Genomic DNA, 144,179 nt, shown 5'->3' with positions numbered 1-144,179 from the left:
TTCATTCAATTTTCCAGAAGTTCAAGTGTTTCTAAGATGCATTGAGAGAACATTTAATGTTAGCAGCAGGGTTCCAAAACAGAAAATGAGTGTATTACATAGAATCATTAAAGACAACCACAACTTCAACAACATAACCAGTACTTTTTAGAATTAAAAAAAATCTTCTAAATATAGCCAGAGGAGTTAAGCACTAATTGATTGTGCTATCATTAGACACAGTGTGTACTTTCATGCTATTTTCCTCTTCAAAAATAATATCCCTAATAATCAACATCGTTTTAAGTCTTGTGGGTCTCTCAATGCATTAGGGCAGAAACTGCAAATGGTAAATTTGTCAATAACATGAATGTTCAAAATCTCACTTGGCAAACCATTATAATGCCTAAACAAAGGGTGCATCAAAAGGTTGTTTGCACCCCAGGGACATTTTTATAGTCCCTCAGAACCCTCCTGGAGACACAACTCATGTTTTTGGAGAAGGTTTGCAATTTTTCATATGCTGCTTATAATTTTTGCCCTCAGGTTAATTTAGGCCTAGGACAGCGTTTTCAAAAAACAAAAACAAAATGTGAACAGAAAGTCATGTCTGTTCAATTCCTGCATTTTAAAAGGCTAAATGGACCAGGGATCTCCAAAATATGTCAAAATGTCCTCACGTCTCCTAAAAGGTATTTGGGGGAATCTGGACAAAAGAAAATGGTGAGTTAGATCATGGTAAAGGATATATAGCACAACAGCATGGGGTGACAAAATTATGGATACAGATGCCAAGGCAATTCAAAGAATTATGTGTATAAAAGTCAATCTCATGGATAAATTGAGGTCAGGTTTTGTGACCAAAATTGTGGATTTTGATATTACTTGTGGATGATTTGAGAGTAATTTCATTGGGGGTGCAAACCAGCAAAGCTGCCCAAGGGGGGCAGCAACCCCCTCCTCCATTTGCCGCTGCCACCGTTTCCACACCCAGGGATTCAAAACGTCTAGAAGAAATGCCAAGGCAGAATAGAAGGGATCAGCACTTCTTTTAGGTTCTCTCATATGAATTAATCTCTTGTATTTCATCACTCTACTCAGAATTGATCCATTTCTGATGAATGTTAAAATATATTATTTGCATTTACTAATGGATAAGTAGACTCATTTTTTGAAGACTGTTTAACCAAAATGTCTAGGATTATCTAGTACTTTAGGATCAAGAAGCATACATACTGACTGTGCACTCCTCATTGTACTTACTAAAGGAAGGAAGAAAAGAAGACAGGTGCTGAGATCCTACTTAGGCCTGGGTAACAACGCAAAAATTTGTTTCTAAAATCGATTCATTTTTGGGGGTTTTTGCATTTCATTATTTAAAAGAATTACAAAATTTTCCTTTAAAAAAGTTCGGTATTTACGAAATTTCGTTATTATTAACGAATCGATTCGTTAAGATGCGCAAATCACTTTTTTCTTTTTTTAGAATATTTTTTGAATTTTTTTAAGAATAAAAGAAATATTTATCAGAAATATTTAAAAATGGAAAATTAACAAAATGCTTGCCCTGTTGTGGAGCGAACACAGCCACAGGACAGGGACAAACACACACACAGGCACACAAGTTTTTTCTTTTTTTAGAATATTTTTTGAATTTTTTTAAGAATAAAAGAAATATATTTATCAGAAATATTTAAAAATGGAAAATTAACAAAATGCTTGCCCTGCCCTGTTGTGGGGCGAAAACAGGGCAAAGCCTCCCCGCTGCTCCCAGCAATGAATGAATGAATGCAAGCACAAGCAATGAATGAATGAATGCAAGCACAAGCAATGAATGAATGAATGCAAGCAAGCAATGAATGAATGAATGAATGCAAGCAAGCAGCCAAGAGCCAACCAAGCCTCCCTCCCGCACCTCCCGTCTCCTTCGCAATGAGCAATGCGGCCACGGGGAGCCGCTTTTAAAGGGCAGCCCGCCCAATCACAATGAGCCACGGTGCTTGGGAGCGCCGGATTGGCTCCCGGCGCACCCAGCATCCTCCATCCCTAAAACGTCATTTCCGAAACGGGCGGAAGCTCGTAAAAAAGATGGAGGATGCCGTTTCGATATTTAAAAACACTTCCGGGTTTGAAAATAAGTTTTGTAATCGTTTTGTAATTGTTAAAAATAACGAATATTTAACGAATTACAAAATTAACGAACGAAACCGCCCAGGCCTAATCCTACTTCAACCTGGTAGGACATATCATTCCATGAGGTGCAGTTGTGATTCCTCCCCATCTCTATGGTTGGCTAACAGAAGACACATGGTAAGCAAGCAGCATTCATGTGTATTCCTGCAGCTCAATACACAATCCTGGAGGTTTTCTTTTATGAGTCCAGCTACAGCAGTGGTTCTCAACCTGTGGGTCCCCAGACGTTTTGGCCTTCAACTCCCAGAAATTCTAACAGCTGGTAAACTTCCTGGAATTTCTGGGAGTTGTAGACCAAAACATCTGGGGACCTACAGGTTGAGAACCATTGATCTAGTCCAACCCCTTCCATGCAGAAAAGCATAATCAAAGTACTTCAGCACCTTTGTAGCAAAGTGCATAGTAATTTATGTGAGTGGTCATAGGAGACAATGCAGAGGAATCTGGAGAAGCATCCTTCAAGTATTGAGAACAATTTGACTTGTTTGAAGACTTCTAAATGCTTCCCCATCCACCATACAGCCCTGATTTAGCTCCTTGTGATTTCATTCCCCAATATCCTTTTGTGATAGTTGAAAACATCCAGGCAGCTGCGATGAGGGCTTTGAACAACATCTCAAGTGAATACTTCCTTCACTGCTATGAAGAGTGGCAGTAATGCTAGAATTGCTGTATTCAATCACAAGAAGTCTATTTTGAAAGGGATAAACTATAATTGTATGTATGTTCAATAAAACTATTTTTAAAACTATTTAAAATAATTGTCTTTACTTTTGGGGCAGACCACGTATAGCTACAATGTTGTAACTATGCTCCATCCGCTTTAAGGTAAGCGAGCCATACCAAACAAAGGAGAGCAAAGAGCTGAAGAATGCTATATCTACTTCTCTCCAAACACTGCCAGATCCTATGGCAACCCCTTGTCACACTACATTTCACTGGTGAGAGGGGACAGGATGTGTCATCTTTTGGAACCTAACTTTCCAATGGCAACAGCATTCCTTCCTTTGGTACAGCTGCCAAGTTTTTTCAGATAGAATTTAAGAGTCATTTGTGATTATGACAATGGTCACAATGAATAAGAAACAGTTATGAGGTTGCAAGTCTGGCTTACAACCCCATAACTAGGCAACAGAATGCAAGCTATTGTTTTCCAAAGGGTGGTTTAGCCACATTTTTTCTTGGCTTCTTCTATTTATTTTTTAAAAATGCATATTAAACCAGTTTTGATAATATTTACCATTGGAAAACATGTTTTCACTGTTGTTATTGGCCTTCCAGTTGTTTACAACTTATGAAAATCTTAAAGAAAACATATCACAAGGGGTTCTTGGCAAAATTTGGTCAGAGAAGGTTTATCATTGTCTTCATCCTAGGCTGAAAGAGTGTGACTTGCTCAAGGTCAACCAGTGAGTTTCTATAGGTGAGGTTTCCAGAATCATAGTCCAACACTAAACCAAACAACATTACCTGTGCAAGCTCCCAATTCACACAATCTCCCTCCCCCACTCTCTCTCTCACACACAATTACTAGCAATTCTGCTAAACTATGTATATAATGCCATTTTCTATATAGCATGCAACATGTCTCAGATGAATCATTAGGACTAGAAAGGATGTGCAATTGCATTCCTCCACACTGTGACAAAATTGATTTCATTGCCCCATGAGAGTCCTTCACACAGTAGCCTAGCCTTGAATATATCCAGTAGAGGTGATAACATATCCCCTCTTGCCAGCTTGATCCATTTCCAACAAAATTAACTTATATTTTCCTCTGCTGCATCTTAAAGCCAATTACTTTTTGTTCTGTCCTCAGCAACATGCAAGAATCAATTTCTGACAGCTTTTCATCCTGTCAGGTGTGCCTGAAAGAGTTCCTGGCACTGAAACCACTGCTGAATTTTGAATGGGATCATACTCTAGAACTGGATGTAAATCTAGTATTTTTCCCCAACCTTCTAATTTGTTTTCTGCCCCTATGACAATTGGACTGACAATTAAATATTGAAGTCCTTTAGGCAAACTTTGGAATATATATTTTATATTTATACTCCTTCTCTTTTCCTGCTCCCCCCTTCCCTCTCTGTTTCTGTCTTCTCTCTCATGTCCTGTCCAGTCAGCCTAAACCTATTCTTAGGATTCATCTGTACCAGGTAGTCTAGCCTGGTGTAAATGTACCACAGGACAGTCTTGGATCCTAGGCATTAATAATGAATCTGGGCCATTGGTTGCATGGGTACCCCACTGATGTATCAGCCAAGCTCCCACATAACCAGATACCTCTACTTATGTCAGAACAGGGGGTCATGTAATCAGGAAGAAGGTTTTCCCACTCCCTTCATGCTGTCCAATGCATGACAGATGACTTGGTTTGTGTTGGGCTAAGGTACATATAGGATAATTATCCAATGTCCTCCACCAATTATAGAATAGCCATTCAAAGGGACCATCACAGCACTGTGGATCTCATGGGTCATTGCAAAGAGCAGAAGATAATATCCAAAATATGCAATGTCCAAAAACATAAGCAACCACAAGCTGGGCTTCAGCTTGCATACTCACTAACAGAATATCATCCTGTGTGTGGTAAAAAAATTAGGGTTTTTATGTTGTAGGACTTCCACACAGTTGACAGTTGGCACATCGTCAACTGTATTTGCCTAGACAGTTGATTCCTGTTGATGTTTATTCAGTTCTAAACTCTACAATTTTTTAATTCTACATGGAAGGGTGTCAGGCAGCCTGTATGTCTCTATCTTAAGTACACAACTTATTGTTGGCTTCCTTCTCTTATCTCACTGTGAAGATCACTATCTGTGATTATCTCACAGAATAAGTTATTTTTCTAATAATATAAAACCCCATGAACTTGACACAGTTTAGAGCAATGTTTCTCAGGCACTGCTACCACTGATCTAGCATGCCAAATTGGGGCATCATCAGTTCTGTGGTGGCTGCATGACTCATGGAGTTGATGTGGGTCAATGCGCTCTTGATCAAGTTAACCAAAGTCCCGTGTTGCTCTGAATCTCTCAAGAACCCAGAGCAAACTGATTTCAGGCCTGTGTATGTAGTTGGACCAGTTCCAGCCATCCCATATTCCCCGGGCTCAGGCAACCCAAGGACATGAGATGACACCCACTTTCCCACTCCTGTTCCCATTATCACAGCCGTCAAGCAGGTTGAACATGGCTTGTTTCCATCACTCATCACCTAGAGTAATGCTAACGAGGATGATGGGGCAACCAGAGAAAGGGAGGGAGGAAAGAAGGGAGCAATTCCTTCCTTCCCCACTCCTTCAGTGTTGATATGGCAGCCCAGACAAAGTTACTCAGTCAACGAGCGATAGATTCTAGTATATTTTAATCTGGTTCTGCTGCAGTCCACAGTCCTTGGATTGGAAGTCCAATTCTCTAACCCCAGATATTTCAAAATGAATAGTTGGTAGCCAGTAATGAGAAACATGTCCTTTCTAGCTTCACATGTTTCCAAAGCTGAGTCTTGGAAGGGAAAGCATATGCTGAAGATGGTTGCTTCACCTCTAACACTGCCCTATTCCTGAGATTAAATAAGAAAGAATGGAGCAACCTGTCAGTCAAAAAAGCAGGGATGGTATAGCCCCTGGTTATGATGCAAAATTCTTTTAGGAAAGAAAAGGTATTGTTAAAAAACAATAGTTAAATAGTGTAGCAGCTGAGCCAACCAAATGCAAATGTGGCTTGTTTTAGAAGCTGTTCTTTTAATATGACTTTACAGCACACCACTTTCAAAGTGCCTGTTTCCCATTGTGATCAATTAATTTAACAAGATAGAACATTTAATTACTATATTTCAGTGACTGTATTCTCCAGCAGTAATTGGTAGCTCATTATCGCTTGCCCCACCAACTTACTGTCGCTTTCACTCCCCCTTCCTTCTATTTCCTCATGGACTATTAAGCCATGTAACAGGTACATTGACACAAGGCAATTGTGAAGATGCCTATGCCTTATTAAACTTGCAGAAGTACATCAACATTCAAATTCACTTCAAGGGTGGAAGAATGATATGTATGAGTTTGGAGAAACAATGAAAAAATGTGACTATTTCTTGAAAAGACCAACAGGAAAGAACAGAAACATTTGATATTTTTTTAAAAAATCTCAGTATTATGTTACAATGTGAAGAAATCGAGTTTATTTTTTCAATGTCTACAAGTCATCACAATTAAGTGGAAGGGAACAGCCTGGCACTGCATTAGGATGAAATTCAGGAAAATACCAGTAGTGGACTTCCTTAGGGTTCGCCCAAGGCATTTTGCTGCTTGAGGCAGAATAGCAAATGGTGTCTATCTTTCAGAGTCAAGATATATAGTACCCAAGTCAAGTTAGCATATTTTGGAACAGTGAATAGTACTTCCTACAGTTGCCTTTCCCTCTATCTGGCAATAATAACAAAATAATAAAATCTTTAAATAGGTATGAAATTTCTTCTGTGGCAAAACAATATTAAAAGAAAAAACAACAGGGTCAGCATACCTATATGTATTAAAATCCATATTTTTGACAAATAAATACAGGCAAGTTGGAATTGATTTGTTTCCATGATGCCTCCCCACATTACCTTTTTGCTGTGTGTGATTGGTTAGTCAGTTATCTGTCTGCAGATCCAATATATTTCTAGTTCTTAGTATGGTCATTTACTAAAATGACCAAAGTTAATACAGCAGCAGATTAGATACCAAATTTGTGGATTTATTTTCTGGAGGGAAGTAGGAAAGACTGAAGACCGACAGATCACAGGTTGCAGGTTCAAATCCAGATGAACTCCCTCTGTCGGCTCCAGCTCCCCATGTGGGAACATGAGAGATGCCTCCCACAAGGTTGGTAAAACAACAAAACATCTGGGCGTTCCCTGGGCAACGTCCTTGCAGACGGCCAATTATCTCACACCAGAAGCAACTTGCAGTTTCTCAAGTTGCTCCTGACATGAAAAAAGACATCAAATTTAAATTAAACTCATTCTGAAATTCCTGGGGTTCAAAGGCTGTTACATGCTCTAGTTGTTTGAGCATAAATGGAATACTGAAAACTATACAGTGCAGCCCAGAGACAGCTTTTCTGATACAGGCATTATAAAAGCTTACATTTGGCATATTGGAATCCTGTTTTGGTCTAGTGAGGCACTGACCATTCCTTTTATTCATTTGGTTTGTTCTCTCCAGTCTGTTTAATGGCCAGGAAAGGCAAAGATCTGATATACATGAGGTGGTACTCACTTCTCCAAGGATCCTATCCACATTCTTGTGCTGTAAAAACTGGGAAAAAACTATACACTAAATTTGGGCAAAAGCTACATTCACTGGACCTATATCACCTATATTATTCAAATCAGAACAAATCCAGGTTATTCTGCCTGCAAAGTACAAACAATAGTTTACAGTAGACTGCTGAGTTGCTTGTGAGCCAGATTGTAAAATAATGTTAGTGGAGGTGCTATGACCCATCTTAGGGTGTGTGTGTGGGGGGGGGGGGGGGGGGAAGAGATTTTGTTATGCCACCAAAATTTAGAGAGTGGAAGTGTTGGATGGTTGAAGCTCTTCAGGATTGTTCTAGAGTACCAATACAGATGGAACTAATTGCAGTTGTCTGCCCCTGGTTTATAAAATGCCACCCTTTCAAATTTTATGATAGCAGTCAGATGACTTTATCACAAAAGAAAAGGAGGGAAAATAGGGAGAATCCATTGCCCCACGCACAGCTTTCTCTCGGCAATGCTTCACCCATCACATGTGGAAAGCATATCTGTACTGGCTCCATTGGAACCATCACAACATGGTCAGGCTCCTATGTTGGGAGGGAAGTGCCATATGATTCTTACACTCCACTTGTAGATGGGGCCTTTGCCAGAAGTCCAGAAATGTCATGGGATGGGCTGCATGCCCATCCATTACTGGACTGCTGGTGCAGCATTCTACAATACTTAAAAAGCCCTGTCTCATGAGGTTGTAATAAGGATGGATGGATCAGCTTGTTCTTAATAGGGGTGTGAAATGTGGTTAAACCCCATGCTGTTTTTGGCATCTGGATTTTGGTGACCTCCCTGATCAATTTTTCAGGAGCCATCAAATTATTCCCTTTAATCTCCTTGAGACAGCCCCGGGTTAAAGTGAGGGAGGCATAAGTCATATTTAGGGGTTTCTGGGGTGCTTCAGACATGTAGGCCACATAAGAACATTGCAAGGGGCCTGGAGTGAATGTGCTGTGCTTGGTACTTGGTAAACAGGATGATTGACCTCCAGTACAGCTAACTGCTTGACCACAAAGGTACATATTACCCCATAGTTGCCGGGAACTGGTCGACCACAAGATCACAGTTACCCTATAGGTTTCTGGAAACAACAACTGACCACAGGGTACAAAGGTTGCTACATGTTTACTGGTAACTGACCACAGAATCGACCACAAGGGTGCAAGGGACATGTTATGTTATGTTATGCTATGCTATGTTATGATCCAAAGCAGCCCAGCAAGGACCCGAATGGTAAGATTTGAGAACACGGCGGGTTTCCCTTACAAAAGCATCGGGCTTAGGATACCTTTGCTTCTATCATCCTTTCCTTCAATCTCTTTGAGATAGCCTTAGGTTAAAGCATCGTGTTTAAGACACCCAGGTTCTAGTGTCTTTCTCTTTAATTTCCTTCAGTTAGACCTGGAAGGAATTGAATTCTCTATGTGGGGATTCAAGGGAGGGCTATCCCATCCCTTCAGTAAACCACCCCAATATTTAAACAAATTCCCCAAATGCCCTTTCATAACCCATAAATAAAATTGCCAAAGGAAAAGATTGGAATTGAGATGGATAGAACATGGAGCACTTGAGTGGCTTTCTTCTTCTGATTGGCTCAGGCATGTAGGGCTCACAACATCACAGGGAAACTTGCCTCTCTCTCATGCAACTGAAAGAAACCCAAGGCAGCCATTTTCAGCAGCCATGTGGCCTTTTGCGGTCAATTAAAAATGGTGGTGGTGCCTGTACCGTTATGGTTAGCTGAAAGCGCAGAATCAGATGTACCAGCCAGAGCCTATTTTTCAAAATGGATATGTGCACAGCCCTATTTCCTAATCCATCTTAGCTTAACACATGGTCAGTCATATATTCATTTGGTCCTGTTTATTTATTTTTAATGCAGTTTCAATTGTATATTTCACAAAATTCTCTACAATCTTAATTATTGTTTCATCATGACATCATGATCATCTAGATTTCTCAAAGGCTATGTCAAATACTCTAAAAGCACAGGATTCTGTCTTATTTTGGAAACTAAGCAGAATCTGCCTTTTTTTGGAACATGAAAAATGCTATGAAAATCCAAGTGGTTTTGGAGCATTTCAACAAGCTCTTCCAGCTCTTTCAATGAAGTTTCATTTCACTTAAAATCCCTGTCAAGCACAGAAAATGGCACTGCATATAAGTTTAAATAAATAAATAAATAAATAAATATATTGACTTCCCAAAGTGAGGGGGGGGGGCTGAAAATGGGAAGTCACATAACATCACTTCCTCTCCAGTCAATTGGGCATGTGACTGCAAAAATCCTCTTTAACTCCACATTACCCACTGCTACCTAGATAACAGTGAACAGCAGCCTATGCTGTTTCTAGAAAATATGAAATAGGGGCCCATTTTTGCCTGCTGCTTTCCTTACAGGACTCAACAAACAAATATATTATCCTTGGGAGAAATATATGAAATACTAAGCAGGAGAGGGGAAAGACAATAGACAATGCAGCAGGTTCAATTGCAAAAGTAACATATGAAGTGATGTATGATTCACACAAATACCCCTATTTCTTTATTTCCTGGGACAAACAGCATGGACTAGCTTTGCTCTTATTTCTGCCAGCTTGTATTTTCTAGTACACCGCTGTGAGTCGCCCCCGGGCTGAGAACAGCGGTATATAAGCAAAGTAAACAAATAAATAAATAAGTAAATAGATACCTTACAAAAGTCTTTTTGAATTCTGTTCCTATATTCCAATACTTTAACTACCATGCCTACTTTTGTATCATTTGCAAATCTGATATCTATTCCTTCCACTGATCATCTAAATCAATGATAATGTTGAAGAATGTCATCCTCAGGACAGAACCCTGCAATATTCCACTTGAGACCTACGGCTTCTTCACATGGCCCTTTTGGGCTGTGTCATTTTTCTGGCAGTTGCCAGTGAAAGGGAAGGGGTGCAGGGCAGCTTGTGGCACCCCACAAATCCTCCCTCCTTCCTCCATCATACAGTGGGGATGGGACAGGGTGTGTTGGCACCCTGTCCACATCAGATTGGAGAAAGGCAGGAACATACCCTTTCATATGGGGACAAGAGGATGAAAGTGCAGATAGCTCCACTGGAGTTTCCCAAAATACTTTTTTCTCTCTGTAGTGGTGAAGGAAGCACCTTTCAGCACTCCCCCCCCCCCGCCCCACTTGGGGAGGAATGTGGGCTGGGCCTGTCATGCGTCATGTGATGGTGCACGGTAGGCCCCGTCCTTTCTGCAAATAAAAGCGGCAAAACAGGGTTAAAATGCCCCATGTGAAAAGGTTCCTAGTTTGTCTAGGTCACTTCAAATCCTGTCCCATTTTTATAATGATTCACCTCCATTATCTAAGTCACCAATATAAAATAGACCCATCTGACAGTGTTCCACCTGTTCCCTATTTAATCAACTTCTTCTCAAAATATGATGGGATCTTCTCAAAGGCTTTGCTGAAATGTAAATGCAAGACAACCACAGCATTCCCACCATCTACTAAATTAGTCGGATGATAAAAACAGATGTCCGAATGTATCCCCTGTTACAAACTATCATGAAGTTTAAGATCATCTGGAGAGGCCCTGCTCTCAATCCCACCACCATTGCAGGGACAGGGCCTTTTCAGCAGTGGCCCCCCGCCTGTGGAATTCTCTTGCCAGTGACATTAGATTGGCCACCTCTCTCCTGTCCTTTAGAAAGAAATTTAAAACTTGTTTGTGGGACCAAGCATTTGACCATAGCAGCAAGTGAGAAGAAGACGTAAGCAATTCGAAGTGAAAATGAACCAACCCGGACTTTGATTTTAACTGGCGTGTTTTTTTAACAACTGTTTATTTAATGTTTTGTTTTTAATTGAATTTGTTTGAATGCTTTTTATGATCGTGATGGCACCACGAGGCCACCCTGAGTCCCCCCCCCCCCTTGGCAGTGAGAAGGGCAGGGCACAAATGTATGAAAAAATAAATAAATATAAGATTACTTTTTTAAGGATTTTTTTTCTTGACAAGCCCATGCTGGCTCCTACTGATCACTGCACTGTCATCCAGATATTTGCAGTCAGACTCCTTTTTTAAAGATAGGTACAATGTTTGTCCTTCACCAGTACTTTGAAACTTTATAGGTTCTCTAAGATTTTTAGCTGGTGGTACCTGATTTTCCCGTCAATTTTGATTTGCAATCCTGATGTCTTCCCACATAGACTTGTAGACATTTCTGGTTTGGTTTGGCTTTGTCTGTGTGGTCTGGGAAGACCTCAAGATTACAAACTCTGAAAAGCTGAGACATGAGAGGGAAAGATGGAGGATGAAGCCAAAGCAAAACATAACATATATATTGCTTCTGGATGAAACAGGCCTCATACATAAACAGCAATATACAATATACATCTCACAAAACAAATATATATTATCAGGATAAATAATTATGATATACCAAGTCATAATGGCAATTGGTCAAGTGAATTAAATTATACATATGAAGCAATCAATAGCACCCACTCCTCTATAGCCTGGTTGACATATATGACATATAATAACTTGTACCAGTCAATAAAAATAGATTTGACCATAGCTTTGTTTATCTCTAGTGTTAAAAGCTTTGGCTATTGAGACCATAGATTCTTAGGGAGAATTTGGAGCAACCCGTATCTTTTGTTAACATACTTTAAGATGTATCCAACAGTCTTGGGTCACATTAATCTGAATCAGCTCCACGTGTCATTTAACTCCTATGAAGTTGATTTGGTCCCCTTTTAGGATAGTAGGTCAGTGCAGATGTGCCCAAAGTTAGACTATCAGGAGAATATTGCGTGTAGCAGTATCTCTACAATAGAACTATAGTCCAAGTCATTCCTCAGTGAATTTTCTATAGGCAGCAAACTTGTATTATTCCACCAAGCTTGTGGGTTTTGTAATTGTTTTCACTTTGTAAGGAATACTTTGATTCTTTCTGATTTTCATATTGTGCTTTGGTGGACAGAAAATCTTGCTATAAATATTTTAATAAAGAAATGCAGGGATTAAAATTCTCTCTGATTAATTTGTAAAATCCACATTGCTGCTGCTGCTTCTAGTGTTACTACATGACTAGTATTAAGAATATCTTTCTTTAGGATCACTACTGTGCTAAAAGGACAAGATCTGGGTCAATACTTTGAACAAGGATAATTTTAGTTTTAAAGTGAAATATACTTTCAGAAATAAAACTAAAATTACCCATGTTTAAACAAAGGAGTTCACTTGAAATTCAACCATGCCTTTTTCTTTCATAATACTTTCTTTGGAGGAAAGGGGAAAAATAGAGGTTTTGATTAGGACAAAGGTGTTGTGTGTGCTGGTACAGTTTTATTTCTGGTGCTGGAGAAATCTGATTTTTTTTCCTGTGGCATTTTAAAGACCTCATGTCCTGGCTCTAAATATGAAGAAATGTACAAAGTGTAGTAGATTCTTAAAAAAACAAATGGTATACAGGTACTTATTGAATCTGGCCAATCTCTCCTACCAGGACTGGCCAAATCCAGTACTTACCTCTGTACCCAGCATGGAGACGACTGTATGTACTTTTCTGCCTTATAGCTGCTGAAAAAAGAGGAGTGTCTTCCACACACCAAAAATAACCACTCTAAATTTTTGTACCTGCAAGTTGACTGTGACTTATGGCAACATTCTTGTTGGGTTTTCCTGGCAAGATATCTTTGGAGGAAGTTTGCCATTGCCTTCCTGTTAGATTAAGAGACTGTTACTTGTACAAGTTCATCTAGTCGGTTATCATAGCTGAGCAGGTATTTGAACCCTGGTTTCCCAGATTCATAGTTCGAAATTCACATCACTATATCATAGTGGCTTTCACAATTCAACACTAATATAATTGAATTCAAAGGGATTCACCCCAAACTTTTAATGAGTTCTCAGTGTATTTTTAAATTCTCATCAAATTAATCCAGCGTATCTGATGTAGCATATCTGGATTTCAGTAAGGCATTTGACAAGGTCCCCCATGACTTTCTGGCAAATAAACTAGTCAAATGTGGGCTAGGCAAAACTACGGTTAGGTGAATCTATAACTAGTTATGCGAATGAACCCAAAGAGTGCTCACCAATGCTTCATCTTCATCCTGGAAAAAAGTGATAAGTGGCCCTGTCCTTTAAAACATATTTATTAATGACTTAGATGAAGGGTTAGAAGACATGATCATCAAGTTTACAGATGACACCAAATTGGGAAGGATAGCTAATACACCAGAAGACAGGAGCAGAATTCAAAATAATCTTAGAGAGATGGGCCAAAACTAGCAAACTGAAGTTCAACAGGGACAAATGAAAGATACTCCACTTAAGCAGAAAAAAAATGAAATGCAAGATACAGAATGGGGGGACGGGACCCTAGCTTGAGAGCAGTACATATGTTGGCATTGAATTTTTGCCATTAGTATGTTGTAAACCACTTTGAGTCCCCCCCAGAGGTGAGAAAGGCAGTATATAAATACAGTAAATAAATAAAATAAAATAAATAATGATGACCATGTATAAATATTTGAGGGAAAGTCATAGGGAAGAGGGAGCAAGCTTGTTTTCTGCTGCCCTGGAGACTAGGATGCGGACCAATGGCTTCAAACTACAGGAAAGGAGATTCCATCTGTACATGAGGAAGAACTTCCTAACTGTGAGAGCAGTTCAGCAGTGGAACTCTCTGCCTCAGCATGTGGTGGAGGATCCTTCTTTGAGGGCTTTTAAACGGAGGCTGGATGGCCATCTGTTGGGAATGCTTTGAATGCGATTGTTCTGCTTCTTGGCAGGGGGCTGGATTGGATGGCCCACGAGGTCTCTTCCAACTCTATGATTTTATGATTCTATGAATCTGTCACTTTCAGTTCCTTCCACATTTAAATTTTTAATTCTCAGCTTTTGTGAACTGTGAATATGAGTAAATAAATGGGTGCTGCTAAATTCTTACAAGAAATGACCTGAAACACAATTCTCACTCATTTCTACTTATTTTGATTTATATAATGCTTTAATGCTTGTTCAGGCTTGTCTCCATGTAAGCTGCATGGAGTCCCTTCGGGGAGATAGAGGCAGGGGTACAAAAATAAAATTATTATTATTATTATTATTATTATTATTATTATTATTTATAACAGTGAGGGTATTTGTTGGGTATTCCTGACTCAAATGTTGTTGCTGTTGTTGTTATTCTGCTTTTCCACAAATTTGGAACTCAACCTAGCTTACACATAATAAAATTACAATTAAAATATTTTCAAGAACAGAACTGCATTGTTTGCTTTGCACCAGCGGGTCTGATGAGGTGAGAAGTGATAAACAAATGTCACACATAACCAAACAAGAAAACAAACAACATCTAAAATAGCACAAAAGTATTATGAAACATTTCCACTTACACTCCTGTATCTAAGGATTGGTCCTTCAAAGTTATCCCTAATTAATTATCATGCTCTTGAGACAGTAGCTTCAACCCAGCAAAATTCCACATAAATGTCAAGTACAGAGAGGAGCTTTTAACAACCCCCTTAATTAAAGAGAGCTGATAAAACTACCCAAGATATATTGTTTGCTGAACTATTTATGTGTTGAAAATATGGTTTCTCAAAGTTTCCAGAGATATATTGTCCACTGCACTGGAAAGTTTCAAGGGTCTATGTGTTGTTTTGCTCTTCTACTTAGCACTTTGAATTGTGGATTCCTTGGAGTGAATCAGTGCTTTAGACAACAAAAGAGAGAATGTTAACAGTTCTGAAAGAATCAGTTCTATGGCATCTATAAATTAGCTCAGGCCTAGCAGAAAAGTCTAATTTGGGGGAGGAATGAGCAGAAATGAAAATAAGGAAAAGACTGTAGGGATTGTTTGCCTCCAGCAGGACTGCATTATGGCAAAATTTATAGCAGTAATACTTTATGGTAGTACTGCTTTATGCCAAAACGCATCATTTGTCTACATTAGCACACTAAAAGCAATTAACTTGTTTTAACTAGGTTCATGATCAATTTAGACATTGCATTTAAGACTTGGGAATTCTGTATATTTCCAAGTAAGACAAAGGACATAACAAGTTCTTTCCATTGGTGTATCTACACTGTAGAATTAATACAATTTGACATCACTACTATGGCTCAATGTTATGGAATAATGGGAGTTCTAGTTTTAAGAACTGGCTCACAAAATTATAAATCCCAGGATACCATAGGATTGAACCTTGGGCAGTTAAAGCAATGTCAAACTGCATTAATGCTACACTGTAGATACAGCTTCAGTTGTTCCTAGGGATTTCACAGATTAGTCAATGTTCTGTGAAAACAAACTAAGCAGAACTACAGATATGAGCCTCAAATGAAGTAGTGTATATTTAATCCAGTGAAATGCCTTGCCATTGTGCATGGACAACAATTTTGGGATGCCACATTGTGCCGCTGCTATCAAAAATTGGACTCCCAAAATATTTACCCCAGAGTCTGCAGTTCCACTGGTACAGACATTGAGCCCGTGTTGACTTCTCCTTTAATTCTAAGCTAACCTTCAACCAACTTTTCCCTGCAATGTTGCCTAACCTTTCCCTACACTCTGGATCTCAGGATAGCCAGACATTTAACATTTACAACGCCCTGGAAAAGTCACAGGGAACACATAGGGTTGTCATAACATTATCTGATTTTATCCTGGGAAGTTTCCTCATCTATTGTGCTGGGCTAGATCCCCTTCCATGAGATCTCCATTGTATATGCAAATACCTGAACACTTTTTTGTCTACCTGGCTAGCACCCATTGTACTGGCACATAACAGAGACATCAAAACCCCTTTCAGCCCATTATCTCTTGCTACACCACATTTTTTTTACATTCACACTCTTCTCCTGGTTGGATCAATAAATGAACAGAAGCCTTCAAATATACTACTAACAGCTTGCTAAAGTTCCCTCCGAACTCAGAGACCAATCAGCAACAACTGCAGATAACGCATCTCAGCCAACCAGCCTGTAGTTCCTAGCTTGCCATGATCTGGACCAATTGACACTCAGGGCAACAGCAGTCTTATGTTTCAAACTGCTGTTAAGGTGATATAAATATTTCTGCATGTTTGCATTGAGGGTCATCAGTCTTTGGGAGTGCAGACTCTTTGGCCAAGGATTTTGCCTTCAACCCTTCTGTGTCTTATCTGTTCCTTATGGATGACACGATAAATAAAAGAAAATCTGTTCCTTTGGATAGTACTCCATGCCCTGAACCCTCAGTTTAGTGGAGCAGAAATCACATGGCATCCCAATGGAACATAGTGTCACGAATGACTTTTCAATAACTTTGAAGCATATTTCTTTTTATTGCAATTTCCAGTGTGAGAGGGTATATCAGATTACAGAAAACATTTAGACAAAGAATGACATTGGACATACAGACATACAGATTCTATGCATCTACATTGGATTTACAATTACATGGCTAACAAACAAACAAACAAACAAAGGGGAATTACATTTTCACTCAACATTCACACACATTCATCCACATGCATCCAAAATATTTCTTTTTTTGTGTGTGTTCAATAATTTTTATTGAGTTTTCTTGAGCTTGTGACATCGAAAGAGGGGGAACAATACGTGGATAGAAAAGCTTGAAAGAAGTAGGTATCAGAGGTCTTTGAGGAGGGGTAGGATGTTAGGGTAGAAAGGGGGAGGGGGGTAAGGGATAGGAGTTGTGGGAAAAGGGGACAGGAGTTAGTGGGAGGTGGGGGGACATGGCACTTCCGTTTGGTCCACAGATGGGTAAGTATCATTAGAAGTATTCATTAATTCTGAATCCTTATTTTTAATAATTGTTTGGTTTTCAGCTAATATTGTTATTTCTTTGTTTTTAAATGTTCTTTAAGTATTCCTTGCAATGGCTCCAATTTGTCTGTCTTTCCTTGTTCTGATTCTCCATTAGACTCGATAGTCTGTCCAGATCTATAAACTCAATCACCTTTTTTTTCCATTCTTCCACCGAGGGAATTTCTTGTGTTTTCCACTTTTGAGCTATAAGCATCCTTGCCGCGGATGCAAGATAGAAGAAGATTTTTTCCTCATTTCCTTTTAAGGCCGGGCCTGTCATGTTGAGGAGGTAATATTCCGGCTTTATTTTTAGTTTTGTTTTTGTTATTTTTTGTACATGTTTGTGGATCGTCGACCAGAATTGTTGTATTCTTCTGCATTTCCAAAACAGGTGATAATAGGTCCCTGTCTCCTTCTTGCATTTCCAGCACATGCTGCTGTGATCTTTGTTGATTCTGGATAGTATGGCTGGTGTTAGGTGCCACCTGTAGAACATCTTGTGACAGTTTTCTATAATAGATGTAGCTTTGGTAAGTTTGGTTTTCTTTCTCCAGGTTTGCTCCCATTCGCTGAGCCTTATAATCCTACCGATGTCTCTCGCCCATTTGTTCATATTTTCTTTTATTAGTTCCTTTTCGTTATTCCATTCCAATAGGCTTCTGTATAGTGTTGTTATCACTTTTTCTTCTTTTTTCATTATCTTTTCCCATATGGTCTCTGTCTCAGAGAATCCTTTTTTGCAGTCTTCCTTATAACATTCTTTTGCTTGCAGGTAATGGAATATTTTACAAAATATTTCCATATCCTTTTCTCCCTCCTTGGAGAAGCACCTGTTAGGCCAGACCTTGCTTTCCTGCAGCCTGCCAACATATAGTTCCATAACTTCAATAACGCCATAACTTCAAAATACTGAAATGCCAAAACTTAGGCCAGACCCTGCTTTCCTGCAGCCTGCCAACATATAGTTCCATAACTTCAATAACGCCATAACTTCAAAATGCTGAAATGCCAAAACTTCTTCCCTAAGCACAATGCCAAGGACCAGATCTCTGTTTTCCATACAGCAGAGCCTGACTCTCTGCACAAAACCAGTTCTGCAATTTTCTTTATAGGTGGATAATGTCAACTATTCTCTCCAGAAACTGAGGGCAGTTCTACACTGTAGAATTAATACAGTTTGCTTTAGTTTTCATGTACTGCTCAGCTGTCACCTTCATTATAGTAACCAACCAATCAGTAACAAACAAATAAAACCCAGGAAGAAACCTAGATATAAAAAATCCCGTGATTTCTGAGTACAGGGACATATAGACTTTCAAAGATGAGGACTTTTGGCTCAGGACTGGGATATTCCCGCACCTGAAAATCTCACATTTTTTGCCATTTGTAGCTTCCGCGTTTATAGGGAACAACGTCTGGCTACTGTTTGCTGCAGAAGCTCCTGAGATAAAGGTACTGTCTGGATGGGCTCTGAATATCATTTTGCCCTCCACCTCAGGGAGTTCTTGTTTCCTTGTCCCCTACAATCATATCCTGAAGGATTTGCAAACTTCAGTGCCCTGTATCTGATATCAATTAGTGTACCCAAACTTCTGATAGCATTTCTATTGTTTCCATTGAAGTTCAAAATATATTTTGTGACCAAACCATAGGTCTTGTTGTCATAGAATATTAGCTAGGCTCTGGTGTGGCACAGCTATGATTCAGCATTGAATTGTAAGACTTGCTAAGCCATTACCATGGTGCCAACATGTCAATAATGGACGAGCCTATGATTTAGAGTAGAATAGTTTGGCCAACGGAGGTATTAGAAGGCATCATATACCCATGGGCAAGATTTGTCAATTACTTCTCTAGGGTATCTGGTATCAACATTTAATTATGTACAATGGAGAGAAATAATTGCATAATCTCTTGTATATATCTGTTTGCTTATTTATTACTGGATGAAAGGGTGATGATTTTTTTTTATAGTTAAGGTGATAAAACCAAATAAAAATATGTGATCTGCATCTCTAAGAAGTTTACTGCCTAGACTTCTGCTTGCTTTATTCTCTTGAGATGCATATGATTGCCAGCAAATTGAAGGTTGCAGGGCTCCTTAATTGCTTGTTGTCAGTATCCAGAGGAAGCATTTGAGTTCTTGAATTTTAAGCTGTCGGTCTGTTCCTTTGTTTCCTGAACTGCATGCATAAGAAAGTTAGAAAGTAGCTGAAGTATGCTGTTGTAGGTATATCAAACAAAGTTGAAAGTTGCAGTAATGATATTCTTCACTTCTTTAAGTAGCTATCAATCAAGTCATAAAGATTTTCTCACTATGTAACAAAATAATACCATCACTTATACCATAGTTCAAGATATCTTTTATCTATATAATTACATTTTTTTCTGAAGAGCTTTTATCTTTAGTTTCTGTAATGGCTTCCAATTGAACGACTTATTTGTTATTTAAATGCTCCTTTAAAGAAATGTGGAAAATGACATTTCTGAAGGATTGTTGGACTGGAACTCTGGGAGATCAGGGTTCAGATCTTCACTCAGTCATGGAGACCCATTGACTTACATTGGACAACCCATAATTTCTCAGCCTTAGAGGAAGGTTGTGATAAACTTCCTCTGAATGAATCTTGGGGGAAAAAATAAACAAACCCATCACATTATGAAAGTTGTGTTAGAATTGCATAATTCAGAAACAATTTGAAGATGCAGATACCAGAATATCAATAGAAAATGTACTGGAAGCATGTAGGGGAAAGCACAGGCTGAGGCCCCTTCCATACAGCTGTGTAATATCCACATGGAACTTGATTATATGACTTTGTGGACTCAAATAAAACAGTTCAAACCAGATATTGTGGATTATGTGCCTTGATATTCTGGATTATATGGCGGTGTGGAAGGGTCCTGGGGACAAACATGTTTTTCAAAGGCACAATAGAGTCTTTTGTGCTTCCTTGGAAGACTGCATACTCTATGAACCATCATGTGCTATGTTCATAGATTTTGCACCTGTTTCCCTTTATTTCAAAAGGCTTTTTCAGCTAGTACTAAAAAGGACGACAGGGTGTATTTACTTTGTGTTTTCAGATATACAGTTCCTGTTCAAACCTCACTGCAAGCACCTCTGTCCCAGAGGTGGGAAGCAACTAGTTACACATATTGACTGAGATCCTGAGTCAGAAGATGTAGTTAACAGATGCAGCTACACTATTGCCCAATTTAATGTCAACCAACCCACATTTTCATAGCAGCAACTTCCTGACCTGAGTTATTGCTTAATCAACGAAGAACAAGAGGGAAGCACCCAGCTATTTTTCTATAGCTGGAGTGGATTTCAAACATGTGCAGGGACCTCTGGTGGTTCCCTGGAATTCTGTCATTGCTTTGGGTCCTGCTAAAGCAAAATACTTGGGTGTTCTTTGCTGTTTTTCCTGCTTTCTTTGCTCTCCACTGACCATAAATGACCAGTACCCAGGGGTGCAGCTGCGAAAAGGTGAACTGTGTTGGGACTCTGGCTGTTGCATAGTGAGTAGTGAGTTCCAGCCTCTGCAGCAACCGAACAAGTCAGTTGCAATGGAGTAAGTCTGGCTTATGTCATTGTAATACAATAATAGTAATAATAATAATAACAACAGCAACAATAACAACCAATCTCTCCCTGCGGATCAAGGTGGGATATGACATCACTAAAACAATAGATGAAACAATAGATGAAAAGACATACAACAAAATACATAGAGTTAACATAAAAGTTAAAACCACTGATGAAGTGCAGATCCAAATTCAAAACTTAAAATTGACAGGGTAGGCCTGCTGAAATAGATGAATCTTCAATTGTGTCTTAAATTCCGACAGCTGATCTAGATTTTGGATCTCTTTCGGAAGTTAATTCCACAGTCTTGGGCTGTTGATGAAAAGGTCCCCTGGGTAACAGCAGTCAGATTCTGGCAGGCTGGAGTATATGCCCCACAAAGGACCTAACTGTCCTAGGGGGTAAATTCTTTGTCAGAAGGCGATCCTGTAGGTAACCTGGACCCAATTGATGTTGGGCCAGAGACACTGAGTTAAGTGTCTTTGAGTCTTCTTTTGCTTTGCTTAATAAACTTTATTTTGGAACTAAATCTGAGTCTGGCCCTTTAAGGCGTCTGTGTCCCAACAAACATATAGAATAAGTTAGACAAAGCTGAGTGCTGAAATGGAATCAATGATTGGGGAACACAGGAATTCATTAATATAACTTAACTGTCAGATATATAACAAATGTTATATTACTGTACTTCTCAGATCAGATGTATGCATCTACAAACTCACAAGTAAAATATGTGGGAGGGAAATATGCTATTAATATCGTTGAGATACTGCACACACCCTTGAAAAAAAAACACACAGCTCTGAGACAAACAAATCCCAGAATATGGTTAGCATAGGTGCCTCTGAGATTGCATGTGCACAGAATTACAGCCTTAGATGATGAGTTTTGAGTTTTCTTCACAGGAGCTGAGGCAGGTGACAATCACATCCACCAGGTCAGCCACACATGTGTATCCAACCTGAGAGATGGGGCGGTAAGGATTACCAAGTTGGGCATGGGAACTGTACACTGATGGTGTTTGATAAAGTGACAGGAGTGATGCTAGGCCACAGAGAGCCTTTTATAGATAGTCAAGGTAGAAAGTATTTAAAAAAGAGGGGCAGAAAAAGAGAAACAGGAAAAATTGCCAGAACCTCAAGGCAGCTTGATAGGATGGTCAGTTATATGTCAGTTGTGCCCTCTCATAACCTCGTGCAATAGCAAATTTCAACTAAAGAGACTTGAGGTCACTTTGGGCCAATTGTCTGCTCCTAAAAGTGGACCACAGACCTTATTCCACACAGTCAAGTTGTCAATGACAGCTTTTTGACAACTAACTTGGTTTGACACTGTCAGAATTGCTTCAAATGCCACTGCACCTGACAGCTGGTGCATTGCAATAAATGCTGACCCAGAATTTAATACAACTATACCGCTGTAGTCTTTTTTAGTAAGCAAATGCATTCGGTTTTTTATCCCAATAAACATCCTGACCAATGGAAACTTTTTTATTATTCCAAGCTGTAGTTTTCTTGAAGACATGCTCATTACTTCTAAATGCATGATTCCCACCGGCAAGGTCATTCAAAGACTTGTTCAATCTTTTTTTATTGTTAGCACAATACTAAGAATAATAAAAAAGACCATCATCCAAATATCAGCTTTGGGGAAATCCCACATTTCTCTGATGATGATATTACAATAGTCAAAAATGGCATTCATTAAAATCCTGCCTCTTTCACTGTGTCAAAGAAAGCACCTACAAAACAGAGTTTAAAATCTTTCACTTGTTTTATTTGAATGATGACATATGAGTGATTTCTTATTCTCTCTTTGTGCAGGCAAGACCTGACCTACTGGCATGATGGGGTTTCAGTATTCATGAAGTATAAACTGAGAACCAGATTTGACTAGAATTTTACAGAAGCTCTTATTTACTCAAAATGTGTCTTGGTAGTATTTATACTGTATGCTTGTGTAATCCCACTTTAAGTGTCATGGAGTCATGGCATTTGTGGTGTGGGATGGTGGTGCTCAGAATTTTCAGCAATGCTCTAATTCTGTAGCACTACAGACTTCATCGTAGAACTAAAAATCCCAGGATTCATAGGCTGAAGTGATTTAACTGCTATAATTGTGCACTCTTTGTTGGTTAATCCTTGGAAACTATTATGGAAGGGACACAAAAATGCCTCTATGGGGCAGTAACAGTCTCACTACCAACTGCAGTGAACAATTATGAGGGCCTGGACTTAACTTATTACACAAAACAAATCCTGTTAATATATAGCATTAAATAAATGATAACAGAGATGTTGTGAGAGCTTTAATCATGACATGAAACAAGAAAAAAACATTAGGCTCATTAAGAACAGAAGGTAGAGGAAATATTACTGGGTAATTGCCTATGGCTCTGCAATTAGTCCATGTGCCCTGCAGTGCCCTGCAGTGCCCTTGACAGGAACAGAGAGGAGGAGGATGAAAGTAGCAAAATCACTTATAAATTGCAGGGGCAATTTAAAAGTTATAAATGTACACTCCTTGTCTTGGTAGGATTTCTCCATTAGAAAATGGTGGTCAGTGAGTAAAAATAAATAAACTAATTAACAAATAACAATGTATTTCTAATAGCACTCTATATATCAGCTTCAGTACCAGATAACTACAGAGCCTAATGCAGTGATTCTCAACCTGTGAGTCCCCAAATGTTTTGGCCTTCAACGCCCAGCAATCCTAACAGTAGGTAAACTGGCTGGGATTTCTGGGAGTTGTAGGCCAAAACACCTGGGGACCAACAGGTTGAGAACCACTGGCCTAGTGTGTTACAACTTGGGACCTCATAACATTAAGGCCAGGATTTGCTATGCATCGTGGCAAATCCAGTCTGGCCTGGTGGGGGGCAAGGGAAACCTATTGACCCCCATCACCTAACTTCCCCCTCACTCCATCCCATGGGAGGGAAGCATCCTCAACCTGGCATCCCCTTGTTGTTGCCTATGCAACACAGGAAGCCTCCCATGTTGCCACTACAGTGGCTGATGATGCTCCCTCTTCATTTGCTTCAAGGATAGCCTACTTGGAGTGTAGTACAATAGTCCAATTGGGATGTCACTAATGTATCAACTATAGTTTCCAAGATATCCCTGGCCCAAGAAAGAGCATAGCTGGCAGGCCACTCAAAATGACCTACTACCCATCATATAATGCTTCCTCTTTACTTGCGGCACAGAGACCACTGGCTCCCATCCCATGACGTGAAGAGAGAACGTCATAAGCTGCTGTAGCAGCAACACGGGAGGCTTCTTGTGACACGTGTTGTTTCACTACAGTTACCAGCGTGCTAGTAATTGGCTATGTTGACTAAGGCTGATGGAAGTGGCAATCTAACCAGAAATAAAAAAGGCATTGTTATTCAGCCCTGCTTTGAGAGAGAGAAAAGATAAATAAGTTCATAAAGCTGCCTTACCATACCAATTTCTTTGTGAAAGGAAACATGGTTTTTCATAACAAAACAAACTTCAAATATTGAATAATTGAAAGTGGCACAGACATTTTTATCCTCAGATAGAAAAGACCTAAGAGAGATTTATTTTACATTTCTTTTTCCAATACTGGTTTTATATAACATTTACCTCAACAATATTTACCCTTGTCATCTTTCATTTATGAGGGCTTTTTTTCATGTGCTTCCTGTAAAGTTGATTCAACACCCTTCTCTGGTTTGCTTTCCCCCATACCTGCTATACAACAAATGTGTGGGCAGAAGCTTTTCTGAAGGCAAGATATGCCAATATAAGATATCTATGGCCAATGTCTTTTTATAGAGATATCACAAAATATCCCACTCTGCATTTTTGGTTCTTTGTTTTTTCAGAATGAACATGCTATTGATTATTTCATTTTAGTTGATACTTGTAACATTTTTAAAATACAAGAATTGAATTTTGTGTCTATATTGGGCACCATAAGTGTGTGAGTGTGTGTGTCTCTGTGTTAATGTCTTTTGCTTTCAATCTATAGTGGGATGTCCTCAATAGTACTTAGAATAGATAAATGAACTAGAGCAATTTTCTTTTTTTAAGGACAATAAATCTGGACATGTATTGAGCAATCCATCTGTTTGATAGTTTGCTCCAAGGTATGTACAAATCGCTACCTGCTTGGGATTAATTTCAGTATGACAGAGCAATCACTGAGAAGGTGCCCCTCGAAGAGACCAGTCTTTCAGACATCTACAATAATTTATCAATTATGAAAGTCTATTCTTGGACATTAATAATATCTAAAACTGATTCCCCCACACAACCACTCCGACACAGACAGACAGACAGACACACACACACACACACACAGAGAGAGAGAGAGAGAGAGAGAGAGAGAGACTGCCATCTGGTTTCAGGGCACATATTTTGTTTGACCTGCCTTCCTGGAAAATTTGAGTAACTTATATCCTCTGAGAACAAACAATTGACAAGTCTTTAAGGTGAACTTGTGTAGATATCTATGCATTGTATTCTGATCAATTCTGCTGTTTGGCTGATTTGCTGGGGAGACAATTTTTGCCTAACCCTCACATAGAACTGATCATAATTTCCTAAAAAGTCACTCAGAGCCCATCTTATGCTCTCTAAACAGGAAAAATATTTTTTTTATTTATCTATTTCTTTTTATTTTGCTTTCTCCCAATATAGAGAGACACAATTGATTTTGTCATGTGAGAGTTGTAGTTGCTGGGATTTATAGTTCACCTACAATCAAAGAGCATTCTGAACTCTTTGGGGACCCCTCTGAAACCCCCTTGTGACCCTCCTCCGTGGTTCTGACCCCCAGGTTGAGAAAAGCTGCTCTAGTCATTGCATGATTATATTCATATAGATTAACCATCTTCTCTTTGAGCAGAATGGTATTTTGTTGTCTATATAGGAATCCCAGTATGCATATAGATTTTCCTGAATTCTGTACTTACAGAGCTTTATATGCTGCTCAGTTCCAGTGGATGATGCAGGAGTTTGTTGTGTACTTCATTCACCCATTTTGCCTGCTTATACCATGAGCCATCCCTAGTGTTCACTTGGCTTCAGTCCAACAGATTCGTTTTATTACAAAGCTTAGTTGGTCTGCAGATCATTAAATTTAGACTAATTTTCTCAGTATTATATACTCATTATAATACAAGCACTACACCGACAAAGCCAATAATGAAGAAATACAGTTCCTCTGCTTAACATGAAATAATGCCAAGACTTTTAGCAGATCGTATGTAATTATTTCTGTCAGGAAAGAATAAGTTCAAATGAAGTTGTGTTTTTAATGGAAGAATGTAATTGTTCACCAATGAATTTTAAGCTACCTAAATTCACTGACCCTTCTCAAAATAGCATATGTGAGAAAAGAGAGAAAATAGAGGTAGAAAGGGAAGAAATGGATAGTAAAAGATGAAGCTTTTAGTAAATACTTCACTCTTAAGGTGAAAGGGATTTTGTGAGGCCGGGCACTTGCTATCATCTGAAAATAGCACAGGATGATAAGTTACTAAAACCGAATGAGGGTAAGGCTTCACCTCCTGTTTCAACATTTTCAGGGTAGGGATAAAAAGGGATGAGAATAAAAACTTCAGTGTTTCTGCTCCATATTAGTTCTGCTTGTGTCAAATCTGAAGTTTGCTTCATTATCTTTTCTTAAAATAAAAAAGAACATTCATAGTCAGGCTGTATATACTGTATTTCACAATCAAAAAAGCATTTTTATGTATTAAACGTTTTTTGAAAACATCATATTTTAAAATATATATTGCTTAAAGCTAAAATCGCATCACAAAATTCAGGGTAATGTACAAGCTGAAGTTAATTCTGTTCTGACTGGCATATCATTTCGAGAAGTGGAAACTAAGCTGGTTTACTAAAAGTCAAATGAGATGTTAAGGAGATTTTGTACATCCAACATTTTTTCTCTCTCCTAACAATGGAATTTACATGATTCAGCATCAGATATTCACATCAAGCCTATATTTGCCTACCAATATCCAATCATAAAACAAAGCACACTAAATGCTATGCCCATAAAGGAGGGAAGGCATGTACTATGGCATATATCTTATAGTTCATGAGAGAGCATCTGTCTTCAATATGCAGTACGTGCTTTTGAATGCATGGCAGCTGTAATGATCGGATGAGGGCAAACAAATTGAAATTGAATCCAGACAAGACAGAGGTACTCCTGGTCAGTCAGAATACCGAAGTTCTCCTGGATTCATCCCTGAGTCTGAAACCCCAGGTCTCGGGGGTGGCCAAGGGAGCGTTTGCATAATTAAAACTTGTGCACCAGTTGTGCCCATACCTTGGGAAGTCAGACTTGGCCACTATGGTCCACACTCTTGTTACATCCTGAATAGACTACTGCAACATGCTCTACGTGGGGTTGTCTTTGAAGACTGTTCAGAAGATTCAAGTGGTCCAACAGGTGACACCCAGCTTCCTCCCTGGAGTGGCATACAGGGAGCATACAACCCCTCTGTTACATCAGCTCCACTGGCTGCCCGTCTGCTCCGAGCAAAATTCAAAGAAGTGCTGGCTTTAGTCTATAAAGCCCTAATTAGTTCTGGTCCAGTTTATCTGTTTTTCTTTTTTTTAAAAAAAAAAAACATAAGCTTACCTGTCCAAATATATCTTCCTCTATGGACAATCTCGAAGATTAAGATCTTTTTGGGAGGCCTTGCTCTTGGTCCCACCTCCTTTGCAGGTGTGGTTGGTGGGGACGAGAGACAGGGTCTTCTCAGTGGTGGAACTCCTTCCCCAGTGAGATTAGATAAGCCCCTCCCTCCTGGTCTTCAAAAAGAGAATAAAAATGTGGCTTCAGATAATAATTCTAGTGCAATAAATGAATATGGAATGATGCAATGACAACTGAATGGTTCTGGATTACAGTATTGGACTGTGTGGTTTTAACAATTGGTGTAAAGTTTAGATGTTCTATTTTTTTTGTTTTAATTGTATGTTGTTTTATGGCATTTAATTGTTGCCTGTGTGTAAATGCCACTCTGAGTCCCCTATATTGTGAGAAGGGTGGGGTATAAATATGGTAAAGAAATAAATAAATCCCCAAAATCTTCCCACCAGTGAGAGCCTGAAGTGTCAGAGTCTGGCCCAGTAGTTCTCTGTAAATCAGCCAAGCACACAAACATAGTCCAGAGGTAGTCCAGGGTCACCATATTAATCAATCAGCCAAGCAACGAGGAGGCAAGAAAGTAAACCATAAATTCAATATTCCAAAACCAGGATATCTCACCCAACACAATTTCCAAGAATAGTCCATGATCCACAGTACAATCGATCTTCCAAGAGTTCAACGAGTAATGCTTAATGCAACTAGCTATTCCAAACTTCAGCTATTTATGCAGATCTCTCAAATAATCCCACCTACTGGACCTTTTCTCAGCAAATTGACTAGATTTCCACATTTGAATTCTATCTGTCCTTACCATACCAAATAGATGTGGATGATCAAGATGTTTTTAAACAGTGTATTTTAATGTTGAGACAAATGTTTTTAATATGTATGTATGCATATAATTTATTCATGTCCCAGCATTGAATGTTTACCGTTTGTATGTTGTACTCCACCCTGAGTCCCCTTTGAGGTGAGAAGGGTAGAATATAAATGTATCAAATAAATAAACTGTACCCAATCCAGATTACTTAATCCCTGGTGTTCCAATTCAAGGTTCTGATCCTGCCCTTGCTCTGAGCCCAGAGAAGTGGTAAGCCTATCATTGTCCACTTGGGGTTGCTGCTGTCCCTGTTCTGAAGTGGTGGGCTCTTCATTGTCCGTCCTCCATATCCTCATTGTCAGCACTACCCATGAAATGAATATTATAAAAACAAGTGCATAATAATACTAAAATACATGCACACATACATAGAATACTAAAATACATACATGCAACTTGAGTTCAACATTCACCAAACACAAACATAGCCTGACATCAAAACTCAGAATTTCTGTTTACATAGTCTCTCTTTACATAGCTCGTCTCCTTCTCTAATAGTAATATCATTTTAATAGTTATAATTTATTTGAAGCAGGTCTTTTTTGTTATGCTTCATAAAAATGTGCATCACTTAATGGCTGCAACATCAGTTCATAATATGGATGTGTGAAAGTGAAATCAGAGACTAGATGAACCTCATGAGCTTTCAAATCACCAAGTAGTCTTCTCCAGTCCCATATCTTTCAAAACAAGGCAATGTGTATTCGCAGCTGGATATCACTGAGCAGTGATACATTGAAGAATGAAGTATACACATTCCCACCTTTCTTGGAAGGTAACATATACTGAGAGACATGTCCTTCCTCAGTCATCAAAAGTTGACACCATTCATGTCATTTTGTAAATCACAGTCTGAACATAAAAACATTGTAGTGTTTTCCAATTGCACTGCACAATTGAAATTCTGTACTTTTTAATAAAAAGGGACCAAGTTCTCACTTTGCAGCTCATTAAGAAATTAATTCATTTTTACTTCCTAAGTAGCCAAGTTGATTCAGGCACATGGATGAAACAGATCTTGTCAGTAATAAAAGCCAATTCAGCCATCCTTTCACTAGGCTTCAAGTACAACATTGTATTGAATGACTCAAGATAAATTACCTTATCAGTTTAAAAAAATGATGTTGCACCAAACCAAATAAATAGGACCAACTTGACATGAATATAGTCCCTAAATAAGTTTCTATTTGCATTGCTTTATGTTACAAAAGAAATGCACAGAATTCCCTTGGAAACAAAAACAGGCATGTAGCAGTTTCCAAAGTAAAAGAGACAAGCTATTTCATAACTGCAGGTGGATGCACACTATAAAATTAAGTCACAGAGTCCTACCCATTTAGATGCATGGAATTTGTAGTCTGGTGGCAATATTTGGCAGAGAAGTCTAAAGACCTTGTAAAATTACAATTACCATGATTCCATTACATTGAGCCATTAGATCTTCCCTAAACTGGGACTGAGACAGGAAGTGGTGAAGGGCAGGAAGCAACTTTCTAGTTGGATAGGACTCTGTAGATTTTAACATTAATCACATACCTAGGACGGCAGCACTTCATGACTTTTTTTGTCACTTTATTTGTGAGGGAAAGTTTGCACCACAGAAGGATTCATTTTGATAGTGGTGAGCTGTGAAGTCTCTCTAGGTCCCCTGTCTTATTGGCAATTAAATAGTTTCATTTCAAACACAGCTAAAGAGAGGTGGAAATCGCCACCATTTGTCCAAAATTGGTTTTCAAGTGAGCCACTAAGATAGATTGTCAGAGCAGTGTCAGATGGTATTCTGATTGCATGCTTAAGGAAACCTAGAACAATAGATTTTACAATCCTGTCAAGCAAAGAAAGAGGCAATATATTTAAATGATGTTTGCAGCATCTGCTGATTTTCCTGTTTAGGAATCCCTATTCTCCCATTGAGCAATGTGCAAGATGTCATTGGTGACTTATTTAGGAAGGCTGAACCACTTCTTGAAAACAGCAGTGATTGCTTGATCAACCTTGTTAAGAGCTGTTTATGCACAGACAATTTCCCAAAAGCAAAGTCAGGAGGAGGAAAGTTCTAAGCTCATGATTTTTTGTCACACATCTAAAAGTGACACATCTATCTTCTTAGCATCCATCACAATGGTGCTATATCTTCCCAGATTACAACTATAAGCCCTTTTAGCTAACTGTTGTACCTAGATACATTTGAGGGAAGATTTCTTCCTGCTTCAAACTTATTTGAACCCCCCCCCCCCCCATGATTGTGAGCCTTTTTATTGTTTTGTAAGACAGTTCTTTCTGAAGTGGCTTTGACTTCTTCATTGCAGGTTTGTTCATTTCTGCTAATAGGAGCCCCCGGTGGCACAATGGGTTAGACCCTTGTGTCGGCAGGACTGAAGAGCCTTCCTCAAGGATGGTAAAACATCAAAAAAAATTCGGGCATCCCCTGGGCAATGTCCTTGCAGACAGCCAATTCTCTCACATCAGAAGCAGTTTCTCAAGTCGCTCCTGACACACACAAAAAATCACAATGGTGTGAAGATTGGCCTTTGGCAAGTTTGGCAACCTCAGAATCCTATTGAAGTACCCAGATGTCGAAAAGTATTTCCATCTTTGGAATGAGTCATGGTTTCATCTTGGATAGTAAAAATATGAGTAGAACCCAATCTTTCAAGATTCTGTTGATAGAGAGGAACATGGACTTTTTAACATTAAATTCCAGACCCATCCAATAACCAGTGCAAGCAGTGGCATTTAGCATGTTTAGCATATCCATTTGGGTATCCCACCTACCAAATCACTATCGAAAGTTAAAATGCTCACTTTGATTCTGTATAGATTGAAGCCAAAAGCCATTGATGATATCAATTGTCTTTTGTAAGCCCCTCTGAGTCCCCTTCAGGGTGAGAAGGGCAGGGTAAAAATGCAATAAATAAATAAATAAACAAATAAGGAGGGACATCATAGTAAAGCTGAAAATAAATGGGCGGACTAGACAACTCTGATTCACATGGCAGAGTATGTTTGTCTTCCAGGGGTCTTGGTGGTGGGTCCACAGGTGACTTTAAGGACCTTTTCTGGATCCTCATGGTCTTTCACGGTGAGTGCATTTCCAGATGGAAGGCGGTTCTGATGTGTCCTCCTCTTGTCACATTTTTCCCTTTCACCCTCTATTCATACTTCTTCAAATCCACAACATTGTTGGAAATAGCTGACCTCCTGTTAGAGTGCTCGCGGCCAGGGCTTCTCAGTTCTGTGTTTATGCCACATTTTTAAGGTTCACTATAGGTTAGTAGTCCAGGCCACATTATCCGGATGCCTGCTCATCATCTCCCAAAGCAGTTGCTTTACTCTAAGATCAAGAATGGAAAATAGGAATGCCAATGGACAGCAAAAGAGATTTAAAGATGGGCTTAAAGCTAACAGCAGATTTAAAATTCTGTCGTCTTATCTTTTATAGTCCATATCATGGTGTTGCAATTCTTATATGGCTCATAGAGGGCAGGAAATGCTGATGCAATACCAAATTCTACCAGGCTTCAGAATATAGCAATGAGGCACAGATCCAAAGCATTGCTGTTATTGAGCCAGGCCATGATTATGCCTGCCTGGTGATAAAAACAGTATCAATCATTGTTAGGCAAAGAAAGTTATGTTTGTAGCAGCCAAAATAAATCTCTTTTGTTGAGGGCTGGTAATGTGGCCAATGATGCGGCCAACAACTACAGTTGATTTTTTAAATTGGTTTTATTGTTATTTTTATTATTAATGTGTATTGTTTTTAAAATGTTGTGAGCCGCTTTCGGGTCCTGTTTAGGGGGGAAAGTGGGGTATAAATAAAGAATTATTATTATTATTATTATTATTATTATTATTATTATTATTATCCAAAGAACTGAGAGGCAATTCACCTATGCTAGATATTTTTTAAAGAGTTCATGTTCACTCCCCTTATTAGCAAAGACTAGCAACATCACATGTATTAGCTAATAAAAATGTGCATGCGATACACGTGGTTTGTAAATTCTAACCTCTTATGTCCTTATAAATCCCATGGGTATCTTTTGTATATGTGTGTGTGTGTATTAAAAAAATATAAAACAAAGCCATGCAAGAAGATTATGCTGACACAGAAATGTAAGCCCCCTATAAAATGTAAAGCATTTGGGAGTTTAGAATTCCTTCACTTCAATAACGTACAATCTAGCTGTAAGAACATTCAGCCACAAAAGAGATATTGGTTGGGCATTTGTTCACTAGCTGGGTCACAGTGGATAACATTTTATGTAAGTTTACAGCTGCTGCTTTATAGTCTTTTTGTTGAATAGCCTGTGGTTCACAGGCTAACAAGATAATGCCTTTTAATGTGGAGCTTATCTCAACAATATCACTAGCTAATGGCACTACTGTTTTATGGTATTTTCTTTTTTAAAAAAATAAATAAATAACTGTAACCATTGCTTTTCTATCTTTTTTGCAAATCTCCCACACTGCTGAGACTCTGCTCCTCACAAGCTGTTCTTATGAAGTAGCAAAATAGCCCTAGTGGCACTAGAAACCGGTTTGTTTCATGTGGCAGAGAACAGTGCATGGGGGTATTAAAAATCTCCTTGGTTTTTAAGCCAAATACAGTAGCTACGGGCAGTATTAATTGCTCTTTGAAAGCGAATCCTTTACACTTGTATGAATGGTTTGCTTTTATTGTCTGTGGAGATGGGCCTCTTGCTACACATTCTCACTCTTGAGATTGTAGAAGGTTATTCCCAATGCTTGTAAACTGCTGGCCCTTGGCTGGAATTATGAGAGAGATAATCTGGCTTCAGCTTTGAAGCAAATATTTTACACAGCATGGGGAAAAAAACAGGGGAAGCATTTCAAGGTTTTAGCTCTGGTATGGTGATATACTTACAGCTAACACAAGATGTTGAAAGATTTAGACTGTAATAGATATTTTCCCGGGGAGATTACACAAATACATAAAAAAACAACCCTGTTGTTTATGCGGTTAAGCCTTTGTGGGAGGCACAGATGCAGACACAAAAAGAAAGCTTCACAACTGAAATGTGGCACCTTCATATAGGCACAATTTCACTTGAGTCACTGTGCATCAAGGCTATTTGCAGAGGTCTCTGTATATAGTATGCTAAGCATGTTGTCGTTCTGTTGAAATCCTTTCAAGGTAACTTTGGTTGTGGCTGAAAACTGACAGCTTCTTATAGTATCACCACTTGAACATTAGCCGAGAAGAAAGTACTATTTTTATTCAGTGAGACACACTTCCCAATAAATTGATTTAGAACTGCATCCTTACAGTCCACACTTGTATAATTTAATGCACCTCAACTCATTGATGCTCATAGGGTTAGCTGTAACTTCAGCTACACTGTTGAATTAATGTGGTTTGACACCACATTAACTGCCATGGATCAAAGCTGTGAAATTGTGACATTTGTAGTTTTATGAGCACCAGTACACTTTGGCAGAGAAGGCTAAATATCTTGTAAAATTACAATTACCATTATTCTATATCATAAGAGTCAATGTGGGGTAGCTGAATTAATTCTGTAGTGTAAGTGCTAGGGTGGTGCAAAATTTTGTTTGTGCCTCATTTGTCGTATCTATTTCATAAGATTTGTACATATGACTCAATATTAAGAGATGCGGGTGGCGCCCAGAAAAAAAAACCTTAAAATTCAAAATGCTGTCTTATTCATTTCAAAATAGCTATTTAAATCTTGTAAATGGCTCCAAGTCTCCATTGTGGGTGCCACTTTTCCCTGAAAAAGATAGCTTGGTTTGGTTTCCCCAAAGGGCTCTGAGGAGGATGGTGAGGCCGGAGTCATGGGAAAAGCCCCGCTCATTTCCCAAAGGGGGCACAAGGGGACCCCGAGGTAGTGAGCAGGCAGGAGGGAGGGAAGTCCAGACAAGGAAGAAGCCCCTTCGGCACATGGCCAGCCCAGAAAAAGACAGACAGAGACCATTACTTTGAGTCTTTAATATGGGAAACTATCAAGCAAGGAAATTTCTGGGAAATATAGATTAGGGCAGGGCCTTTTGAATTCTCTGACACAGGGGTCCTTGCCTTCCCAAACGACATTTCCCAGAATTATGCTTAGTGCCTTGTGATGCCTCCTCCTCCCTGAAAGCTTTGGTAGGGAAAAACCTGTGTTCATTCTCTCTAGAGATTTTGAGATAAAAGGGGATTGTTGGGTGTTGAATCAATCCTGTGAGGTTGGCAAAGTTGAGAGTAAATCCTACAAGTTTACCTAGAATGTTTCCTATTATTATTATTATTATTATTATTATTATTATTATTATTATTATTTCAGTGGCTGAATGGGCATCTGTTGGGGGTGCTTGGACTGTGTAATAATTTCTCAATTCAAGATCACAATAGGGACAGTTCCAGATTCCCATCCTTCACCAAATGGATACTAAGGACATCATCACATGAGGTGATTTTAGCATCCTAAGATGCTTTCAGGACACTTCTTCCTTGGAGCCTCGTACCGGCCATCACATGTAATACTTTGGCCAAAGATTTGACCTCCAACAGGGGTGAAAGCATCGCCAGATGCTTTCCCCGCAACATGAGAGGCTTCTAATGTTGTGCTGGCTCCAATGGAGCCAGAATGCTTCTGCCCTGTTTGGGAAATGCTTCCTTTGTATGATGGGGAAAGGGTTGCCTCATTGGTGTGGTATGTGGGATGATGAAGTTGCCCCTTGGACCTGCTGTTTTGCCACGCTTGCTGGTGATGGGGAGGGGGTCCCCAAATGAAAAAGTCATAAATGTGCTCACCGAACTCATACCTCTTCCTGTCAATGAGGGCTTATTTAAGACACTACCCTTAGCCAATTATCCTCCATAAGAACATAGAGAAATAGCAGTGGAGTGAGTTCTATCTGTCCCCAAAGAGAGACAATTTATACTGTGAGAGATGGCAAGCGGGGATCAATGAAGTCAAAAGAGGGATAGAAGAAGTTAAATGAGCCCTATATGCTCATTTTTGCCCCCTCTTTTCTTTGCATCTTGGCACATGATGCCAGGACATGTGTTATACCAGTCTCTTTCCCTTGGAGACCAACAAAGTATCAACCCCCCACCCCCTGCAGCTCTTCAACCACTTTGCTAAGACTGGGGAAAATTGGTGTGCATTTTTGCTTGGGAGTAATTTCCACTAATGTCACTATCATATACCTATAGAAGGTTTTAAAGGCATACAGTTGGATTCTAAACAAAATATCAGGATCCCACTAAAATCTGTGAAGCATATAGGAATACCAAGTTTCTTTTCTTTAAAAAAAAAACCTTTTCAGGCAGCATTTTCTCCCTGTGGGGTGCTAAAGGATTAGCTATCTCAACCAGTGCAGCTGTAGATTTGTCCCAACTTGCTATAAGTACAATTGATCTTTTGCTTTAAAACCTCTGAGGGAACTCTTCAATCCATCATTTCTGGCTCTTATCATTAAAGGAAACTGGTTCTTATATCCCCATCAGCTTCTGCCATGGCATAACCTTTGGCCACAAGAACTAGCATGACTAGAAAAAGAAGTCGGGTCAAATATGTAACTGTTCTATATTAAATCGACACACACTTCTATCTAGTTTCAAAACTTGCTATGGACAATAAAGCCATGATATAGAAACAAGGCTCAGAAACATCAGTTGAAGAAAGTGCAATGGTATGTACTTTCCAAATTTATACATTGACTCTTCTTGGCACAAGGATCATTCTGGGACTGGAAAGTTTTGCTTGAAACTTTTGAAACTTTCAAGGTAACTTTGCTGGAAAAAATAAGCAGTTCAAAAATACTTCTGGCTATTCTGAAATTAATTTTGTTTGCCTATGGGTCACATACAAGTGAATTAAGGGGTTGCCAAGGAGTGAAAATATTTCTATTAATAGATTGTATAAACTATTACTAATGATGTTTAATACTGTTTTAGTATTGTATATTAGTATATTTAAATTGTATTGTAGTGTTTTTGATGTTAGCTGCTTTAAGTCTCCTCCTGGAGAGAAACAGTTGATATAAATATAATAATAATAATAATAATAATAATAATAATAATAATAATAAACAATGGAGATGGTATAGAAATATGGAAAGATAACTGACTAGCACATTTCAACAATTGTTCCTTTCTCTCCTGAGGTTAGAAGAAGAAATGTTTAACATGTAGATTTGGTTTTAATGTTGCCATGAACTACCTAAATATACAAAGTTTGTCAATGGAATATGTTGCCAAAGGAAGACACTATAAAATCACTCTCAAATAATTGTGCATAGACAAAACTTTCATGTCATGCCTTCTATCATGCCTCTTTCAAATTCTAAGAGGAAATATACTATAACTTCCTTTCTGCAATAATATCTATCATCTATATATATAAATCTGTAGGGGGCGTCGTACGGAGCCGCATAACTCCACAACCCCCCAACGAAACTGAACCAAAATTGCCATGCCCCTAGGACAACCCACTCGCTACAAACTAATCTACTCCAAAATAAAAAAAACACAACTGCGACGACAAAAACACCACAAAACAACTGAACATGCGCACTGGCGTAAACTCTCCGCCACGTGCGCACCCGCCGCCCCTCGCCCCCCCCCCCCGGCGGCACACACGCGCGCGCGGCGCAAACTCCCCGCCACGCGCGCACTTGCCGCCCCTCACCCCCCCCCCGCGGCACACACGCGCGCGCGGTGCAAACTCCCCGCCACGCGCGCACTTGCCGCCCCTCACCCCCCCCCCCGCGGCACACACGCGCGCGCGGCGCGAACTCCCCGCCACGCGCGCACTTGCCGCCCCTCACCCCCCCCCCCGCGGAACACACGCGCGCGCGCGGCGCAAACTCCCCGCCACGCGCGCACCCGCCACCCCTCGCCCCCCCCCCCCCCCCGCGGCACACACGCGCGCGCGCGGCGCAAACTCCCCGCCACGCGCGCACTTGCCGCCCCTCACCCCCCCCCTCCCCCGCGGCATTAGCGTTGAAAGGGACAGTCCAGAAGAAATGAGAGAAGAAGGGAAAGAGAAGGAATGAAGGAGGCAAAGGGGGAAGGAAGGAGAAAAGGAAATAAAGTTAAAGGAAACAGAAGGAAGGAGAGAAAGACACAGGGAGGGAGGGAGGGAAGGAAGGAAGGAAACAAAGGGGCCGGGCAAGCAGGACGCCCCAGTGAAGGAGGCCCACAACGTCGCCTTGGCAACTGCGAGGCCCCACCCCCCGCCCGCCCACCCTCCAACCCCCACACTGCCTCGCCAGGGGGATCCAAGAGAGAGAGAGTTCCCTACTACCGCTCCTTCCAGACAGGGGTCTGCCCCGCTGTCATACCGGTTGTGGGTCCACCACCAGAGTCGGCCACAACATCACGGAGGGGAAGGGGGAGGCAGAAACAGAACGAAGGAAGGAATGAGGGAGGAAGAGAAGGAAGGAAGGAAGGAAGGAAGGAAGGAAGGAAGGAGAAGGAAGGAAGGAAGGAAGGAAGGAAGGAAGGAAAGACAGAAGAAATAAAGGAAGGAAGGAAACAAAAAAGGAAGGAAGGAAAGCAGAAAGGGAAGACTGAAATGGAAGGAAGGAAGGAAAGGACAATACATCTATCAGGCCATTGAGAAACCATCACTCATAAAAACACTGAAAAACACCGCAGACAAGACTTACAAACCCAAAAAATCCACTACAATGCATGCACATAACCACATTGTTCCCCTGACATTAAGTCCAGTTGTGTCCAAATTCGGGGAATGGGGGGGTGTTGGTGCTCATCTCCATTTCTAAGCCCAAAACCCGGCCCTATCCATACACACCTCCAAAGTCATGAGCCCAGCATGGAGCAACCTTACCTTCCCGCAAGAGAGGTACCTATTGATCTACTCACATTCTCAGATTTCCAAATTCCTAGGTTACCATAAGCTGGGGCAAACACCAGGAGCTCATGCCGCTCCCTGCATTCAAACCACCAACCTTTCCGTAACCAAGTTCCTCACCTTAACCCACTGCGGGCTTCAGCATAACCACATGTGTATTTATGCATAAACACATACACACACACATATACACATATATACACACACAAAAAACACATACACACAGATTGGGCCACAGCAACGCGTCGCAGAGGACAATTACGCAAAGAGAGCAGGAGAAGGAGTTCTTGAATACCACTACTTTGTCAGAACTACATTTTCCAAAACAACACTACGCCACAGCAACGCGTGGCCGGGTACAGCTAGTCTATCTTATATTTATCTTATGTCCTCTCCATAAATATTACTCTGATGGCTGCAAAGTTTCACAGGTTAAAAACATAGAAAATCTTTAGAAAATCTATAGAAAAATCTTTTCTATAAGGACTAGGTGGGATTGGTTTTAAAGATAGGCCCTTACAATATGCAAACAAAAATATTGTGTAATTTCAAGTTAGGTTCTTATAAAGTGTAAATATTAGGAAAAACATTTTAATGGTGTTGGCCACACTTTTGTCAAAGTCTGAGTATTAATTTCACTACATGATTTATGCTGACAGACATGTTTTAAATAAAATATTCTTGTTGTTTAGAAGAGATATAGGACCTTATCAAATGAAGCGGGGGGGGGGGGAGTGGAGAAAAGTGGAGGGAACTATCTTCATTCATTCCCTACTGTCAAGGCCCCTTGCCTTTCCATCTTTTGTGATTGCAACGGGTCAGTTGCCATCACTTGTTTTTTGTCCATCTTTCCCCGTTTCTGTCCAGCTTATCTCAATTTAATGTATTGTGGAAGGCTTTCATGGCTGGAATCACTGGTTGTTGTAGGTTTTTTCGGGCTATATGTCCATGTTCTAGAGGCATTCTCTCCTGACGTTCTATGGCAAGCATCCTCAGAGTCAGTGAGGTCTGTTGGAACTAGGAAAATGGGTTTATATATATCCGTGGAATAACCAGGGTGGGACAAAGAACTCTCGTCTGTTGGAGCTACATGTGAATGTTTCAATTGACCACCTTGTTTAGCATTTGATGGCCTGGCAGTGCCTGGGGCAATCTGTTGTTGAGAGGTGACTAGATGTCAAAGATTGTTTCCTCTCTGCTGTTTTGCTGTTGTAATTTTAGAGTTTTTTTAATACTGGTAGCCAGATTTTGTTCATTGTCATGGTTTCCTCCTTTCTGTTGAAATTGTCCACATGCTTGTGGATTTCAATGGCTTCTCTGTGTAGTCTGACATGGTGGTTGTTAGCGTGGTCCAGCATTTCTGTGTTCTCAAATAATATGCTGTGTCCAGGTTGGTTCATCAGGTGCTCTGCTATGGCTGACTTCTCTGGTTGAAGAAGTTCTGCAGTGCCTTTCATGTTCCTTGATTCGTGTTTGGGTGCTGCATTTGGTGGTCCCTATGTAGACTTGTCCACAGCTGCATTGTATATGGTAGACTCCTGCAGAAGTGAGAGGATCCATCTTGTTTTTTGCTGAACATAGTAGCATTTCTTGGAAAATAGTTTCTATGTTGTGTTTCCTCATTAGCTTCCCTATGTGGTCAGTGGTTCCCTTGATGTATGGCAAGAACACTTTTCCTCTGGGTGGATCTTCATCTTTATTCTCGTGGCTTGTTCTCAGTCTTGCAGATCTTCTGATGTCTGAGGTGGAGTATCCATTGGCCTGTAAAGCCCAGTTCAGTTCATCTTGGAGGAGGTGGGGTTCGCAGATTCTTTTTGCACGGTCTGCCAAGGCTTTAATGGTGCTTCTTTTTTGACTTGGGTGATGGTTGGAGTTTTTGTGTAGATATCTATCTGTGTATGTAGGTTTTCTGTAAACGGTGTGACCCAATTGTTGATCTGGTTTACGGATGACTAGGACATCTAGAAAAGGCGGTCTTCCTTCATTTTCTTTTTCCATGGTGAATTGTATGTTTGGGTGGATGCTGTTAATATGGTCCAGGAACCTGTTTAGTTCTTCTTCTCCATGGCTCCAAATGGTGAAAGTGTCATCCACATATCTGAACCATATCGTGGGCTTTTTTGTTGCTGTTTCCAGGGCTTGTTTTTCAAAGTGTTCCATGTAGAAATTAGTTATGACCGGACTGAAAGGGCTCCCCATAGCAACTCCATCTTTCTGTTCATAGAATTCATTGTCCCTCTGAAAGTAGCTGGTGGTGAGGCAATGGTGAAACAGAGCTGTGATGTCTTCTGGGAACTTCTGGCTCATTAGTGCAATGGTGTCTGCTTCCGGGACCATGGTAAATAGAGACACCACATCAAAGCTGATCAGTTTGTCATTGGTATTTAGCTTGAGATTGCTGATTATTTCTATGAAGTGGGCTGAGTCCTTGATGTAGTGTGTAGTGAGCCCAATATGGCTTTGTAACTGTGCAGCAAGAAATTTTGCTAAGTCATACTAGGGGGATCCAATGGCACTCATGATGGGTCTGAGTGGGGTGGAGTCCTTATGGATTTTTGGAAGTCCATAAAGCCTAGTTGGAAGGGCTTCCGAATTACATAGCTGTTGTCGTATGTCGAAGTTGATTGAGGAGTTCTTAATCAGAGTGTTAGTTTTTTCTGTTTATTTTGGAAGTTGGGTCTTTTTTAAGTTTTCTGTATATAGTAGGATCCAGGAGTTTTCTGATCTTCTTGTATTGTTCTGTATCCATGATTACTGTGGCATTCCCCTTTTCTTAGCTACAGAGCGGAAACTGAGCACAGTTGTTCCTGAGGCATGCCGGTACATGACGCACGTGCTCGTTGCGGTATGCGCACGAACTACTAGTGTCTACAACAAAATGGACCTTACTAAAAAAATACCCCTCGTATATGCATAAGCAATAGTGCTTTTTATAGCAACCTAGTCAGGAAAGTTTGGAAACAATTTCATGTTTTCCAAAAGGCAATGGAACATATGCACTTGGCAGAGCTCCTTTAGATCTTATGTTGGGTGAAGACAGAATATAAAACAACACACAAACACATCATGTCATTCTCATTATCATAATTTTATTTGGAGCAGGGATTGACAATTGTAATCTGTAGAAAGTTAGAAACTATAAATATTTTATATATATTGATTAGACTCTTGCACTTATTCTATAAATAATTCATAACTGTTTGATCCAGGATTCTAGTTAAAATGTCCTATGATATCACCTTAGGGATAAAAAGGATTGTATTCCATGTGAACTGCTGGGGATGATACTTTATGTGCTACTGCTTACATTAAGTGAATTTGTTTTCACCTATTTACACAAATTTGCACGTGTTCATTCTGCCCATGTATTCTCATGTAAAGTGGGTGTTTTGTGCCTGAGTACACCTCAGGAATGGAAACAGTTAAACAACTGAATGTAAGCATCCATATATGACAATGTAATATGCAAATATCCCTGTTGTGCCTGGAGTGTTCCAATATATTTGTATTTTTTATTTACACCAAATTTAGCATTAAAACCACACATCTTGGGAGGAGGGATGCACTGATTCTTTTAACACAAGCCTAAATCCTTTTGGTTAGTCCCAACTGGAATAGATCCATTAAATCAATTGTTCATTGGTCAGTCAATATAGGCTAATCTCATTGGTTCAATCAGCCTATTCTATTTAAGACTAGCAATAAGATTCAGACCATACTTCCAAGGCGGAAATAACATTTTCTTTTAAAATGCAATGATTTCTGATATCATGGTTCCTTATTACATCAACTAATTGGTGCATTATTTGAAAGGAAGCAAATTCAGAAGGCAGGCTTCCTTTCATGGCATGATTGGAAGCCACAAGAAAACAGCTCATCAAGGCTACCCTCAAAACTATGATTGATTGCATGCATCAAGCCTGACTGCACCTTTTCTGTATTACACCTTTGAAATAAATGATGGCATTTCATAGCAGCCACTTAAGGTTATATAAGAATATGCTTTAAATTAACATTGAAAGAGTGACTCGCATTCACTCTCCCCCCCCCCCCCCCCACCTTTTCAGGAAAAGCATTTTTCATTCCAAGGGAATGTCTATGAGGGACACAGCAATCATTCACAAGTGGTATCAAGATATGAATAACACATCTAGGTATGTATATATAGTTTAGAGATTGAGGGTATTGTCATTTTGAGTAACTGTTTGAGAATATTTGGGAAAGAAACTATGTAGTCTTCAGAGGAAATAAAAGAAGGGTTTTCGCCCACATGAGATCTATGACATGGAAGACTTAATAGAGTTGGTGGGCATTTAATAATAGGAATACTTGGAGGATTTGCAGATCACCAGCACTGCAGTAGAAGCAATTTGACACCACTTTAAACATTATCCTATAGAATCCTGGGATTTATAGTTTGTTGTGGAACCAGAGTTCTCTGACAAATAAAGACACATATTTCACAAAACTACAAACCCCAGGATTCCACAACTTTGAGCCATGGCAGTGATGCTAAGCTGCTATAATTTTGGTGTGGATATATTTGATCTCTGTAAAATCCATTACAAATTAGAGATAGCAATAGGATTTGAAGAATCTTTAGAATTGCAGGACAGTTTATTGAGTATTCTCCAAATCATGTGAATTAGTTGAATCCACCTTGATTTCTGCAAACCATGCATTTCCATTTTCTATAGCTCTCTATTCACACCCAGCAAGCAAAAGACAACCCCCCCCCCCAAAAAAAACAACAACAATAGGTGAGCTAATTTTAAAAAGTGCAAATAGTGCAATTCATTTCAGCTAACTGTGAAATGGGGGTTCAGAGCCTGGCATGCTTCACTACTTCCAATAAGCCAGATTTGAGACAGGAACCAGGTTTGAAAGCAATGAACAGAAGTTTATACAGTCTGGCCAGAAAGGACATCAGTACAGAGTCTGCACTCAAAAAGAACCAAAATACAGAGCATTTTATCCACTTTGACAGCCATTTAAAATACTTATGCATTCCCCTGATTAGTGGAAAAAACTGGCCTGACTTCAATCTGGGCTGTTATTGGCTGTGAAACCTTCCTGATATTACTGGCTGCAGAAGGTTTTCCCTCTGTGGCAGGAAAAAGCAATAGCTGTGGTTGGTATATTCAAAGTCCAAATCCACATTAAGAACCACCACTGCAATGGGTGTGAGGTCAGGAATGTGTTGACCTCAAATCCAAATAGTCCAATGATTGACGTAATGTCCAGTCCAGTCCAGGTAAACACAAAGAGATAGTCTGAAAAACACAAAAATAGTGGTTAAAATTACTTGAAACAAAGGCTGGTGTTACCAGCAATGAATATGCTGTGCTTCCATCAATGAAGCCAAGAAGTTTTCCAGGGCATGTAAGCCAATTTATGAATGGAGAAGAGGTTTGTCAATGGAAGGGTGTTGTGGTTTGCATAAACACAATAGATAGCCCAACAATGAAATTTGAGTTCCAGGCTTGCATACATTAGCCAGTTTAACATATTTCCTGTCCCAAAATATGAGGCTAAGGAAGACAGTTTTATATATTTGCACTTCTAATTACATTTCAAAGATTTTATTTTATATAATTTATACAATTTCAAAACAGGAGATTTTATACACAGGAGGAGATATTAGGCCTGGGTAACAACGCAAAAATTTGTTTCTAAAATCGATTTGTATTTGGGGGGAGGGGGTTGCGTTTCGATATTTAAAATAATTACAAAATTTTCCTTTGAAAAAGTTCAGTATTTACGAAATTTCGTTAATTTCGTTTTTAGAATATTTTTTGAATTTTTTTTGAAATATTTATTTATAAATTTTTTTTGAAATATTTAAAAACGGAAAATTAACAATGCTTGCCCTGTTGTGGAGCGAACACAGCCACAGGACAGGGACAAACTCTCACACACAGGCACACAAGGGTCTTTTCTTTTTTTAGAATATTTTTTGAATTTTTTGAAGAATAAAAGAAAGATATTTTTCAGAAATATTTAAAAATGGAAAATTAACAATGCTTGCCCTGTTGTGGAGCGAACACAGCCACAGGACAGGGACAAACTCACACACACAGGCACACAAGGGTCTTTTCTTTTTTTGGAATATCTTTTGAATTTTTTTAAGAATAAAAGAAAGATATTTTTCAGAAATATTTAAAAATGGAAAATTAACAATGCTTGCCCTGTTGTGGAGCGAACACAGCCACAGGACAGGGACAAACTCACACACACAGGCACACAAGGGTTTTTTCTTTTTTTAGAATATTTTTTGAATGTTTTGAAGAATAAAAGAAAGATATTTTTCAGAAATATTTAAAAATGGAAAATTAACAATGCTTGCCCTGTTGTGGAGCGAACACAGCCACAGGACAGGGACAAACTCACACACACAGGCACACAAGGGTCTTTTCTTTTTTTAGAATATTTTTTGAATTTTTTGAAGCATAAAAGAAAGATATTTTTCAGAAATATTTAAAAATTCTTGCCCTGTTGTGGAGCGAATGGCAAAGCCTCCCCGCTGCTCCCAGCCCAGGGAATGAATGAATGCAAGCAACAAATGAATGCAAGCCAAGCCTCCCTCCCGAACCTCCCGTCTCCTCGCCTTCCCCAGCAATGAGCAATGCGGCCACGCGGAGCCGCTTTTAAAGGGCAGCCCGCCCAATCACAATCAGCCACGGTACTTGGGAGCGCAGGATTTGCTCCCAGCGCACCCAGTATCCTCCACCCCTAAAACGTCATTTCCGAAATGGGTGGAAGCCCGTAAAAAAGATGGAGGATGCCGTTTCGATATTTAAAAACACTTCCGGGTTTGAAAATATGTTTTGTAATTGTTTTGTAATTGCTAAAAATAACAAATATTTAACGAATTACAAAATTAACGAACGAAACCGCCCAGGCCTAGGAGATATAGCTGGATGGACTATTCTGCAGTTGAGGCAGAGCAGCACTTCAAAATTGTCAAACTGGAGAAAAGGAAAAATAAAATAAATTGATATTTAATTCATCTCTATTCATTTGTATTTTATTTAATATGTTCTCCTGCAAGTTAAATTTTAGCAGAACGTATTTTAGATGTATAGAATGAGGTTACATATATTTACAATCCTGTGAGAAAATATTTCAAGTAATTCATTTAATTCCAATTTTCATGCATTTTAAAAATAAATGTGGATTACTCCAGATACAGAACAAAACAGACTAATGAGTTGACCAGAGACAGGCAAACAGACTGATACACTTATCCCTATTTAATACACTGTGTGACTATTCCATATTTAAAGTCCAAAAAGTACTGTGCTCAAAAAGTACTGATGCAATCATATGCCTAAAGTTTTGTCAATGTGCAGAAAGCTTTGACAATGTTCAGACAAATTTGCTGGAGAAAGCCAAGGTGAAAGATCCAGTTCTGGATATCTTTGAAATATTCTATTCTATGTTGTTACAGTGTGCAAACGCTGTTTTATAGCACCATATGAGAAGAGAGGACAGTGTAGACCTCATCACATGGAGGTCCAGATGCCTGTGGCGAGTGAGGGAAATTGTGGGGAAGTGTCCAGCTTGGTCCCCTTATCATTGTGGGTCACTGGCTGCCATCCCACAATGTTGTCCCTGGGTTTCATCCGTGCTGTCCCTTGCTTCTTCAATTAGAAGATGGGTAGTCACCTGACTCCTCAGGGCTCCGTCTCAGTGCATGGATCCCTAAAGATCCCTGTGTCATTTGAAAGGATCTGGCAGACTCTGTTCTATGTAGCAGCATGCAAAAATGGGGGAAACCACCCATCTGATGAGATAGTAAGTTAACTCCACTTTATTCTTGTTCTTTCACTGAGGACAACTGTCTGAAGCAAAGAGCCTCTTCTATTCATGAATATATCTCCAGAAAATCACCTTATGCATCACACAGAGAGATTCCATGAATTGAAGAGCCTCTCTGCTTTGGAAAATTGCTCTCAACAGAATGGAAACAGGGATAAAGGTGGGTGCAACTGGAATTCTCCTCCTTATCCTCCATCCTTGTGAATTGTTAAAATGTAAAATCTGAATACCTGGAAAAGGTTCAAGTTAAATTAAGAAGCTCCAAGCAGAATACATTCCTAGAAAAAAATAAAAGAAAGTGAATGAGGGTATTAATCACAATAGATGACTGGAGCCAGTGGGTTTTGTTCAGCTTGGTGACTCACAAGTGTTCAGGCATGTCCTGTGGCTGCAACTCTTCACAGAAATAGAAGCACATGGGAAGCGATTATTCCTCCAGACTCAAAACAAACAGCTCTTGGGTAGCCCGCATGCCTGGAATTATCCAAATGAATTATCTTCACAATCATTTTAAACAGCAAGCAAATTAGAAGCGATTGCATTTTGTTCAGAGCAATTCACAAACGTAAGAAGTGACATTCATCAAAGCAATCGTTAGCTATTGTTAGTATAATTGCTAACATGATTGCTCAGCTCCACCCTCCAAGTTGTATTTTGCCTCAATGACTGTTTGATCCTGCAGTTTATGCAAACAGCCCAGGCATGCAATTGCATTTGAACTCAATGAATAGGCTTAATATCCATTTCCAAGCAGAAAATAAGCTTTGTGTCTTGAGGACATATAGATAGATATAACATTAGAGAGCAGCCTAGGATTCCTCACTCAATCTCATTTATTTCTGCTTTAATGTTGCATTTTCTGAAAATATAATTTGTTTCGTTTTTTAAAAAAATGAATAAAATATTTTCAATGTCTTTTTTTAAAAATACTGTTCTTTATTTATTTCCATTTCTTCTTTGTTTTGTGGGATGAAAATAGCAGCAACTCCTTTTCTGAGTCGACACCTTTGACACTGTTTAAGATGTATGTAGTTGACAGAAATCTGTTCTTGGCATCTGATTCCACAGGTTATGTGGATTAACTTTGTTTTTTAGCCTGGATCTCATAACTCTCAGCTTGTCATTCCCAGAATTTAATTTATTCCTATTGCCTTTGATGCTTTAAAAATATTTTCTGAACCCCAAGAGAATGCAGTTTCTAAATACCTGCAGGTCTAAGGAAGAATTGATGAGTAAGTCTATTTCCAGCCAATTATCACTTCTCTCAATCCATTCATATTTTCGAAATCCGCTGAAAAAATTACATTTCCATATATGTGTTTGGACATAGTTTCTCTAGGGAAAAGGTGATCTTTTTTGCATCCCAATGATCATCCTATTGTTCTACACTGGCACTTGCAAACTCTTCATCACGAAAGTTAGTGCTGAAGCTCATAACATAGGAATGTGTAAAATAAAGAAGGAGATAGGAAACAGGATTACAACAGAGGAAGAAAGGGGAAACAATCTCATGGTGGTGTGAATGAATTTCAGATAGGTTCTTTTTTAGCCCTATCTGGAAATCTCTGATATTTCTTGGTGATTCCCATCCTCCAAACATTTCGGTTAAGCAGTTCTGTTGTGTTTGTCTTCTGAAAGCAGACTCTCTTAAATATGTTCAATGTAATATGATGGTCCAGGATGAGGTATCCTTTAGGTTGTTTATTTTCATTCCTTTCCCTTTTCTCTTCTTACTTACAAATTTACCTCTGGACATTTTGCTGCTTTTACTTTATATGAAGCAATTTCAAATAACAAAGATAAGAATAAAAACACAATGCTAGTGTCAAATGCACAGGTAACATGTTGTGTTACCACATGTAATAGTCTGGGGGATATTCAAGGTGTTATTTTTACCTGGAAGTAGAACTGCATCCCATGGAAAACTGCATCCCATGGAAAATTATGTGGAGTCAAACAGTTAATCATTCATAGATACAAAATGAACATCTCCATCATGCCAGTTGGCGGATTATTTTAGGTGTTATGACCGAACTCCAGAAAAAAATCTTTAATTTCAAATTTAAATTCACACATTCAAGAACAAGCTGCAATTCAGTTGAAAAGGGAACCTGAATTTCATATAAGACAAAAGCAAAAATAATGAACTTATCTACTTTACTCTTCATAATCTGTTTCCTTAAATATGATTCAAAGCTCTGCTTGAACCCAAAATCCTATGTTTACATCCCAGAGAATAAATCCTGTTGAACTTAATGGAAAACTATTTCTGAGCAGACATGTGCAGGATTGTGCTATATAGCATTCCTCCCTTCCCATTTAAATAATATTCTTATAGTTTCTATAAGGAGGAGGAGCTGAGGAGCCTTCTAATCAAGGTGAAAGAAGAAAGCGCAAAAGCTGGGTTGCAGCTAAACATAAAAAAAACCAAGATTATGGCAACAAGAATGATTGACAACTGGAAAACAGAGGGAGAAAATGTGGAGGCTGTGACAGAGTTTATATTTCTAGGTGCAAAGATTACTGCAGATGCAGACTGTGGCCAGGAAATCAGAAGACACTTACTTCTTGGGAGGAGAGTAATGTCCAATTTCGATAAAATAGTAAAGAGTAGAGACATCAGACTGGCAACAAAGATCCGCCTAGTCAAAGCCATGGTATTCCCTGTAGTAACCTACGGATGTGAGAGCTGGACCATAGGGAAGGCTGAGCGAAGGAAGATAGATGCTTTTGAACTTTGGTGTTGGAGGAAAGTTCTGAGAGTGCCTTGGACTGCGAGAAGATCCAACCAGTCCATCCTCCAGGAAATAAAGCCCGACTGCTCATTGGAGGGAAGGATACTAGAGAAAAAGTTGAAGTATTTTGGCCACATCATGAGGGGACAGGAAAGCCTAGAGAAGACAATTATGCTGGGGAAAGTGGAAGGTAAAAGGAAGAGGGGCCGGCCAAGGGCAAGATGGATGGATGGCATCCTTGAAGTGACTGGACTGACCTTGAAGGAGCTGGGGGTGGTGACGGTGGACAGGGAGCTCTGCAGTGGGCTGGTCCATGAGGTCACGAAGAGTCGGAGACGACTGAACAAATGAACAACAACAACAGCAGCTTCTATTTTAAATTTATTTATTTATCATTTCAGAAGCGAATTGTGGGTACAGTTATAATGCATTTAAAAACACCAGCAAAATTAATCACTTAGCATTATGCTAAATGTCCTTTGACCAGAAGCTGGCCACTTGGAGTGCCTCTAGTGTCCATGTAAGATAGTCCTTTCATGAGTGACAGCATTTTGCAGCAATGCGCTAAATCAGTGGCAATACCAAACACACAGCATCAGCCGATAGTATGCCAATTGTTCCCAACTATAAGGCCCAAGGAAGTTTGATTTAAATGAAGATTCTATTTTAAACAACAGATTCTTGATCAAAGTCTTTATTTAAGCTACTTAATCATATATCTAAATGAGCAAACAATAACATTTTCAGGACTCTCTGAAGTGAGTGAAATAAATCATAATCAACTCTGCTAACTAAATCTGTCATATTTCATAGAATTTATATGACATACTCCTTCTTGTAATACTTCTAATAAATACTATGAAAAGCCTATCACAAATCTAATTATAGCAGTTTTATCACAATAACATTTCTAGTTGATCACATGTCCCAGTGCTACCAGACACTATTGATAATAATAGTTGAAATAAAGTGTGTGGTTTTTGTTTTTTTGTTACAAAGCCTATTTACTACATTGTAAAGCAGTTAAAGCATGGGAAACGAGTTTTCTGCATCCAGGGGTGGAACTAGACCATAATTTCCCTAGTCAGCATAGTGTGATTGGACGTGGCTTAGTTTGCTTATATGAGACAGTCACAGGCCCCTATCTGCCTGTAGGCCCAGGCCATATGCTTAACCACCATTTTGTGAGGCCTTTCTGGAGATTTGTGGCAGCCATCTTGCTGCTACACTGAGGACCACTGTTTTGCTTGTTCTCTTTGCCTTTATTCAATTCAGAAAAGCTCTACTTGAATCTAACCGTATCAACACCACTTTGTTTTATTACTTTTTGTTTCATTTATATTCTGCTTTTCTCCAGAATGGGACTTGCCTCAATTCAAAAAACACACTCCTAATACAAATGGCATGGAACATGCTATTGAATATGCATGTAATATTTTAAGGATTCTTACCCACTTATTTTATCTTTCAATTGATTTACTTGAAAGAGTTTTAATTATGTGCCTAGCTCTACTTTATTTGAATAATAACATAATACATATTTCTTTATTTGAAAGTGATTTTAACTGTATATGTTCCAATTTCTGTAAGTCTCCTTGCACCCCAGTATGGGGGAAAAAATATAAAGATCTGGCGAAGGCTTTCATGTCCGGAATCACTGGGTTGTTGTAGGTTTTTTTTGGGCTGTATAGCCATGTTATAGAGGCATTCTCTCCTGACATTTCTTGCCATAGATGCATAGATGACGTTGCTTGCCATAGATGCAGACAAAACGTCAGGAGAGAATGCCTCTAGAACATGGCTATACAGTCCGAAAAACCTACAACAACCCAATAAAGATCTGGCTTTGTGCACAAGCATTCAGAGAATAGGGTAAGTGGAATTTGACATTAACTTTGCTGTCTGGATAATGACCATGGGAAAACTTAGAAGCTTAGAAATCATGTCTTGACACTTTCTATGTTTTAATCTGTTTTACTGTTTTATGTGTTTAAATTGTTTATATGCTTTACTTGTTTTAGAATTTAATATGGTATGTTTATATCATGTGCATGATGTAGCATTGAATTTTTGCCGTAATTTGTAAAGCTGCTCAGAGCCCCCTCCAGGGTGAGAAGCGCAAGATATAAATTAAGTAAGTAAGTAAATAAATAAATAAATAAGAAAATATGTAAATTAATATATTATTATGGGAATGCAGTAGCAAAAAGGCTGTTATGGATACATTGTGACAGCAATATTGATGTATGACATTACAATGCTCATTGCTGATAGTAAATATAGTGTTGTTTTAGACTTGCAAGATCATGGGAATTTGATTATTAGCAAGAATGGAAGATATTTAAAAAATAACATTTTTTTATAATATTAGCATGAGAAACAATATACTTCTTCCCTTTCTTCTAGCTTTAAAGGTGATTTTTTTAATCATTACAATTTTCCCTCAACATTGTTGCTTTGTTCTTCCTCTCCCTCCTGCCGTAGAGTTCAACATTGTCATACATTTTGGTAATAGCAATTATATTGGTCTCCAATTTTTCCTGCACAGGGCTCCCCATTTGTCTTTTCTGGTGTTGTAAGCATCTTTATGCCTCTAATTTGTTGAGATGTGATAGGCTAGACAGAACCGCTGCAGTGGGTTCACTGGGGAGTTGAACTTTGCCATATAAATCCCTTGTGAGCTCATTGTTGTTTGCCTATTAGCCTCGTTCCTTGTCACAAGCCTGAATGCTCCCCTGCCTATGGTGGGGAAAAGAATGCATCTAACACAAAACATTTTCTTTGACGGCAGCAATGCTGCATCAGCAGGGAACACAGAATGCCCTTAGCAGAGTATGTACATACTTGGGTCTTATTTTAATCATGATTATTTAACTTATAAATAAGTCTAACATCATAATTACAGAAAGAGCCTCCAAGAGACATTTTGCAAGGCAGAATAAGAATACTTTCAGGCATGGATGGGGGTTGGAAGAATGTCTACTGTATTTTTTCCTACTGTCAGAAATAATAATAATAATAATAATAATAATAATAATAATAACTTTATTTTTGTATCCCACCACCATCTCCCCGAAGGGACTCAGAGCAGCTTACATAGGAACCAAGCCCAGACAGAGATTAAAATAAAATACAGTAAAATACAAATCATCATAAATTCTTGGGCCTCTCTTTGGATCTGGAGTGATATTAACAGTTGAACTCTGCTCTTATAGACCCTGTTTGCACATCCGTTTGAATGCCCCCCTCTCTTTGCACAAATATCTATATTATACTAACAAGTAAAGATACACACACACACACACACATGCATTTATTAAGGGGCAGTCAGATGTTCAGTCATTACTTTCTAGACTGTAACTTTTTAGACATCATTGAATCTGCTCTAATTTGAATATCCACTAGGCTTGGGTGGTTTCGTTCGTTAATTTCGTAATTTGTTATTAATTCGTATTTAAATTAGCTTACGATCCAATATTGAGCCATGCAGGAATAGTGTGAGGAGTAAATTAGATTCGAAAATTTTTTTTCAATTTATTTTGTAATAATTTTGTAATTATTTTGTAATTATTTTGTAATTATTTTGTAATTATTTCGTAATTATTTTCGCATGTCTGGTGCAAGTTTTATAGTTGTTGTTTGTTTTATCACACCAACAGTCAACAACAGAGGGAGAGGGAAGCTTCAGAAGTTCCCCCTGTCCCATTTGGAGGTTTTTTTTAGCATATTGCACAATCGCGTCCGCCATTAACGAATCGATTCGTAATTATACGAAATTTCGTATATTTCAAAATTTTTAAAAGGAAAATTTTGGAATTATTAAAAAAAACGAAACGCAAGGGCCCCCTAAAAACAAAACAAGTTTAGAACCAAATTTTTCCGTGGTTACCCAAGCCTAATATCCACCTTGACATCAGTACATTTGTTGTAGTTGAATCTGTTCCAAAAGTTGATCACCTTGGTGACCATTCTGTTTGATTCAATACTATTTAGGAAAGGAGAGATATTTCATCCAACCTGATAGCACTGACAAAAATAGCAATTTTACACTTCCTGAGATTTATTTTGAGGGAGAAAAGACCACCTTGCCTTGAGCATTCAAATACTTTTGAGGCTTACAGCATGGTTCTAAGAGCTCAAGTGAGCAGGGAAACAATGTGCATGTTTTAAAGTACAGACAGCTAAAATGTGCAGAACTGAAATTAATCTACAGGGACTTTTTGGATCAATGGGGAAAATAGCATCTCTGCTAATTAAGGAAAATGTATGAAAATATGTGCAGATCTCAACTGCAGAAGAAAGCTTTCTTGCTATGGAATACTGTACAAAATACGGATAGGAAGAAAATGTAGGTGGGGTGCAAAGAAATTCAGCATGCGGAAAAGTGGAAATGTTTTACTTCTCTATCTTGTTGCTTTCCTGGAGCTTATTTTTTCTCAGCATATTTTTCCTTTGCATATTTTTTACCCTGATTGTCCTTGGCTTCGTTTAATCTGAATGACTTTTTAAAAGAGTTTAGGACTCCAGAATGTCACGAAATCAGATGTAGCAGTGTCATCAACAAAATCACAGTCAATTGGATTACACATCAGTGAGGGCAAATGAGGGACAGAACATTAAGATCAAACAAAGGAGGAAGCATATGATACCAAAAAGAACAACATTGAAATACTTATAATATATTCACAATGGTCTGCGTTAGAGAAGCCAGACTTGGCCACAGTGGACAACACTTTTGTTACATCCTGAATAGACTACTGCGACGCACTCTATGTGGAGTTGCCTTTGAAGGCTGTTCGGAAGCTTCAAATGGTCCAACAGGTGGCAGCCAGATTCCTCACTGGAGCAGTGTACAGGGAGCACATAACCCCTCTGTTGCGTCAGCTCCACTGAATGCCAATCTGCTACCAATCATAATTCAAAGTGCTAGCTTTAGGCTATAAAGACCTAAACAGTTATGAACCACTTTGGAGGTTAAGATCTTCTGGAGAGGCCCTGCTCTCGGTCCTACCTCCTTTGCAGGTGCGGTTTGTGGGGACAAGAGACAGGACTTTGTCAGTGGTGGCCCATTGCCTGTGGAACTCCCTCCTCAGCAAAATCAGCTCCCTCCCTCCTGACTTTTAGGAAGAAACTTAAAATGTGGCTGTGGGACCAAGCCTTCAGACAATAAACTCAGTGCATAAGTGATACAGAATAAGTGCAATTATGACTGGAATGACTCATGGATTATGATTTTGGAGTATGTGGTTTTAATAATTGGTTTTAATGTTTAGATTTTTTTAAATTTTTTGGTTTTAATGCATATGATTATTTTATTTGTATGTCTGTTTTATGCGGCATTTAATTGTTGCCTACTTGTAAGCCGTTTTGAATCCCCTTCAGGGTGAGAAGGGCAGGATATAAATGTAGTAAATAAATAAGTAAAAAAATAATTTCCAAGTTCAGTTACTTCTCTCATACATTCCAATGAGAGATGGCTTTTGTTAATTTCCTCTATTAGCACTCCTTCTCACAATATCCTGTCATTCCCAAATATCTCTAAGAAATAGGAGAATTGCTGAAAGTAGGAAATCTATATTTCTTGAATTCAAACTATTTTTGTTTCCACAAAACACTTCAAATAAAAAATGAGGAGCACAAATTCCTGAACATTAGAAAGAAATGTGGCCATGTTGACCACAAAACAAATTCAAAGGTCAGTGCTCTGGTTATAACTCTGTCTTGCAAAGCAAGAAGACACAAACATTTGTCTGTAAACCTTTGAAACCACAGGGTTCATCATATGGCAAAGGATGTTGAAGAAAAACAACCCAAAACCCTATTCCATCAGTAATATCTACCTATCTATTTCACATTGAGTATATTCAACATGCTTAATGGAGAATGTGCACATAGTTTGAATACACTGTATATCTAGCTGAAAGAAGTTATGGAAGATATCAACATTAACCAAAAGTAAGGAAATGGACACACTGAGATTGATAAATGTATTAATATGGTCATAATGCTTCATCTGATTTGATTAGATTAAGACTGGTAATGACAATTAAAAATAACCCCTGAAACCTGTTACTATTCATTTGTACGATAAGCAACTAGAAAAAATGATTTATGGTTGATAAATTAATGAAAATAAATTGTTATATTTGTTGATAGAAAAGCTAAGAATAACTACAAATGCAATAAGGAACATTTGAATGCATGTTTCAACACTGCATTTTGGGTTTTTTCTAGACAAGAGACATTAATATGAAAAAATCTTCAAGAAAGATGACCTTGTCAGGGAAGCTGGTGGTGATGCCACAAATGAGTTGTTTGAACCACTCTGTATATTTGTCCAGACCATATCTCCAACATGTGCTTTTTAAAAATTCAGACTAAAACCTGGAGTAGAATCACTATACCGATGACATCAGATCTACTGACTTCTGCTTGTTTCTCTTTCATAGAATGACTACCTACTGTTCAGAGCCAGAATGAAATTTGGTGTCCATATTTTATGTGTTCTTTCCCAATGATCAGTGACTTGGATACTTGTTATACCCCTATGTTTGCTGTCCAAAATGCACATTCTCAAAGACCCATTGGATTGTATAGATATTATTGACAATTAAGTGTTTATACCATGAATTATTGTGAATGCACACATTGGACTATTGGACTTGAATGCATAATTCCTGCTTTCAACCAGCCCATTACTATCCATTCAGTTCTCAAATTACCTGCAGTGATCATGGAGGTCATTACACTGATGGAGATCTCCATTCTGTGCCCGATCAATATTCCACATGTATTCCAGTGTACGTAAGTAAAGACAGTCTCCAATTCAATATGAATGTGTAAGAGACTCAAAAAGGTAGCATGTGCAAGATATTTTGGTACATAATCCTGTTCCCTTTAGATGTATTGCTGTTCAAGGGGGAAATCATCAATTTCATTCTGCAATGACAGGTAGCAGTTTTGTCATTCGTTCATTTAGCTGTTCATGATATGAACCTTGGATTTTCATTCAAATTTAAAAGGATTTCTAAAATTTAATGAGGAAGCATAACCTCACACCATTTCTAAATGCTAGTGGGATGAAAATACAAAGTTTTGAAGGTTACATTCCCTTAAATAGAGGGAAAGTGGAATGAAACTTTTAGATGATTTCTTTTTCATAGTTTCCAAATAATTGCTCTTTGGATAGCTATGAAAATTGCATCTCAAATTTAGAATAAAAGCCAAATATCTTAAAGGAAGCCTTCCCTTTGTTCCACATTTGAATCCTATCATACCATACCTGTGAACATAAATCCCAATGAAATGTTCTCCCATTGATTGGAAACACTCTAAGGTTGCAAGCCATATTTCAGGTTTGCATCAATTCCTTATTTGTGTAACAGGCCATTCCAGAAGATCGAAAAATGTATGCACAAAGCTTTCACAATCAGAATTACCACTGGTCAGAGATTATGGGAGTTTGTGCCCAAAAGCTTATATCTCATGCCATAAAAACATAAAAATCCTGAATTCCAATGCTCAAGAAAAAGGGAGATGTTAGTCTGCGTATTTCGACAAAAATAAGGAATGTAATTTTGTTCTTGAAAGAAAATACCAGTAATGTCCACATGACGACAAACATTCCAAAAACTGTTCAAAGTTATCTGTGCAGAAAATTGCTGTTTCTAAAAGAATACAGTCATGTGCAAATTTTGCATAGAATATGTCCCAAGCTGTGAAGATTCTTATTGTTTCAGAATTCTCTCATCAACATGTCTCAACATTCAAGAAATATTTCAAATCATTTTTCCATACTGAGGATGGTAATGGACAACATGGTAAATGATCATCAGCCACTCAGATAAACAGATGGGTTGGGGAATGTGATTTTGTTTCACTTGTGCTTTTTTATGGGATAAAGGAAGTAATTACAAATAACTAATTATTTGAAGGTGTTAAGGGGATGAGGTAATTCCTTAATTTCTAATTAAAATGTAGCCACATATTGACTCCTAACTAAAATCTATACTGTGAATCCTCACTGTTAGTTTCATTCACATACAATATTTTAGTTACTCACTTAGTCTGAGGTTTTCGCCTGCAATCTTGTGTAACTAAATTCACTGGAACATGTATTCTGAAAATAGATGCAGAAGTCAGTCCTGCTGATTAGACTTATGTGATTAATGAAAAACATGTTTCATTTCTCATTACAAAATTAGGGGATGGGATAAAATTGTTTCTAAAGTGTTTCCAGAATTGGATGGGGTCTGTATCTTAACTGTAATGATTAAACTACTTCTCATTACTTTTTAAAAGTAATTAATTGTGCCAATGAGAAAACTTCAAGGATGCCTTTCTCCCTCATTGTTAGAACTATTGACATTAACTTGCTACAGTGATAGAACACATTTACCACTGTGATCCCACCAAGTCTCAGAATGCTTCACTCATCCACAGATTTTTGGAGAATTTTCAAAGTTTGTACAAACAACACTAAAAAAAAACCAACAAGAGCTTTTCTACACAACGATACAAGATAATAGGGGCTTATCCCCATCCCCACTCCCAAGTTTTAGAAATATTCATTCATCTAATGATTTTGGGGGTTTTGTCAAAAAAAGGTTTTGACAAAAACTTACTTTCTAAAGCCACAACAGCTATCTCATTGAATATCTCTCATATTAATCAATAGAACTTCAATTTAGGGATTTCTTCCCAGCCCAGTACTGATTTACTTACTTGTATTGAAGTATCAGTCAGTCCTCCTCTTTGCAGATTCAATAATTTATTGGAATTCTGGTTGCTGCTAGGAGGGAAAAATATCTCTCCTATGCTAATTGGAGCTTTCCGATGCTGAGCAGAATCCTGGGAAAGTTAGTTTAGGGTAGTTTAGGGTAGGGCCTTTTGAATTCTCTGCCATAGGGCTCCTCACCTTCCCAAACTACATTTTCCAGAATTCTGTGCTCTCTCAGTCTCTTTCAATCAGCTTGTCTTCCCTGCTGTTTTTCTCTCATATTGAGAGGCCATTAATTTGAAGAGGAATGGCAGCCTTTTTGGTTTTCCATCCTTTGTGATGAAAATCAAACTGACTTTGATATGCTTCTGAGCATTACAGAATTCAAATGAAAAAGTATGGAGTGAGTTTTGATTCTTTGGTTTTTGCACACAAACATCCCCCCCCCCCAACCACCATTGTCTTAAAATATCTGTTCATATATGCAAAACTTATAAATTAGATATGACTTAGTAATTAAAAGTGAAATTTTGCACACCACTACTGCTGATGTAAAATTCCCACCCTTGGGTTCTAGAGATGTTTGTGTGTGTGTGTGTGTGTGTGTGTGTGTGTGTGTGTGTGTAGTGACAGACTGGAAATACAAGAAAACTTATTTTTTGTCTGTAATTTACAATACCAAAATTAAAGCTCAAGGGTCTTTTAAAAAAATTATTCAAGCTGTTGTTTCATTTTAGCTCAAGCAGAAGAAGAACCTAACACTGCCAACAAATGCAATACAAATGCATCAATTCTTATTGCAGTTAATAATACCCACTAATAATGTTTTGTTTTACATGACAGTCGATGCAGAAGTAATTGATGTTTTTTTTCCTACCGAGGCTGTATTTCTCTTCTTTTTCTGTCTTCCTAGTCATAAGCATAAAGAATGAGACACTTGTCTTATACAGGCTATGATTAATTGATACATAAATGTAGCAGATCTCCAAACACTTCATTTGTTTTGCTATATTATTTCAAATTGTAGAAAGAAATATTCCATTTCCCATCTACATCTCAGGAATAATACATGGAGAAAAAGGAAACCTGTATTTGTGTTTATCTAGATTGTCCATGTTTAATATAGGCTGAAATTTCCCTACAGATACTTATTGTAAATAGGATACTTGGTAAAATTACATATACCCAAGTAATTATGCTTTATCAGGATCAGCTTTGCTCAGGAGGAGACTGAGTCGGTGCTTGAGGAAAGAGATTTTGGATATCATGAAAGGGCATCAACTTGTTTTCTATTTGAATTGTTATTATTATACATTTTTCCACAGCAAGAAACCGGGATAAAAGCCTGTGAAATTTTCTTTCTTGTTCAAAAAAATAATTTGACTGGTCTTGAGCAATATGAAACCTGACTGGAGTGCATGTTGGTCATTTGTTGCTCCAGATTAGACAGAAATATGTCTTGGGCTGCCCCTGTTGTCTATTCAGAGGCAAATTGAGTCAATTTGGGCTTACCACCAAGTAAATTATAACAACATTGTGCAGTGTTAAACATTGCACCGAACGTGAGAACAATGTTTGTAGGATGGTTACTAGAACAAAAACCCTCTTCATTATTTGTCTGAAGGCCCTGTTATTTTCCCAATTTTTTCTTGTTAAAAAGAAAAATAGCAGCACATAAATTAATTCCAGAATTTTAACAATGCTGTATTCTAGTGACAAAATAACCATGAAACAGAAATATATTGCAAGTACAGAAAAAAGACAATAAAGGAACCTCAAATAATTTTACTAAATGCCTCTTCAGATGGCTTATTTAAAAACAACAAAGACATTTGTTGACATTAAGTCTAGACTGAGAAGAAATGGCATAAGAGGATATAAAGAGCATGATTTATGCAAGAAAATAATGAGCCATTTCAATGTTCATATGGTCACTGTGCTGTCTAAATGTTTACCGCCTTGTTAAATGTACATATATATGCCTGGAATATTAAAACTTAGAAAAAGTTTCCAAGGTCAGGCTTGGAAAAAAAATCAAGGACTCTTTATAACCAGCTTCAAAAAGGAAATGAGCTTTAGAAACCTACAAGTTCCCTTTTTTCCGTAGACTAAATTGAAAGAGGGGGAGAAGTGTTGGCTTAGATTTCCTCCTTTGGAATATACCAGAGTTTGGAAGTGCCATTACATTTTTTAAAAAAACCTTAAGATGTTTCTCCAGCAAGGTCTTTTACCAATCTCTACCTCAAGGAAAGGAATGACTCAATTCATTACCAATGAGGCAAATACAAAAAGGCAGAGCCTTTAAAAAAGGGATGAACACTGTGATGCCCATCCCAGGATCTGATCCCAGGTTATCTGTTTATCCCAGATTATCTGGCAGTGTAGACTCATATAATCCACTTCAACAAAGATAATCTGGCATCACATCCTGGGATATAGAGCAGTGTAGATCCAGCCTAAAAGTCATTGCTGACCAACCATGAAAATAAAGAGAGCAGACAAGAGATTAGTTAAATTAAGGCTGCTTTATTTTAACTCTTAACTATTTCACTTTAACCCCTGAAAGATACAAAATGAATTAGCAGCTTAGCATAGGAGCAACTAAGGCAGGCGGTCTCTCCAGACCTCTTCTCAAGCTTCCCCTTTGCAAAACACCCTAGGAGAACTCAAAAGTTGGGTTGCTTCCAGGATGGCCCACTATTAAAAAGCCAAGCCAACCCCACCACCACCACAGTTGTATGATGTAAAGTGATGTCTCAGTCTCACATCCACCCCAAGGAAAGTCCCCCCCCCCCCCGGCCCGGGTCCCATAACCTACAGAGGCTAGCTCCAGAACCCTACCCTTCACTAAATGGGTGCCATAGATGTTTACCAAAATGCTACTTCTCTCCCCCTCTACGTATGAGGGAAGCAATCTGCTTAGCCTCAATCCCAGACTTGCCAAAAGTGCCTTCTCTCCCTGTTGCAGATCCTTCAGGAATAAAACATTATGTGTCTCTGACAAATGAACACTACCAGATCTGTGAAGCTCAGCCATTCAAAACCATCAAAATTATACCAACCAGAATCAAAATGCTGACTTAATGTCACATCTTGCCAATTTGGATCCCACATCCTGCTTAAGAACCCCACCCCCAGTTCCACAGAAACAGTTTCATTAACTGACTTCCCTTAGGATAAGACAAATGGTGAATAATCGAGTATTCACTGGGAGCATTCTTTATTATCACACTTTTGTGACACGTTTGACTTTAGAACAGGGGAAAACACAATGGGATTAACTGTCCTTCCTTCTGATATCTTTCCAATTTATCCCTAACATGTTCTGAACCCACAACTGATTATAAATACTTAACCGTATAAAAGTGATGAATTCACTGAAATGGAATTCTAAAACCTACTCTAAAACCCCTCCCTAAATAATCTAATTGGTGTATAATTGCAATACAATGAATAATACTATATTACAAATTTGAAACATTTTATGTTCCTGGTTTAAAAGTGTTATTCCTGTTTAATTGTATGGCACTTACTTTTGAAGTAGTTGTTATACTCCAGAAACTTTTTTTTCATGGCTGCCACAAACTATGTTGAATTGGTTTGGACTTGATGAGACATTCATCGAAAAACTACAACAAAATATTCTGTAGCATATCCTTCAAAAGCAATTTTTTTGTAGTTTAATAAACTCTTTCCCATGTGCTTATGATAGAACCAATTAGGAAATTACATTTATAACCCAGGAACAAAATATCATGTTACATAGTGTAATCTATCACAATGAATAGGGTTTCCATACATCTGTTTACTTGGTTGCTGATCTTTTTTAACCTCTGATTGGCCCCTTTCTTTGGGACATTTCCAAAAGGAGAAGTTTCATAGATAAAGCACCTATGTCAGAATTTTGGATGGTGAGCACATGTATCCTGAATCCTAAATTCCTAGCAGATTAACTTCTAGTTTACTATGTGTAACACCATGGCACTGTGGGCCATTCAATAGTCTAGTGAAAGGAGAAGAACTGGCAGGCACTTCAAAACCATACAGCTCAGCCATTATGCTCTCCATTATGATGCACCATGCCATGCCATACATCACACTGGCCTTTTCCAATGGAAAGCAGCAAATATGTCTTACAGCTCACAGTACTACATAAAGCAGGATGGGAGCTAGATTCCTTGTGATATCTAAATATATAGAGGAGCATGGATTCTCTACAGGACTTCAAGGCATGCCAGAATTACTCTGTTAAGTCATTAATGTTTTGCATATTTCTGCTTTGAATTAAAATCTAAATAATTACTTTTTAAATGTGCTTTAAATTTTATTTGCTATTAAAATATAGTAATATGCCATGCAATAATTATTTCTGTCTTATTAATACTTAGTATATTTTCTACCTGGCATCAATGTATTGAGAACAAGCAAGTAGGAAATATTGGGTAATGTAGTGCAGTGGATCCTTGTATGAATGGGAAATAAACTGATTTGATTCCTCATTACTGACTTCTAGTTTTTACATGCATGGGATTGCCATGCCAATTATTCTACATTACCTGAGGCTGAAAAGGGAATCTATTTCATACAGTCCATGTTGAAATAGATGCTTATTTCCATTATTTCTTCAGGGAAGAAAAATGAAACAAATATCTGAAGACTTTGGACCAAAATAACTATTTCATAGTAGACTGGGAAAAGATAGCACAAACGAAGGAAGAAAACAAGGCTGAAATATATTCCTTGCCAAACTGGAATCATGGATGGCATTATATAATTAAAAAGTTTTAAAACTAATTTGCAGTTTTCCCCCTTAGATAAGATAAATTAAAGTATCCTAATTTTAATTCAAACAGGCTGTTGAGATGTGTGTAAAAAGCACAGAGAACATCCTATGTTCACTGAGGGTCTTTCATGGTTTGGCGGACCAATTATTTAAGATTCGAGGTAACTTATGATACCTTCCCCATACACATAATATATGCACATTTAAGCAGTTATAGAGAACATAGGTCCCTATGATGAATATTAGAGGACTCTAGTTTGGGGTTTTTTTTTTTGTTGATTTGTTGAGTAGTTTTTGTTTTGTTTTTGTATTTATTCTCCACCTTCCTTCCAAACTGGGATTCAAGTCAGCTTATAATATTTTTTAAAAAATCATTTCACTATGAATACCCTACACATATGAGTAGTGCATAAATCAGGCTGCCATATGAGATCAGCAGAGTTTTTTTCAATTCATTTAAAAATAGTTTGTCAAATAGAGCTAAGTAGAGATGAGAAAGGAATGGCACCTGTTGGGTGGAGCTAGATAGTGCTTTCTGACAACCATACTTCCTTTAATGTCTCTTAATTTAAAATGACATTTGATAGTTGTCAAAGCAATCCAGAATCTGACAAGGCTGTCATTTTAACTTTCACTGTAGTGGCTAGAACTTCCATGTGGGCAAACCATCATGTCATATCTATGCTATATCCTCTCAGATATAGAAATGGGTCTAATAGGAAAAATGGTCCATTCCTTGCCCATTTCTCACCATCCCAAGGTAAAGCCTGACCTCAACTGCTCTTTTTTGAGGGGTGTCTTCTGCCCCTGCTCATTGACAAATTAGTAGGCTACTGCTAATCAAAATCATCTTGGAAGATATAGCTATCTTTCTCATCCATTTTGACCAATATAGGAAGCTATGCAGAAAGTAACTGAAAATAATCTGATACTGATTGTACATCTAGCTGTTCTCCTAGCTGACCTTGTGCAGATGTTTAGTCAAATCAATAATGTGAATTTCAGGATTTGCCCCTTGTGTTTTATTGTGTGTGTTTATTATTTTTCACCTTATTTTGTTCTTTCCATCTCCCATCAATAAACTTAGTTAATAGGATACTTTGCCAGGATTTTATTTCTCTTACATTTTTAAGTGTTATCTTGGGCTCACACGTTATCAAAAACATTTTATCACAATTTACCAGTTGTTTTGCAAGCCAAAATGGTGAAAGAAAATAGGCCTAGTTTCTGAAAGCCTAGTTGGTGTTGTTGTTTTACTTCAGAGTAATAGGGACATACTGTATTTCATATATTCTAGGTACATTTTTCCCTTTTATAGGGGCCCCAAAACTGCAGTGCACCTTACAAATGATGGTGCCCTAGATTCACAGGTTTGGGGGAACTGAAAATGGGAAAAGAGTATGCTTATATGATTGGATTCTATGGTCAACTTCAGATAACAGTTGACTGTAGCAGACCTAGACATAGCTAGAGAAATTGTTAGGTCACATAGGAGATGGGAAATAGATAATTCATAAATAATCAAATACACAAGTTCTTAATCAGCAAATGTGGTAAGATGACATTACAGCAAAATAGCTGAAACTATTTCTGCTATATGCCAAAATAAGTAGCTTTTCATTATATTGTGTTCCTGATTCAAATCTTTCAAGTTTCAGATCCATATGGTAGGGACAGACATAAAACTTTTAGAGTAGTGGAGCTGATTTGGAAGTGCTCACACTGTGCTCAGTTGAAATGAACGTTTCCCTGCTAAGTTCAGCCTCAGGGATGGGAGAGTGCAATGATTCTGCTAGTTTTCTACAGAAATTAGCCATGAATAGTACTCCTTATATCTGGCTTCCCACCATTTGTACCTTCTAAAAAGTTTATTTGAAAATAGCCAGTAACAAATGGAAGAATAACTGTATATCAACCTATCAATATTTGATTAAAACCCAAGAGTGGGGGAAAGATTGTGCAAGCAGCATCGCGAGTGGGAGGGAAAAGACTGATGCCTTCATCATACAGCTCACTGCAGAATTTGAAAAGTTACTTGGAACATTATCACATTTCTAAAATGGGTTGTGATGTTGAAATCCATCTTGCTTGAGTCTGGAGTAAGCCTGCTTAGCCCCTCTTAATCACACCAAGCCTAGTGAAAGGGCCACTGAAAAAGCTCAAAACACATTGAGGTTCCCACAGCTAAAAGGGATGTAACTCCACCAAAACTGTACATTCCCCCTCTTCATATGCCCCCCTTTAAAATGTAAGAATTGCAGAATGCTGAGAGGTTTAGAGCTTGCATCTCTCTGCTTCTTGGTTTTCAAAGTACCTAAGCATTGTCCATAAGAACATTTAAAAAATACACAAGCATTTTCTAGTCAAAAGGCTTTTCCTATTGTGTTTCTTCTGCAATTGGGAAGTATAGTTTTTACTTTGAAAGCATTTTAGCAAACCAAAACCATGCATAAGTGGAAAGCTCTGCAGGAAACATTTAATTAAGAGGGGAAATCCATGTCAGTGGCTTGTAGCAAGCAAAGCTCCATGATTTAATTTTTTAAAGGAAAGCAATTGCAGTGATTGAAAATAAATAAATTGTTGACTTTTGGATTTGCAGAAGAGAGAAGGACAGTCTACAACATGATCACAATACATGTTTACTTGCACCAAAGTCACAGCATCAGTGGGTATGGATTATCACATGGTCATTTCCAAACCAGTTTGCTGTGCAGATGATTAGATTTACATTTCTGGAACAGGTTTGAGTTTAACATGGTGTTTACATTAACCACCCAAGGTGGCCTCAAATTGGTTCCAAAATCTGCAGTATCCACAGCTTGACAGCTCCAGAGAAAGTGGGTTTTCAATTAGTGCATATATGCCTTGGATGGACAGGGAATGGACATAAGAAGGGAACATGGCAGTTAGCAATGGAGGGATTCAATTACAGTGATACCTTGACTTAAGAGTTTAATTTGTTCCATGACTGAGCTCATAACTCAAAACACTCTTATCTGAAGGGAACTCAAGGGAATGCCTTGAGACCCCTTTGGGGTAAAGAAAGGAAGGATACAAATAGAGTAAATGTTCTCAGAGTGAATTTTTTCACTGAAATGCATTGAAATGATATTAATCCATTCCGGGGCCCCAAACCCTCCCCTCACAAATGAATTTTGTTACTTGTTCCTAAATAAGAAAATGTACTTTATAAATAAAAAATAATGTATACATGCACATTCAAATAGAGCAATAAAAAAGAAAGATCAACTTTCAAATGGTAGATGCTCAAACTTGAGGCAAGGTAACTTTGAGGCAACAAAATGTATGTTTGCCACTATAACAACAAGGCAAATCTTGCACATTCACATAAAGCAATAAAAAAGAAAGATCAGCTTTAAAATTGTAGAAGCACAAAGTTGTAGCAAGAAAGCACAAAATGAAGGGGCAGAAGCATAATTTTCTTCATACTGTACTCATTTCAGCCTCCTCCTCTCTTGTTCTCTTTCCCTCTCTTCATGAAGCCAAACATACAAAGAATAAAAACCACACAAAATCAACTAACCCAAAATTCATCAGAGCAGACAAGAGCAAAGCAGACAGCAACCTCCCAAAGTAAACAAGAGCACAAGGCATGGAGGTTGCTTTCTTGAAGCCCTAAAGCCTTGTACATTTGTGGTAGCACTCCCTTTGGTGATAGCTCTTAACTCAAAATGCTCTTAAGTGGGACACTCTTAAGTAAAGTTTTCACTGTACATCCCCCAGTGGGTCAATTGGCCACCTGCTGCCCAGCTGGCCATTTTTTTGTCAGCTGGCCATGTTCTGTGTTTTGCAACGCACATCAGTAAGTTGAGTGTCCGTAACGTGCTTCAAGTTTTGCGGAGCAAATTGGTATAGATTGTGTGCATGCTACAAAACATTCAGGAGCTTGTTTTGGGCTTTTCCCTGACTTAAATAAGTTTAAATTCCTTAAAGCATGCTGCAACTTGCTTCTGTGCTAAACATTATCTAGCCACCACAGTTGAAGCTAGTGTAGTGTACATGAACCTGACATAATGGTAAGTTTTTTCATTTGAGACTAAGGAGCCTCCAATGCAGTTTATAAGCTTTATGCAGTAATGTCCTATGGAGGGGGGGGAAAAAAACATTTTCAAGCAAACCATAAATGACCCAATGCAGCATGATGAGTGATACTAAGTTATTGATGGCTTCAGTGTACCATTATGTTAATTTGTCATCAAATTAATGTCATGTTACAGTTATTGAAAATATTTTTTCCACATTGATTTTTATTACGAAGTACAGAAATACTGTTTCTTTCCTACTGCGCATGTGTGTCTGCCATTAAGGAAGCAATTCGGAAGTTTTAGAAGTTTCAGAAAGTTTTGTGACTCTGAATCGAACCACCAATGCCCCCTACATTCAAAACAAGTTTTGAACCATTTTTTTTTCAAACAAGCCTAGTCTGTAGATAGCTTGTACTAGGTTGTGTTTCTTCATCAAAAGAACACTTTTCCTTTGGGTGGATTTTTGTCTTTACTCTCATGGCTTGTTATTTGTCTTGCAGATCTTCGGATGTCTGTGGTGGATATCCATTGGCCTGGAGAGCCCAGTTTAGATGGTTTAGTTCACTTTGGAGGTGGTGGGATTGCAGATTTTTTGCATGGTCTGCCAGGGCTTTAATTGTGCTTCTTTTTTGACCTGGATGATGGTTGGAGTTTTTAATGTAGGTATCCATCCATGTGTGTAGGCTTCCTGTAAACTGCATGGCCCAATTGTTGATTTGGTTTGTAGATGACTAGGACATCTAGAAATGGCAGATTTCCTTCATTTTCTTTTCCCATGGTGAATTGGATGTGGGTGGAATGTCAGGAGAGAATACTTCTGGAACATGACCATACAGTCCAGAAAATTCACAGCAACCCAGTGATTCCAGCCATGAAAGCCTTTGGCAACACAATCTGTATAAAGCTTCCTCTTATCTTTTGAAACCTGCTTTTCACAAGAACTGGGGAAGAGTGGAATTGATTTACTGTTTTTACTTAATATGAGTCAACCTTATTGCTGGTACACGTCTTAGATTTTCTCCTCAAATGGGGAGCACTATTCATAATGTGTTTGGAAGGCTACCCTTGTTACCTTTAAAATATATATATAATTTTCCCATCATACCCCAGCCCTTTGAATCCATTTGCAGAGCTTTAATATTTCAACAAGTACTCCCATCATGACATGTTAATTTACTCTGAATTAGAAGCTCATACAAATTTCATGTCTCATTGAAACTTTTTATCAACAATTACAAAAGTCCTCCAAAGTGAGAACTCATTGCAAATCTAGGCATAATATAGAGATTTGTGTGTGTGCGCGTGTGCGTGTGTGTGATAGGGGAAGGGATGTAAATTGCATTTTGAGTATTTCAGCTACTATCTTGCATAGGAAAAAATGCTGGACATGATGATTGTCTCCTAATTAACTTCAGGACAAAACATTTTTAAAAGCTGAATGCATTTTTCAGGTGAATGTCAATAAAATATCCACTGATTACACCTTGACCCCAGAAACCTTTGCTCTCATTTCATTGGAGAAAAGAAGTCAATATTAGGGATGTGAATAGACCAAACACACATTTATATCATTTCTCCAAAGGCCACCTACCTTCTTATCCCATCCTTTATTGATATGAAATGGTGATGCTTTATTTCATTTTTCCAGTATGGAAATCCTTTTTTATACATTCATAGAGTTGGAAGAAATTAGGGTGATCCAATCTAATCCCTTGTTTTTCACTGAATACCATTTTTGCGTACGTTTTTTCAATTAGCCAATTCCATTTTTAAAATACACTTCTGATTTTATGCTGTTCATATACTGTACGCATTTATTCTTGTTGTATGCCTTCAAGTTGTTTTTTTACTTATGGTAATTCTAACATGAACTTAATACAGGGTTTTCTGGGCATTATTTGTTCAAAGATCATTGGCAATTGACTTCTTCTGAGGCTGAGAGAGTAATGGCTGTGAGCACAATTGTAGTCCAGTGTTCAAACTACCATTCCACACTGGCTCTCATTTACACATTAGGCAAATAAGGATTTTTTTTAAAATATACAAAACGTGTTTTTTTAAAATATACAAAATGTATATATTGAACATATACACCTTAACTATCCTGTATGCATACTGTTGTCTATTTTTCATGTTGACTAAAAAATAGTCAACATGATGAGGGGAGGGGGGCGAGGGACAGGGCCTTCTTGGTAGTGGTCCCACAGCTGTGGAACTCCAGAGTGAGATCAGGTCAGCCCCCTCCCTCCTGACCTTTAGGAGACAGCTGACAACCTGGCTGTGGAACCAAGCATTTGGCCCATCATAGGGATATTTAACATTAAAGTGAAAGTTGAAAGTGTAATGATCCAGGACTGTTAACAGACAACGGCTATGTCTTTGTGTGAAATGTGATGTTATTTTATGTGATGTATTTAATAATGTTTAATGTTTTGTCAGGGAAGGGTCAATTTTGATGTTTTATACTGTTTTTTTATCAATGGCATTGAATTGTTGGCAACACTGTGAACCACCCTGAGTCCCCTTTGGGGTTGAGTACGGTGGTATACAAATACCGCAACTAAATAAAGCACCTTGTAAGGATTTTTCAGCTGTACATATTTTAGCCAATAACTTTTAAGATATGTGTGTTTTAGGGTGTTTTTTTTTCTTTTTTAAAAAATGGAAATACACCTCAAGCTTCACAAATGATGAGTTTGGGGAATTATCTACCCTGTGTGTGGATTCCTTGAGGGATAAAGTCTAACTGCTTCTCTTATCATAACTGAGAGGCCTGCAAGGGTTTTGGGGTGCCTATCTCATTAGCTCTTGAGAAAATCAGGAAGAGTCAAGGGAACAGCTGCCTCTCATTTTTGACTGCATATGCTAAATTGCTGGAAGATCTTTACCCCCTCTGAAGGCAATAAAATGACAAAACACAGATGTGTTTGCAAACTTTACCAAGTGGGGGTAGGAAGCTTCACTCTATTTCACACAACAGATTGGTTTCGCACTTATGACACAGATAAGAGGAAAGCAGCATGTAGGAGGAGAATGAAAATCCACAAAAACCATGTTAAATATTAAACTGATGGGAAATTACCCTATGGTGTGCACAATGAAAAAGAAGCAATGAGAACTAGACAAATCTTTTCAATTAAGAGACACTGAGGGGGAAACAAAGCCAATTTCTTCTGTTTTCTGTACGTGGTATAATTAGGGATGGTTACCAGTGTGAATATGCCAACAGATTTATTCAAAAGAAAAAATCTTTGCTGCCATCTTCCCCAAAATCAATGTCTCAGAGCAAATTGAATTCACACTCTTTAAATGAATCCTAACTCAACATTTTTTTCCTCATTATGGGAAGGCCTGTGACCAATAGATCTGTGTGTCTTCTCACTTTGCTGTCCAGATACTAGCGACTGTTGATGGGTAACTCCAAGAGCCTGCATCATTTGATAGGCTCCGTGGGGTTCTGTCTTCAAAATGAAGAGAAACAATAAGAAGATGAATCCCCCCGCTCCCTCCCTTCGTGGGATGCAATCCCAAGGCTCCTAATCTTGCATGTTGAGGTACTTTGAACCAAATCCATTTTTATTCCCAATTAGAATAGATATATTAAATCAATCATAACTTAGTCCATCAACTTTTGTATATGTTGCATGGAATTTATAAATCTATTACAGTCGAGATTACATTTTTTAGGCCCATGTCTTCAAACCAGATTTGGTCATTGCAGCTCTTCAAATATAAAACAACCCCAATTGAGGGCTGTCACCTATAAATTAAGATACATGACCACATGACACAGAATAGGAGGAAACTTGCTGGATTGCACCTCCTATTAGAGCTTGCCATTCATTTTTCTGCACAATATAAAACGTAATTTCATAACACATGGCTCAGACATCCTGTGAAAACAATCATTTCCATTGCTAAACTATCTATCAGCACTGTATGTCATGTATTGAAGGGGAAGACATGTGTGTGTGTATAAAAGCAAAGAAGTAATAATTTTAAATTAAAGCAACAGGAAATTGATTAAGCATGATTTCACTTTGTATAGACTTGCTTCTCCATTGGTGAAAGAAACCTAACTTAACCAGAGCATTTGGTCATAGTTATTTATCTTACCTCTTTACATATGGCCTACCATTTGCTTTAAATCTAATATCTTCTATTCCACTTGATCCTGTGTTGTATTTTTTTGCTTCCTTTTATTCCCATATGCTTCCAGCAGAGTCTTCTGCATACTTTTAACATTTCCAGTTCCCTTATATCTTCACAGAGAGTTGACAAGAAAGCCTTCATTCATCAAAGATTTCTACACATGTCAATGTTTATTTATTTTTCATTTTATGAGACCCTTCCGGAGAAGATAATCAATATCACACAGGGTTTCTTCTGAAATACTTCAGCAGTGGATCCAAATGAAATTCTATGGTGCCATCAATATAGAATATTATTATCAAGAATTCAGTCAGTGTTTTGTTTTTAAAAATTCAGAACTGTAGACCAGTGACTATATGTAAGTGAAAAATTCCAAGAGTATGATAAAACAGCCAAGAAAAGCAGGGAATTGCAAGGATATACCAAAAAGCAGCATCTGACATCATCACATACATTTTACATAAATCTTTATTGCTAGCAAGTATACAAATGGAATTAGTGACATAATCCCTTCCAATGGAATTAGCGACATAAACTCTTCCATGGATTCTGCTTGTGCCCAATTAATGACTTAAAATTTCACTAAAATGCAAAACAAGTGTCCTTTGAGAGCATATTCACAGTGCAAGAAAGAATAGCAGTGATCAATAGAATCTACTAAACATCAGCATTCTTTTTGTAATGAAAAGACATAATCATGTTAAGTTGATGTTTAGCTGATGAAATTTCTTTGATATTTTTCAAAACACTTTCAAAAGATATTAAGCTCCCAATTTTCTTTATTCATTTAGTGTGGGATGCTGTAGCTTTCATCATTCCTGATCCTTTTAGATTGGTTTACTTAAACAACAGCAGAGCTTGGAAAACATTATAGTTTTGCACAAATCCCCAGCAAAATTGGCCACTTAATATTTATAAATCTATACATAGGATGGGATGCATATTAACCACCAGATAGCATGAGGACGTTTAGTGCAACTATACTATGCTATCAGAGTCCCATATTCAAATTGAGAAACACTTTTTGTCAATGCAGCAACTGATGGCTTTCCATCAATACAGAAAGAGTCTGAAACATGATTTGTGGAAGTGTATATTCATGACAAGGCAAAATTTCTAAACCAATACAGACTCACTGAATGAATCCTGTAGGAGCAACAAAGTGGCTGAAAATTTGTCTTTATAATGTGCATGTTCTCTGGCATAGCTATAATGCTCCTTACATGTTCATTTGTATACATGTAAGGAGCTATCGACACAGTCAAGAATCTATCTATAATAGAAGTATTGTTGTTTATTCATTCAGTCGCTTTCGACTCTTTGTGACCTCATGGACCAGCCCATGCCAGGGCTCCTCGTCGCCCGTCACCACACCCAGCTCCTTCAGAGTCAAGCCAGTCACTTCAAGGATACTATCCATCCATCTTGCCCTTGGTCGGCCCTTCTTTCTTTTCCCTTCTATTTTCCCCAGCATCATTGTCTTCTCTAAGCTTTCCTGTCTTCTCATGATGCGGCCAAAGTACTTCATCTTTGTCTCTAAGTAGAAGTATACCAAGATGCAAATTCTGCTACCCCAGTCATTCTCAACCTGTGGGTCCCCAGATGTTTCATCCTTCAACCCACAGAAATACTAACAGCTGGTAAACTGGCTGAGATGTCTGAAAGTTGCAAGCCAAAACACCTGGGGACCCCCAGGTGGAGAACCACTGTGCTATCCCCTCAACATGGATGGTTAAGTGTATGAAAGATTCTATCACTGATGCCAGGATTCCCATAGTTAGTGGTTTTTAACAATGAAGATGTTATAGAGTTGATATATTTAAATTTCATACTTCATCAACTTTAAGACACACTTTTCCACATTAGAGGGTACATCTTAGGTTTGAATGCACCTTAGATTTACCCTTTTTTAAACTTTCAAAACTATCCTGCATCCAAGAGAGGAGGCGGAAAGACCTCAGTCCCAGTGGCTCTGCCATGCCTTCGCATTTTTGTCCCCAGCCTCAGCCAAACAATTGTTTATTTTTATTAATTGTGCTTCCTACTTCTGGTGCCTCCGCAATGGACCCATAGACTTAATAATATAGACTCATGCAAACAGATGACTTGCGGATTTCTTCACATTCTATTCCAGACATGGGCAAACTTGGGTCCTTCAGGTGTTTTGGACATCAACTCCCACAATTCCTAACAGCCTCAGGCAAAAGCAGCTGAGGGAGAAAAGGAAGGTGCCTGGGGCTGTTAGGAATTGTGGGAGTTGATGTCCAAAACACCTGGAGGATCCAAGTTTGCCCATGCCTGCTCTATTCTCACCCCACTGGAAAGACTGCATACAAAGCTGCATTGAAACAAACAAAAAAAAAGCATTGGATGTGCAGAGGAAAATCTAAAAGATATTCTGAGATCTCCCCCTCCCTCCCAAAAAAATGAAGCTTCAGAGCTTTGTGCATTTTAAATCTGATGAAATTTAGTTGCATGGAAATTAGTACGGAGGAATTTCTTTCTTAGAATCCTTTGAAGATTAAAAATTATATGTGGTTAACATTTTAAAAGAAGTGGTGGGTGTAAGAAATATAGTGCTTTGTGTCTTCTGAGCATTTTAATTCAAAACAAAAGTAAAATTTATTAAATGGTCAGCAGTTTTTAGTCCTTAAGAGTGTATCTTAGGCTTCATCTACATTGCTATGTAATCTAGTTTCTGAATGCAGGTGATCTGCTTTAAACTGGATTATATGGCACTGTAGGCTCATATAATCCATTTTAAAGCAAATAATCTGCATTCAGAAACTGGATTACCACTATATGCTCAGCATAGTTGTGACCTTAGAATCATAGAATTATGCAGATGGAAGAGACCACAAGAACTATCCGGTCCCATCACTGGCCAGACAACTTTTGTGGCAGCTAAAATATTTTTTGTGATCTCCTATTCAGTGTTCTTATCTGGCTGAAGTGTGCAGAGAAGTAAACATTTTTTTTTAAAAAAAAGGAAAACAATAGGCTCTATTTAGCTAAAACGACAAACAGTTATCAGTAGGCTTCAGCCTCTTGAATTCTTTGATTTTTTAAGCCTTCTGAGGTCATGACAATCATCATATCATGTGGAGGTAAATTCTATAAGTTAACTATGCACAGAGTGAAATAGGCACATCTTCTGATAAGAGCTAAACCTTTCCTAAAAATAAATGGTATCAATTATTTCACAGGCTTCCTTTTGAAAAGCAAACTCCATAGAAGTACATGTGGAAAACCTATAATTATTTTACTAGACATATAAATGATTCTATTAAAAGAGCTATTTATGAAGTATAGTTGCTATTCCATTAGGCAGAGATAGGCAGGCATCAATGACAGTGCAGCAATTAAGGTTAAGGTTCTCAAGATCAGTGGTTCCCAACCTTTGGTGCTCCAAGCATTATGGTCTTCAGTTCCCAGAATTTTTGGCAGTTGGCAAAACTGGCTGGGATTATGGCAACTGAAATCCTACAAACCTACAAGACCTAAAATTGATAACTACTCTAGCAGCGGAAAGAAAAAAAGATAATTTTTCCAACAAGAAAACATAATCAGCCAAAGCAGGTCAATTCTATATTTAATATTATGCTTTATTCTTCATTTTCATTCAAAGGAAAGGCATTGCACAATTTGAATTTAAGGTATCATGGCAACTGGCTATGATGGTAAGTATGAATTAATTTTATGAGGAACCTTTTAGGAATAGGTTCTATTATTATTATTATTATTATTATTAGCATTTCTATCCCGTCCTTCTATCCTCCAAAGAGGGACTCAGGATGGCTACTAACAGGCACCATTCAGTGCCAAACAATAAATAACAAAGCATAAAATACACTTCGCGAACAATTGTAAATATACATCATTTATTTACTTTTCTCACAGCACAGATTAAAGCAGATCAGTATGACATAAGTGTCTGAGTGGAAATGAATGGGAAATCTCCTCTGAACAAATTCCACACTGAAAATCTTTTTGATAGGATAGCCATAAGTCAGAGCCAACCTGAAGGCACATAATGACAAAAAAGCAACAAAAGAAAAAAGAAATTTAAAAAAATTAAATAAGCAATCCTATCTAAAAACAACACAATTTTAAAACAATTAAAAACTCAATTAAAACTCTCCAGCAAAGGATCACCACCTTGTTGTGGCACTGGAGCTTGAGCACCTCAATGATGTCATGAGCTAAACCGTGAAGAGCCACCCAATACGGGACGGTCGTGGCAGAGAGGTCAGACCAAGCGTGATCCCTGGGGAAGGCAATGGCAAACCACCCCAGTATCCTTGCCAAGAAAACTAAATGGACCAGTACAACCAGAGATATGTTTGGACTGCGAGAAGATCCAACCAGTCCATCCTCCAGGAAATAAAGCCCGGCTGCTCACTGGAGGGAAGGATACTAGAGACAAAGTTGAAGTACTTTGGCCACATCATGAGGAGACAGGAAAGCCTAGAGAAGACAATTATGCTGGGGAAAGTGGAAGGCAAAAGGAAGAGGGGCCGACCAAGGGCAAGATGGATGGATGGCATCCTTGAAGTGACTGGACTGACCTTGAAGGAGCTGGGGGTGGTGACGGCTGACAGGGAGCTCTGGCGTGGGCTGGTCCATGAGGTCACGAAGAGTCGGAGACGACTGAACGAATGAACAACAACAAAAACTCAAAATAGCAATGGGGTAAACATACAGCATATTCTCCCATTAAAAGACCATTCAGTAGTAATCATATATTTTTTTACCTTGAAAGCCTTAAACAATGAGGCTGTGTACCTGTTCAAACTTTGAGGTTAGTTCTGTTTTCTATCATTTTGGTGTTAGATGAAATTGAATATGGGAAACAATTGGATAAAACAGCGCACAAGATCCAAGCTCCAGCCAGAATTCTGTTAGTCGATTATTAACATTTAACCTAAGATAATGCGTTCATAGCTTTTAAACATTCATGATCACTATACAGCCACTGGTTTATAGGAGAGGAAAGTCCCTCAAACCTCACTTACCCATAAGCAGCCAGTGGAATTGATGGGACCCATTCTCTTATTGATCAAGAAGTGATTGCCTGATGATCTCACTCATCCCCATGCAAGTGATGTCCAGTGCAAGAAAGAGTTTTCATGGTGGCCTTTTTTCTGTGTGTCACACTGGAGATCACTCATGGGTGATGATGACATGTCAAACAGCTGTTTCTCAATCAACAGTAGAACAAGGCCCCATTTATCCAAGTGGATATTTACTTGCATGTGGGATATTTGAGGAATTTGGCTGGAATCCATTATGTAGCACAGCTATGTATACTTAAATGTAGTAACAGTGCTATTTAGTACATAATGATCATGCACCATTCTACTGCACTTCTTTTTAGTTCATGATTTCATTATGAAAAAATGAAATTCACAGACAATATGCTCATTTAGTTAATTTCAAAATTTAAAGTTTTTTAAACCAACAAACAGTATTTGGAAGGAAGTGGCCTTTGCATCCAGGTGGTCTTTCACTTTTTTATACCAGAAACTACATAGAGATTTCCTAGGGATCAATAGGTTAAACTTCTGTAGAGGGACTCAGACCGACTCAGGGAAGAGATTTCAGTGATGAGAAACTGAATTTCAAAAACTGATGCTACTGTATGCTCTCTCAATCTCAAAAAAAAAAAGACTTGGGAGGGGATGACTAGCATATTTTACCTTCATTCTGGTAAAGCTTTCATTTCATTTAACTTACATTTAAGTAGTAATGCAACGTAAACATAATAGATGACTTTTTGTTTTTTATATATATGTGAATTAGATTGTATTCCATGAGTCAATAAACAGCCAAGCAAAACACATGCTTTTCTTCCCTCCCCCTGCTCCCATGCACGTGTTCTTTCTAAAAGCCAAAAACAGCTGTTCAGCCAATTGGGCTGCCAAACAGACACACAGGTGGTTCAAGGGAAGCACAATTGGAAAGCAATTAGAACTTTCTGAAACTTTTTATTTTACACTTTATAATCTTAAACAGAGGTTGAATTAACAATAGGAGGAATAGAGAAATCTGATTGTTGTTTGTTAAAAAGAAAATCCCTCCTTTATGTGCTGAACCTCATATGCACATATGTGAATCTGCTTGTGTTTAATTTAAGATATTCGCATAAGAGGATTTTTTTTTTAAGGCTGTGAGGATGGTGGGGGACCATATCCTGGGATCTACAGGTCTGTGTGTAGATTTGCTGTCAGGTTCGGGGTTTTTTTTCTCAGTTCTAAAACTGAGAATTTTGGCACTGTCTGGAAACACCCCGGGGTCCCTTTTACACTGCCATATAATCCACATTATCAGAGCAGATAATACACATTATCTGCTTTGAACTACATTATATGAATTTACACTGCCATATGCCGTATATATTCGAGTATAAGCCAAGGCGATCTATTGCACTATTAAATAGCTCTTGCATTCAATAAGTTCTTTGTAAAGTTTAGATGGAACATCTTTTCATATAATTTAAATCCATTGGCTCACATTTATGTCTGGAACAGCAGAAAACAAACTTACTCCATCTTCTATACAGCAACCTTTCAGATGTCTAAAGATGGCTATTTAAAAATCTTGGGATAAATAAAGATGTTAGAGTACAGAACTTGATGCTAAGCAGACCCTCAGCTAAGTAGATTCACTTGAAATCTATTACCTGTGTAAGCATAAAAATTATTTGTGTGTTCTTAAATTAAAGCAGCTTTTTCAGGCAGTTAATAAGCATTTGAAATTGAAAGTGCAGCGCGGAGGGGGGGGGGGGGGGTAGGATAAAAAGGTGTTGCTGTCTATATGCCAAAACAACCATATGATATTATTCCATCATCCTACAAAACCTACAATTTCTGTAAATGCTTTAGCTCATTCATAACCTAAATGAAATATGAAGGTGCATTTGCTTATACTCATTTTTACCCTCATTTTCTTCCCTCCTTCACTTTCTACTATTGATGCTTTAAGAAGAATCATCATGTGTCTATTTCATTCGTTGACTCCTTATAAGCAAAGGCCATTTTACAACTGACATTAAGCATGTTTATTTCAAAACAAATACTGTTCAAGTGTTTTCCATGAAATTCAGAGGACCAAAAATTGCCTGGCTTTCAAGAACAATATGCGCAATACTTCAAATAATGTACAGATTCACATGTAGGCTTATAGACTACTATACATCTATAACAAATCATACTTCAGTGTCCTCTTTGCAGTGGATAGCCTTGAATGACAAAACAATAACTGACATTGCAATCCTAAGTACTCTGAACACCTTGATACCTTTGACTTTATGAACATTATTTCCTAGGGGATGAATCAGAAAATCAGACCGCAAAGAAGCAAAATGTCTCCCTGTTGCATTAGCAGAAGTACAGCTTTTCACTCCCTGAAAAGCCTTCACCTAAGCATTAAATGCCAAGGGCAAATTGGGATGAATAAAGTCTAGACTGACCGCAGGCCTCTTTGAGTAATAGGATCATTTGTGATTAACCAGTAAGGGACATAGCCCAGTTGCACTGTTCTACTATTCAAACAACAAGAGGTCAAATGTGTTTATGCTGTGATAGCAGCAAAGTCTTTCCCATAATGGTAGACACTGCAACTACGATGGAGGGATGGGGGTATAAAGGTAGGAAGTTCACAATATTAACACACTTTCACAGCATGCTAGTGGGTTGGAATAGAGCAAGCAGAAAATATGCTGAAAGATTATCATTTGGGCTTTAAAAAGGCCAAGAGCTGAGCTAAAATGCTGAAATACATGTTGAATAATAGATGTTTCTTATCATTCATATCAACAGATCTGGGGGGCAATTTCACAAAAAATAAGATTCTCCTGGCACCACAAAAGCTGTTGGAATACTACAAAAATATATTTGGAAAACATTTCTGGTATTGAAAAGCCATTGTTCAGTGGTGCATAAGCCATCGGCAAATTATTTAAAACGTGATTTCCACTCCTGGAGATTTACAAAGATCTGTCTTTCTTTTGTTTGGATTTGTTTTCTCTGCAAAAAAGAGATGGTTTGGGTTAAGGACTTCAAAACAACCACACAAGAAAAGGCCAGCTTTTTGTTTGTGTAGGGGATAATATCCAGCTTTGGGGGCATGCTTTGTTTATATCCAAGTTATATAAAGTTGGACATAAAGAATCAATAAAATAATATCCTTTGAACCCTGGTTTAACACAACAGATCAGGAGATGCCTAAAATTTCGATGTCTGTTTCCATGGCCCAATCCATTATCTCTATGTTGTTTGTATCTGAGTTTTTTATTTGTAGATTTACTTGTTTTAAAAGAGTATACAAATATATTCTTAACCTTATTCAAAATTGTCCTAGAATTATACGAACTGGTTCTTATTGTTATTTCCTGGTGCAAAGAAGGGGAACAGGACAATACACAAAATATTGCCTGACAGAATAGTGTAAACAGCTTTCTACAATAAAAATTGTTGTAGACAATGATAAAATTTCCTCTTCAATTTTTTTTTTGTAAAGATTTATGTTTTGGATGGCATGGCTATATATGCTATTAAAAAGCAAAAGTACATGCAGACTATTATCACCATTTTTAAGATAAGCCATACTAAGGATAATAAAAAAAATGTATAAAATTAAATTATGTCCTGAAACCCCATTATGAATTTCAATGGAAGGAGCTTTTTACAAATTAGATAAGAAGAAAAGAGAATGACTGATTGCAGTCATTTAATAATACACGAAGATGAAAAATACAAATTTAAACTCAAAAGGAATTGATGGATGCAGGATTTGACCTACAGTGGTACTGATATAGGCAACTGAAAGATTTACGCTAGACAGTAGGCTTGTGCATTTTGGCTGAACCTCAAGCTGTTTCTGCTATCCAGATATTGGAGGGGGGCGGGTTGCAGATCCATTTTTGTGTGCCTCCTGAAAATGGGCAAGTGCCTGAATTGGTTTCAGACTGCAGCCGGAAAATGTGGCTAGATCAGTCCCAATGGCAAAAATGTGAGGGGGGGGGCTTCATGGGCTCCCCTTCCCATCATTTTTAGGACTATCAGGATGAAAGAGGCCAACAGCTCACCATCCACATGCAAGCAAACAGCATATCCCCTTAGTAGAAAAACACTCCTGTATAATCCAGAAATTATTAGGTATTGGTGGTAAGTTTAGGTAGGTAGGTAGTTTTTCTGAGAATGAGGCTTTGCTGTTCTCTGGAATTCCTATAATTATTAATAAGAATAATCTTTTAAAAGTACTACTTTGATGAAAGAGAGGAGGGAGGAGAGATAAGGGAAGAAGCTAAAGGCTAAAGAAGTAGAGGCTAAAGGGTGACTCAAAGATCAGATTCACCCTTAAAAAAAAAGCACACCTCCAAACACCGTGCATCTATCCACCTGCACTTTCAAACTTCCAGACACACTAAATAAAGAATCCAGAAAATAAAGGACAATAAAGGAAAATCAAAAAGATTCAATACTACAGAGAGGCCAAGCCAAACCAAAAGCTAAAGCTGAAAACGAGTGACGACAAGAGCCAGGAAGCAACAGAGCAGTGGAGTTGCTCACTCCATTAAATAGACACTGCTTGTGGAAGACGTCAATGCTATTTCTTCTATTCTGATTGGCCCAACAGACAGGGCTCACAGGGAAACCCTGTGTGAGCATGTGGCAGCCTCTCAGTGTGCCATGTGATCCTGAATAGAGCAAAAGAAGCCACAACTTGCACCCATGTGGTCCTGCTTTGTCAAAAAAAAAAAAAACATGACAGTCGAACCCTTGCCATTATGGGCATCTGAAGAAGCCAAAAGCAAACAGCCAAAACAATTGCCCCTTCACCCCCGAAATAACGAGACAGACAACAATAGTATGGGTTCAAATTTTGGGCAACTTTATTAACTGTTACCTATTTAACTTTACCTGAACTAAACTATGTGTCTAGGAACTTGGTAGCTAACCGAGGCAACGTCCTCGGCTATTTAATGTGTAATGTCTGCGTGCCCTGGATCCCCAACCGGGCAACTTGAATGTAAAAGTCCGGAGAGGCCTGTCCCAAATTATTGCTATCAGCCTCTCTTATTTCTGTGCCAATTGATGTCCCCTCACCCATTTGCTGACCTTTAGGTGAGTGTTTGCTGTGCAATGACCCCCCCCCACACCCTTAAGGGGTGCCTTGCGTATATCTCAGTGTTCATGTTTTCCTGAGCTATTTATGCTAGCCTAATTAAGCCCAGACCACCCCAGCTAGCCCCTAAAAAACAGTATAGGGTAGGCGAAAAAACCCCCCAGAACATGAGGGGGAAAAAATTCCTACCCGGCTCCAACGGGCAACCGAATGCTATACTGTCAGTGGGCGGGTGTGGCGGCTCAAAAACTTCTTCGAAGTGAGGACGGAGGCTGGCTGTAATGCTCAGCCAGCCCCACCCCCCTTCCAGGAGGTTGCATGGAACCTACCATTATTCTTTTATTCAGGGGGAGGGGCAAATCGCTCTCCCCACCAACTTCGTTGGTGGGGAGAGTCCCATCTATGTACAAATCTACTACAAAATTGGAATTTGAAAAGAAATTATGTACTACTAAAATAACATCTGGCTCAAGAGCAGTTAAACAAGTTAAACATGAGCCAACAATGTGATGTGGTGGCAAAAAAAGCCAATGGGATTTTGGCCTGCATCAATAGGAGCATAGTGTCTAGATCTAGGGAAGTAATGCTACCCTTCTATTCCGCTTTGGTTAGACCACATCTGGAATATTGTGTCCAATTCTGGGCACCACAATTCAAGAGAGATATTGACAAGCTGTAATGTGTCCAGAGGAGGGTGACTAAAATGATCAAGGGTCTGGAGAACAAGCCCTATGAGGAGCGGCTTAAGGAGCTGGGCATGTTTAGCCTGAAGAAGAGAAGGCTGAGAGGAGATATAATAGCCATGTATAAATATGTGAGAGGAAGCCACAGGGAGGAGGGAGCAAGCTTGTTTACTGCTTCCATGGATATTAGGACAAGGAACAATGGGTTCAAACTACAAGAGAGGAGATTCCATCTGAACATGAGGAAGAACTTCCTGACTGTGAGAGCTGTTCAGAAGTGGAACTCTCTGCCCTGGAGTGTGGTGGAGGCTCCTTCTTTGGAAGCTTTTAAACAGAGACTGGATGGCCATCTGTCAGGGGCAATTTGAATGCAATATTCCTGCTTCTTGGCAGGGGGTTGGACGGGATGGTCCATGAGGTCTCTTCTAACTCTTTGATTCTATGGTTCTATGAAAACTCAGAATTAGATAAATGGGGAAAATGTAGACTATTGGCTTAACGAAAATTCTGTGCTATTTATTTATTTATCATGCCACTTTTTGCTTGATGTTCAGGCAGTGCTTCTTGTAGGTCAGAGCACGGTATTTGGGTGCGCTGCAATGCTCCAGTGGGATTCCTTCCCAGGTGATCCTCAGAGCTTGGGATGCTTGTCTGTTCTTAAGGTGAAAGGCACATGTCTGTGTTTTAGATGGATTAGGGATCAGCTGGTTTTCCCTGTAATAGGCAGTGAGAGCACCTCGAGCTTCGGAGAGCTTCTGTTCAACCATCTCAAAGCTCCCTGCTTGAGCAGTAATGGCACAATCATCAGCATAGATGAAGCTCTCTGTCCCTTCTGACAGTGGCTGATCATTTGTGTAGATGTTGAACATGGGGAATGCCGTTCTTCTGTTTCTGCACATCCACTGATTTTGGGGAAAAGTTAAACTTTTTTTTACTAATACAATTTCTTTAAAAAAAACTACAACAGAGATTTCTGGGACTTGAAGTCCAAAACAGTGCCATAAGAGGGGAGGAAAATGGAGAGGAAAAGCAGTCCTGTGATTGGCTGAGAAGGAGCATGTGAACTTCATGGGGGAATATTTATGTCCTCTCTGATTCTCCATATTCTCAATTTCTAGTTTGGATGTTATTGATTGGCTGGGTTCCTTTGTCTAGAATAAAGCAGACTACTTGCCACTCAGCCCCATCACCCCCACCATGGAGAGATTGCTTGTGCTTGTAAAACAAATGGTCAGAATACTAATAATATTTCCAAACATTTCAGGAATGTAGAGGGGTGCCTGTTTTATTCTTTCTGGGTTCAGGAGGCCTCAAATTTGGGTTCAGAAGTCAAGTCATTTGTATGAATTTTTCCCAACATTATTATGACTTATGAGTCCGATCTGAAATTTTGCACAGTTCCAGTATAAACTAGAATTTCCCATTGCTGATAAATGACCAATCATGATTTAATCTTCAGTAACTATTCAGTTGTTGCCATGAATTCTTCCTTTTGTGTAGGGCATAAGATCAAGTTATTTTAAACCTTACTATGTGTCATGGACTCATATCTGATTTGTTCGTCATCAGAACACCTCCATACCATGAGATTGCAGTCAAGATTGAGGAATAAAATCAGAATGAAAACATCTGGGTCCCTTCATGGGAAAGAGCCTAATAACACAAACCAGCTCAGACTGGAAGACTTGGAGGCTTGACAGAGGAACTTTTGGGAGTTGAGGGGATGGGGCTTAGGGGGTATTGAACTGAGAAGTTTCCTTCTTTTACTTCATTCATAACTTTACTGTATAGTAGTAACCTAGCTAGCACTAAAGACATTTCCAAGATTCCATTGTGAGTGAATTTAATTTCTATCTAGGTTCTGTCAACATCACCCTTTGCTGTATTCTTCTATGGCATTTGATTAAATTACATTATCAATGCTGGCATTTACTTTTTCACTAGGCTTCATTTAACAGTGAAATGGAAAGGCTTGTTGATTGGAGCTGGAATCACTGTTCCATAGCTGCAGAGCAAACTCCGGTATCATATCGATCTGTATTCACTGCCATCTGAGTTTACCAATCACACCAGGACAGACTGAGTTCATTATAAGGAAATGTGTATTTAGTATATAGTTAAAATAAAGACGATGGAGTCAGAGACTGAAGCAACATAACAAAATATGACATGGCATTTCACTCACTTGTTGCTTTAGGTCATGATAAATTCCCAGAAACAGTAATAAGTCCCATAAAATGAATGATTGCCCTAAGTAAATTTGTAGGCTGTGGCAAAATGTGAAATATTCTGCTCCTACTATCTGTTTCAGAGAGAGTAAATCCAAGGAATCAACTATTGAATGGTATAAGTGCAGTTGTGCAAATCTCATTGATTTGATTATTCTTACATGAACTGCAATAGAATTCAAGTCTCACAAAGTATTCACAGATCACCCATGAAATGTTCCCATGCTCTATTAGTATGATATTTTTCTTTATTATTTTGTTACTTTTAAAATTGAATATACATCAGAATGAAATGCAGGAATTCAAAATAGAAAGGGCATCAGGCTATATGCACTAGGGGTGAGCAATTTGAGTAAACCCTGTGCTGTTTTCAATGTCTGGTTTTCAGCTGACCCTGATCCATTCTTTTTGGGAGCTGCCCAAATTTGGATGCTGAATCATCCAGAGCCCGGTTTGAAAAATGGATCTGTGCACATCCCTAATATACACACACATCAATTGGAGCATTGCCTGCATAACCCATTTCTAGTTTAGATCAGCTGTATATATCTATTTATATCACTTGGCAAGTGATGGCATCTGCTTCTTAATGGACCCAGACAGATACAATTTTCAGCAATACTATCCTACTTTCCTAATAACCCTCATAGTACCATAACATATCTTGGTACTACAGTCCATATCTTCAACTTCTACCAGTTAAGACTATCAATTAAATTAAATAAATCTGGGTTCAAGCTAGGATTTAATAAATGCTTCTGTTTTGTTTCTTTTCTAAATTGAGGGCACATATGTACAATTTCTTTTCTTTAAAAAATGTACAGGTGTACACCAAATAATTAAGATTAAGATGAAATTAAGATGAAATTTTTGGAACCAAAAGCAGAAATAACATACAAAGAATAGAGATAGGTATACCCCCAAAATCTAATGCCTCCAAAATACTTTATAGTTTCTCATCTAAGTATACATTCCCTGATTTGTCTCCACCATACAAATGAAGATCGAAAACCCCTTATCAGCAGTATATAAAGCAAAGAGCAATGGGTCTTTGCATTGCTCTTTGCTTCATCCCACATTCAGTTTTTGCAAAGAGTAGTGAATTAAGATTTTAACAATTACCTGGCATAAAATTTCACCCATCCTTGCTTTGTTTGGATTCTCCCACAGAGCTGAATAAGCAAAATTAATAAGGCAAGACACTGATAATTTGCAAAGGAGATGGGGAATGAAAAAAACATTGTATAGCAATCACTGTCATTCAAACCTGTTTTGCTGGTATGAAGAAAGATTGAATGTCATCACGGTTAACTCTTGACACCATCACTTTATTGTACAATCCACAGACAATGAAATAGAGCTAAATTAACTTAAATTGCCTTTGAAAAGAATTATTAATATTATTGTAGAAAGTGAAGAATATATAAGAGAAAATATTAAATCTGATATAAAACAATGGCAAAATTCTGTCCATTAAAAATATCTAGAAAAGCATTCAAGTCTGAAGTAGTCAGACTGTCAATGTGTAGGAAATGCTACAATCACTGTCAGGCAGTTATGACAATGTACAACACTGCAAAAGATGCTTTTCAAGGATTACACTGACTTTGATGCATGAAAATTGGGCTAAAGATTTGTGTACAGATGACAACAAGAACAACAAGAAAGAAACAACACAACAGAGAGAACAAGACTGAATGCAGTCAGACAAAAGAAGGCAGCAGAAGAGCAAATGTCAATTTACTGATTTTTACAGTTATGTGAGTAGAAATTTTGCAGAAAAAAGTTAAGATACATGAAGCAAAAAACAAAAACAAAACAGAAGGACATCTCGTGACAAGCTAGAGAACTAAAATATGTGAGACTCTCAGTTACATCGGTATTGTTCTGTTGTAATCCCAAATTATGCTGTTTGCAAGAAATATGTTAATGCTTCTTTCCAGAAATTATGCCTCTTTGGGTAAGTGGGTGCTTGTCAAAAAATGAAATGAATACATTCCTCCATAATCAGCACTGCCCAAACATAATAGATATAAGCTATTCCTAGGATGGAAAGGATTTGTGTTTCTTATGAGCCTTCTCAGTACATGATCCCAAATTATGGAATTTCCATTCTAGAGAGTTCCAGTTGGCCCTCCCCCTGCTCTCTTTCTACTGAAAGTAAAGACTTCTTTTATTTCAGGAAGTTTTGCATTCCACAGCTTTGGAACTGAAATGCAGAGAGAGTGTTGATCTTTCTCTCTTGCAGCACCACAAGCATTTCCAGAACTTGATCCAGAAGGCTGTTAAACCCTTGGGTGAGGGGAAGAAGAAAATCTACTGTTCAAAGCAATGTAGTTTCACAATTTCTCCCTGGATGGCCAAATGAAGGGTGTGTATGAATGGACTTTGTAGCATCCACATGATACACAGCGCTTATTCACTTTAGATTCCAAAGAAGGCCTTGCCTCATATTACTTAATGTTGGGTAATGTTCTGGAGTTTCCCCACATTTTGGTCATATATAAACAGTTTGGCTGGTGCTTTTTCAGTTCTGGTTCCTGCTGTTTACAAGACTATCCTCTTTTTCCTGAACATAGGTGGTGAGGGATGAGGATGGCAGTTATCATCACCAACAATTGTAGGTCTTGGTGATGGACACCTAGCTCCAGCAGACAAGAGTCCTTTGTCTCACCCTGGTCATTCCACAGATATATAAACTAGGGCTGGGTAGTTTCGTTTCGTTAATTCGTAATTCATTAAAAATTTGTTATTTTTTATAAAGAAGTGATAACGAACCATTCTGGAGCAACTTAAAAACGAAACGAATTTTTAAATTCGTTTCGTAAATGCTTCGGATTCGTTATGTATTTGTTTCGTTATCGGTTTGAGGTCGCTTCTTTATTATTTCCGCATGTCTGGGGCAAGTTTTATAGTTGTTTTTTGTTTAATTAGTGAAAAAAAATTATAATATCACACCAACAGTCAACAACAGAGGGAGAGGAAAGCTTCAGAAGTTCCCCCTGTCCCATTTGGAGATTTTTTAGCGTATTGCGCGGTCGCATCCGCCATTAACGAATCGATTCGTTATTGTTTCGTATTTGTTTCATTAATGTTTCGTAATTTTTTTACATTTACGAAATTTCGTAAATATCGAACTTTTTAAAAGAAAAATTTCGGAATTCTTTTAAATATCGAAACACAAAACCCCCCAAAAAACGAATCAATTTTAGAAACAATTTTTTCCGTTGTTACCCAGGCCTAATATAAACCCTTTTTCCTAGTTCCAACAGACCTCACTACCTCTGAGGATGCTTGCCATAGATGCAGGCGAAACTTCAGGAGAGAATGCCTCGAGACCATGGCCATATAGCCCAAAAAACCCTATGATTCTGGCCATGAAAGCCTTCGACAATGCAATTGTAGGTGTGACTAGGCATGTGAAATTGCTCTTGGTGTCAAAGCACAACCATGATCAGAGAAAAGATGGGGAAAAGAGTGGGTGGGCTTCTCTGAGGACCTTAACACATTGGAATATAATCAATTTATATCAATATGCATCTCATCTTTTTTAGGACTGAATGCATACTGTATTGACACAGGATGCATACTCTCCCCATCATACCCAATTACTATGACACTTACGTATTGGAAATATTTTGCTTTGACTCATCATACCATGGAACGCTGTCTCTTCCCAATCCATTTAAATGCTTTTTTTCACCTAATATTCTGCAGTGATGCAGCCTAGAAGTCTTAAACTCCCGTTCTTGCAAGATTTTAGCTGACAGAATGCATACTGGTCACATATAAAAACATCACCCAAAGAATGTACAAATTGGTAGACAATTTTAAAAAACATTAGAACATCATGTGGAATTACTCCATTACTGCAACATTTTGTAGATGGATTCCAATGGATTGTTGACAGAATGGGGCAAATGTCATGTGATAGGACCTGTTCAGAATTGTGTTTAAAGAGTCTCGGAAATGGAGACCTAAGACCAATGTGATAAGGTCCTTGAAACAATATCCTGTTGGTAATTGCCAAAGTTTTTATGATATGGATTGAACATGACTTCCCTTTATAAGAACACAAGACTGCAAAAATACATTTACTCTTGATGAATCATTGTCATTCATTTATTGATTCAGTTTAATACCAGCGTATCTCCCATAAATTGGATCTAATGTGGCTTACAAATGCAATTAAATATAACTTGGATGTAAATATAGACCATTTAAAAACTAAAAGGTGATTTTTGTTTAAACGTTAGAGTTGGTAAACACACGCTAGATAGTTTGTTTGTATCTCTGAATCATATGTGACACCACATATCCAGATTAAATAATGTTACGATATGTACAATATGATCCCAAATCTGCAGTTTTCCCTATTGGCATCTGACAAAATGTGTCCTCTTTAGAAATTTTCTAGGTCTTCCAGAGTGATTGTATGGTAACATTATTCAGAAATTATTCATTTCAGTGGGGTTCACTGGTATCCATGGTTTCTTCATGGGTTGCAATGTATATCTATCTTCTATGAAGTCTTCATTGTGAGATCAGCAGACTTCAGGAGCTAGGAATAATGCATTGTGGTTCGTAGTGCAGCAAAAGCAGGTTTGGATAAACTTCGACCCTCCACGTTTTTTGGACTTTAACTTCCAGAAATCCTAGCCAGCTTACCAACTGTTAGTAATTCTGGGAGTTGAAGTCCAAAACACCTGGAGGTGCCTGAACAAGTGTGTTGAGTATTTCCTTGCCTTTGATTCTTGAAGATCATCTAAAAGACAATATCAGTTAGATTTGCTGTGGAAGCAGAATGTGAGGCTGTGTTGCAAAGCTTTCCAAGCTTCAATAATGCTGCATCTTGAAACCAGTGTACAATGAATATACATTTCTACCCTGCCTGCAGGTATAGTGCATTATGAGAGAATTGATGTGGTTCTGTAGTAGTTTCTTAAAACTGCGTTTAGAGAGTCTGCGCCTGGTGAGCATATGCTAAACTGCAAGGGTCAGGACATAAAAACAAGCCACTAAGGTTTAATACAATTTGGCAAACATTGATAGAAGTACAAACAAGATGCTTCAAAAGGCACAAGACTTAAAACATACAGAGAAATACAAGACATCTTATACAGTTCTGACATCTATGCAGCTTCCTGCTCCTTCCCTTGAATTATTGAAAAAAGCCAGGCTAGGATCTATACCAGGGCTGGCTGGGAAACAGAATGGCATCCAAGGACCAATCAGTTACATAGATGCCCCCTGGGAGGGCACAGTCTGGGGTAAAGATATGTTGAAGGGCTTTTGATGAGCTCAAATGTCCAGTTCCTTGCCGAACAAAAATATGAATGTTAGGAAACAAAGTACAAGACTCAAGGGACAAACGTGCTGATTTTGGGTAATCAAAGACTTGTCTGTTAATAAAGAGGTTTAACAAATCAACATATGCCTTGCCAGCAAAAAAAAAAAAGGGGGGGGGGAGACAAGATTTGGTTGGGGTCAAGCAATTGAGACCCCTGTACTCACGAGACTAATGTTCCCAGCAGTTTCAGTGCATTGAAGGGGCCTAGGCAAAAGTCAAAGCAGCCAGCCCTTCCCTGCTGCCTCAGACATGCATTCAGTGACTTACCCGCCCACCCTTGGGACAATATGAGTGAATGCTGGTCACCCGAGAGGCTGGATAGAAAGCTTTCCCTCCCTAAAAAGGGGGAGGGGGTTGCCTACCTCACATTGTGTATGTTGGAGCAAGGAGTTTATTTGGGTGATTTTGTTATATAGGTTTCCATTGGCAGGAACTGGCGGGAGAACATTGTTGGTGTTCACCTTGGCACCCTCAATTTTTGGGTGAAGGGTGACATCTTTGGCAACTTCTCTAGGTTCTGATGCTTGGTGGCTGCTTGGGATTCCCCCCCTCCTTGGGGATGGACCAGGGTTTTCTACTTTCTCTTGTAGAGTTCTAGGACTCAGGAGGGAGTGCCTCTGGAATGGTCCTCCAGCAATGACTGTGCAGGCCGGCAAGCCATTAAGAAGACTGCCTCAGGGGTTAGGTGTTCCCACTGAAGTACCTCAACCTTGTGAGATCATATATTTATTGCAGAGGCCTTGATGAACTATAAATCTTTGGGGTGTGGGTATTGTGACTGGACAACAGGTCTCCATAACAGACATAGGCCGCATCTACACTGCCATATAGTACAGTTTGAAACCGCATTATATTATATCATAAGTGTGGTAGACTCATATAATTCAGTTTACACTAAGTGTATAATGCTGTTTCAAATAACTTTGACTACATTACCAGGAAGAGTTAATGTCTCCAAAGCTTCTGTATATCGACAAGTCTGCTCAATGTTTTTGAAAAAGGCCACTTGTTTCATTATTTAGGAGTTTTTATACCACACTGTAAGTCTATTTAATCTAATAAAATATGTCTTAAAACAGCATTAAAAGCATAGCCTAAATAAAATAAATATGAAACTGGAAAATATTTTGTAATCATCTTGGTGCTCTTTGCAGGAGGAAAATATAACTCTATGCCTAATTTCTTTGAGCTGAATAAATGCACCATTAATCAGTTAATATTTTAACTGTTCCCAAATACTTTCATGATGGATTTTTTTCTTGCATAAATATATCTCATGAACTATGTGCTCATTTCAATGACAAAAACTCATGTTGAAGAGCTGTTTGTCACCAACCATGTGCAGAAGTCAGCGGCAGCCAACTTAAACTTATAGATAATTTGAATTTATGAGTTCACCAAACATTTTCAGTCATTCAGTAAGCCATTAGTATATGCAATTATATATATTTATGCATGTCTGGTCACATACCAGCTAGAGAAAGAATTGTTTATTTGATCATATTTATCTTGCTGTACTCTCCCACTTTATTCAGCTTTCTTCCACTACATACCAGGGGAGTTCAAAATCCATAGTACACGATGGACCTCATCACACCTACCAATTTTGAGCATCTTAGGATGCTTGCCCATCAGTTGAGGAACAGATGGGCATGCAGCCCATCACACAACGTCTCTCAACATCTGGCAAAGGCCCCACCCCTAACTGGTGTGGAAGCATCCTGCGACCCTTCATTGTCAACACGGGTAGGTTTCTGTGTTGTGCTGGCTCCAATGGAGCCAGCGCAATTCTGCTCTGGTTGGGCAACACTTCCCCATGTGATGAGGAAAGCATCACTGTACTAGATTAGCCCCGCACCCCTGCCCTTTTGCCATGCTTCCTGGCAAAACACAGTTGCATGTGATAAGATCCCACGACTTTCATTAGAACAATGAAAGAGCCAAATTTTCTTCATGGGTCTATGTTAACCAAGGCAATGATAGGTTAAGGGGGGAACAAAAAGAAAGAAATAAAACAGAAGGATATTTGTTTTCAAGACAGCAGATTTTGTCATTGTAGGCCAAAATGATGCTGAATGAATTACACTAGCACCAAAATAGTTATTATGCTCCTTCAAAGATAGTGTAAGTATAGTTTCCAGTGCAGCCAGTCATTGCATAAGCACACATACATAGCAAACTATTGGAAGGTTAGAGAATTTCTAATAATGGGCAGAAACCCATTCATTGTGCAACCTCTAAGCTTGCTTTGGCCTTGCTACCCATTGGAAAATTGCTTGAGCATAACTATACTAATGTACACTTCTGCTACACTAAAAGACTATGGGATATTGGCTATCAAGTCAGCATTTTGATCCACTCTTAAGATGAAAGCCCACTGACTGGATATATTAGTTATCAAAGCTAAAATGAAAGTTAATGACATCCCTAGTGTGCTTGCATATTGAGTAAAACATTACTCAATATGAAAGCACACTCATAACATTAATCATCTTATAAAATCAGTTGAAATATTTAGATTAATTAAGTTTTTAGAGCTAGGTAAATGTGATTCAATAAAGTATTTTTCTATATCTAATGTATGATTAAAAATGCCTATGGAGGCAGGCATAGTTAATTTTCCTCAATTGGTTTTCAAGGGGGAAGGTAAAATTATCTGCAAAATTGAAATGATTTTTAGCTAAAATTTTCAAGAAAGGGACAAAATAAAACATACAAATGAACTTTTTAGATGTATACTTAGGCAACCCCTCATTGTCTGAGTATGATATCCCTCCAAGTTCTTGGAAGACATCTATGCATGAGTTTTTTGAATGTGTGGAGTTTGGTGCATAGCTGATGAACACACAGTCTTCACAGAGTGAGGGTCCCAGTCAGTGACGTAGTTAACATGACGATGGTGGCTTCTCTATCTGTTGAAGTCATTTTCTGCCTTCCTAGCCATTGTATCATGTACCATGTTATCTTCCATCTGATCCACCATTGTGGTCTTCAGATTGTGCTCAGCCTGGAACCTCCCAGCCGCCACCCCCCCCCCCCCCACACACACACACACACATCCAAAGTGCATGACTCTGATGGCTATGCCTGCAGGTTCATTGAAACATGCAAGTCCCCTCACCACAACAAGGTGACAATCCATCGAGGGGGTATTAGAAGTGTACAACTGTTGTACTCCAGAGCCGGATCACCTCTGACCTTAAATACCACACCAGCTTAGTAAAATCAGCAAGCACTATGTTGAAGAATATATGTCACCAAAGCAATAAAAAGTAATCGAAAGTAAAAGTTCAAAATCCAATTTAGTCCCCCAGCTACAAAGAAAAACAAGAACAAAGAGTCAAGAGAAATCCATGAAACTAGGCAACATGAGCAACACAGAAAGCAATCTCATAGGCTTTGCAAACCTTGGTACATGAAACTTAGAGAAAAGGAAACTATTAGTTTACTCTTTCTTTTACAATGGTGTGTTTTTATCTATGTATTTTTATGTATTTTATGTTTATCTGTTTTGACTTTATTGTACCCCATCTCAAGCCTTCAGAAAAGCCAGGTAATAAATATAATAATAAGAATAAGAGTTACAATTATTTATATATATATATCTTTATTGTAGTTTTACAAAAATAATTATGCAGAGGGAAGGGTGGGGCAGGGGAGGTTGTGGCTAGGGTGGGGGGGGAGTGGGAGGGTTACGGGAAAGGGAAAAGAGGGAGGAAGGAGGGGGTGGTGTGTTGACTTCCCGAACGTCCTTTCGGCGTATCCCGTGTCTTTCTTGCTTATCATTAACTTTGAGTTTTATGTCTCGGCTCTTACTCTTTGCATTCCTCTTTCTTCCATTGTGTTTTTAATTGCTTTTGTGGTTCCAAATGTCTATAAGGTTCTTAGTAATTCTTCATAAAGTCCTCGAATTGTTTCCAGTCTGTTCTTCTTGTTGGGATGCCTGAGTAGTCTTTTAGGTAATACGTTAGCTTGTCCATGTTTTTTAAGTCACACAGTTTTAATAACCAGTCTTCCATTGTGCTGGAATCTTTTTGTTTCCATTTCCTGGCGTAAACGATTCTGGCAGCTGTTGAACAGTAGCTGAAGAGTATGTCTTGGTTTGAGTCAAGGTTGATGTCGCTATCTGTGATTCCCAGCAGGAAGTATTCCGGTTTCAACTGGATTTTTGTATTTAATATCTTCTGGATGGTTTCCTTAATTTTTTTCCAATAGTCTTGAGCTATTGGACAAGTCCACCAAAGGTGGTAAAAAGTTCCTACTTGGGATCTACACTTCCAACATTTGTTTGAGGTTTTATTATACATTAAGCTGAGCTTGTGCGGTGTTATATGCCATCTATATATCATTTTGTAATAGTTTTCCTTAAGATCCGTAGCATACATGTACTTCATCTTGTTGTTCCATAGTTGTTCCCATTCGTCATAGTTTATAGATCTTCCGATGTTGGCAGCCCATTTTATCATACTTTCCTTTATAACTTCCTTTTCCGTTGCCCAATCCAACAGGATTAAATAGGTGTTTGTAATATTTTTCCTATCTCGTCTTACTATGGTTTCCCAGAATTTGTCCTTTTCGCAGAACCCTAAATCTTTATCTTTCTTGAAATATTCATTCAGCTGTGCATATTGAAACCAGGATATGTTATTGAAAGATGATGAAATTTCTTCTTGCGGTTTCAGGGTGAAAGTGCCGTTAGTTTTCTTCAAGATCTCTCTGTATTTGGGCCAGCATACCCCCCCAAGTAGTCTTCTCTGCTGGGCCTCCAAGGGAGAGAGCCACATCAGGGTTTTTGGATATAGTCTATCTTTGTACTTGGCCCATATTTTTATCAAAGCAGATCTTACGAAGTGGTTTTTGAAATTTTTTTCAATTTTAACCTTCGAGTACCAAAGATAGGAGTGCCACCCAGATCTTAGATCAAACCCCTCCAATGTGAGAATTTTGGTCTTGTCTAATCGGATCCAGTCCTTGATCCAAGTCAGACAACACGCCTCATAGTATAGTTGGAAGTCCGGAAAACCGAATCCACCTCTTCTCTTTCGATCAATCAAGTTTGTGAATTTAATTCTTGGTTTCCGTCCCTTCCAGATGTATTGTAAAAGGTCTTTTTTCCAGGTCTTAAATAGTTTGTTTGTTCTTATTACTGGTAAATTTTGAAAGAGGTATGTCATTTGAGGGAGGATATTCATTTTTACGGCTGCGATCCTCCCTAGCAGCGATAGATCTAAGTTCCTCCATCTCTTCATTTCTTCCCTAATTTTTTTCCATTTAGTTTCGTAATTGTTCTGTAAAAGTTGTGAGTTCTTTGCCGTGATCTGTATCCCCAAATATTTGATTTTGGAAGTTACTGGAATCCCTGTCTTCCTGGTCAGTTCTTCTTGTTTTGGTTTAGAGATGTTTTTTGTCAATATCATGGTTTTCTTTTTGTTCAGTTTGAGTCCGGCCACCGCTCCGTATTCCTCGATTTTCTCCAGCCATTTTCCAATTTTTTCTTCAGGGTTTTCGATAATGCAGATTAAATCGTCTGCAAAAGCTCTATATTTGAAAGTGTGTTTAGCTATTTGTAAACCTTGGAGGTTTGGGTCTTCTCTTATATTTTTCAATAAAATCTCCATTGCCATGATGTAAATTAATGGCGACATCGGGCACCCCTGGCGCGTCCCTTTGTTTATGGTGATTTCTTCGGAGGGACAACCATTTATCCATAAAGTTGCTCTTTGATTGCTGTAGATAGATTCTATGGCGTTTTCCAGTTGATGTCCTATATCTAATTCCTTAAGTAGCAGCTTCACAAAATCCCAGTTTAGGCTGTCAAACGCCTTTTCGGCGTCTAGTGCCAGCAGGGCCAGTTCTTTCTGGTGGTGTATATCATAATATTCTAAGACATTTATGATTGTTCTTACATTGTCCCTGATTTGCCTTCCTGGGAGGAAGCCAGTTTGTTCCTCTCTGATCCATCTGTTTAAGAATTGCTTTAATCTATTGGCTAGGATGTTTGTGAAGATTTTGTAATCTATGTTTAAAAGTGATATTGGTCTGTAGCTTTTTGCATTACAAGGGTCTGAGTCTTCTTTATGGATTAATGTAATGTGTGCTACTTTCCATGAGTCAGGTATTGCTTTTTCTGTCATTATTTTGTTCATGAGTCTTTTTAGATAGGGGCGGATGGCTTCTTTCATGGTTTTGTAAAATGTTCCCGTGAAGCCGTCCGGGCTGGGCGCTTTGTTGTTTTTGAGGTTCTTAATTGCCGTGTCTATTTCTTCATCCGTGATTTCTCTGTTTAGGTCTTTTCTTTGTATTTCTGTTATTTTTTCCAGTTTTTGTTTCCCTATGTATGTGGCCACCTTGTCGCCAGGGATTTGATCGTTTGCATAAAGTGCCTGAAAAAAGTTTTGAAATTCGTTGATGATTTCCTTATCTGTTACTAAGTTTTTATCATCTTTTCTTAGCCTCACAACATAGTTTGTTTGGATTTTTTTCCTTATCCTACGGGCGAGCCAGCGGCCTGGTTTATTTGCGTTTTGAAATGAGTTTTGTTTTATGAATTTTAATTTATTGGCCAGCTGTTCTGTATCTAGTTCTTGTTTTTGCTTATGTAGTCGTTCTAAGTCTCTCTTCGCTATGAGGTTCATAGGGTTTTTCTTTAGTTCTTTTTCTGCGTTCTCAATGGAGTTGTTAATATCTTCAGATCTTTGTCTCTTGATTTTGTTTCTTATTGAGTTTTGTTGAATGAGGAACCCTCGCGCTGTAGCTTTGAAGGCATCCCACAGGATCTCTATCTTCATTTGTGGTGTGTCGTTGATCTCAAAGAATTCGCTCATCAATTTTAGATTTTTCTCTATGTCTTTTTCCTTCTTTAGGAGGTTATCATTTAATCTCCATCTCCTGCCTTTACGAACATGATTTATGGTCATTGTTAATGCGCAATGATCTGAGTAGTCTCTACTTAATATTTTGATGTTGGATACCTTTGATGTTAAGTTGTTCGATGTCCAAATCATATCAATTCTAGCCCAAGTATTATGTCTTGCTGATAGATGAGTGTAATCCTCTTCCTCTTGGTTGTGAACCTGCCAGGTGTCTTGTAAATTTAATTCTTCTTTGAGTCTCTGGAACGATTTTGGAAGGACACTAGCCTGTTTTCCTTTTTTGCTCTTTCCCTTTATATTTTTAGATTTATCCCTAGTGGCGTCCATTACCCCGTTGAAATCACCCATGATTACAAGGCTATCATATTCTTGTCCTAATATTTTGTCTGTTAGGCTTTCTACGAATTTGGTTTTGGGGCCATTGGGGGAATAGATGCAGCATACTAGGATCTTTTGATTTTCTATTTCCATAGTTACACCAATAATTCTTCCCTCCCTGTCACTGAACGCAAATTTTGCAGGGATTTTTTCATTTATGTAAATAACTACACCTTTCTTTTTGTCTGGAGCCGATGAGTGGAATTCATTCCCCAGTTTTTTATATGTAAGGTGAATTACGTGTTTCTGGGAAATATGAGTTTCCTGTAAAGCAATTACATCGTAATTGCCTTTGCTTAGTTTACTAAATATTTTTTTCCTCTTGGATGGTGAATTGAGGCCATTTATGTTGTTTGAAAATATCTTTATTTGTTTACACAATTTATTCATTGTCAAGGTTTGATAAAAAGTTTGCTTCGCCTATCTTCTTATTTCCCGATCCGTTTTTTTCCGTAGTCCGATTCTGTAGCTGGAGATCCTGTTCTGGGGAGTCAAAACGACGTTTTTTACTCTGGCCTCCAGTTCTTTGGGCGGGTGGTGTTAGGTTAAGTTCTTTCTTGAATCTTTTGTAGAACGCTTGAGCTTTTTCTTCTGATGTCAACCAGAATTTTTGATCTTTGTATGTTAGCATTATTCCCTCAGGTCTTTCCCAGCGGAACCTGATCTGGAGTCGTATCAGGTCTTCTGTTAGAAACTGGTATTTGCGTCTTTTCGCCAGCATTGAGGAGGGGAATTCTTTAAGTACTATGATTCTATTGTCCTTATGGAATGTTGACTTCTCACTGTTCATCTTGATCACCTCATCGCGAATTCTCTTTTTAGTAAAGTGTACTATGACATCTCTGGGGACTTTGTTCTTTTTTGAAAAGTTAGTAGTAACCCTATACACTCTGTCTATCTCCTGAGACATTTCTTGTTCTTGCATGTTCAGCAGTGTTGCCAGTATCTGGGTTATTGTCTTTCTTAAGTTTTCTTGGGGTTCTTCTGTTAAGTTTCTGAGTCTTAATTGAAATTCTAGGTCTTTAAATTCCAGTTTCTCTTGAATCTGTTCTAGTTTGTTACATCTATTTTCCGTTTTTCCCATTTTCTTCTCTAGTTAAGAGTTACAATTATTATCATTGTATGATCACACTTCTACTTTAAATGACACTCTATTCATTCATGAATTCCACCATTGATAAATTCTCCATCATTGTGAAAAAGTAAATGCATCCCATTCTTATCACCCTAAAGTTAGTCAAAGATGTCTCCTTAATCACCACAATCAATTTGTCCATCTCTGCTATTTCACACATCAGCCATTCTTCTTGTATTGAGATAACTAATTCTTTCCATCTTTGACCATATAAAATTCTTGCAGCAGTCCTTAAGGAATCTTCAGAAAATAGCCATGAAATGGTCTCTTGTCAGGGAGCTCCCATTTTGGTGAACAAACAGCAGGCTGCCTAACTGGGCAGTGCTGCCCTGGTTTCAACCTGTGCTAATTCGAGCAGGCCATGCTGGTCCCCAGCCTGAATCCCCCCCCCCCTAAAAAAAGAAGCTGAATACACCAACGGAACTGCCACAGGAGCTGGTAAGCAAGCCACCCTTGCTGCCCCCCTTTTCCTCATCCTCACCCCAGTTAAGCTGCCCCCCCCCAGTCTGCCTTAGTTCAAGACTTACTCTGACAAGGCAGCAGCCAACTACATTTTGGCATCCTGGCTACACAGCCTTTACCTCGGGAAACTTTGAATCATTGCTAATAGCAAACATGGATTTACCAAAAACAAGTCATACCAAACTAATCTGATCTCTTTTTTCAATAGAGTTACAAGCTGGGTAGATGCAGGGAATGCTGTGGATGTAGCATATCTTGATTTTAGCAAGGCCTTTGACAAGGTTACCCATGTCCTTCTGGCAAACAAACTAGTCAAATGTGGACTAGGCAAAACTATGGTTAGGTGAATCTGTAATTGGTTAAGTGATAAATCCAAAGGTTGCTCACAAATTCTTCCTCTTCATCCAGGAAAGAAGAGATGAGTGGAGTGCTGCAGGGTTCCTTCCTGGTCCCAGTTCTGTTCAACATCTTTATTAATGACTTAGATGAAGTGTTAGAAGACATGATCATCAAGTCTGCAGACGACACCAAATTGGGAAGGATTCCTAATACTCCAGAAGACAGGAACAGAATTCAAAAGTATCTTAACAGATTAAAGAGATGGGACAAAGCTAAAAAAAATGAAGTTCAACAGGGAAAAATGCAAGATACTCTACTTAGGCAGAAAAAGTAAAATGTAAAGATACAGAATGGGGGACATCTGGCTTGACAGCAGTGTGTGTAAAAAAAGATCTTAGAGTCCTTGTGGTCAAGTAAAACATCAGCCAAAAAAAAAAGCCCTTGGGATTTTGGCCTGCAAAAATAGTATAGTGTCTAGATCCAGGGAAGTCATGCTGCCCCTCTATTCTGCCCTGATCAGACCACACCTGGAATACTGTATCCAATTTTGGGCACAACAATTTAAGGGAGATGTTGACAAGCTGACATGTGTTGAGATGAGGGCGACTAAAATGATCAAGAGTATGGAGAACAAACCTTATATCTTGTCATCAAGTCTGCAGACGACACCAAATTGGGAAGAGGTCCTACAGGAGCTGTTACTGCTATGCCACAGAGCAATTCCTCCTTAAGGCAGACCTGGTAGATAGATACAATTACTTGAGGATAGCAGCCCATGTCCCAGGCCATTATGAGTAGGCCTGAGCCCTTTAGCACCTCTGCTAAACAAGGAAGCGATAGGGCCTCTGCGAGGAGAAGATGGGATAATGCTGACAGGGGATAGGGAAAAGGCAGGACTACTTAATGTCTTCTTTGACTCAGTCTTCTCACAAAAAGAGTCGTCCTCAACTTCAGCAACATGGAGTGGATGAAGGATTAGGGAAAATCAAACCCTAAATAGAGAAACAAGTCATCCAGGAATACCTGGATACTCTAAACAAAGTCCCCAGGGCCAGATCAACTATATCCAAGAGTATTGAAGTAACTAGCAGAAGTCATTTCGGAACCACTGGCATTCATCTTTGAGAGTTCTTGGAGAATGGGACAACTCCCAGCAGATTGGAAGAGGGCAAATGTGGTTCCTATTTTCAAAAAGGGAAAAAAAGGATGACCCAAACAATTACTGTCTGGTCAACCTCACAACAATACCAGACAAGATTCTAGAAAAGATCATTAAGGAAGTGTCCAGGTCCTTAAACCGCTCCTTATCTTGGTGGGCCAAGTGGGCAGAGATACCTTCTTGGAGGTACCCTTTCATGGCAGCATGCTATAGTTCCCTGTCAAATTAAGCACAAAAATAATACCCCCCCCCCCCAAAAAAAAAAATTGGTGAACAGCAGCACAATGGAGGAGGCAGCCCCAAGGCTAGTAAGAGCTGAATACAGAGCTGGGCCTGAGGTGGAGGAGAGAACACTTCTGAATAGCCCTAACAAGGGTTGGAGATACAGGGACTGCCACAGAGAGGCCTGAGGCAGCTGCCAGTAACCTAAGGTAGCCCTAATAGAGAGGCTAGTGCTGTGGAAAAAACTGTCTAGGCTCTCTGCTAGCACAGGTTCAAATAGCCCTTACAAAGGTGATGGGACACATGCCCATGAAGCCCATGGCTGTCCATGAAGAAGGGTCAGAGGTAGGTCTTCAAGGGTAGCAGCTATGGGCCCTATGTCTCTCCAGCCCACCCTGTGTCACTGCCCCATGTCTCTCCAGCTAGCAGCCAGAAAGGGTGTCACACCATCTGTCTCACACCTCTCAAGGAATACTCACCACATGGTCACTTATAGGTAGGGACAAGGATGAGTACAATGCTGCTCACTTGAGGGCACCACTACTCACTGCTGCTCCTCGGCACACTGATAGGGAGCAGCTGAAGGTGCCCTGGCAGGAAGCAGGCCAGTGCAGTCTTAAGTAGGCTATTGTCGGATCAGAATGATGGCTGACACAGTCAATCAGGGTGGGACAGGATCTGCTCTTGATTGGCCAGCCAGCTGTGTGGTACAAAGTAAGCCCATGCAGGGGGCTTCTGGGAAGAAGGCTCCCAGGCACAGTGGTGGGCAGGAGGACACTTACCCCTGCAAAATCTCTGATTGGTAAATCGGTCAGGGCATTTGTCAGGAAACAGAATTTTAGAAATGTACTCTGCTTAAATTCACAAACTGAAGTGCCTACTACTAATACTACTTCCTGATCCTGCCTTGCTTCAATACTGAAAATCAGGGAGGCTTACAAATTATGGATTTAAAATGTACAAAGTCTGAATATGTGTGTGCACATACTTTAAAACAATTGAAAACAGTTAAATGCCAGCTGTGCCTATTCCTTGAGAAGTCTGACTTGGCCACAGTGGTCTATGCTCTTATTACAACCTGAATAGACTACTGCAACCCCACTCTACGTGGGGCTGCCTTTGAAGACTGCCTGGAAGCTTCAACTAGCTCAACGGTCGGCAGCCAGGTTACTCACCAGAGCGATGTACAGGGAACATGCAACTCCTTTGTTATGCCAACTCTACTGGCTACCAATCAGCTTCCGAGAACAATTCAAAGTGCTGGTTTTAACCTTTAAAACCCTACACGGTTCTGGCCCAGACTACCTGTCCGAACTTATTACCTGCCATGAACCATCATGAAGTTTAAGATCTTCAGGAGCGGCCCTGCTCTCGATACCACTACCATCTCAAACATGGTTGATGGGGATGAGAGACAGGGCCTTCTCAGCTGTGCCCCCCCCCCCCCCTCCTATGGAATGCCCTCCCTAGTGATATCAGATTGGCCATCTCCCTCTTGTCTTTTAGAAGGAAAATCAAGACCTGGTTATGAGACCAAGCATTTGATCAGTGAGCAGCAAGTGGAAGAAAATCACACAACTTATGGCAATGAATTGACCCAGACTGGTTTTTGGATTTTGATTTTAATGGGTGTGTCTTAATTAATTGATTTAATTGTTGTTTTAATTTTTAATATTTTGATTGTACTGTGGTTGTTTTTATGATGCTAGCATTGTATGATGCTTTTTTTAAGGCCACCCTGAGTCCCCCGTCAGGGACATAAATAATAAATAAATAAAATATCAATAGAATTAAAACCATTTAAAATTAACTAAATGAAAGAATGCGAGAATTCAACCAAACATTAAAAGCCCACCACAGTCAGTTCCTAAAAGAACAACAACCATGTAATAGAAAAGTTTTTGCTTGTCAGCAGAAGGAGGGAGTCATCCTAGACTTCCTAAGAAGGGAGTTTCAAAGTTGAGATTCACTAATTGCCTTTGTCTATCACTCTTCCTCATGTTATCTTGAAAGCAGGAGCAGTAATTGCAGTGAAAATATCTTATAAAACATGGTAATCCAGCAGACAGGCAGAAACTCATGGAAGTCCTTCTGCTTCCTGTTAAAGACAGCCAGAAAGAAATACGGAATCTTTAACACCAAAGAATGGATCAAACAATGATGACTGGCAACTCACCATTCACCTCTGGACTCAAGAATGCAGTACATGATGTCTGGGGAAAACAAAATATTATACCAATTATTTTAATTTCTGACAGACAATAATACTGTACCACTGCATAGTCTTAATAAAAGCCCCTCCTTCTCTTCAAGGCACACCAATCCTATTATATCCACACTAGAGAGTTTTTAATTAAAAAGAAAAGCCTTTCCTACACAAAGCCAATCCCTATTCATCACTTTCCCAAGTCTGCAGGACTTGTATTGCATGTTTGCAGGACTTAAATAAATGGGAAGCAAAAGTCTTGCCTACATAATGGTACTAAGAGATGAAAAGAAGAGAAATCAGCTTGGAGACCAGATACCTATGGTTGATAAATGACTGGGAGAAACTCAGCAGATAAGATGACAGCAGTCGATCCATACAACTACAGATCTGGTGTATTCGTGGAATCAGAGAATATAACAGTCACGCCATACCTTACATTAAATATGTATGTATGAATACACTTGGTAGTTTCAACTAGACTACAGCAACTGAATCAGTTGTTAATTAGTTAATCAATTGTATAAATCCCATTGCTTTTGATGGTCTACTGCAGGGGTCTTCAAACCTTTTAGGCTGAGGGGTGGTTCATGATCCCTCAGATTGTTGGGGGCAAGGCAAGCTATTGTTTGAAAAAAGAATTCTTATGCACGCTGCACATACCTTATTTGTAGTGCAAAAAAAGTGAAAGAACAATGCAATATTTAAAATGAAGAGCAATTTTAATCAAAATAAACTTACCAGTATTTCAATGGGAAGTGCAAGCCATGCTTTTTGTTGGCCTACACTTTTGCTTCTGGCTGATAAGATAGTCAAGTTATTTAGAATTGTTGTTGTTTGCCTTCAAATAATTTCAGACTCCAGGGACCCTAAGTCTAAAGATTAGGACGTGGGCAGGGGCGGCTCAACCCATTACGCAAAGTAAGCATTTGCAGTATAGTTGATTTTGCCCAGGGGCGCTCTTGAGGCGCTCTTGGGGGAAAATAAGACCTTGACATATGTGAGTTGTAGTTAGTGGAATGTATAGTTCACCTACAATCAAAGAGCATTCTGAACTCCACCAATGATGGAACTGAACCAAATATGGGACACAGAACTCCCATGGCGAACAGAAAATATATATCAGTGATTGGTTAGGGTGGGGAGGGGCGCCAAAATACTGTTTGCTTACCGTTAAAAATTACCTCGGGCCGCCTCTGCATGTGGGTCAGGTAAATCACCATGGAGGGCCACATTCAGCCTGCAGGCTTTTGTTTGGGGACCCCTGGTCTATTTATTTTGGATATTCCTCAGAATTCAAGCTTCTCCCTATCATTTTAACTTATTAAACATGGAGGTATTTGGATCTGAAAACTTGTGATGAGGTTTAAACATTTTTATTCTAACCAAAACCACCACACACTTGAAAAAAGTTCCAAATCTTACTAAGAGATATTAATTATTTATTTATGTATTTAAAACATTTATATTCCACCCTTCTCACCCTGCACGGGACTCAGGACGGAGCACAACATATATACGGCAAACATTCAATGCTGGGACATAAAACCATAAATATATATAAACATTAAAATCACTTATATCCACATTAAAAGTTGCTTAAAAACCATCTCAGGACACCATTTTGCCTCATTGCACTGCCCAAAGGTTGATCCCACACCCAGGTCTTCACCATCCTTCTGAAGGACAGGAGGGAGATGGCTGATCTAATATTGCCAGGAAGGGAGTTCCATAATGGGAGGCAATCACTGAGAAGGCCCTGTTTCTTGTTCCCGCCAAATGCTCCTGTGATGTTGACAAGACCGAGAGCAGGGCTTTCTGTCCTTTCCTTTCAGTAGACATGTAAAAGTAATTCTTGCTTTGTATCAGCTTAGAAAACTTTGTAATTTTTTATAACTAAAATTCATTCAGTTTCTAAACATTCGTTTTTCTTCAGTTATTTGCACAACTTTTCTCACTGATGTAAATATAGCTCTGCATAAGTCTGCCAAAATATGTACTTAAACAAGTCAGGTTATAAATATGTACATTACACTCTATATAACTTAGAAATAGTTGTGCAAGCCTCAGAAATGTGTAAAGTTTTCACTTTCTTATAATGAATCCTGGAATGAATAGAATTCTAAGTCTTATAGAGCAGACAAGTACACGTCTCCAATCTTTCTTCAGAAAACTACACAACTTGGGAGTTCATGCTATTCAGTATAACTGAAAGATCTAATAGTAGTTCTGCTGCTATTTTTACCTTTCATTGTTTAAATCCCTGAGAATGTCCCCAATAAGGGAAAAAATCATTTTTAAATATACTTCAATTTTCTGCAAATGTGGAAGCGAAGACCACTGTGATATAGGGCAGCTACTTTTCTGTGTTTGGGGAAGGAAATTTACCTACCCACACGGCTTGTTTAAATATATTGTTGTCTTTGAGAACATCAATTCTTGCTCAAAGTAATGACATCCTCAGAATGATATCCTTTCCAAAGGGGAAGCCCTCACAAGCAAACAAAGCAAATGTGTTGGATTTTTGGGGGGTAAAAAATCCACAATAACAACTCCATCTGCAGGTTATTTTTTAATGTCAAGGTAGCTTTGGATCCTACTTGACTTTACAGACAATGTCCAAATCTGTCACTCCTTTCCACCTGTTACTAAGGAGGTTGCCCAGACCTTGAACAGGTGCTTGGCAGCTGTGTCAGACTGGATGAGAACTAATAATTTGAAAGTGAATTCAGACAAGACAGTGGTCCTCTTGGTCAGTCAAAAGCCAAACAGGGCATAGGGTTACAGCCTGTGCTTGACGGGGTTACACTCCCCCTGAAGACGCAGGTTCGCAGCTTGGGAATGATCCTGGATTCATCGCTGAGCCTGGAACCCCAGGTTTCAGTGGTGGCCAGGGGAGCTTTTGCACAGTTAAAACTTGTGCGCCAGCTGCACCCGTACCTCGGAAAGTCTGATCTGGCCACGGTGGTCCATGCTCTAGTTACATCCTGAATAGACTACTGCAATGTGCTCTATGTGGGGTTGCCTTTGAAGACTGTTTGGAAACTTCAATTAGTCCAAAGGGCGACAGCCAGGTTACTTACTGGAGCGACATACAGGGAGCATACCACACACCTGTTGTGTCAGCTCCACTGGCTGCCAGGCCATTTCCAAGCACAATTCAAACTGCTGGTCCTGACCTATAAAGCCCCATATGGTTCCAGCCCAGCTCACCTGTCCAAAGGCATCTCCCTCTATGTCTCACCTCAAAGTTTAAGATTGTCCGGAGAGGCCCTGCTCTCAGTCCCACCAGCCTTGCAAGTGCGAGTGGTGGGGATGAGGGACAGGGTCTTCTCGGCAGTGGCCCCACGCCTATGGAACTCACTCCCAAGTGAGATCAGGTCAGCGTCCCCCCTCCTTTCTTTTAGGAAGAAGGTTAAATCATGATTCTGGGACCAGGCCTTTGGACAGCAAGCATGACAGTGCTTTGGATTGGACTGGAATTGGCTATATGAATAGTTGGCAATGTTTTAATGGGATTTTAATCTCTTTAATCTCGATGTGTTCTTCACTGTTTTAAATTGATGTTTTATTTGTTATAGTGTTTTATCTTGTGGCATCAAATTGTTGCCAGTGTAAGCCGCCCTGTATCCCCCCTCGGGGGTTGAGAAAGGCGGGTTAGAAATGTTTGAAATAAATAAAATAAAATAAATTTATGAAGATCCAGAGAACTTTCAGATGAAGTTACTGTGCCTACAAATTTCATTCAATTTCATCAGAAACCCAAAAGAAGAAAATTTCACAGGGTTGAAAAGAATGGTGTTTGTGAGCTGCATGTGTCTCTCAGGCATCTACCTCAGACCCACAAGAAACAAATAAAAGCCGCTGCCCAATTTGGGAGCGGGATCTCTCCGCTGAGCAGTTAGCTGCTGAAATTTGGTGGTAAACCTTAATAGGGATTGTCTAGGAATTAAGTAAGGAATGGAAGACAAAGAGGAACACACTATAGGGATATGGTCAAATTGATAAAGTTTTCCCCAGATATTTTCCCCTTTACAATCGAAACAAAATATGACATGAAGTCAAAACCAAATCTTATTCCTAATGGATCTGCCCACTCCAATTTGTAGAGGCATTAAACTAGAGCTATCAATCTCCACATAAGTTCTATCTCAACCAAAGATAAGACTCTGGAGAATGGCATTGATGGACTGACCGAATTCCCTTGACATCAAGGATGTTCTGTTTTCTCCTTGAAACTTCAACTTATGTGGACAGTTTTGCATACTGAAAAGGGTGTCAAAAACAAACCACCCAACAGTGGCTAAAGAGAGAGAAAAGGAATTCCTCAAAGGCCACTTCTTTAGCTTTTAGTACTGTAACAATTGTAGAGATAATAATTCTTGTTTCCAATCTAAATTAAAGAATGGCCAACACACAAAATGCACACACCTCTAATACAGAGAATTCAGATGATGAACATTTAGCATTCATAAGGGATTTGGTCGTGAGCAAATGACACTGGTTTAATAACTAAGGTTAAATTCTCCAGTGAGAGAGACCATCTGTTTCTCTGCAGGTGAGTAACATGATGATTCAGGAGCTGAATATATTCCCGGGGTTATCAGGGGACCACAGACAAGATGGAATACACAAGAAGCACAGGAGAAAGGATCTTTCTCAAAAAGCAGTGTTGGCATCTTAATGAATGGGAGAGAAAATATGTAGATGTCAGCACCTGTCAAATGAAGAAAATGGAAGGTGGAATCCTTGGGAAGTAGAGATGAGAATCAGTCTTGAGCTTATGAACAGTTTGGTTTGATTTTCTTTAGAGAGAGCTATTTTTGTATGCATGCTTCCTCCTTTTCCTCTGCTATAACAAGGTTTTGCGGCACTTCAAAGAAATCTGTTTTATGAGAAGTGAAACTGAGACAAAAAAAATGAGTTAATATAGATCATGTGCCAACTCTTGCCCCTTGATAGTCCATCTCTTTCGATTGTCAGAGTGTTATCTCTGACTTCTTCCACACGGTTGTATAAAACCCCACATTATCTGCTTTGAACTGGATTGTATGACAGTATGGACTTGGATAACCAAGTTCAAAACAGATATTAAGGATTACTTTCCTTGATATTATAGGTTATATGGCTGTGTGGAAGGGCCTTCTGTTAGCCTCAGAATTTGAGAATAAATTAATAATGTCTTTTCTTTTGATTTCTTTTCACAATAACTACGTACAAATGTAATGTAATGGGGGTAGGAATGAGAATGATATTTGTAATTATTCATTCCTAGGTTGAAAAAATGTATTTTTCAACCATTAGGATGCCCATTTGAGAAGAATAGTAAAGTAGAAAAAAATTAAATAGATTTCTTTCTGGAATTTGAATGTGAAGTGGTGAAGCTATGTTTGTTTATTTGTAGTTTTTAATAGCATAATTGTTTTAATTGGTGTTACTTTTATAGATGCTTCAATAATATTTTGAACTTTTGCAGTTGCTATATTTTTTTTAGTTATGCTTATTTGAAATGTTGCCAGCAGCCTTGAGTCCTGGGCTAAATAACAAAAACATTTTTAAAAAATTAGAAAATGTGTTTTGTACAAAACTACATTTTTTTCTGTAGTATATGGCCCCTTCCACAGCTGTATAAAATATACATTTAACTGGATTATATGGCAATGTGGACTCAGAAAATCCAGTTCAACACAGATATTGTGGATTATCTGCCTTGATATTCTGGGTTATATGGCTGTGTAGAAGGGCCTTTGGGCCACATGTCTTTTACAATACTTTAGAAAGATCAGACATGAAGAGAACACTTTGTAATAATATTTATTTTATCCTCACATGCAAAAATGAAATAGACAGGGGTTAACATTTCTAAATGAAGGGCAACCTCATTTCTCTTTTGACATAGTTGTCACATCTAAGGCTATGTTTACATTCATATGGTCTCAACCAATGTTGTAGCTGAGGTTCCAAATGATTCAGGTGCTAATGGATTAAGCTGCTGTCTGTAATTGTGATGTGCATCTAGATTGCTAGATGGGGATAGAGTGTGTATTTCATATCATATGTTAGTGCCTTGGAGCATTCAGATTTTATTGACTAAGCTTATCAATTTTAATTACTTTGAAGAAACAGGAAATAATGTTTCCTATTTCAAAGTTGTAACTTCAGCAGTAATCAGGTATTTTGGGGGCAATGTTTTGTAATTATTTTTTCTTAATAGTAATTTCTGACATACGGGTTTTTTCAAAAATATTAGTGTTTTGGGGCACCTTTAACATATTAACTAACATATTTTGGGGCACCTTTAACATAATAACTAACATATTTTATGATGATGTAAATTTTCTTTAACTTGGCAGTTTTTCAGACTTTGAAAACAATTACTAGAAAGGGAAAGCTATACAACCTAAAGAGTAAGAACAAAAGCAAAAGTTTCCAAAGTTTGCGCTGCTGTCCTGTTAGACCCCAGAGTATCTCCAAATACCCCGTTCTGATCATTAAGATGCTACATCACAAAATATTGGTTTTGGTAATGAAAGTAGCAAGATTCTTTTCCCCCATCCCTTTTCCCCTCCTAAATGAAAACTAAGTTTGCCTTAATGATCCTGTGGAAGTCTATAAGACGTTTTAGAACCGTAATACAATTTATATCTCAGATGCAATATAAAGATATGAGTATCCGGGGCTCTAAGGAATGCTCAATACACTTCTGTAGTTTAGGGAATGTTTCTGAGCCATCTTCATGAGCAGAATAGGATAATTTAGGAGACAAAGAGAAACTGACTAGTTTGACAAAACAACCCAAATGTGATGATCTGATTTTAAACTGATTGACATGTAAACTGTAGAAAAGTTTCCTGCCAACTAGTGCAAATTGGGTTGCATTGTGCCTACTACAAAAAAAAGTATTAAATTCATGAAGATTAGACCAATGTTTCAATGGCTCACAGTTTGGAAACATTCTCTTTGTTTAGTATGAGAGTTTCCAAATCCCCCAGTGCAAAGAAACTTTGCCCAAATGCTGCGACAGCAATTGGTCATAACAAGAAGAAATCCCTATATGAAAGGGAAATATGATCCTTAACTCTAGGGACCCTTCCAGACAGGCCAATATCCCACAACTTTTCTTGGTTTTACCTGAGGCATCCAAATGTTGCCTTTGGTAAAATTGAATTAACCCAAAGAAAACTGAGGGCCCTTACACACAGCCGTATATCCCAGAATATCGAGACAGAAAATCCCACAATATCTGCTTTGAACAGGATTATCTGAGTCCACACTCAGATAATGTGGGATTTCCTACTTTGATATTCTGGGATATAGGGCTATGTGGAAGGATCCTGGGGTATTCCAGTTTTCTCTGGATTAATTTGACACCTGGAAAGATCCGGATTTTTGCAGGTGAGGACCCTGTGGGAATTGATTCACAGGGTCAATCCCACAGTGATCCCTGTTCTTCTGGCTCAAAAGCCTGTCAGAACAGGAGGGCATCCCCTCCCACCCACCATTCCCCACCCAAAAAAACTTACCTGAGGGACCTGCAAGTACCACAGGCCCCTCTGAAGATCTCTCCTGACATGCAAAAATGATTTGTCTGGAGGTGGGGGGGGGGGATTTCCCTCCTCCCTCGACCTCCTGATGTATCATTTTTGTGCATCAGGAGAGCTCTCCTGAGACCCCTCAGGTAAGTTTTTTTTGGGGGGGATGGGGCTGGCTGGCTGCTTTCCTCAGTCAGTTAAGTGTAGAAAGGCCCAAGATGATGAGTGACAATGATGAGCTTTTTTAAAACAAGGTATGGGGGGCTACATGTTTCCTCCAGGTGTTGTTGGACTCTTGTTCTAGGCAAGGTAAAGAGGGTTGCATGTTTCCTCTAGATATTGTTGAACTGCTGAACTCTTATTCTACACAAAGTATGGAGGGCTACATGTTTCTCCAGATATTGTTGTGAACAGAGTTCAACATCCATACCTTTTCTGATTCACTGTTGTCCCTCGTCACTTAGAGTTACAGTAATACTTTCCTTTCACATATTTCACTCATAGTTCCTTGCCATTGACTATGCTAACCAGTCTTAATGGGGCTTGCAGATCATCAATGGCCCCATCTTTTTTAGTTATCCCCATCTGAGGCTGTAAAACATTGTTTATTTTAATTCTAATATGTGATGATGAAAAAATAATCTCTGTGTAATATTATGTGACCGGAGAAACATTTTGCAATGGTAGTTATATTTGCAGCAGTTCATAGCTTTATACACACACACACACACACAGGAAAGCATGGCAATCTTTTATTACCTGTTAGGAAAAAAAATCAAACAGGAAATGAAAATAGATATCTAAAGTACCACCTTATTTAACTAGTTAGCATTTAAACGAATCTTTATCAACATTTTCATCCTTGAAATAGTTTTGAGGTCTCAAGGATCCCCTCCATAAAAATTATTACATTTTCAGTTCAATTTTCCTACACTCACAATCTTTCATGAAACATGAAGTGAGCCCTCAAGGATAGCTAAGGCTCCAGGGAACCTTGGTTGAGAAATTGTGATCTAAACTGAGATGAACTGCAAGGAAAGAGAGAGAAATTTGAAGTTGCTTCTAGATAATGAAGGGTGCACCATTCTGCCTTAACCGTCTCCAGGATAAGCAATTAAACTCTAACAATCAGTCACCATTTTAGCTTGGCTCCCAATAAGCTCTCAACAACAGAAGTCTTCCTAAGGAACTTCCCATCTACAAGACCTGAAGTGTAAATATTTCCCAGACTGCCTCCAAAGTGGTGTCCTTTCCCATCCCCCAGGAACCTGTGACCCATAAATCTGGAGATGTTCCCTCCACCACATGTCATCACTGACCCTACAGTTTCACACCTCCAATTGGCTTCCTAGTTAAGCAGCCCCATCAAAACCCCAAACCCATCAATCCAAACAAAAGCAATTCAAATCAAAAGGGAAACTGTCCTGGAAAGAGGGGGAAATCCAACCCAGTCCTAATGGATTTTATCTAGGCTTCAGGAGATGGGTGGAATTCTTTCTCTAAACTTTCTACTAACATAGTAGTGGTCCCAAGAAAAAAAAATGTGTACCTGTTTGACTGTGTGGATGGTGATGATTGTGTTGATGGAAAAAAGAGGTACTTTACGCTGCCCTAGGAGAAAACTGCAAGGTTATCTGGCAATGTTGGCAGCTAGATAGTGCCATCTAGTGAGCAATAGTTGTTGAGAGGAGGAATGAAACTGCTCCTGGCAAAATGAAAAGCCAAGTTGATGTATAATTGGATTGATTTAACCTGGATTTCTGGGGAAATAAAATACTAACTTGAAAATGTACTACTTCCTTGATGTGGTATAACAAGGACAAAGAGCCCAGGGCTTCACAACATATATGAACTGGTCCAATTATATAAGTTGATTAGTTTGTCCTCCTTTGTTTATGAGGCAAGCTTGTGTAAACACAGTTAGACATGTTTTGCATCATTGTGGGACTGGAATATTTAAACTCTTGTGTCCATATGTAAACTAGCTGCGTTTTTGAACAGAGATTCTTTTTATTAAAGAGCCCTCAGTTCCAACAATCCCAGTGTGAGTGAAATGGGCATCACTTGATTTAAAATTATTCTCTCTATAAGAAATTGCCTGCATCATTTGGCAGTGATCTTCATTAGACACCCATTGATTATTCCCTGCTCTGAGCTCCTATGATACTCCATTTCATCAGTTAATTAATTGATTAGTCCATTAAAAACCCCAAAACTACTAACTAAAACAGATTAGCTGCAAAACTGTACTTATCAGCTATGTATCGCTGATGTTTCCTAGTCATTATAGAAATCGGTTCTGTCTTCTGATGGCTGAGGAGTTGGAGAGCAAAGAAAGCCCCCCACTGTTCCAAGTCATGGAAATTTGACTATAACTATTTCTTTAGTTTATTCTTTCTAGCCCTTCAAAAACCTGCCATCTAGATCAATATGCTTGTGGGATGGGGAGGGGGATAAGTTGCAAAACACAATTGGAAACAATAAGACATTCACAGCAATGAGCCAACAAAGAACAATGCACAAAAATAAATAAATAAAGCAAGCATACACAGAGATGCCCCCTTCTGCTCGACACAGATGGTCAGATCCAATTTACTTTGAAATCTATCATACATGAGCTGGTACGTTCTTGCCTGTCAAATTATATTCTTGACAGGCTCAGTCTTTAAAAATGTACTAAAGCTTACTAAGGCTTATATAACAGCAATAATTGGTCAGCACAGGTCTATTTTCAGAAGCAACTGATGTTAACCAACTTTGAACAAGGGAGCATTTTGGCAGTAAATGATTGATCTCAGAAACCAAACTTAAAGACACATGTCTCTTTGAATTTAAGTATATGCAAAAAAGGTCTTTTTAAAGAGGATATTTTCTCATATATATATATATATATATATAGAGAGAGAGAGAGAGAGAGAGAGAGAGAGAGAGAGAGGCATCAAGAAACATCTTCCTTCTCTCCATCCCTCCCCTCCTCCACATTGCTGTGTTCATAAGCGTGGCGCATTTGAAGTTGCACCATTGATTTTCATTTGTAGGATCAGAGGCTGCGGTAGTTTGCTCTCATTGGTGCTCAAAAACTGCAGTCTGTTTCCCCAGAAATCTAAAAGGAGGTCTACTGTCATATGTCCTGGATGAAACCTGTCCCCCTAATGACTTTGAGCCAGAGACATTTTAACAGCACAATACCCACAATGGTGAGACAGCATGCAAGGCTTTTAGAGTTTGTACCATCCAAGCAATTATTTCTATAGACATTATTCTCACTGAATACTGAGATAGGAAATGTATTCATTTTTAAAAAGTAGGAATTCATATTTCCAAACAACCTATATAAAGCTGCAGTATGGTATACAATACCTTTTCCATTAACACATAAAACAAACTGCTTTTTTCAGTTTTTCAAAAATCAGAAATATCTGGAGGATTTCATTTGAATTAGCATGACTTGACCTCTAAAATCAAATAGAGCTTGCTAGCTATATCTTAATCTCTATTGGTTATTTCCAGCTAGAATAGCCCATAGAATCAATTGTTGGAAGTTGAGTCAAGACACAGACAAACCCTACAGATTCAATTAATTTAGCAAATTTACTCTAGCCCATTTGTGCATTGCATACAGTTCATCAAAGAAGCCCAAACCTAGACTTATTTATCCTCAAATATGTTTTCATTGGTGGATGATTAAGTTCATTAAGTAGCAAGTTCCGTTTAAGGAAAAACATTGTTCTGGCCAAGGATGTTACCAGGAAGTGGACATTTTATAGTTGTTTGTGGGTTCCATAACTTTGCCCCCAAGTCCCCATAGCTAATCTTTGGCATAATATATAACACAACCACTAACCTTTGGAAAGATTGGTATACCCAGGACTAGGACTGGCTCTACAATTTAGGCAAATGAGGACTTTGTGGTGCTAGAGTTAACACTTTTTAGATATCTGTGCTTACTGTTTGTTTGAATGCTACTAAATAGGGGTGTGCAGAATTCTGTTTGGAAATTTGGGATTCATGAAAATTCAGTGATTCAGCAGCTGAATAACTGAAAATGGACTGGGCAGGACCCAGCAGAAGCCCTAATTAGAATAGCTCACGAGCAGCCTGATGGCAGTGGGACTGAGTGGCACTCTATCTGAAGAGGAGGCTATGGCATGTGGGCAGCCTCACAAATCAGGCAAGAGAGGATGACTGACGATAGTGGTCCTCCTTTTCTTTCTTCCTTAGCAGCTTCCTCCATCCCTTCCAAAAGCTCCCCCTTGACAGAGTGCCCACTTGAGGCAAATAAGGCTGGAAAAAGAGAGAAAGGTGGGCCCCACCAGGAAATCACTTTCTCAGCAGCACTTTATGCAGTGCAGGCGTTGAAGAAGCCTCTGCACTCCCTCCTAGGACATGATGGGAATTGAAGCTTTTTTCTATGTGTTTTTCACATGTTTCTTTCTCAGCCAATCAGAGGCCTGGTTGACTGTGTCCATTCTTCTACCCTGTTGTGGTGCATGCTGGTTGGGACTTCAATTTCCAGAACCCTCTCTTGTGTCTGTGGGGTTTTTTTTTCAAAAAAAATATGGTTGAAAACTTTTCTAAAATTCCAAAAAATCAGTGGCTTGGTGAAACATTCTGAAATTTGGCAGGTTTGCAGTCACAAATGTGGAATGTATATAACAAAAATACCACTAGTATAACATAAACAATGATATAATTCAACAACAGTATATAAATATGCTGCACTGTTAACCTCACAGCGACAACAAACAGTATGGTGCAAACTTATAGTACAGTTGTATTTTCTTATAGGTAGCTTGAGTAACAGCCTACCACAATTCAACAACAATATATATACATGCTGCACTGTTAACCCCACAGCGACAACAAACAAACAATGTGGTGCAAACTTATAGTACAGTCATGTCTTCTTATAAGTCGCTTGTGGGACAGCCGACCACGACCGGTTTCGGCCTACCTCAGGCCTTCCTCTGGTGGAAAAATTATGCACATGAAAGTATGTTCTCCACGGGAGATACAAATCTTTTTGGGTTGGTATGAGATACTCTGCTTTGAGTTTAGTTCTGGCTGCCATTGAACATACTTTCATGTGCATAATTTTCACATCTGCTCTCACATCTGCTGAAGAAACAAAATATCTTTGAGCAACAGATTAAAAACCGAAGTGCAAAATGGGTTAGGGATCGTGAATACAGTATGAAACCCATGGAACAAACATCCCCAATAAGAGCAATAAGTACTGGAAGAGAACTGAATAGCCCGAGGAAAGTGACAATATAGGAGGGAGTTTGTTTTTAAGTGAAAGGAAATTCTAACATTATCCACAAAGTAACACTGGACAAAACATTATCTACAATGTAAATCATTGGCATGAACAATCCGGGCTATGCCTGTTCTCACTGCCTATTGGTATTGCTATGGTCATTTTAAAGCTAATTGTATTCTTTTAATCTGTTTCTGTAAACTGCTCCGAGCCAAATTGGGAGTAGCGGTATACAAGTTGAATAAATACATAAATAAATAAATACATGTGTCATGTGATGGTGCATGGCAGGCCCTGTCCTTTCCATGTGGCAAAATGGGACAAAAATTCAATTTTGGTCAGACCTCCACTGGAATAATTATGTGTGCAGTTCTGAGCACCACAGTTAGACAAGCTGGAATGTAGACCAAACTATCAAAGATCTAAATACCAAGGCTAACGAGGAGTGATTGAGAGTGTTGGATATGTTTGGCTCACAGTAAATAAAACTGAAAGATAGTTACTTAATTATCTGAATTCATGCAGAAGATAGTGAGTGCTTCAAATATTAGAGTGTGAACCAATGGATTCAATTAGAAGAAGAGACATTTCATGTAAACATAATGTATTATTATTATTATTATTATTATTATTATTATTATTATTATTATTGGTGTTCTCTCCTGCTTTAGAGGTTTTAAACAGGTTGGATCTTTCAGGGGTGGTTTAGGTTTGTATTCCTGCATGGCAGGGGGCTGGAACAGATAGCCCTTGCAGTCTCTTCTAATTCCAAGATTGTATGATTCTATGATTCTGCATGACTGCAATAATATATAGTGCAAGTTCCAGCATGTATTGAAGCACTTTAAGGCAGAGAAAAAATGGGGGTATTTAATGCTGCTGTGGAAATAAATGTCATACTATTTAATTAAAAAAATGTGAAATGAACACAAGTTGTAAGGATTGATAGTTATTTCTTTAACTTCATTTTACTGCCTTAACCTATTTATTGCAAACTGGCATGTAGAGTACCTTCTGTTTTTGTGATTGTGTATGCTCATTGTCTCATGGTTAAATGTGAGCTGTGTGTTTCTTTTTAGTGTAAATGACTTTCTTATACTAACCAGGATTTCATATAAATAGAACTTTCCAACTGAAAACTATCACTTGTTTCTTCCTTGGTTGCCCTCTAAAAACACAGATTGAATGGGAGATGTACCCAAGAAAGGCACAGCAGATTTATTTGGAATGATGGATGACTCTGCCAGCATGTTCTTCCATCACTGTTTTCATAAACATTTGCCCATCTGTGCTTTGCACATTTTGTTTTTGAAGAAGGTGTTTTTCTCAAAATCTATAGAGAAGGCTTTCTATGTGGTTTTAATCCTGTAAATACATGCTGGTAATATTGTTGATGATTACAAAGATAATGATATAATAATGATAACTGATATCCATACTGCAATTTATATATAACAATGTCTATCTTGAATTATCATACAGATATATAATCAATAAATTCAAGACTTCAGATCTAAACTCAGTGTTGTAAAATGTGATAGAACTTTCTTCAGCACTAGCAAGTTTTGGGGATCAATGAGAACACGGGGCACTATAATCCAGAATTCTCTTGAAGGCCCCTAATAACAACACTGTCTCTGATCATTGACTATACTAACTGTAGCTGTTGAGTGATAGTTCAAAACAAAGATGACAGGTATTCTGTTCTTCATGGTAGTATCATAACATCTAGTTTCTCCTTCCATGTGACTTCTTTTGATGATAATTAGTGCATGTTGGATGGTACAAAAGCTATGCATTAAGCATTAATATCTCTGAAAGTTATATACTTATCATTTCTGTTTCTTTCCTCAAGTTTTTTAATTCTCTTTTGCATCGTCAGCTCCTAATCTAAAGCCCATAGTTATCTTTCTCCCCCCCCCTTTTCCCCACTCTAATATATTACAATAAAGCCAGATTTTCCCAGTGAAGTTAATGTCTGTCAAATGAATCAAGAAAAAATGCCCAGAATATGCTGTCCAGATGGTCTGTATCTGTAAGAATTTTGTCATGCATTTTTGCTGATAAATATAACCTCACTGAATTGTTTGAGCTTTTATTTCCTAAGTTGTGATTGACTAACTATTGATGCAATGAAATAACTTAGTCCCCCTAAAACTAACAGGGATTAACAGAAAAAAGATACATGTCACATACCTGCTAACTCACAAAAAAGGCTGTGTTAGATAAAAGCAAATTATTCACATGTGTATGCTCATATGGCAGAGAATTGGCCTAGATGGTTCTTGTTGTCTCTGACAACTATAATTCTATGAGTCTATGAAATGAAATGTAAACACAAAGCATTCCCAAGAAGGTATGCTATGTACTGCCTGAAGAGAGAAAGAACAAACTAAAGAATCATCATGGAGAATAGGAGATGCAACTGTTTCCATTCATCATGGGATAGATCCCAATCTGGCACTTCAAAAAGTAGCTTGTTTTTGTGTCCACTATTCAGAGCCAGTCCACGTTGATTTGGTTTGCAAAGCCTAATGCCTTACAGAAAAGCTGATACTTTCTATTGACTACAACTGGTAACCCAAAGACAGCTATAACTTTTATGTTCATCAGAACTAGGTGACATTGGCATACATGTATAGCCATCTCAACTGGAAAGGGGAGGTAAACTTGAATTACAATTCTATTCATGGTTTTTATCAGACGTGTTATTGATATAATTTGGCCAGACCTTGCATTATCTCTCTTGACTACTTTTGGTACATATTTCTTCACAATTAATATCACCCAAATTCTTCTTAGATTTTCATTTCCCACATAAAATACTATGTAGTCATTGGACTGAAAAGGTTTCATTCCTGTCCACTTTAGGTTACCCACTACAAGTACTGCAATGATTATATATTTCATGTTTTAATATATCTAGCTTCTACTGCTTCATGATTCTGACAATCCATGTTCCTGTAGTATTGTATAGCTGCAGACTTTCCTTTCACTTCTGAAATACATTGACAGTTGAATGTCTTCTTGGCTTGTGTCCAGTTTCATCGTTAGACACAGTATTATTCATACTTGTCTTTTACTTCATCCCTGTAGCTTGTTGAGTGTCATCCAACCTGGAAGTGTCATCTTCTGGCACCATCTGTTGTCTGATTTTGGATTGTCTCATCATAGGGTTTTTATAGTAAAAAGCATTCAAAATATGTGTTCTTCACTTCCTCTGTGCAGTATGAACAAGTCTAAACTATGATGTCTGTGCTGTTGTCTCTGAGAAATCCTAAGCCAATGTTACCCCTCAATATTGCTATTGCTCATTAGCTCTTTGGAATATTTAGTCTAGTTCCTCAACAAAAACTTTTCTGGCATGGAAGACCATACTTGAAGCACTGTTCCCACCAGCATCATCTTTTTTTTTCTCACAGGAGCATGCAATTCTACAACTGTGGAAAGTTAGTAAGAGGCGATTCACCATTATTTGCTTCTTAATACTATGGTAAGAGTTTTGCCCAGTTTTAATCCAGTATTTATGTATATCAAAGTATTACAAACAATTTCTCTGTGCACAAACAGATCTCACACAATAAACCTATTCCACAAGAAGCAATCTTGCACAAAACAGATACCTAGTTGTGTAGGAAAGATTGCTGTTACACAAAAATAGCCATGGATGCCTGGAAATTGGTGTGTTTTTGTTTTGTTTGTTTTTTAAATTCTCATTCTAAAAAGAAAGAAACACCTACATATATTTCTGTGAAGAAACAAGTTTCTGAAAGATTCCAAGATGTGTAAATATTGAATGAGATCTGCACATAAATATTGGTTTTCTTCCACAGCAGAGAGAAATTAGTCATCCCCACATATTAAAATGACATAGTCAAATACTAACATCCCAAGAGGAGACAGAAAATATAATCTTCTGTAGCTTTATGAGGCTAATATTTGAATGCAACTCAAGGGCATCATTCATTGTTTAAGATTGCACAAACACCATCTCTTTGCCCATGTGTCAGATATCTCCTCATAAGTATGAGTCTAATGAATTTGATACAACTTATGAGTACTAAAAAATGCACACCTCTAGTATCTAAACTGTGAAATTAATGCAGTTTGACACAACTTTAGCTGGCAAGGTTCAATAATATGGAATCATGAGATTTGAAGTTTGTTGAGGCATTGGCACTCTTTGGCAGATAATACGAAAGACCTGGTAAAATTGCAACTTTAACAATTCCATAGTATTGAGCCATGCCAGTTAAAGTGGTATCAACCTGCATTAATTCTACAGTCTACATGCACCGTTTTTCCAGTCTCCCAACTCCATTCTGCACAGAGGTTTCTGTGTATTTTTCCTACATTTTACTGAGCATTCACACACATTTAGTATCTTCTGAACTTTTCTGCTTCTCTTGTCCGAGGCAATTGTTGTTATCTCCAGTCTCAGTCTCAAAGATTTCTTGGAATTGTCTTGGATTTCTGTGCAGAATTAGTAACTCTGTAGACAATGAAGGCAAACAAAACCTTGCTCACATCCCTCAATGTAAGGAAAGGGATCTTGCAGCATCTTAGGAAATAAGAGGGGGTGAAAGCTTGCAGCATCGCCACACTACAGTTAAACAACTCCCTTCACCATTCATATTGTTTCTACTTATCTTGGTTTTAAGCAATAATCCCCCCCCCTTTCTTTATCCCCAACAATCATCATTAATACATCATTCTCACCTCATCACTGTGCTCACAATTTTTGCATTTGTAATTATTCTGCTTATTAACTACTGTCCCTAGGCATTTCATTCTGTGCATCTGATGAAGAAGACTTAGGATTCATCTACACAGTAGAATTAATGCATTTGACTCCATTTTAACTGTAATGGCCCAATGCTGTGGAATCATTTCTCAGGATGGGGTTTAGATGCCCTTCTATCAAGACTGGGATATCAGTGAAAACAGTAATACTACCCAGCACCTGTTTACAGTATGTTATAAGCAGTCCCTTCTCTTTCTACATTATGTAGAGGAAGTCAATTCTTTGATGGTGGCTCCCATGGCTTCTTCATAGCACACTGGAGAATTCAATCCCGCCTCCTCACTTGACAACGTTTCTTGGCTCCTGCCACTCAGGGTAGAGAGGAGGACTATGGGGAGAGGGAAAGGGAGTGAGGACAGATTGGATAGTGAAATCCTTCACAGACACTTTCTTCTTGTTAGGAAGGGCCAACAACAATCATGATAAGATTGCAGTGTGGGATGGAAAGGTGCATTGCTCCCCCAGGTCTCCCACTCCTTTCAGTCTGTTATATGAGGAGGCTGCTTCACTCAGCTGAAATAAATATGAATTTAATGCAGATGAAAGGGTGGAAAAGATAATGAGAATTCCAGTAGCAATGCTCACTTGAAGCGAGTTTACAAAATCTGCCTCCCAACTTTTCTATAGATCCAACAATATAAAAATAGTGCTTCTTAAATAGTAACAAACAGTTTCTTGTATTTTTTGCTTTAAATTATACTATTAACATTCAAATGTCCAAAAGCTATATACTTTTATTAGAAAGAAATATCCTTGGACAAAACAATGGGATACTGATAATAGAATCTAGAGGGGGGGAAATCAATATTACTATCACACCTTTCCACCAGAAAACTGACTGTGAAACAAACCAAAATAGTTTCAAGGAAAATAGGGACAAAACAGCTTGAAATTCTATTGTTTAAACACATTGCCATCAATCAAAAGACTAATTCTACCTCTGCAATATGCCAGTTACAAATGGCAACAACTTGCGTTAATGGTGTATAATTTATCTTCTCTTTGAAAGCTGAAACATTTTTGATAGACTAAACATTGATGGAGGTAAGGTATTTTCAATGAAATATAATTAATATCCCAATCCAGTATAGTCTTTCTTCTAAAATAACGAGCTTGTCTTTCAAGGACACATTAAATCACAAGGTTTTTTTTTCTCAAACTCTTTAAGTAAATGTATTAAGCAAAGGGTGGGGGGAGATGAAGGAGAATAAGAAACAGAAAGCTGGAACACTAACAGGGCAGTCTATTCGTTTAATTTATATCCTATCTTTCAGCACAGCACCCAAGTGACCCTACAACAAATTAAAATAAGTGCAACTAAATACAAACTTTTAAAAAAATCTATTAAAAACAGTTTAAAGCACAGTTAAAATATAATTTAAAAGATGAATACTCCCATTAAAATATCCTTCTGCCATACGTATTAACAGCAAGGAAGCTTGTCCCAATGAAATGAGTTTTGCTTTCTGGCAGAAACAGAGCAGAGAAGAAACCATTCAAACCTTTTGTAGGAGTGAATTCCAAAGCGTGGGAGCAGCCACTGAGAAGACTCTCTCTAAATTTTGATCCTGGAGATCCCCTAACATTAGAGCCTATGAGATGTTTAGCGTCCTACCCAGATTATGCCAGCAAGATAGAGATGTAAAGAGGAGAAAATAATTCAATTACTTTATCTTTGCCCTTCCAGTTTTTTTTCCAATTTTATTTTCAAAATCCTTCACATTAAGACCAACTAAAGGTGATATATGCTAGCAGCTACAGTACACTGGAATGGCAATCTATCAGGGATACTCTGACTGTGTTTTCCTACATAGATGAACTGGATATTCCACATGTCTCTTCCAACTCTATTTTTCTATGATTTGGTCTAGGGATTCGTCTGAGGTCCAGCAAATCAATAGGTCTTCCAATTCCACAGTGTTTCTCATATTCACCCACCTTTCCACAGTCCACTTCTGGTGCAGTCAAACCACTTTGAGATTATTCTGAAGCTCATAAAGTTTCTGATCCTATTTTGGAGATAAGATTCAACACTTCCAATTGCTCATTTTGAGTATGGATTAAAATCTAGAGGGGCTTAATAGCTCTATTCTCATGGCAACCACCAGCCATCACTAGATAAGCTAGAGATAGCTTCAAAGAGTGTGGGTGGGTTGGAGGTGCTATTCACAGTGCCGCCCATGAATAGCAAGCAATGTATCATGTTAATAACACATTAACTTGCTTTTCCCACAAAAATCTGGTAACAGAAAAAAAGAACAAACATTCTGCAAATAGCTATGCAAGACACAGTGGTCGACTGGGACTAGATAAAAAGAGCCAATAACAGAACTGGGAGACCTCCTGTAAGTACTAATATAGAATATGTATGCTAGAGCATCTTGAAACAGGTTCAAGCTTTTTTAGACTGATCCAGAGAAGCACCATGTGTCCGCACAATTGTTGATGTGAGTGGCAGGAAGCAGGTGTCTGGGTGTTGTGAGTGAAGACTTGTTTCTCAGACCCAAAAACATTCACCATGTTTGCCCAGCCCAGCCCTGCTTTTCCTTTCTTTTTCTTTTTTAAAAAGTTAGAAATATAGTTGGCCCTCTACATTTTTGGGTTTATTATTATTATTATTATTATTATTATTATTATTATTATTTATAGCCCCATTTTATCTCCTCAAAGAGCACTCAATGCGGCTTGACATAAAAGTGTTAGTATACAATTTAAAATATACAAATATGAAAACATTAAAATGGAATTAAAACACAGACAGCATTAAAAATTCACAGTTAAAATCCACCAAAGCATGGCTAAAAACCACAGCACCCCCTGACCAAATCTTAAACATCTTCTTAAAAATCTTCTTAAAAGCCTGTCTAAGTAATAAGTACAGCAGGATGAGGCCATTCTGGCTTCCCTGGGCAGGGAGTTCCAGAGTTGAGGGACAGCCACCAGGAAGCCCTGTTCTTTCATTCCTACCAACTGAGCTTGAGATGGAGGTGGGACCTCTCCTGAAAATCTTGGAGTCTAAGCAGGTTTGGACAAGGGGATGTAGTCTGCCAAATAGCCTGGACCCTGGACTGTCTAAGACTTTAAAGGTCATAATTTGAATTGTTCCTGGAAACAGACTGACAACCAATGGAGCTACTACAATGATGGGGGGGGGGGAGGTGTTCACTCCCTATAACCATCCCCAGTGAGCAACCTGGCTGCAGCTTTTTGGATCAGCTGAAGTTTCCGAGCACTCTTCAGAGTCAGCCCCATGTAGAGCACATTACAGTAATCCAGATGGGATGTAACTAAGACATGTGCCACCATGGCCAGATCTGGCTTCTCAAGGAACAAGCACAGTTAGCACACAAGTTTTCATTGTGAAAAAGCCCTCCTGGCTACCACAGATACCTGGGCCTCCAGGTTCAATGCTGAGTCCAGGAGGACCTCCAAACTGCAGGCCTGTGTCTTCAGGGGGAGTATAACCCCATCCAGCACTGACTCAATCCTTATTCCCTGATCCACCTTCCGACTGACCCTGTCTTGTCTGGATTAAGTTTTAATTTAGTCCAGTGGTTTAGGGTCAGGACAATTTCCTTGGCTTTAAGTAGAAAGGAGTAGTAGTGTTGGGTGTCATCTGCATATAGGTTGCACCATACTCTGAAACTCTGGATGACCTCTCCCAATGGTTTCATGTATATGTTAAACAGCATGGGGGACAAAATGGAACTCTGAGGAACCCCACAGGGTTAGCTTTTGCAGATTTGATTAATACATTATCCTTAGGAATTTCTAGGTCTATGGTCAATTTCTGCTGGACATTACCCATGGTAGAGAAACTAGACATTCCCAGGGAGATGTTCTTTCAGGGGTTTTTTTTAAAAAAAACATTTTGATTTATTTTTTTCCACTTTCATAAGGGCCCTGCTCCCCTAAATCCCACAAATCTCCTTTGAGATTGACATCAGTGACATAAATCCTCTTGAACAAAAATGGAAAGGTGTTAGGGAGCTTCCCTCTTTTGAGGGTAGAATCATTATCACCATCATTGTCATTTAATATTCCACCTGTTTTCCAATTCAGTATTCAACAAATACAGCTAAACTTTCTCATTGTATAAAAGTTACAAATATAATTAAAGTACCAATAAAATTCAATTAATTTAAATGCACCGTTTAAAAAGAAAACAACAAATATACAGTACAGCACATTATGCAAGGCTTTTTCCTCTTAAGATCAGTCATCAAAGGCTTCCAAAACAATTCTCACTTGCCTGTAGAAATATAGCAAGGAGGGTTCTGTCTAACCTTGCTAGGAAGTGACCTGGAAAACTTTGGAGGCAACTACTGAGAAGGACCTCTTTTGTATCTGGTTCTACCAAGCCATATAATCCAGTTTCAGAATACATGAAACTGGATACATGCATTATATGGCAGTGTAGATGGGGCCTGTTGTGCCACCAGGGAGAGACTGTCCCTCTCTTTTCCCTTTCTGCCCATGAACAGAGAGATCCAATGTATTGTTAGGACCTTAGAACTATAGAGCTGTGCTACCAATTGCACTAAAATAATTATATATAAATATGTTATATATTTCTTTTAATATAGTTATACATGTTACATCCAAGCATAACACACTCCTCAAAGTAACGTGTTGATTTGGCATTTTCCCCCTCTGTGGCTTTTACCACTTCCTCATTCTTGAATTAGTCATATAAGTGATCCTACCCAATAATTAATCAAGCAGTATATGAGACAAAATTGCAAACACTGCTCAAATGTCATGATGTGGTGACATCAGTGAAGACAAGCAAGAACAGACACAAAGAAAAAGGAAACCCATGTTGGGTTGCTCTAAGTTTTTTGGGCTGTATGGCCATGTTCCAGAAGCATTCTCTTCTGACATTTAGCCTACATCTATGGCAGGCATCCTCAGTGGCTATGAGGTGATACAGGTTGTCTATTTCCTTTCAGCTCACTTTTTAAAAAAAGAATTTTATTAGATTTTCCATAAAACAATGGAAGAGTAGGAACAATAACAATATAGAAAGAGAGAAAAAGATAGAAGTATATAAAGAGAAGAAAAGGTGATAAATGAAAAATAAATAAATAAATAAATAAATAAATCCAAAAAGAAAAAGAAAAAAAAGGAAAATTGACTTCCATTCCATCTTCTTGGCTAATGTCTTTTTATTATTATAAAATATTCCCGAAAAAAATAAATGTCTATCGTGTCTTCTATTTTCGCAATTTCTCCAGGTAGCTGTGGAGAGGGTCCCAATTTGTTCTTTTTAACGTATTGCCCATCTTTCAGCTCACTTTGAAGAGATAAAAATGCCAAGAGATTAAGCTGATAACTTAACTGGAGAAGTATGTGTCTCCATTATTGCTTTTAGGTGTGCATTTTTGTAGTAGTAAGTCTATCATCTCAGCATTCTGCATGACACAGTACAATGTATGGTACAATATATTCAGTACACTTAGTCACAACAGGAAGAGTAAAATAATGCAGAATTTAAACTCTGGTCCAAATAATATGGGGTCATTTTTCAGGGTGATGGAGTGATTCATGATAGTATTTCCCCCCAGAAAAGGCAAAGTAAAGCCTTCCCCATCCACGTTCAACAGCTACTGAAATATAAAGCTTTTAGAAGACTATGCTATAGACATCATTGGGCTGTTAGTTGGATGATAAAATGAAGGCTGCAATTCTGGAGTGCTTTTAAGTCAAGACAAAATATTGACAGCTTTGCATCTCTTAGTAACCAGACAAAAGTGTATATTCCAGAAAAGGAGGGGAGGGGAGGGAAGAGAAGGAGAGGTGAGTGGGAAGGAAGGAAAGAAGAAAAGTACCATCATCATCAATTCCTCTGATATTGAAATTATTGTCATAATCATCATGCTTCTTATAATTCAAAATATATGCAATATATGTATTTAGTACACTTTACAACAACCATGGAAAGGAAGTCAACTAACAACAATAAGGAAGATATGGGGAGATCTACAAATTGAGATATTTAATTGTGACTTTCATGGCTTGTTTGAGCAAAGTACCTTTTCTTACAATGGAAATCACAATATTTTAATTTAATCATTATATCATCAATGCAAGATGTCTGTTGTTTCAGCAAAGAACACTGTTGTAAATCACCATGGTTAAATTAATGGTCACTGACCGTACTTTCTGCATTCTAATCCCCACTCTCCAAATATTTTCATGTAGATCCGATAGCCTCAGTTCTAATGACCTCATTGTATGGGCCATTGAAATTGTCATGCATGATGGCGAATCCGACTGTCTGGTTGGGGGTGGGGAAAACTCATTGCCCCACACTCTGCATCACCTGACTTCCCCCTTGCCTCATCCCACGAAGGGAAGCGCTCACCTCCCTGCTTCCCCCATTGATTCCAACTAAATTTGGGAAGCTTACTGTGTTGCCGCAATAGTGACATATGCTGGGTCCTCTATAGTTTTGCGATGGAGCCCCACCAGAAATAGTTCTACGTCATGGGATGGGAGTCAGAGGACTTCGGCACAAAACTATAAAGGATTCAGCATATGCCGCCAAAAGTTACCTCATCTGATGAGGTCATAAGTTGGTGCATAAAGTGGACTATATCTACGAAGTCTTATACCATAACCAACATGTTAGTCACTGATGGCTACAGCAGTGAGTTGGATGTCTACCTTATCCTTGGAGGTCATCCTTCTTTCTACTAGATTACATGACCTATGAAGGAGGCTGGGAGGAGGGAAAATCCTGCTCTCCCTCCTCCAAGCCTCCTTCATAAATTATGCAACCCACTAGGAGGAGAACTACCTCTGAGTGTAAGTGATCCTGCATCCCCGGGCTGTCTTAACCCAGGAAGCAAGGGATGGCTGTCAATATAGCCACAGCCATTTCTTCTTAGGAACCAGTTGCCCCTAACTGATGGGAAAATCCAACTCCAAGTTCAGGAGTTAGATCCCCCCCCCCCTCCACCCTGATCCCAGGTTAGATTAACCCAGGGCAAAGCTTCATTAAGTGGCCTTGCCCTGGTTTTGGCTGCTGAGGGATTGATCACCTACCACACCAAACAAAGTGGTCAGTGTAGAAGTGCCCATGGCTGCTATGGTGAAAATTATTTATATTTCTGATGTGGAAGGTAGCAGAGAGATATGGTATCTTGACAAATTCTGACAATTCTATTGGCCAGAAAGTACTTGATATATGATAGAGAACATCATGCCTTTCTGTTATAAATTCACTAGGCATATATCTCAAAACCTATTTTAATTTAAACTGATGAGACTATTCACATTCACTTTCATCCTTTTTATTCATGTCAATTACCACCACCAAAGTAAGTTTGTCATCCCCACCCTGTGAGGAGAAAAGAGTCTGCATTTTATAGCACCCAGAAACTTGGAGATCTCATTGGATCTCATGCACACACACACACATATGATAAGCTATATACTCATGCAAGAAATAAATCACACTGAATTATTGAGTTGTTACATATAGGACTGCCCTGATAGGATGCTTTGCTATTCTAAAATTCTGGATCTTTTCCAATTTCCACAATCCCCGATTACATCATTTTCTGTACAGAAAAGAGCATTTTCTTGAGAGGCATTACTTTTTTTGCATTGAAATTGTGCAAACTCATGTGTGAATTTTGTACAGAAAAAGTCCTAAACAGTGAAGATTCTCTGAAGTCCAGGTTCTTTTTAAAGCAGTATTTATCAGCATGTGGAAAGCATGTTTTTGACAATTTTTTAAAAAATATATTATTTCCATCCCCTCCCTACACTCTACAGAGGTAAAGATGGTCCTCTCTTTGTTTTCCTTCCATCGGCATGTTAAAATATTTCTATGCTATCAGACCTACTGGAGGCTTTTTAAAGTTGTGCAGTGCTATTTTTAAGAGTTGAGTTTTAATTTTATAAATGATTTAAATGCTTTTAAAATAACAACTTCGATGGCTATACTTTATTAAGGACTTTGTTGACACATTTTTAAAAATTTGATTTTTTTTCAAATATTTTGTTAGCTTCCTTGAATTCCATTATCAGAAGAAAAGTGGGATATCACTGAATAAAATAGTGGTAGTGGCAGGATTATGTTCAGGCAGGGAGGGGAAAATGATCTAATGAACATTTCTTGAGGAAGTCTGTCTGTTGAAAAGATCAATGCATTGCTAAAGATTTAAGATTGCCTGTTTTAGCAGCTCATTTGTCATCTGGTTTCTTAAATATTGGACTTCCATACCAAATTGAAAAATCTCATAGCAACAAAAGATTTAGCCTGAGCACAATAGAATCTTATGTTATCTTTGGCATGTAACCCATTGTTTCCATGATAAAAACAAATACTTCTGCAAATGTTAGTAAAACAAAATGCATTCAAGCTGTAAGAGCCATGGGAGATTCACTTCTGATATCCAAGCTATTCTATTTTTCACTTTTTAAAAAATTCCCCTCACTCCCACACAGCTGAATATCATAACAATCAGCATTTACATTTTATTACTGGAGACCAATGAATCCACAGGAGATACAATTATACTTAGATTCTTGGAGCTTTGTGAGAAAACAAAGTTTATCATAAAATCAAGCTGGCTCATGACAGCATCTTAATAACATTATTAGTAATTGGTATAGCAAATTGCAAGGGAGCACAACTCATAAAACAGGAGGAGCATCTTTCATGAAATCATTTATTTAACTTACAAATACAAAAAGAATACAATATACTTGCCCTCCATGTAATACATAAATCCCTCCTTCATTGACATGAATAGTCAAGACTTAAATACCTTGGGTCAGCTGTATTTCTGGGGTAAATTACAATAGGGGAGTTGCAGTATTTTTCACCAGCAAAATCTTGCTTCAACTCAGAAGTTTAGTATTAAATATATAATGGGTAATTCAGTATATTGGGGGAGGGGAAAGCATTTTAATTTAATTCAAGTTTAACATGACTTGAATAATAATTTGAGACAAATTTAGGATGATGTCATGTGGTGGTAAGTCATATTATTCATATCCAGGGAGACTCCAATGTAGCTTACAAACTCTTGGGATTATATCCTTATAGTAGTGATATTTAAAATAAACTTTGGTCAATGTATTCAGAATTTCCTTGTACAGCAAAACCTAGACTTACAAGTGAACCAACTTACAAGGTTTTGAGATAAGAGTCACCACTCATTTGATGTTTTGCTTTGACATGCAAACCAAGATTTGAGTAAAGAGCTAGCATGAGAATATGCCACCCACCATATTAAACAGGGAGCCTTTAAGGGAGCCTCCAGGAAAGCTCCTTATTGTTGTCCTTGCTGTTATTCCTGCAATCCCAGCTTATCTGTATTTGAATCAAATACTTCATATATTGCTTGTAGGCATAATTTAGGAGTTTTGAATGAAGGGCCACCCAGCTTACCCTTTTCTTCAGAAAGTCACTTCATTACATCATGAGCCCATAGTAATAATTGCTTTGATGTTCCTCATTGCTTCGATGCTCTAACCATTGAAGAGGAAATTATAAGTCTGCACTAGGGGTTAACTGCAAAACTTTAAAAATTGAGTTCTTGGGACATCTTTGGCTTTAGAAACGTTCACTACAGCCAGGTTTAAGATAAATTAATGTCCTCCTACTGAGAGCGACAGATTACAATTATCAGGCTTTGTCAGGCTTAGGATAAAATTTGGCAGGTATGAGTAAATGGCTGGGTGTAATTCCAACAACAATGATTTGAGAGGATAAGTATTTGGAAAGTCTAGCTTCTAGACTGCTGAGAAGCCTCGGAAGATATCCAGACAATGATGGATGAAAGTGAGAATAGTCTTAACAAAGAATGCTAGAAATGGCAGTATTAAAAAACAGAAAGGATGGACAGGAAAATAAAAGTCTCAAATTAATCTAAAACTTGTTGATAGTGGTAGCAAAGCGGAAATACTGAAATCTGCTTTTCTCGGATGAACTTTGTACAAGCCAAAGAATAGATGTTGTTTGTTACCATATATAAAAACATATCAATAGGAAAGGAATCTTATCCTTTCCAACTAAATGTGACATTGCTTCAGAAATATCTGTATTACAGCTGTTCTAAAATTTTGTTTCCTCTTCCTGCAAGCCTGGGGGGCAGGGGTTATTTGCCACCCCGATGAACAGGAATGGCCTTAGAGCTGGGGGGGGGGGTTCTAATCCTACAGAAGTGATGAGACTTGGGATTGGAATATTCTGCTTCTCTAAGACAAGACAAGTCAAACTAAGACAAGTAAAACCCGCATTTTGCACTTTAGGAGAGCTGATTTCCAAAACATGAAGGAAACACTGAGCAGCATTCCAAGAACACAGATACCGAAAGACAAGGGCGTTATGGATGAATGGGAATTTTTCAAGAGTGAAATACTCAAGGCGCAATTGCAAACAGTGCCAACAAAAAGAAAAAAATAGGACAAGTGCAAAGAAACCAGAATGGATGTCCAAAGAACTTCTAACTGTGCTAAGACTCAAAGGAGACATGCACAAGAAGTGGAAAAAGGGAGAAATCACCAAAGAAGAATTCAAACAAATAGCCAACTCCTCTAGGGAAAAGGTTTGCAAGGCTAAAGCACAAAATGGCTCAGGCTTGCCAGGGACATTAAAAAACAATAAAAAGGGATTCTTTTCTTATGTCAGTAGAAATAGGAAGAACAATTATTTATTTATTTATTTGGGGTTCTTCTACCCCGCCCTTCTCACCCTGAAGGGGACTTAGGGCGGCTTACAAAGGCGAAGGCACAATTTGATGCATGCATCATAAAACAATCATACACAAAATTACAACAATTCGCAATTAATAACAGTTCATGCATTATAACCATAAAATTACTAAAATCAATAAAACCTATACAAACCCAATTTCTCCTCTTACATGGTCAGCGTTCGCTAACTCATAGATCTAGTTCTATGTTCCATTTCATCAGTCCTGTTGGTCTTACTTGCTGATTGTCTAATTTAATTGCCAGGGTGCCCAAAGGCCTGGTCCCATAACCACATCTTCACCCTCCTCCTAAAGGCGAGGAGGGATGATGATGCCCTGATTTCCCCCGGGAGAGAGTTCCACAGATGAGGGGCCACCACTGAGAAAGCCCTGCTCCTCGTCCCCACCAGCCTCACTTGTGACAGTGGTGGGGTCGAGAGCAGGGCCTCCCCAGATGACCTCAGACTCTGGGGTGGGACGTAGAGGGAGATACGTTCGGACAGATACACTGGACCGGAACCCTATAGGGTTTTGTAGGTCAAAACCAGCACCTTGAATTGTGCTCGGAACTGAATCGGCAGCCAGTGGAGCTGGCATAGCAGGGGGATGGTATGCTCCCTGTATGTCGCTCCGGTGAGCAATCTAGCCGCCGCTCGTTGAACGAGTTGAAGTTTCTGAACAGTCTTCAAGGGCAATCCCACGTAGAGAGCATTGCAGTAGTCTATTTGGGATGTAACAAGAGCGTGGACCACCGTGGCCAGATCAGACTTCCCAAGAACAAGGAGGCAATAGGGTCTCTTCTAGGAGAAGATGGGGAAATGCTGACAGGGGATAGGGAAAAGGCAGAACTACTAAATACCTTCTTTGCCTTGGTCTTCTCACAAAAAGAAAGTCATCTTCAGCCTCAGCAAGATGGAGTGGGTGAGGGATTAGAGGACATCCAACCCCAAATTGAGAAACAAGTCATCCAGGAATACCTGGCTGCTCTAAATGAGTTCAAGTCCCCAGGGCAAGATCAACTACGCCCAAGAGTATTGAAGAAACTAGCAGAAGTCATCTCGGAACCATTGGCAATCATCTTTGAGCGTTCCTGGAGAACAGGAGAAGTTCCAGCAGATTGGAGGAGGGCCAATGTGGTCCCAATCTTCAAGAAGGGAAAAAAGGATGACCCAAACAATTACCATCCGGTCAGCCTCACATCGATACCAGGAAAGATTCTGGAAAAGATTGTTAAGGAAGTGGCCTGCAAACACTTAGAAACAAATGCGGTTATAGCTAATAGTCAACACGGATTTATCAAAAACAAGTCATGCCAGACTAATCTGATCTCTTTTTTTTTTACAAGCAGGGTTGATGCGGGGAGTTCCGTTGATGTAGCGTACCTGGATTTCAGTAAGGCTTTCGACAAGGTCCCCCATGACCTTCTGGCAAACAAACTAGTCAAATGTGGGCTAGGCAAAACTACGGTGAGGTGGATCTTTAATTGGTTAAATGGATGAACCCATAGGGTGCTCACCAATCCTTCTTCTTCATCCTGGAAAGAAGTGACGAGCGGAGTGCCGCAGGGTTCCGTCCTGGGCCCGGTCCTGTTCAACATCTTTATTAATGACTTAGATGAACAGTTAGAAGGCATGATCATCAAGTTTGCAGATGACACCAAATTGGAAGGGATAGCCAATACTCCAGAGGACAGAAGCAGAATTCAAAATGATCTCGACAGATTACAGAGATGGGACAAAGCTAACAAAATGAAGTTCAACAGTAACAAATGCAAAATACTCCACTTAGGCAGAAAAAAATGAAATGCAAAAATACAGAATGGGGAATGCGTGACTCGAGAGCAGTACGTGTGAAAATTATCTAGGGGTCCTTGTGGACAACAAGTTAAACATGAGCCAACAATGTGATGTGGCGGCAAAAAAAGCCTATGGGATTTTGGCCTGCATCAATAGGAGTATAGTGTCTAAGTCCAGGGAAGTCATGCTACCCCTCTATTCTGCCTTGGTTAGACCACACCTGGAGTATTGTGTCCAATTCTGGGCACCGCAATTGAAGAGAGATATTGACAAGCTGGAAAGTGTCCAGAGGAGGGCGACTAAAATGATCAAGTGTCTGGAGAACAAGCCCTATGAGGAGAGGCTTAAAGAGCTGGGCAAGTTTAGCATGAAGAAGAGAAGGCTAAGAGGAGAAATTATAGCCATATATAAATATGTGAGAGGAAGTCACAGGGAACTGGGCATGTTTAGCCTGAAGAAGAGAAGGCTGAGAGGAGATATGATAGCCATGTATAAATATGTGAGAGGAAGCCACAGGGAGGAGGGAGCAAGCTTGTTTTCTGCTGCCCTGGAGACTAGGACGTGGAACAATGGCTTCAAACTACAAGAAAGGAGATTCCATCTGAACATGAGGAAGAACTTCCTGACTGTGAGAGCCGAACAGCAGTGAAACTCTCTGCCCCAGAGTGTGGTGGAGGTTTCTTCTTTGGAAGCTTTTAAACAGAGCCTGGATGGCCATCTGTCAGGGGTGCTTTGAATACAATATTCCTGCTCCTTGGCGGGGTGTTGGACTGGATGGCCCATGAGGTCTCTTCCAACTCTATGATTCTATTATTCTAAGCAGTTGCCCTGAAAATTCAAAAGGGTGTTATGCTCAGAGAACTCTGGTGTCTTGCCCAAGTTAGCTGAGCCACTGCCTGAGTCACTGCCTCAGCTTATCCAACATCATGTTCAACCCCCACTTTTAGTTTATTGCAGTTCATGAAAAAAGTTTAAACAGGTAAAAGTTAAGAGAAGTTACCCATAGTTATTGCAACAAAATACAATGGTATATTGCCACAAACTATTTGTTTTTCTTTTCCTTTCTTTACTTTTGTTCAGTACTTTAAAAAAGTAAGTAACTAATTGCGGCAATGGAAGGATATGTCTGGATTACAACAGATTATTCATCTTCCAGATATAATGAATGCCTGCATACTGTTTATATAAATGCCAGACAATGTATAACTAATAATCAGTTGGAGTAAAAAATAAATTTAATGTATGAACTTTCCTATTAAAATATCTATTTAATACTGGACTGTACTGAAAATAATATCAATCAGGTCACAATCACTCTATTAACAATATGAGACGTATGCAACTATCTCTTGGTCTACAATGTCGTACTATTTAAAATAATCTCCACCTGTAGTCATACATTTGCATCACATTTGAACCCACATATCAAATAGAGTTTGGAAAAAGTCTTTAGGGTACTCCCTGTTCCAGTGTCTGATATCATCTTTCACTCGGCCTACATCATTTAACTGTTTCACCCATACTGTGCATTACTTTCATCAATTGTCACATCACCATAAATATTTTTAAGCCTTCTGTGGGTGTGGGCTGCAATTCATCCTTTTTTAGTCAAGAACTCAATGACTGTTCTTTGTTTCTCCTATGTATCCATGCTTATGCAACATCCAGAATTACAGAAATTACGTTAGTAATGGAATAGAAATTTCTCTATCTGGTAGGGCAATTTGGATTAATAGTTTCAGAACAAAATTGCATTACTTTTATTGTGAGCACATTTTCAGCCAGAAATCAGTACATTTATAAGGTTTGTTGTGCCTTTTTGTAAATGTGGGCACAAACCAATGGGGAACTGGGAAAATGTACAAACATATTGAGAAAATGTGTACAACAATACACACAGTACTTCTGTAAGTATCCATACCATAATATGAAATAGGTTCCATGTGGAGAAGAAGTAAAGGAGCTTGCAAACCTTCACAGAATTGAAACAGGATGAAAACACAGAATTCCAGTGAAGATGAAACTGATGAATTTTGATATCTCATGTGAACAAATGGAGCTCCTTTAGACCCAGCATATGGAAAGCCAGCATCTCTTTGTCACCACCTTACTAATAATAACTGACAGTGATCCACCATGTCATTCTATTACAATTCTAGCTCTCTGCATAAAGGTGGAGAGGATGTAGTACTGGATTCTAAAATAACTCCTTCTTGACTTCTAGATAACTGACTAGAATGCTACTGTCTGTCATAACTAATCTGGTGGAGGTGATATAAAGCTGATAGGAAGGAAAAGGCCCTAGGCATAGCAGCTGTTACATAGTTCTTGGTTGGAAAGGCAACCAGCTCTAAGGGACCTCTTTTTCTAAACTTGGGATTCTGATAGGCTCCTCTTCTAAACCAGGGCATTCTGGTAAGTCTATTCTGGTAAGTCTATCCTGAATGTGAAGAGGTCCTAACTGTCTTCTTTTGGAGGACCCACACAGAATCTAGTCACAGGCCATATATAATTTCAGAATCATCAGCCTTCCTTCCCAACATTCATAGCAATTATTTTCTATACTACACAACCCAGGAAAAATCACAACAGCTACTGTAACAAGCCAACAGTGCATCAGTATGACTATAGCATGCCAATAACATACCAACAAGATGTTAGTTCTTGGCTTTAATTCATTTACTTGAAATAACCTAATTTACTCCAAGTGGTATGACTTTTTCCAAATATTTATTTTGCTATTTATAGAAAATGCTTATATTTAGGTTTCCAATAGAAAAGGGATTATGACCTTATGCTACCCTGATGTCCATTCATGCAATTTCAGTTGACATTTGCTCTTTAAATCCCTAATCAACGTTTGCATTTTAAATTGTGCACGGAGAGTTACTACAGCTCAATTCAGTGTCTTTAATGTAAGAAAAGGTTCACAGCAAGAAGACCCTAAGTAATTTTACAGCCACATTCTAAACCAGCAGACCCTTCCAAACCAGCCCCATATATTTTCAATGCAAAATTTACATATTTTAAATTGAACTTGAAAAGGTTGAGGAATTTCTTTTATCATCTCCCCGCATTCTCAGATTTATTTGTTGAAACTGAATGCAACCTGACAGTTTACACCTATTAACCATAAAGCTGCTTTAAGTTTATCTGTTCCACTTGGTAATTCATTCTGTTATAGTGATAATGCTATAACTTTACTACAAAACTTTGACTCTTGGTTAAATTCAGTGATTATTTACTTCAGTGTAAATATTTAACTCAGTTCTCCAAACAATATTGGAGATATCACACTTAAAATCAAATTAGAAATACACAGAAAAATATCCTCCTTTACTCACTGTCATGACTTGAGTATCAACTTTACTCTAAAAATCTTTGGGGAAATCACTGCATACTCACTGATGCTGCTTTTCACTTCTTCTAGCTAATCTCAAAAGGCAATTAAAATACAAACTAATTAACCTCTCTAAACCACCCTTCTAATTAATCAATCTTTTCTAGTTTCATTAGCTATGAGACCAATAAGACCTAGTAATCATATTTAATTTCTCACCAATTGATTTAGAAATGATACTGTCACTTGCCTTTGTGCAGTTACAAGTTAAAGAGGTTAATAACTCTTATGCAATACAATCTACTTTTATGATACAAAACATAATAACAGTGCACATTTCTGCATATGAAAGATGCAGGATTTGAATGACTACTAAAATTTTATAACCCTAGTAAAATTTATTGTTTGGCCCAGCTGTTTCCCCCATCACTTCATTTTCAGAAGCTATAATTTTGAAATGCCCAGGTGTGTCTACTAAATCAAAAGAATTTTTTTAAAAAAAGCCAGCCAAAGCTGACCAAGCATCCAACTAGTCAAACATCTGGTTCCTAGCAGAGACCAGGCATGATGTTGGAAACTCACAGACAGAGTGTTAAAGTGATGATGTCTCCTTATTACTTGTCCCTGGTTTCATAGGTTCAGACACTGCACATTGGTAAAGTTTCACTTTAGCTAGAGCTTGCAAACATTAGAATGAATAGGACAGAATTAATCCTAAATAAACAACTAATTTGTTAATTCATATAATTTAGTAAAATTTTAATTCGTTACATAACTCTTAGTACTATGTTAGCTTTAAATGTGAAAAGGTTTTTTTAAAAAATCTCAAAGGTCAAAAATCACCCACTCAGACAGATATCCAGAAAATAGTGAATTAAAGCAGCACGAAGCAACAATTACTCAACCAATAACACCATCATGCCAGAACAGAGGTTAGAGTAATTTTGAGATATCTTTAGATGACATTACTAAATGGAAAATATAATAATACTTGGTAAGGTGAGAAAAATAGAAAAAGAGAAAGGCCAGATAGGATGATGATTGGGCTCATTCACAAGGTCGCCATAAGTCAAAGTGAACTTGATGGCAAATAGCAACTATAAATATACCTTAACATTATAGTAATTAAAACATATTTTTGGTCTTAACTTGAACAAAACCTGTCTGTCTGTCCATATATCATCTATCTGACTGAAACAGCAGCTGTGATGATTCTAAGCAGCAGTAGGTATGGACAGGGTGCAAAGAGTGGCAAGAGAGAGAGAAAGAGATGCAGAGGCAATCAATTAATCAGGAGACTTTTTAAAATTGCAGCTCTCGTGATTCCACAGCATTGAGCCATGGCAACTAAAGTTAGTTGAAATTTCATTAGTTCTGCAGTTTAGATGCACCCAGACTCAGTCAGTCAGGACAGCTGTGTCTCTGAGATTACCTGTCAGCTTTTAACCATCAGACTTAACAAGCAAGTAGATATCTAATCTTACTCCTTATAAGATGATATGTTATATTTTTGCATAAACAATGATTTCTAAATGTGATTTTACACATCAAATTTGGCATATGCCACTTCTCCCTACTGGATGCCTTTTGTGGGGATTATGCATTTTCTTCTGTCTGATGGTTTTTTTATGGTCATCCAGTTGTGCAATCCCATTCTGCCCATTTTTTTTAAAGCCCTGGCTTATTTGGGAAGTGAAGCTATGGATGCATCTACATTGTAGAATTAATGCATCTTGATATCACTTAAACTGCCATGATTTGGATATCATGGGAATTGTAGTTTGATGAGGCACCAAAACTCTCTGGCAGAGAAGGTTAAAGATGTCGTAAATTCCTATGATTCCATAGCATTGAGTCATGACAGTTACAGTATAGCTGTACCTTTTGACCTGTTTGCAGTTTAATTACAAGAAGAGTGCAGTTCCCTTTGTATATCATTTTCAAGTTCTCTAGAGATTCCTTTCCTTTTTTCTATGCAATTTTTCTCCAAGACTTCTTAGTACATAAGACACATTAGCTCATACTTAAATTTTGGAATCTGCTTGCAACCAAGTACTTAAAAAAATTAATGAGCTGCAGCTACAATGAATGATTATGTCGTTTTGAATATGCTGTACATTAATGCATTTGACAAAGGCAAAGGAGGAAGATCATTAAACTGGGTCTTTATGGCCCCTGAGGGTGAACAGCAGTTGATCTAATCGAGACAAAGTAGCACAAGTGGTCTCAAAATAATTGATTAAACATGACTTCACAGTGGCAGAAGTCCGAGAGCCTGGGTTAGTTCATTCCACATCCTATCTAGATATGGTCAATTTATTTGAAAAAAAATCATAGGGTCATTGAGAGGATACGATCTTATTCTCAGATAGTCCAGACATCCCTGCTCTTACAAATACTTGCTTAAGATATGTTCATAGAATTTGAAATTACATATTTATCTGCAATATATATTGGTTGCCTTAAACCAAGCATGTGGAGAGGTTGGCCTTCCTGATACTGGTGGACTGAAATGTCCATTATTCTTGGGGTTTAGCTGAATTAATAATGGGTGAAAAATTCTTCAAAGTTGTCTTTGTGATCCTCAATTACTCTAGATTCTCGTGATCACATTTTACTGATACATTTAGAACACTTTAAAAACACTTCAATTGTCATGGTTCCTGGGATTAAGTGGGGAAAAATGAGACTTTTTGAGCATCATACTCCTGAATTTGGAATACAGCCTGGATACCCAGGTTTTGACACTGACAAGAAGGATATTTGAACAGTTAAAAACCTGTGCACTAGAAGTACTGCTCCTTAAAAGGTCATAGTACCATGATATATGCCTTGATTACATCCCATTTGGATTTTACTTTGGTAATTTTTTTAAAAAATTAATGTAATCACTCAAAATACCAACATTTTAAAACATATTTGTTTTCCTGTCTGTACTGCTAGTTTCTCAGGCCACTTCCCCACAGCTAAATAAAATCCCACATTATCTGCTTTGAAGTGGAATATATGGCAGTGTGGACTGAGATAACCCAGTTCAAACCAGATAGTGTGGGATTTTCTGCTTTGATATTCTGGGTTTTATGGCTGTGAGGCAGGGCCCTCAGACTTCTGCAATGAAAAGTACTGAGAAGCCCAATATTCTCAGAGTACTGGCTCTTTAAATCACGGCCTCCATTCTATTTCAAAGCAATAGGGTAGAAAGTGGGATTTTTCCTCAAATGGTTCCTTTTAAAAAATGGAGTGGGCAGGAGTCACTGGTGTGAAAAATCTGAAAATTGATTGTTTCAGGAGAAAAGGCAAGAAAGAATAACATGTGATAAGCAATAACAAACGAACGATGTGCTTTGTAATTCTACAGGATCAAAGACCATGGTAATATGACACCCTACCACCAATGGAATAGAGTCCTAAGATAGTATGTCTGCACAGGAATATTGTTTTCTGCATGGAAAGTTATATTTCCTGCACAGAAAAGGATTGTTTTTGTGCAAAACATAATGTGTAAATGGTGTGCTGATAAGGCCCTAACTTGATACTACTGAATCCAAGATTTTTCTTACCACAGTTTCCCAACACTCAAGGGATAGATTCTTCAAACATGTGTTGGGTATTGTTTTAATAGTCTTTCTACCCTTGCCGCCTTCATATAGGAGCATGTCCAAAACATAAAAATAGAGATGCATAGCTGTTGTTGTACATTGAGTGATCAATATAAGAAAGATCTAAAAGAAACAAGAGAATGTAGATAGCTGGACTCTGTATATAGCATTTGATCATGTTGTTATTTTTGTCTGATGTTGGTTGATGATTACCTGTGTTAAGTGGCCAGTGTATAAAATAGCCCTGTCAACATGTATCACTTATACATGTTTCATGTGCCTTCATGTACTTTCATCAGTCAGTTTATCTTAACCCTAATATACATAAAAGACATGCATGATTTATTGTAGCTCTGATAATAATTAGGGTAACATTCCTATTGACACTTGTAATAGCTTATGTGGTTGATAATGATACCTCCCTACCGTAAAGGGGCAAAACGTCAGGACGCATAGACAATTTATGATGGAAATATCTATGCTGCATATTGCTTGCATGCAAATCAGGAATGGAAAAAAGTCATCGTGATATTTACAGCTACTGTCTGAGCAGATTTTAGGTTAATCATCTTTATTAAAGTGCTTCATTATTATCCTTACAGCTGTCAGTCTTTTAGGTCATTCCCAGTGAGAGCTAATAGGCACTTCAGACAGCATTCCATCTCAATTAAAATAAAAACAATCGCCCCTTCAATTTCACCTGCTGTATTTTGTTACATATTAAGATACAAAGGAGCTTTAAATAATTATCTTTCACATGTGAGGCAGGACTTGATCATTACGCAGAGTGAAGGATCTACTTCAACCAATATGCAATGGAGAGGTCAACACATTGGAGAATCAGTGACTGCTAGTGACTTCCATATCAGTGGGGTGATTAATCTTGTTAGAGTTTTAGTCCATCCAAGTTGCTAACTTGTATCCCCAAACTCTTTCAACTGTCTAACCAAGGACTTCTTCACATGAGGCAAAATAGCACCATTTTCCCCTTTTTAGCCAGGGCTTGGATGGGGCCTGCCAAGCACCATCAGATGATGCATGACAGGCACCTCCCACATTCCTCCTGAAGTGGAGGGGAAGCATCAAAATGCACTTCGTCCTGCACCACAAGGAGGAAAGTGTTTTTCAGGTAGCTCCAATGGAGTTATCCACACTTTCCTCCCCCTTTCCCCATAAGATGGGGAAAAGGGCAACAGACCAATGTGCTTTGCTGTGCGTTGCTGCCCATTCTCCCATCTGATGCGGACAGGGTGCCAAAGCACCCTGTCCCCTCCCCACCATGTGATGGGGGAAGGAGGAAGAGCACATGGGGCACCATAGAGTTGTTTCATCACCCCACAAGGAGTCACAATCCACAACTATGGAGAACAGAACACTATGTGTCATATGGACTAACTTACATCTCCCATAAGCTTGCATGTTGACTTGAGGTCCTTTACAATATAATTTCCAATGCTTACATAATATTTAATTTCCAGTTCAGTCAGTTACTGTATGTGGAAGACTGGGTGGGTGGGTTTTGTCCTTCAGGAAGCAAAAAGTCTTGGGCCAGTCCTCTGAAATGACGTACAAGTCATCCTTGAAAATTATTGTGAATGTGAACAGCAACTCTGGAATCACAGAATTAGAGAATTGGAAAAGACCAGTTGAAGGCTATCCAATCCAACTTCTTGACATGCAGGAATACACAATAAAAGCACTCCCAACAGATGGCCATCAAGCCTCTGCTTAAAAACCTCCAGAGACAGAAATGTCACCACACTTCAAGGTAGCATATTCCACTGCCAAACAGCTCTTATCATCAGGAAATTCTTCCTATAGTTGAGGTTGAATCTCTTTTCTTGCAATTTGAATCCATGGCTCTGTGTCTTAGACTTTACAAACAGTTGAAACGATTTTCTTAGAGCTCTCTTAGGATTTATATTTCTACTCAGATAGAAGTTCAGGAAACAGTAGAACACAAATGGAACCCATATATGAAAAGTAAACAAAGTTGCTTTATTGTATATATCTGGACATTTGAACTGGATTAAAGTTCCAATCCATTCCCAGCTAGACCCTAAATTTGTATGAAACATAGGAATTTGGATTTCAAGTGCTCTCCTATTGATCTGCATCAAAAAAGCAGCAATAGCTATGAACTTTTTCAATTTTTCATACATCTACAAAAACATTGGAGTCAAAACAAGGCTGTTTAAACCACTGGACTGTAAGACCTGAAATCGTGCTTCATTGCAATATAAGTTTAATATGTTTTAATATGTTTCAATATGTTTAATCATTTGAAAGACTATTTTAATTGAAATGTATGTGTTTTTTACAGTTTTATATTATTGTGTTTTATTGATATTGTTATTATCTGATTCTGGAATTGAATTATTGCCATAATTTGTAAGCCACTCGAGTCCCCCTTCAGGGTGAGAAGGGCAGGGCATAAGTATATCAAATAAATAAATAAATAAATATGAGAGGATTAACCTAATTCAATTCCATAAACCTGGTGCTGTCCCCCAGAGCACCGGTTCATTCAGTCTATTAAAATTTAGTGAAGATGCACAACAATAGAACTGATATTGATAATTAGAAAGTGTCTCTGTGTGTCCTCTTTATTCTACCAGCAAAATAACTGGTTAAATTCACTGGTGCAGTGAAAGAAACATAGAGTTATGCTGTCACGTATCTGCAAGCAATCAGCAATGAACAACAGTAAAAGTCCATTTCTGCATAAAAGAAAAAAATAGCATTTTATTGATATCTGCACTAAAACTTTACTCTCTTTCCCCCCATTCATCTTTCTTCAGTACCTCCAAACTGTTCCCATAGAGTTTTCCTAGCAATCAGACCACTGATGATCCAGATTTTAATAGGAATTAGATCACACACTCACTAGTTCCTCTAGATTCCATCAGCATTGGCTATTGGCAAGATGTCTTGTTTTTTCCCCAAACAAACACAAGAACATTTCCTTGGGGGAAAATATTTTGTACCAAATTCCAGCTTGAGTTATTAATGAGCACAATTCCTTCCACCATCACTTTGTGATAAGTCAGCCAGCATGGTTCTTCCAGCTTGCAGACTCAGCCTTTCTGATAATTGCTTCCTACAAAACAAAACTTTCTACAAAACAGAATTTCCTACAAAACTCCCACTCAGCCTAGCATCATTATTTGGGAAAGGAAAGTACACTTGCTGAAGCATACACAACAACTACCTGGAAATGGCTTGGTTATATTTCATGAGACATTTCTTTCAGTTTCAGAGCCCAATGAAGCCAGGATTGGTGTCACTTCTTCCTTGGGGGGATCTCCTTCCAATCCTCCTTTCAAGTTTCTAACTCATATTTCAGAATTCGAGATTTTGGAGATAGCCTGAATTCAACAAAAAAATAAAACACCCTTCTTGTGTGTCTTCGGATTTGAAATTGCCAGTATTATAGTGATTGCCCCATGGGATATCACAATATGCTGCAAAATTGTAGGAAATTTGCTGTTGTATCATAATGTACTTCTTAAAAATGATGATTATTGCCTCCCCTGAGATCCTTTCACACTACACATTAATAGCACTCTGTTACTAAATGCCTAGGCTATTTCCTATGGAATCCTTAGACTGGTTGTCTTTGGTGAAAAATCTAAATAAAGGCATGCCATCCTTTGAAATAAAGTGGACTCACAGTAGAATAATTGTGCGGTATGAATGGGTTCCTAAATAGCATCTGCCCAGAGGCTGTTATGTCACGAATGCAGTACACAGATGTGAGAAAGATCTGCTTATTACTCACAACATCTCGACCCTGGCAGTGGGAGAGGTCTTACCGTATTCAGTAAATGTTCGAACTGGGCTTTGGTCAAGGAGAAACCATAGTATTTTTATGTTGCCATGGGAAAGTCCATTTATAGTACACTCACTCGCCAGCTTTAATGATTAAAATCCAACAGATTTGCCGGCTGTGTAAAACTATATATAAATGCTTAACGTGATAAATAAAGTATTAGATTCAATTATTTATTTAGCAAATTGCAGCTAATTTACAGAATGTCCTTCCTTGTACCCTTGCTGTTCCCAACCTGGAGCTTTTCTTTGGCAAGATTTGCCAATCAATGTGTGAGCTTGTGAGATACCTCAAGGAAAGAAAACTCGGGGAAATATAATAAAATGTTTATTTGTTTATTTGTTATAGCCACATTTCTTCCAGCAAGCTGCAGATGAGAGAGAGAAAGAGAGAGATTGCAGATATTAGTGTGAGATATGAATACTAACCTGAGGTGGGTTTTTTTTTTCAAAGCCTTTGCTGAAAAAAACAGTTCCCTGCAGATTCATATACTACATGCAAAAAAAAAAAAAAAATACACGGGGAGCAAAGCAGTACATGAATATAAATTCAAGCATTTTACCAGAATCATAACATTTTAGCCCCTAGATTGGACTGAAATGTGTTATTAGGGTAGAAATCCATGCTTTCATTCCTCTTAAAATGAGCAAGAGCTATAAATGTTTTAGTGACATTCGAAGTGAGTTTAGCTGAGGTGCCTTGGTGAAGTAGCTATTAAAGAAGGACATCTCATATGCCTTTACAGTGTCAACTGAATTTCTTTTCATTTCATATATCTAGACCTTCAGGAGCAGAAAAAAATCTGGTGCTTTCTTTGATCTGTCTAAAATAATCAATTCTTTTCCACTATCTATAAGGAGTTAGGTGGAAATATAATCAACCAAAGGAGAAAGGAATGTGAGATCCATCCATATTCCATTGAGTGTACTACCTTGCCCATCACTAGATCTTTCATTGACTAAAAAGAAAATTGGATAGATGGCACTGGTGAACATGAAATATCTCTGGCCACTTTAGCCTTTCTGTCAAGCAGAGCTAAATCAATAACTGTCCACAAAGCATATGAAACTATTTTCAGTTCACCGGAGCACTGTTGTAATGCTTGATAGACATGAGCAGCAGTAGCTACTAGCTAGAATAGCAAGTGCCTAAAATGGTCTAAGGTAGAAAACTACCAACTGAGCTCATTTCTACTCAATGAAATCCCATTTTTTTGCCTTCTTGACAATTTATAGCTTAATTATCTATTATGAAAAGTTACATATAACATTGGAAGTAGGCATTTGGCTTCCACTTATCTAGAAAACCATAGTTAAAAATGTATTTAATGACAAAATAATAGTCACTTGAGTGAGAGAGACAATTAGTGAAATGAAAAATATATGGTATCAGATGCCACTAAAACTGAAGAAAATATAGGGTTCTGCAGATTTATTCTGCTGATGCCATAATGTTCAAGGTAAAGATTTTCAGTATATTGTATGGTTGACAACATAACTCTAAACCGTCTGGAATCTCTTGTTTAAAAAAGTATCTTAATCACTCATCTTTTAAAGCCTAGAATCAACTTCTTTTTCATTTTTTAGACTTTATAACAGATAGCCATCTGGTGGCAAGTTTACTCGGCCCT

Source organism: Anolis sagrei, chromosome 5 (assembly GCF_037176765.1).
Source record: "Anolis sagrei isolate rAnoSag1 chromosome 5, rAnoSag1.mat, whole genome shotgun sequence".
NCBI lineage: Eukaryota > Metazoa > Chordata > Lepidosauria > Squamata > Dactyloidae > Anolis > Anolis sagrei.
Note: the sequence above shows the minus strand (reverse complement) of the source record.